This window comes from Gossypium hirsutum, chromosome A13, assembly GCF_007990345.1.
Source record: "Gossypium hirsutum isolate 1008001.06 chromosome A13, Gossypium_hirsutum_v2.1, whole genome shotgun sequence".
Lineage (NCBI taxonomy): Eukaryota > Viridiplantae > Streptophyta > Magnoliopsida > Malvales > Malvaceae > Gossypium > Gossypium hirsutum.
In genome coordinates this window covers 105,715,103-105,837,338 of record NC_053436.1, presented here as the reverse complement: position 1 = coordinate 105,837,338, position 122,236 = coordinate 105,715,103, and the positions used below count along the sequence as shown (strand labels likewise).

The 122,236-nt window shown below is 32.3% G+C and overlaps 8 protein-coding genes, 3 long non-coding RNA genes and 2 pseudogenes across 17 annotated transcripts; 6 read left to right on the top strand and 7 right to left on the bottom strand.

Annotated features, from left to right (window-relative positions):
- Window positions 1-5,894: 5,894 nt before the first annotated feature.
- LOC107893458 (uncharacterized) lies at window positions 5,895-7,434 on the top strand. The gene is made up of 2 exons (XR_001682813.2): window positions 5,895-6,630; window positions 6,736-7,434. It is a non-coding gene; the product is annotated as an uncharacterized lncRNA (long non-coding RNA).
- A 2,839-nt stretch (window positions 7,435-10,273) lies between these two features.
- On the top strand, window positions 10,274-11,858 carry LOC107894818 (ethylene-responsive transcription factor ERF003-like; annotated as a pseudogene).
- A 1,063-nt stretch (window positions 11,859-12,921) lies between these two features.
- On the top strand, window positions 12,922-14,204 carry LOC107894819 (uncharacterized; annotated as a pseudogene).
- Window positions 14,205-18,708: 4,504 nt separating this feature from the next.
- On the bottom strand, window positions 18,709-21,139 carry LOC107893459 (deSI-like protein At4g17486). 3 transcript variants are annotated; one of them, XM_016818458.2, is made up of 4 exons: window positions 21,061-21,139; window positions 20,710-20,883; window positions 19,978-20,265; window positions 18,709-19,332 (listed from the first exon to the last, which is right to left on the bottom strand). In XM_016818458.2, exons 2-4 carry the CDS (start codon window positions 20,846-20,848, stop codon window positions 19,055-19,057), a joined length of 705 nt encoding a protein of 234 aa, XP_016673947.1. In that variant the 5' UTR covers window positions 20,849-20,883; window positions 21,061-21,139; the 3' UTR covers window positions 18,709-19,054. The 3 variants fall into 3 exon arrangements, with proteins under 3 accessions (XP_016673947.1, XP_016673946.1, XP_040941519.1); XM_016818457.2 differs by having other exon boundaries at window positions 21,024-21,130; XM_041085585.1 differs by having other exon boundaries at window positions 21,050-21,091.
- Window positions 21,140-26,328: 5,189 nt separating this feature from the next.
- On the bottom strand, window positions 26,329-27,581 carry LOC107894820 (uncharacterized). The gene is made up of 2 exons (XR_001683268.2): window positions 26,997-27,581; window positions 26,329-26,694 (listed from the first exon to the last, which is right to left on the bottom strand). It is a non-coding gene; the product is annotated as an uncharacterized lncRNA (long non-coding RNA).
- A 6,700-nt stretch (window positions 27,582-34,281) lies between these two features.
- On the top strand, window positions 34,282-35,582 carry LOC107893460 (uncharacterized). Its single transcript, XR_001682814.2, has 2 exons — window positions 34,282-34,834; window positions 34,993-35,582. It is a non-coding gene; the product is annotated as an uncharacterized lncRNA (long non-coding RNA).
- Window positions 35,583-41,261: 5,679 nt separating this feature from the next.
- Window positions 41,262-42,242, bottom strand: LOC107893461 (zinc finger protein 3). The gene has a single exon (XM_016818459.2). It carries the CDS (start codon window positions 42,149-42,151, stop codon window positions 41,390-41,392), a length of 762 nt encoding a protein of 253 aa, XP_016673948.1. The 5' UTR covers window positions 42,152-42,242; the 3' UTR covers window positions 41,262-41,389.
- Window positions 42,243-47,854: 5,612 nt separating this feature from the next.
- LOC107894469 (class V chitinase CHIT5a) lies at window positions 47,855-49,087 on the top strand. Its single transcript, XM_016819741.2, has one exon. The coding sequence runs from the start codon at window positions 47,855-47,857 to the stop codon at window positions 49,085-49,087; it is 1,233 nt and encodes a 410-aa protein (XP_016675230.1).
- A 9,366-nt stretch (window positions 49,088-58,453) lies between these two features.
- LOC107893462 (two-component response regulator ARR12) lies at window positions 58,454-62,252 on the top strand. Of its 2 annotated transcripts, none has more exons than XM_016818460.2 (6): window positions 58,454-58,999; window positions 59,414-59,566; window positions 59,791-60,174; window positions 60,427-60,503; window positions 60,594-61,649; window positions 61,948-62,252. In XM_016818460.2, the coding sequence occupies exons 1-6, from the start codon at window positions 58,870-58,872 to the stop codon at window positions 61,987-61,989; spliced, it is 1,842 nt and encodes a 613-aa protein (XP_016673949.2). In that variant the 5' UTR covers window positions 58,454-58,869; the 3' UTR covers window positions 61,990-62,252. The 2 variants fall into 2 exon arrangements, with proteins under 2 accessions (XP_016673949.2, XP_016673950.2); XM_016818461.2 differs by having other exon boundaries at window positions 58,522-58,999; window positions 61,952-62,252.
- Window positions 62,253-63,392: 1,140 nt separating this feature from the next.
- On the bottom strand, window positions 63,393-65,895 carry LOC107893463 (brassinosteroid-related acyltransferase 1). Its single transcript, XM_016818462.2, has 3 exons — window positions 65,380-65,895; window positions 64,748-65,227; window positions 63,393-64,069 (listed from the first exon to the last, which is right to left on the bottom strand). The coding sequence occupies exons 1-3, from the start codon at window positions 65,842-65,844 to the stop codon at window positions 63,566-63,568; spliced, it is 1,449 nt and encodes a 482-aa protein (XP_016673951.1). The 5' UTR covers window positions 65,845-65,895; the 3' UTR covers window positions 63,393-63,565.
- A 3,424-nt stretch (window positions 65,896-69,319) lies between these two features.
- On the bottom strand, window positions 69,320-83,281 carry LOC107893464 (CHD3-type chromatin-remodeling factor PICKLE). Of its 4 annotated transcripts, none has more exons than XM_016818464.2 (31): window positions 83,102-83,281; window positions 81,261-81,410; window positions 80,838-80,975; window positions 80,588-80,742; window positions 80,354-80,515; window positions 79,644-79,891; window positions 79,448-79,543; window positions 79,214-79,350; window positions 78,922-79,134; window positions 78,740-78,847; window positions 78,152-78,202; window positions 77,957-78,056; window positions 77,467-77,609; window positions 77,263-77,366; window positions 76,928-77,066; window positions 76,633-76,802; window positions 76,394-76,460; window positions 76,195-76,317; window positions 75,580-75,689; window positions 75,414-75,495; window positions 74,216-74,413; window positions 73,846-73,987; window positions 73,644-73,749; window positions 73,378-73,452; window positions 72,699-72,760; window positions 72,530-72,606; window positions 72,255-72,385; window positions 71,154-71,529; window positions 70,587-70,719; window positions 70,151-70,224; window positions 69,320-69,992 (listed from the first exon to the last, which is right to left on the bottom strand). In XM_016818464.2, the coding sequence occupies exons 2-31, from the start codon at window positions 81,405-81,407 to the stop codon at window positions 69,471-69,473; spliced, it is 4,389 nt and encodes a 1,462-aa protein (XP_016673953.1). In that variant the 5' UTR covers window positions 81,408-81,410; window positions 83,102-83,281; the 3' UTR covers window positions 69,320-69,470. The 4 variants fall into 4 exon arrangements, with proteins under 4 accessions (XP_016673953.1, XP_016673955.1, XP_016673954.1 ...); XM_016818466.2 differs by having other exon boundaries at window positions 70,594-70,719; XM_016818465.2 differs by having other exon boundaries at window positions 83,126-83,273.
- A 2,836-nt stretch (window positions 83,282-86,117) lies between these two features.
- LOC107893465 (cytochrome B5-like protein) lies at window positions 86,118-89,538 on the bottom strand. The gene is made up of 6 exons (XM_016818468.2): window positions 89,385-89,538; window positions 87,476-87,588; window positions 87,308-87,348; window positions 86,998-87,075; window positions 86,808-86,899; window positions 86,118-86,491 (listed from the first exon to the last, which is right to left on the bottom strand). The coding sequence occupies exons 2-6, from the start codon at window positions 87,552-87,554 to the stop codon at window positions 86,425-86,427; spliced, it is 357 nt and encodes a 118-aa protein (XP_016673957.1). The 5' UTR covers window positions 87,555-87,588; window positions 89,385-89,538; the 3' UTR covers window positions 86,118-86,424.
- Window positions 89,539-92,774: 3,236 nt separating this feature from the next.
- Window positions 92,775-94,390, bottom strand: LOC107893466 (probable CCR4-associated factor 1 homolog 7). Its single transcript, XM_016818469.2, has 2 exons — window positions 94,113-94,390; window positions 92,775-93,990 (listed from the first exon to the last, which is right to left on the bottom strand). Exon 2 carries the CDS (start codon window positions 93,831-93,833, stop codon window positions 93,009-93,011), a length of 825 nt encoding a protein of 274 aa, XP_016673958.1. The 5' UTR covers window positions 93,834-93,990; window positions 94,113-94,390; the 3' UTR covers window positions 92,775-93,008.
- Window positions 94,391-122,236: the final 27,846 nt, after the last annotated feature.

The window sequence follows — 122,236 nt, the reverse complement described above, 5'->3', positions numbered from 1 at the left end:
ATCAACAAATATTATGCATTTTTATATGCATAATCCCATTACATTTTAAACTTTAAAATATTCTATTTGAATCATTAAATAAATATTATCGTATTAGTTAATTCTTCTATTATCCTGATTGTTTGGTTGGATATTAATGCCGTGTGTATTAGTATTGTAATGCCTTTTTTTGGCATCTTTCATCTTTGTTTTATGAATTATTTTTTTAATTATGTTGTTTTTAAAATTCAAACCTGTGTTTTTTTCTTGGGAGTGCAATGTCTTTTATTATGCTAGTTAACAACACTTAATTAGTTGTGAAAATTAACCCAATACATATTACGTCATTTTAGGGTGTGTTTGGTTGAGTGAAAAAGCGGGAAGAAAACAAATTCTGAGTGCGCTGGATAGGGAAGAGAAGTGAGAGAAAATAAAATATAAGAGATGGTCATTTTTCATCTTAATTCATAAAAATCAATCTTTCTAAATTGGAATAATTAGACAAGAGGAAATGATAGAGATGTGTGTTAATTCAAAATTATGCATTTTTCAAACATTTTATTTTATTTCCTTTTATTTTTCAACTCTATCCAACACACTTATGGAAAGAAGATTTCTATTTTCTATTTTTCTATTTTTCTATCCCTTTAGTTTTTCATCTTTTCAGTTTTCTTTCCACCCTATCAAGCAAAGCTTTAGGGTGTGTTTGGTTGAGTGGAAAAATAGAAAGAAAATAAATCTTAAGTGTGCTGGGTAGGGAGGAGAAGTGAGAGGAAAAAAAATAGAAAATATAATCATTTTCCATCCTCATGCATAAAAATCAATCATTCTAAATTGGAACAATTTATAGTGGTTAATTTGCGATTCACTAACTTTAAATTGATAGCTTTTAATTACAAAGTATAACATTTACAATCCCTATTTTTTACTTAAGGTAAGATAGAAACCTCTTCCCCCTCACTTTCAATGCTAAACTAAAATTAGGGATGACAATTCGAATTGTGAATTTGAATATCAGATCCGAAATTTACAAATTCGAATCTTATAGATTCGAATAATATTAGGTTTCAGGTATTAAAATTACTATCCACTGCAGATTTGTTATTCAAATAATGTATTCGTGTGAAGAGGGTTCGTGAGAAGAGTTTCTTCTTCCTTCAAGATGATTATTTAATTATTTCTTTTTCTTAAATATTAAAATTTATTTGCTAGTTGATCTTTTTATGTAAACTGGAAGCTAATGATTCTTGGAATAAGCAGAGGGTGTTCCATCTCCTGAAAAGTCTGCTAACTCTGCATGTTAAGAGTAAGGATGCTATGAAATATATAAATTGTAAGTTATGAATAAAAATCCTTGCATAGGGATTGTCTGTAGATGAAATGTTAGCAATTTGACTATAAATGAGTTTTAATGGTGAATTAATATTCTTTAAGTAGTTGTTGCTGCTGGTTTGAACTAGATGTCTGAATCTGGAGCTGAGTTGTTTGTTATCATGGGGGTCTCGTGCCCTGTAGTAAAGTTGTGTGTAATTCTTTTGAATGATCTGGAGTGTTTATCATCAATATAAGTATGTATTAGGTAGAATCAGGATATGATTCGATTTTTTTATCTGATTTAGCGAGTTTAGTGTGGGAACCCGTCGAAAGTATGAACAGTAAGTGGTATTCGTTAAGTATAATGCTTGTGATCAATTGTTTTAGAATAAATGTTAAAAGTTGTCTGAAGGAAAAAGGAGAAATGTAGTATTGTCTGTTAAGATCTAGAGGTAACCAAGCAGTTAGATGAATGATGATATGTTAGGAATGATAAGTGGCATATATGAATGTAATTATATAACTGATAATGTGAAGGTATCTGCCAAAGACAAATATGGGGAAATCCAAATATTCAAGATGAAGAATATATCAAGAAAGGTTAAAAGGTATGAGGTGTTCAAAACTCACTAAGTTCCTCTAAACATACTAGTGTCATGTTTATGTTTCAAGTATTATCGTTTAAAAGATTTTGCTAGGAGGGACAACGCCAGGAACGTGCCAGAGATGCATGTAAGGGGATACTATGCATACAGTGGATGTTTTGGAAAAACTGGCATTAGTAAGACTACACCTTAAGAGTGCATCTTTTGTAAGCCTATGTGTTGTAATAACTTGTAACAAGTCCGATGTAATATGCATTATTTTTTAAATACTTTCCTTTGTTCTTTAATATGGAGTCTTTCAATAAAATAATAAGAAAAATGTTTTAAGTAAGGTATAATTGTTAATTGTTTACAAATTTTGTTAAGTGGTTTACATGGTAACACTTGAGATCTGGACTTGGTGAATCGGGTCGGGTTGAGGGTGTTAAATGACCTCTTAAGGTATCTATGCTATAGGTAGGATATCGATATTTGAGAGGTGGCATTAACACGTAAAGGCTAGGTACCGATACTTTATCCCTCTAAAAAAGTTGTAGATATTGACAAGAGGGGTATCAATACAAAAGAATCGAATATCAATACTTAGCCTCTAAAGTACTTTAAAAACATTTTACAACTTTCAAACGATTCGAGATCAACTAAAAAATGTTTGGTATAAGTCAAGTCAGTTGACAACATATTTTTGAGTATTTGTAAAACTTGAAAATATTTTTAAGATATTTCTTTTATTTTCCAACAAAAAATGAATAATATGAAAACTTTATCTTAAATGTTTTTATATAAAAAAGTTTATAAATTAAAGCTAACATAAAATTCTAATAAGATAAATGTTGTTGAAAATGGTCTCAAACCTTTGTTTTCATTTTGTCTCTCCACTAACGTAGGACAAAACTTTAGGTAAGAAATATTAGGACTCTTTATTTGACTTGTAATGTTGGATCGAGTTAAGATATGCATAAAAATTAATTTAGGCTCAAACTTTGAACACTAAATACTTATAAATGAATATTAGCTAAAAATATCACTTATCAACTTTCCCGAATTAAATACTCAACTCATTTTTTACTCCACTCTTTTCCACTCACCGTCACATCTCTCCAACCCACAAAATAAAAATGAAATTTCAAAAGAAACTAGCTAAAAGAAACACAATGAAGCACCCCCTTTTGATTTTTCAATAACATCATAAGTGCTTTCACTTTTGTTTTCTTTTTTTCTTTTTCTTTTATTGGAATGAATATACATAATCAAAATAAAATAAAATACGAACAATTAAAAAAATTACTAGAGTGAGTCCAATAACTAATTCTCCGCATTTTGTAACTCCATTAAGAGTGTAGATACTGGCCACGAATTTTAAAACTACTCCAGACCTATGATAAGGATTGAAACCTCAATCACTAATTATAATAAAAGAGATTCTTACCATCTCACCTAACTCTCGTGATTGATATTGATATAAAAAAAATCTAAGAGTATTGGCAGCCTAACATATTGACAGGTTGATATTTGATTGTTCCAACATAATATTTTGGATTTTATAACTTCAAACCTTTCACCAAAAACCTAATTTTTCAAGTAATGGGACCAAATAGAACTAAGCAAAGGCTGGCTTTCTTTTCACAACTTTAACGCAAGGTGGTGAAAGAATAGACAAACAGTTCAAATCACGAACTTTTCTTATGCGAAGTTTTACAAACATTGAATTTGTCAAAAAAGAACGAAAAAAAAATCTCAAAAATCTTTTTTTTTCTTTAAAGCATAAAAAAAAGGGGTGAAAGGAAGAAAGAAAGGACATGGAACTGTCAAATTCCATTACACGTGACAAAGGGTTATATTGCTGAACCCCACCAAACCCGATGTGATTCGCCTTATCCAATAATGATGAAGAAACATTTATGTTTCGTGTTGGAGACTTATTTTGCACTCATTCAATAATGGGGTATCTAATTTGGGACAATTATAGAGATGGGAATTTTGGGTTCTATAAAAAATAAAGTTGGGTTCTTGTTCTTTCAAGAAAAAAAAATGCCCATTGTGAAACATTATGGAGTAAAACAGCTGTTTTGGTTATAAAAAAAAAGTTTTTTTAGGGGTTTTGGGCAGTAGTTTTAGACATTATGTCAAAAAAAGTATATATGATCAGAATCTGTAATGAGACTACTCGAGTAAAAATATTATATAGGTAATTATACTATGAGTCAGATTACATTTTGCTCCCTCTACTTAAAAAATGAATAGATTAGTCCTCCATTAAAGAGTAAACTGGTTCTTTCAGTTAAAATTTTTATCTATTTTTATTGTTAAAAACTGGTGTGGCTGTAAATAACCTAATAGTTACACATAGTGTGGTACATGTATCTCATGTTGACGTACATAGATAAGTTTTTAACAGTAGAAATGGATGAAAATTTTAACAGAAGGATCGGTTTGTTCTTTAATCTAACGTATAGGTCCTAATTTATTCTTTTTTTAATAGGAACAAAATATAATCTAACTTTTAGTATAAGGTTCTCAATGATACTTTTATCAAATGTTGTGTGTAGATAGATTGATGGGAGAGGGAGGAGATTGTGTTGTGGTGCATTGCTTCTTCTTTTCTTTTCTTTTCTTTTTTTTGCCATTGCATATTGCCCCCACACCCTCACTATGTCACCTTCAAAGTTAGGCATTGTTTCTTGATGGACCACAATGCCACTTGCAAGTTGATGTTTTGATCTATTAACATCAACACCACCTTCTATTCCAAATTAATGGAAAAGAGGGAAAAAAAAATCCCACATTTTCTCAGCTACTGAAAATCATTATGGGATCTTCTTTTAAATGGACCTATAATAAAAGTTGTAAAGGTACTTTTTTTTTCTCCACATATTCAACAAATACATAATGAATATTGGTATATGGAGAAAAAAATGGAGTTTTGATTGTCAAAACATTCACTTTGGGACAGCTTTTTACTGTTCAAACTATCCCATCTTCCTATGATCAACTAACTATTTAGATGTACGATTCTTGTAATAATCTATAGATTGTTGGTAGTAATTACTGAATTATATAGCTTTGGTCAAATGTTTTGGTCCCTCTATTATATTTGAATTCTTTTATTTAGTTTTTATACTTTTATTTATTTAATCAACTCTTTACTTTTATAATATCATCAATTAGTTCAAATAGTTAATATTATTAACTACTAAATATGAATATTTGTTAAACACATCAATTCCAACGCAAAAAAGAGTGATGTTAAGTTGAAAGTAGTGTTTTAAAGAAAAAAGTCTGCATCGACATTTAAACTATTATTTATACTAATTAGACATTTCAAAAAGTAAAAAGAGCAAATTATCAAATTAAAATACATTATGTAAAGGCCCTTGTGCCCCAATTCAAGTTTATATCTCTTATGTTTAACGAAATTGATTGAGAAATATTTTTTTAAAAACATACATAGACTAAATTGTAAATTAAATATAATGGAGTGACCAAAATAAGAATTGGACTGAAACTTCCCCCAGTAACCGGTGACAAAATGACTTTTTCTTTCACTTCTTATCTTAAAATCTCAGTAATTTTTTCTTAAAATATCCAAATTTCTCATCAATGCTTGCAAAGGGGTAAAGCGCAAATGGCAAAGCAAGGTAATGAAGTGAGAAATGGAAGATAATTGGGGGGGGGGGGTTAGGGATAGGGAGCAGAAACATACTGAATGAAGCAGCAACTATCCCCACAAACAAACATAAGTGACAATGATAGATGATGAAAAATAAATGAATCGAAGGACAAACATTTTAAAGGTTACACGACCATGGCTTCCATGATGTATATATATATATTTACACGTTTCTTGTTATGTAATGTCACATCGATCATTTTCTTGCTCAAGGAAACTTACTGTTCCATGGTGGATACAAATTACTATTGGTGAAACAGCTGATATAAATCTTTCTATTCATTGATGTTCATACATACGCTTCACCCATGTTTGCAAAGACATTGAAACTTCAAAGCTTGACCATTTAGGATAAGCTGATTGATAGCATTATTGATGAAGAATTGATAGGGCAGCTTATGTAGTAGTCTTCACGACATGATGGTTTCGTTTTTCTTATGTCAAGTCTTGGTCATAATTGTTATCAGACACCCCCCCCCCACCAAACAAGACAATCAAAGCTGTCGTCTTAGGTTTATTTCTTCGCTTATTCTTAAACTGGTATGCATGTGGTGCTTGACTGCATTTTTAGGGATGAAAATGGAGTAAATGAAAAACATGAAACTTTTAGGTCTTAAGATGCATAGCACCCCATGGTTGAAGTTGGGTCAAATCCATATAAAACCAACAGTTTTGTGGCGTTTATACTCGTTTAAGGTTTAAGCCCATGGGCTGACCCAAGCAGGGATGGAACATACAAATACAAGGATGATGTCAAAATCAAGCACATGGAATTCAAGAGTCACCGCCAATTATCGATTCAATTTCTTTCAATTTTATTAAAATTAGGAAAAAAACACAACAATAATTGGACTAAATTATCAATAAATGCCAAAAATTTTCAAATTTACCAGTCTTTTATAGAAAATTTACAGGAATAGGTGGATTTTATGAATATTTTACCATTTCCCAGTTCAATCTGGATATGACAACCATTAGTTTTCCTCTAAGAATTACTTCATATTTATCTCTAGTTTCTCAAGCATTAGTTGTTGTTTGCTCTACCTTCCCTAAATGCTTCCTTCTGTGATTACCTCCTCCTCTCTTCTTTTCCTTTTTCCCTTTAGCCTTGTCATTATTCTCTTTTTTGAAAATAAAGATAGTATCTAACCACATTTTCTTTTTCTTCAGCCTCCAATCGTCGAGATGCAATGGGGTTAGATCGTCTGCTTGTGGAAGCTTTCTCACACTTTTGTTGGAGATTCTCTTCTCCTCTCCCTACCGAGGCTCGCTCTTTTAGTTTCCAACCAAGCCTATGATGTGTTGTTTTCTTTAAGTATCATCTTCCACCTTGTGAGCCACCGGATGGGATGTGATAGAGCTGCAATGTCAATGAACTAGATCTCAAGGTTTGATGGTTGGAGCCATGATGGATTATTTGGTCCCGACGTTTGTCATCTTCCATCTGATCGACTTCATGGTGGTTTCAGTACTTGCTTTTTTTTATATGTTGGAGGTGGGCATAATAGCAATGATTGGCGGATGCTCCAAACCCCTTATGGTTTGGATGCTTTTTCCTATTACTGGGTTTAGGTTTCTTTAGAAGTTGGAATTAAGTTAATTTTTTTTTATAGTAGCTAGAATATAACTTTTAGTTAGATTAAGTCACAATTTTATCACTTTCGGGTAAAATATAATTTTATCATTTATTAATTTATAATTTTTTAAATTTTAGAGAAATTAATACACAAATTTTCCATTTTAGGGATCCTAGGGCTTTGCCTGCTCCACTAGTGCAGTCTCTAAGTCTACATCTTCAAACTATTTGTCTTTTTATATGAAAATTGTTATTATCTAATTAAACATATGAAATAAAATATAATTTAAAAATTAGATAATTTATGATATTTTTTCCACACATTAATCTCACAAACCATCCAAATGCAAACCCCAAACATCTTTCAATTCTACACTAATCCACACCTACGAGAATATTTAGCAAATTGTCCTACAAAATATGGTCCTTTTCTCCATCCATGCTACTTGAAACTAAAATTACTATGTTTAGCTAATTGAGAAAATTTACTTAAGTGAAAGCTATATAGAACAAGTGGAGTTATCCAAGACTTGCTCAACAATGTTAGCTTTGCTTCTTTTCTTTTTTTTTCCTTTCCTTTTGTGGCATTGTATGAAATAATAATCTACTAAAAACACCCACTTGATACAAACCAAATTACCCATTTAAATGTGATTCCAACACACACAAAATTGCCTAAACAAAATGATTTTTTGTGATATTGTTAGAATTGTGTGACCCAAATTTTAAGAGATTGCTTGCAAGTCAAGTTAAACAAAAATATATTTTCTTTCTAGAAGATTTAGTATTTATTAGTATAATATATTTAGCATTTATTAGTATAGTTTATTTGACTTACTAATTTAGCCTATAAATAGGCTCCTTTACAATCTTAGAATAAAGAGACACCCATTAGATTAGAACTCATAACACATTCAGAGAATTTTGTGTTTACGTTTGAGGGTTCTTTGTTTTTCGGGTTTTCGGGGTTTAGTTTTTATCTCCATCTTTTGTACTCTTCATTCTTTTGCCATTATAGTAAATTTATCTTTGCCTATGGTTTTTTATCCTCTTTTGAGGGGTTTTTCCACGTTAAATTTGTGTGTTCATCTTCTCAATTTCTTCTACTATTTTTACTTGTTCGTTGCTTAATCGGGACGATCCTAACAAGTGGTATCAGAGCTAGTTTAACTTTCATAGATCAGCCCGGTCAGAGATGGCAGCAACAAGGTTTGAAATTGAGAAGTTCGATGGTGAGACAAATTTCAATCTGTGGCAAGTTCGGATGATGGCAATTCTAGTTCAAAATGGCTTGAAAAAGGTTATTACAGGGAAAAAGCCTGAGAATCTAAATCAAACAGAATGGGAAGAGCTTGATGAAAAGGCCTTGTCTGCAATCCAGTTGTGCCTCGCGAATACAGTATTGCAGGAGGTATTGATGGAGAAGACCTCATTCGCCTTGTGGAAAAGGTTAGAAACTCTTTATGCGACTAAGTCTCTAGCTAACCGTTTAGTGTTGAAACAACGTCTATTTACGTTTCGCATGAACGAAGGTGAGCTTCTTAAAGATCACATCAGTCAATTCATTACTCTTTTAAATGATTTAAAGAATGTTGAGGTTCATATTGACGATGAAGATCAAGCTATGCTATTATTGTGCTCTTTACCCTCTTCATACAAGTCTTTCAGGGAGACCCTAATTTATGGCAGAGACAAACTCTCGTTCAAAGATGTAAAGGGTCATTTGTTGAGTAGAGACAAACTCGACAATGAGTTTGATTTGAATAGCAAAGCAGATAGACAAGCTTCCGTTTTGGTAGCATCAAAGAAACGAGACAAAAGGTGTCGCTATTGCAAAAAGTTAGGTCACGTCAAAGCAGATTGTTATAAACTGCGAAATAAAAGAGCTGCTGAGAGTAACGAGGAAGATGTAGCTGGTGCTAATTTGGTCGATGAAGGCGGTGATGATTTCTTGTTAGTGTCAACGAGCGATAACTCCAAGCTTACGTCTGAGTGGATCCTAGATTCAGGATGTTCTTTCCACATGTGTCCCAATAGAGAATGGTTCTCCACATACAGTTCAGTTGAAGGTGGAGTTGTGCACATGGGAAACGATTCATCTAGTAAAATAATCGGTATTGGTACTGTTAAAATTAGGATACACGATGGGACGATTAGGACACTCTCAGATGTCAGGTATGTACCTGATTTACGAAAGAATCTCATCTCCTTGAGTATTTTAGACTTGAAAGGATGCAGAATCAACATCGAGTCGAGCAACATTAAAGTATCTCGTGGAGCTCTCGTTTTGTTAAAAGGTAAAAGAACCGGCAGTCTTTATATTCTGGAAGGTTCTACAGTGACCGGTGAAATCGGACGTCCCTCGTCCGTTACGGAGTCAAAGTCAACTCATTTGAAGCGGAGGCAACTTGGTCATAGGAGGGAAAAAGGTATGACCGTTTCGTTGAAGAGAGGTTCTCTTTTGGATGCAGGTTTTGAAAAGTTAGGGCACTGTATTCGTGAAAATCAGACCCGGGTTAGTTTTGATTTGGCAGTGCACAAGTCGAAGGCTAGAAGTCTTCCAGCTTCTAAGCATAGATTCGACTCAGTTAATTCCCTGCATAGTTCAAGACAGGCCCGTGGCGGGTTTTGGCAAAGATGGCATTGAAAGAATTTGTGTCAAGGTGGAGATTGTTAGAATTGTGTGACCCAAATTCTAAGAGATTGCTTGCAAGTCAAGTTAAACAAAAATATATTTTCTTTCTAGAAGATTTAGTATTTATTAGTATAATATATTTAGCATTTATTAGTATAGTTTATTTGACTTACTAATTTAGCCTATAAATAGGCTCCTTTACAATCTTAGAATAAAGAGACACCCATTAGATTAGAACTCATAACACATTCAGAGAATTTTGTGTTTACGTTTGAGGGTTCTTTGTTTTTCGGGTTTTCGGGGTTTAGTTTTTATCTCCATCTTTTGTACTCTTCATTCTTTTGCCATTATAGTAAATTTATCTTTGCCCGTGGTTTTTTATCCTCTTTTGAGGGGTTTTTCCACGTTAAATTTGTGTGTTCATCTTCTCAATTTCTTCTACTATTTTTACTTGTTCGTTGCTTAATCGGGACGATCCTAACAGATATGTTGAAAGATTTTCCCTTTTGCTCTAAATTCTAAAGAACATCATAAGCTTTTCTATTGTCTGTTCACTTATGGAGCGATTGGTGTATTTGCTCAAGTCATTGTTTCAAACATAGCAAAACCATTCATGAGGAAAAAAGGGTGATAAAATCAACAGTCCAAAATATACTAAAATCGTTTTGTGGAACAAAAACTATTATTATAATCATGTGAATTGATTTGGGTCAGTTTGAAATTTCCAATTCCTACTAATTCAACAATCATATCACATGGCAATAAACTTGATTGTACTTAAAAAAAAATTGACCCTTGAACCCCTTATTTTCATGTTAAAATTCTAAAATCCAATTTGATTAACTCGAATCCAAATTCAATTTCATTAAATTTGAACCTAAAATAACACCAGTTTAAAATGATCACTTGAACTATTAGTAGGTTTATGTTTTGACTATTCAATTTTAAAAAGTTACAAAATGGTCACTAAACTAATCGAAAGCTCTCTTTCCATTTCCCTTCTATAATTCATTTTTTTTCATGAAACGGCTTTGAACAACACAAATCTGCGAACTAAAATCAAAACAACTTTCTTCTTCGATCTCTAACACTAACCATCAGATCGACTTGGATTTAATGTATGCTCTTCTACTCGTTGATGGATACTAATCCACCGTACCAATCATCGAATCGTCTTTTGGAGCTCAGTGGCCAAACTTTTATAATAAAAAAAACTTAGCAATCCAATAATTTAAATAAAAAACTTTTGAATAGTTTAGTGACTTAAATGGAAACTTTTGAATAATTCAATGACTGTTTTGTAACTTTTTGAAATTAAATAACCAAAACGTAAACTTACTAATAGTTTAATGACTAATGTTGCAATTTATCCAAATTACCTTATATCAATCTTGAAAAATCCAATGCTCAAACCTCAACGACCGGAACCCAAGATAAGCCCAACTTAAGCCTTTCATGCATGTTTTTTTTTTTTTTTTCTGTTCTTTGTGTGTACTAAATGAATTAATGCTCCATTTCTGCAGGAAAATTAGAATATGGCTGGGAACATTTGAAACGGTGGAAGATACGGCCCGTGCCTACGATGAAGCTGCTAGGCTTATGTGTGGATCATAGCTGCTAAAACCAACTTCCCTTACAATCCAACTGCACTTCAATCATCATCATCATCACCAAAGCTTCTTTCAGCAACTTTGATAGCTAAACTACACAAATGTTACATGGCTTCACTTCAAATGACAAAACAACAATCAGGGCAGGGGACACAAAACAAGGCACCAACTCCACATGTTGACAGCAACAATGGCATTGCTGCAGGGACAGACAATGGAAAGGGAGTTGTTAGTGTAGTTGAAAAAAGACCATTGCTGCCAGTTCAAGAGATAGAAGCCAATTGGGTTGTCAAGAAAGCTAAAGTTGAAACCACCCAACAGCTTAAACCTCTTGAAGAGGATCACATTGAACAAATGATTGAGGAACTGCTTCACTATAGTTCCATTGAACTATTCAATTTCAATGTTTAATACATTGGATGTCAACTGGTCTTTACATTTGTTTCCATGCTAATGGTATTGATTCGCTAATTTAAACCATTCTTAGCAACTACAAGCTATTTTTTTCCAAATTTCCAAGTGTTAGAGAACCTCTGTTTAGGTCGTAGTGTCTACCAGGTGACCCATTTGATGATGCATGTATTTACCTTGATGTTTTTGTAACTTTTCAAAGGGGTAACTATCATTAACATAACTCGGTTAGAATTAGAAATGTAGTCAAAACCAATCATGGTAATCCCACCAAGTGTGCTTGCATTGGGTCAATTGAGCCATACCAAAAAACAATTCAAAAAGGCTAAATTCCTTTTTTTCAGGACGAGAAAAAGTTTTGGTGACAGACACCCTTGAAAAAGGCCAAAATATTTTCAACCAGCTATGATTCTGGTGCATGAAAAACTAAAACCCCTTCAAAATTGCTTAACAAGAAAAAAGCAGAGACTTTTGTTTGTAGGGCCTATAACTTTTCAGACAAGACTTGATTCAAACAGCTGCTCTGGAATTAGGTTCATGGTGCAATGTATGGCAATGTCTCTGCTCTCTCACTCATGGACGATCATGTTAGTGCCAACATCCACATGGCTAAGGTCCTAGTCACACCCTTGACCCCGTAATAAGAAAAATGTTATTGGACCATCTAATGAAAAGTAGTCTTTCTGGCCTTGGATCAATTAGAGCAGCCAAGGGCTCTGAGCTTTGCCTTCAAGATTTATAGATGTTAATGTTGAGCTCAGCCTTATCATATATTGAACATTACTTGAGTTCACACAGCATATAAGGCACCTTTTGCCCCTTTTTTTTTTCCTAATTGTTCCTTCAGTTTTTGCTTTATCCATTTCCAGATGCATTTTGAGCTTGCATGCACCTTGAAAAGTATATATCTATGATAAAGGACTAATAAAGCACTGAAAAAAAAACAAAAACAAAAAGTATATACATAAGCCTATTACAATATGAAAGAGTCATTCGTGATTTATCTTTTCTTAACACATGCAATAATACTAAAAAAACAAGGCTGTGGGAATTTTTCTCATAAGCCTATTACAAACTAGTTGGATGTTGTTTATTTACCCAATTATATTTTGTAAATAGTTGCATATACTTTACATGGTACCCCAAGCCCCTGAAATTTAAAAGCTTAAACCTCTCACATCTTACAAGCTCAAGCTAACAAAAAATACAATGTCCGACCAATGCCACCACCATCAGTCCACAGCAACAAACACTTTGCCCCGCCGACACTACCACAGCAAACCTATGTTAAAACTAACATTGCTACAAGTCTACCACACAAGTCTCGGCCTTTTTTCCCTCACTTGGTCTCGCACCTTCCTCGACCACGGCCACTCTCTCCACGTCCACGTCCACCTCCACCCTTTCTCTCATTGCTCTACCTCTTCTCCTATTTCTCTCCCGGCCTCCCTTTCCTCCTCCACCCTCCATTTTCATCTCCCTATCAAACCCTTTATTTTTTGGAAGAAGTACGGATGTAAAAAACTTAGCACTCCCACAGTCCCTATTGTCTAAGTTTTCTGGGAACTTTCCAGGGCCAAGTTAGGATCCGGTCCTGAACCCGATTCTTGATTCTATATTGCTGTTGTTGTTGATGGAGAAATGACGCTTCTTGTTGGTGATTCCATCAGAGAAGCTTATGGCTTATGCTAGAACCAAAGCTTATAATAAGCCTGGGAGAAGCCAAGCTCTTGTTTTGAGAAGAGAACACGTACACGACAACGATGTTTACAACACGAAAGCTAGATTAGGAGGCAAAAACAGGGAGATCTCCATTGATTGAAACGTAAACGAGGATGCAAAGCTGTCTTTTAGGGTGGATAAAGAAAGTGTTTTGCAAATAAAGGGACTTAAATGGAAATTTAGAGGCCATGAGAGGATTGAAGTAGCTGATGGGGTGTGGATACAGGTCTCGTGGGACGTATATAACTGGCTGTTTAATCAGGGTTTGAACAAAGGGCAAGCAGTGTTCATGCTCAAGTTCGAAAACGAAGGCTCTGAAAATCTTGAATGGGACGTGAGTAAAGAAGTGGTGAGTCCTTTGAAGGAGAACGAGGGGGAGGTTTGGAGGCAGAAGAGTTGGCGTAGGTTTAGCATGAAAGGGATAGAGTGGAGAAAAATGGGGAAAAGCTTGGTGAGGAGTGGTGGAAGCTCGTTGTCTTCATCAGTATCAATGTCTCCAGCTTGTTCAGGAGGTAGCTTTTCGGTAATAGGGTAAGCAAGCGTGGAGGAGAGTGAGTTAAGGAATGCTCCAACTGGCTTCTCTTTGCTTGTATATGCCTGGAGAACTGAAGATAATCTCACGTTAATTATTTTATTTCTTGCTAACCCATTTGTTCTTCAACATGGCACAATAAGTAAGGGTTAAAAATATATATATTATTAAATGGATAAATTTAAAAAAAAATTAATAGTACAAGGTAATAGTAAGAGGATTAATTTGATTCAATTCTTATAATACAAAGACTTCTCAAATACATTATCAATGATAAAAATTAATGACTTGATCGATTTAACTATCACTGTTGAACCCCTTTTAGTGCACACGGCTTGGGACATGCCTGTGTGTCCAGGCTACGTGGGTCAAAAACACATTTTTTTAATTTTTTTTATTTTTTAAAAAATTAATTAATTTTAAAAATAACATGAAATAAAATTAACAAAATTAGCAATGTTAACACTTGGGTTGCCTCCCGAGGAGCACTTATTTAAAGTTTAAGCTCGACTTACCTCGTATTCGCATAGTCACAATGGCTCGTGAAGTCGAAACTCCTCTTTCTCATTATCAATTCTATTATCAAAATAAGGTTTAAGTCAAAGTGCTATTGACCTTAAATGTGCCAAATTCAGAATGAGTTACATCGACCGTACTGTATGGGAAGAAATTCAATACCGTAAAGGGATTTGATTCGTTTGTATCAAGCTCCGAAGTGGCAATTTGATGATCCGTTTGATCTAGCAGTACCTTGTCCCCAACCTTAAATTGGCTTGTTCCATCCACATGCTTGTCAGGGCGTCGTTTTGGCTCTTCATCATCTTTTCTCGGTTTCTCCTTGACAGGTGTCCGCCGTTCATCTAATTCATCGATTTGTAACATTCGTTCATTGTAAACCATTCTGCTTCTGTCTTATGGACTGGAACATGACTCCATTGTATTTTTCTGAGAGGTTTCCTGCAAAGAAGTTTGAGCCACATGGTTACTCATATTAACAGAACTTGTAAAATCATCTCGATCACTAGATGTCTTAACAGAATTACGAGCTTTGAGAGTAATCGTTTCGTCACCTACACGAAGTATTAATTCATCTTTACCAATATCAATAATAGTTCTAGTAGTTGCTAAAAACAGCCGACCTAGAATCAAAGGTACGTCACTTTCCTCATCCATGTCTAAAACAATAAAATCAACTGGGAATATGAATTTATCAATTTTTACAAGAACATCTTCAATAATACCTCTAGGAAATCTAATGATTCTATATGCTAATTGAATACTCAGCTTAGTTTGTTTGGGCTTCCCAGGACCTAATTGTTTAAACATTTTATAGGCATGACATTAATACTCGCCCCTAAATCAACCAAAGTATTATTAATATTCAAACTACCAATTAAACAAGGAATAGTAAAACTCGCTGGATCTTTCAATTTGTGGGTAGTTTATTTTGTAATATGCCTGAGCAAACTGCATTTAGCTCCACATGCGACAACTCATCTAACTTCCGTTTGTTTGCCAAAAGCTCTTTTAAAAATTTAATGGAATTGGGCATTTGCGAAAGAGCTTCAATAAACGGTAAATTAATATGTAAAAAACTCAATAAAACTTCGAAGGAAATTAAATGGAGATCTTTGATCTTGAAGGAGATCCTCTTCCGAGTTGATTCCAATGGCATTCTTCGAGTGTTCTCTTCAATCTTCTCTGAGTGCCCTCTTAGGTCTTCTTCTAATTGGTATTTATAGACTTTAGAGTGCTCGAAAAGCCTAAAATTTGAGTTTTTCCACGTATCTGAAAAGCAGGGTGCGATATCGATACAGGCTGGCACATGGGTGTGTGGCCAGCCCGTGTGAATCCTAGAAACAGCTCTATTCGTCTGATTTTGGCTCATTTTTTTGTCTTTTCGCTCCCAAATGCTCTCCTAAGTATAGAAACATGAATTTAAAAGATTAAAAGCATCAAATTCACTCATTCACATCATTAATCATCCAAAAATGCATTAAAAATAAGATTAAAATATGTTACTTTTTACAACTTATCAAGATGCACATGAGAGAAGGGTGTAGGGTGAACTCTTTCGCCAGTGGGTTACGTTAAATTTTGTGTGTTGATGAGGGATATAGTCGATCTAAAACGACACCAAAGGTGATGAGAAAATGACTTAAAGTTGTCAAGGTTAACTGTTTGACCATGTGATTATTATTGAAACCCAATCAATCAATCAATCAATCAATCCAATCTCCTCTAATTTTGGCCATTTATTTTTCTTTTGAAATATCCTAGAGATGAGAATTCGACTCCTCAAAATGTACTTGATCCGATTTGAACTATAATGTTAACTACATTTACATCTCTTTGTTTTCTAAAATGAGTATAAAGGTCCTCTTAAAAATTATAAAAATATTTATTTTTATAATAATTGAAAAAATTACTAAGTTTAGAAGTGAATTTAATTAAATAATATAATATTGATTTAAAACATAACATCATATTTTTTATGTGATGTGGCATGTTATCTAAACAAATACACTTAAATGATGAATAGAGCAAGAAAAGAATTGTGTGGATTAAATTATACAATATTTATACAAAAGAGGGAAAACAAAATAAGTTAAATCATTGTTGATAGGGTCGATTTACGGTATCAGTCCGTAAATCCTTGAAACTTACGGTGAAATCCCAACCATTCATTTTTTTTAATTTAATATTATAAATTTTAACCTATAATTTATATATTTTATAATTAATATAATTTTAGAAATTAATTTAATATTTTATTAGTATTCAAAAACTTTAAATAATTTAGTAATTACTTAAAAAAAATAAAAAGAAGAAGATTTGAGCAAACAACTTGGTGAAGAATGGGCTTTCTACATTGGACCTACTTCAGGGGCTGATCTTTGTTGGTTCAAAGATGGGACAATGTAAAAGATTTGAATATTTATAAATATCCATTTTTTTTTATATATTGGAACATTAAAGATTTTAGATAATATTTTAATTAAAGAACGTGCATTATTCACTTCTTCTTTTTTTAAATTCTTATTTTAAACTTTTTGGTACTATATTCATAAATTTAAATTTTAGCATAATAACTTATTTAACCCTTCAATTTTATAAAAAAAAATCATTTTAGCTCTTTATTTAATTTTTCGTCTTTTTTAGCGTTTAAATTTATCTTGTTTGTCAAATTACCGAAAAATATATATGCCATACCAGAAATTAATTAATTTTTTAAAATTTTCAATTTTTCAAAATAATTATAAAATTGTTTTTTAAAAATTTTAAAATTATAAAAAAATAGTTTTTATTATTTTAAAATTAACTAATTGTTAATGCGGCATACAAGTGAATTATCACCTCAATAAAGTTAACAGATATTATGTTTTTCATATATTTTTGGGATAATTTGACAAGCAATACAAATTTAAAAGCTAAAAATAACCTTTTTTATAAAATCAAAATACCAAATAAATCATTACGCCTTAAAATTTTTAATACTATCACACCCAAAATGATTTTTAAAAAGTCAAGCTGCTAATTGAACTTTTAACTCAATTGATATCATTATTATTGCAACAATTAGTAGGACGTGAATTTCAACATACTTATAAATATACATAAATATTGTAGGGGCGTAGCTAGTAGGGACCCCAATACCCCTAAAATAATTTTTTTTATTTAGATCCTTTAAAATATTGAAAATTTTAAATTAGTAAAAATAAAATTATATTTCGACCTTTAAAAATGATAAGAATTTAATTTAATCATTTAAAAATTATAAAGATATAAATTAATAAAATGATGAAATTATATTTTTAACATAATAAAAATTACAATTTAATTTTCACCCCTAAAAAAATTAACTTCCTCTATATATATGAAAAAGTAATTTGATTTGGGGTTTTTTATGAAAGGCATGTTAATTTTTTTATTATTTTAATATTTTTTTCCATGTAGGTAAAAGATGAGATTATTGATATAGAATTTGGAATTTATGAGATAAATTAGGAATTAGTTTATATGTTTTAATTTTTTAAGATTTTATGTTTTTTTAAATTTATTTTATGTTTTTAATAAATAATAAAAATGAAATTTATTTTGAACTTCTATGAAAAAAATTATCTTTTTTGATAATAATTAAGTTGGCGTGTTATTATATATATTATATTTTAAACCAAAAATGTTTACTTATTTAAACCAAAAATGTTTACTTATTATCTTTTTAAAGTAATAATAAAAATATTCGTATTTATTTTGTATCGTTTATGTTATGTTTTTGTTATTCTTTTCCAAACTTATACGATTCGGATGGGGAATGGGGAGAAAATATACTGGATGTGTCTCCTATCAAATAGACACCACCAATGCCACCTATCAGATAGGCACAACTAATACCGCCTATCTGACACCCTCCATTGGTGCCGCCTATTTGACACCCTCCACTACTAAAATAATATATATACATATATATTTACTGTATAGTGCCAAAAAATGAGAGTAGTGCCGCTTATGCACCACCTTCCACCCATCCAAATGTACTATTTTAATACTTAATTTTATAAACATCCCATTTTCGCATTTTTTTTATAACATTCCAGTAAAAAACCCTAGATTTGGAGTTCAAACAAGTGGGACCTTTGTGGAATCAAGATAACAGTGACCAAAGGTCCCCACCGCACCAAGTAGTACACGGTCAGGCCATAATCATTCATTCACATTTAGAACGTTAGCCGAAACACTATTTAATGGGCCATATTCGTTACACTTTTAATAGTCTCTGCCTCTCCATTACCAAACATCCAACACTTCTCTAACACAACACGCTTTTGACACTTACGTCATTTGGCAACCAGCACAGACCACGATGAGAACCAACAAAATAGATATTTCCCATTCACAGTTAGCCCATCAAACAATAACAGCTCAAAACATGGTGGGAGAGGGGCAGTAAGAACTATTTGCATTTGTGAACCCTTAAAAACCGTACCAACTGTCGGACTTTTTTAAACCTTCAAGCTCAAACTCGAGGTCGAAGATGTGTGAATCAAAGATGATTGTGATGAAGATCGAAGACGTCGCTTTTGTCTACCGTTTGTTGTTGTTGTAGAGTCAGGAGGACAAGTCAAAGAAGGGGGTAGAGGGGTAGTGGAAGAAGGTATATATCTATTCGAATGGCTTCTCAGCTTCTTCTTCTCTACCTCTTGACCAGGACTTTCGGATCTAACTTGGCGAACCTTCGTCTCGTTCAACCCTGCTGGGAGAACACAGTTGCAAAGGAAACCTATACCATTCGCCACAGCCAACATCATCAATAGTTTACATAGAGCAATCAAAATTGGTGTTAATGAATAAAACCAATACTTGTTTCTCACTGAAAGAATGATACTGAAGATGAACCAAGGGGGTTGGCATCCAAGTTACCCTAAGTGAGTTCTCATCGAGATTACATATCCGGTATAAACACGGCCAGCTAATATACGTGTTGTTATTTTGTATTCAACAAATATTTTGGTATCAAGAGATTTGAACAAAAAATCGGAATATTAGTACAATAAACCAGAGTATGCATTCTGAAAACTGCAAAAGATTAAAGAAGTTTAAGCATGTAGGCGTGGTTTAGAGCGTGGTGTTCATGCAACAGGCCGAGAGCATCACTCGACAAAGCTCCTACTATAGGAGTTTCTCGGTTGATATGCAAACAGTTACTTTACGGCTTATGATGAGCGGTTTTAGTCATTTCCTAAATGCATGAAACTAACGTAATTAGGATAAAATGCAGAAGAAAGCAAACCCGAAATGCTGTATCACTTTCTCTTCTATTGCATACATCAATCTTCTCAAAAACCAATCTATCACCTATGAACTAAGATTTTAAACGGAAGTAATATAATGCCACAAGCAAGAGATGGTCGATTTGTTTTCTTACCCAATCTAGCAAGACGATTAACCCAACGCGGAATCGGCTTCCCTACCAACTGAATACACACATCATTGCAGAAATGGTTGCAGTTCTTGGTGATGAGATGGTACGAATTCCCCGAGTACTCTTTAGCAAGTTTCTCCATGAACGAGCGGACATCTTTCGGACCTAAATCTGTCCTTCCAATCAAAATAGATTTCCTAAATGTGAAACCAGGACATTGCTTTGGTTCCACTTCAAAAATTCCAGTCGTTGAATGCTCATGCGCTCCAAAACCATATTCAACCCCATGAACTGTATATACCAAGAACCAACCATAGTCAAAACCCTACATCTACGAAAAATAAATTTTTACCGACTTCATGGATGCCATGTAAATGCTATAATATCCATCGAAGTTCATCTTTTCAAGGGACTTGAATTCTATTTAGCAGCCAACAGTCAGCTTAGTTAGTAACTTAGTATTACTAAACAGTAACACATTCAACAACAGCTTCCTTTTATATATAAATTTTTCAAAATTTTCCCTTAATTCACTGATTACAGAATTACAAAAGCAGAAAGTCAAACAAATTTCTCATCAACCAAACAGACAGGCCATTAAAATCCCGTTATACCAGTAATTAAAAGGAAAATCTAACGACAACCCATTTTTCCTTTCCCGTTAACTTTTTAGCAACACCAAAAAGAAAGAGAGGAAACTTTACCAAATTTAAAGAAAAAAAAAAGAAGCTTTACCTTGAACACCAGAATGATAGATCCCAAGGCCAAACCAATAAGCGTATCCATTAATCGGAGTCAAATCATATACATTCAAGTAAACCGGAACCGACCCGACTTTCTTTTTCCGGGGCATCAACACCATTCTACAAAGCATTTTTTCCCCCTTCTTTTGAAATTACCCAGATCGCGCTATACAAAAAAGAAACGAGGGGTAAGCTTCCGGAGGATGGGTGTAAGAGAGAATTAAGAGAAATAATAAGGGTAAACTGGGAAATCTGATAAAAATATTCTTCCTTTTTCCGGTTAGAAAAGAAGGAAAATATATATACTTTAATAGAAAGGAAGAATCTTTAACTTTGGCTGTACCGAGAGAGAGCCGAAAGGTGAGCGCACCGTCATCTTAAGGATTCTCCTCGGCGGTTTTTTTTTAAATAAATAATTAATTAAAAGTTTTAAGTTTATATATATATTTATATAATTTTCATTAGCTTAAAATTCAAGGAAAGTAAAAGATGGGGCCCCGACAGTTTCCCGTAATTACTCCAACTGCCGCTTTTTACTTTTTTTTTTTTTTTTAAATTTTGGTGTTCTGCTTTACAAAAGCCGTGCCGTGTCTGTATGTATGTGTTAAAAAATGGTAATGGGATTGTTGAACCGGGTTTGAACCGGATAATATAAATTTATTATTGGTAAAAGATTATTATTGTATTTTTACGTGATTTTTGTTATGTGATTAGCTAATAATAAAATAAATTATACTATCATTACAATAATTAATAATATTATCAATTTAAATTTATTACTTATATTATATAGTAATTAAATTGTATAAATTAAAGTAGAGAGATTAAATTATAAATTTCAAGGTTAAAATTAAAATTAAATCTCATATGTATTTTATTTTATTTTTTTTAAACGTTTAAGATCTTTGATATAATATATGAGATAAGTTAATGTGATAATTTTTTAAGAGGAAAATTGTTAATCTATAAAACTGAAATCATACACGGATCCTCACCCTGTGTCAAGAAATATATTAAAAATCGAGTCAATGATCAATAGTCAAATTAATCAAATCATCAATTTATTTATTTATTTATTGATCCACCAAATCAACAATAATTAAATAAAATAAAAATCTTAGTTCAATTGTGTGCTTTTGTCCTAATTTTTAGTTTCTATTAACTAACATTGATTTTTTTTAAATTCAATTATATATTACCGGTCTAATCATATATTTTCCAATTCAACCAATTAATTCAATTTAATTCTAACATTGTATTTATTTAATTCGACATTATTTATGTCGTATTTTACATAGATTTTTATAGTATAAATTTTCGAAAAAATTTTAAATATTATATAATATTTTGATTTTCCGAGGTGCAGTTGAAAAAAGAAAATTCAAAATTCAAAAAGAAAACCATAGAACTTAGGAATGGAGTATTGAAGTTAACATCGTCATCTTTTCAACACACCTCCTTTTGTCTGCTTCATATGATATTGGCGACAGGTTTGGAACTTCTAAACCGTGTGGGATTCAAGGTTTTTAGATATTTTGCAAGCACCAAGGTTGTATTTTATATCTTTTATCTTTCTAATAAATTATTTTATGAATATTTTCTATCACATTATTTATAGTCTATTTCTAATTATTTAATGATATTTCAGTAAATTTTCATATGATTGATACAATTTTGATAAATTCAAAACTCTAAACTCAAACATCGAACCTAAATTCTAAATTTGGAACCCTAAACCTTAATTCTAAAATCTTAAACTTGGGGTTCGTGATTTAAGATTTGGGTTTGAGATTCATGGTTTGAGTTCAGGGTTTAAATTCAGGTTGAGATTTCGGGCTTGAGGTTTGAGTTTGGGGTTTACGGTTGAAGGTTCGAGATTTAGGGTTCGAATTTGAGATCAAGATTCAATGTTTGAGGTTCGGGGTTAAGAGTAAAAAAAATACCAAAATTATATGTCAATGACATGAAAAAAAATTTGTTGAAATGTTGTGGAAAAGGAACATAGATGATGTGGTAAGAAAAGTCCGTAAAATAATATATCCTTTTTATTACAATTATTTTAATCTTTATTTTTTTAATATTTTTTTCTTTCTTAATTCAAATTTTCATTTAATCCTTCAAGATAATAATTAAATTAAATTTATCATTTAGTGTTTGGGCTAATAATTAAATCCACATGAGGGTGATATATTGTTTTTGGTAGAAATTGGAGCTATTTTAAGCTAAAACCAATCACAAGACACTCTCTCTAAGTTGAGTAAACATGATCAATATAACAACTGTAAGCATTTTCCATTACCCAATTTTGCAAAAGGAGTGGAAAAAAAAAGGCTGTGTTAGGCTTGAGGCGGCACCACCTTCAGCCAAGTTAATTTAGCCATATAGTAGTCTTGCAACACATGCATCACAGTTTCCTTTGTATCCCCACATATACTCAATTGGCATACTTTGATATTTTCGACCATAACTTGTCCTGTCTTTGCCAATTATCACGAGTAACAAAATTGTATGCATCAAATGCCCCTTGCCAACCATCTCTTTATTCGTTAGTCCGGTCCATCGGAAGCATTCGGAGGTAGAGTTTCAGAGACCTGGTCAAGAACACTAGCGAGATTACTCCATTTCCAATTTCTCCCTATCTCCACAAGCACCCTATCCATCTATCCAAATAGTTGGTGACAAGGGCTTTAAACAAGCCAATCTCAAAAATCTAAAGTATCAATAAAAAATTTATTTGTCACTTCATCACCCAATGCACTCCTTCAAGCTATCCCATACACTCATTAAAGATCTCCATATAAATGAGTAGCTTGTCTTATCGATATTTGATGGGCATGCCTCCAAAACAATATACTTACTTTGTAGGACCTTTACCCAAAAGGCCTCAACTTTACAGATTGATTGGAAACCAATCTTCATTGTAAAAGCCTTGCCACTAGTTGACAAATCTCTCCCCATTTTACTAACACCATTCATACAACCCTACATGAAATTTCTTGCAATTTTTTCAAATCTCCTTTTACACGTAATAAAATTGATTGTATAAAATAGTTTAAAAGGGAGTGTTTTTGTATTTGGTGAGTTCATATATTTATTGGAATCAACAAATGTCACTAAATAGTTGAATGTTAGGGATTAGAGAAATGAGTTAAGGTTTTTACACGCCTACACTCTAGCTCTTTTTAATTGTGGTGGTATTGACAAGGCATGAGACATACATAGATGATTATATTAGCCGCTTGAATCAATCAACTACGTACCTCACTATTTTTCAAATTTTGTATCACATAGGTATTAAAACCGAAACCAAATAAAAGGAAAATGAATTGTAGGAATTAAATTCAATTGAATCCATAACATTAATATATAAACTTATCTAGTTTAAGTAATACAACAGAAAATAAAATATATCATTGATCATTTGATGGTGCATTAAATCTCCGCAAAAAATATATCATTGCTGCATCTTCTAGTATTATTGTTGTTTTGTCATATGAGAGATGAAAACGTAACTTTCTTAATTCAGCTAGTGTGGTAGAAACCGACTTTCATTAATTAAAGATGATTTTGTTGACAAACAAGTTTAAACCCATATTGTTGCAAAATTGAACAATAAGAGAGTATTCTAATGTTGTTGTATCCTAAACATCGTGTCCTTGTTCAAATCTTAATAAGCAAGCAATCACTATAATATGCTTGGAAATTATAATTCCGAGATACTTAGGCATGTTGGTTGGCTATAGTAGAAAGTTTTAATGCCTAGGTTTTAAAATTAAGCTTTTAATAGAGTTTTTAAATAGAACTCGGCACTTACAAATATCGAAATAAATTTAAATGTTATTCTTTATCATTATAATATTATTCTTTACATTTTAAATATTTTCCAAAAAATTTAATACTCATAAATGTCTAAATGTTATAATCATTTTACAATAATTATCTTGATTCAAACTGGACATGATAAATTGTCACAATGTTAACATCTTCCCTAAACTCTCCATTCATAAATATTAAAATATCTTTAAAAAATTATGGATGAAAAATAATATTGAAAATCATTATATTTAAGTACAAAAAAATAGCTGTTTTCCAGGAAATTGTTGGGAGAACGTGGTTAAATAGTGACAAAATCGTGAATGTGCAGTGGAGGACAGAGTGAGAAAAGATGTTAAGTAAATGATTTGGGGTGCATGCAACTGGGATGGAGACAAACACAAACAAATAATTGTAGGTCCAATTATTATTATTATTATTATTACGTTTAGGGTTTAGCATAGCAGAGGGAGTAGGTTGGGAAATCAAGTAATGTTTGCCTAGGAAATTTAGGTCCTTTCCAATTCATCTATTTTTCGGTGTTCTGCTACTGTCTGACTCACAAGCAGGCATGCTTCTTGTTGTTGTTGTTGGAATGATGGGGTCATTCACACTTACTACTTTAGCCCCCAACTCAAAGCACTGCCACTCCCTGCCATAACCTTTATCAATTATTAGTTTATTTAAAAGTTTAAAACTTATAATATTTTAGATTTAAATTTTATTGTATACATTTTTATTGATTTTAGATATAAAAAACCTTTATAATAATATAATTTAATTTGTAAATATTTTAAAAATAAATTATTTAGTTTAGAATTGTTTACCAAATTAATATAAAACAACAATTTTAATAAATTTAACACTAAATTGTCACTATTCATGGCAATTTGAGAATCTCGAGATAATTTTTAGCTCCAAATGGCCACTATTGGTGGCTATTTGTGATCCCAATATGACACGAGTTTTGACAGAATAGAGAATCCAAAATCTCAAATGTGCCCCATGTAATTTAGCAAAATTTTCAATTTGGTACCTAAAATTTTTAAATATCCAATGTGGCCCACGTACTTGGTCTAGGGGAATCAAAACTTACTAAGACGAGTATTTAACTAGCTAACAAATCAATTAAGTATCATAGGTGTCGAAACCCTTTTTATTTTGAAAACAATGGGGATCGACTTTTGAAAATAAAAATGTGGAGTCGCCACCAATCTTTTGGTTTAAGTGTGATTGGGCTACCTATTAAAATGTTTTGTTCCATTAAAAATAATTTTGGTTTACATAAAATCAAAAATCAAATGGGTTCGGGAGTTGGTTACGCATGAGGAAGGGTGAGCACCCTCATCACGGCCAAAAAAAAATTGGTACCATATTGACTTGATGCTATCCCTATATCAAAGATTTTTAAAGAAAAAAAATCTTTCAAAGCCTGATTCTTCAAAATGTGTAAATAGTTTAAGTTAACTGTCAAAATTCCCTCGTCTCAAAGATATGCAACATCATACTCAGCACGATTGGATACGATCCTTTATACCTTTAAAAATACGATTGATTTTTGATTTTTGAAAACTCGTACACTAAAATTATAAAAGGTTATCCAAATATTTAGTTCACCGAAAAATCATATCCAGCACGATTGAGCACGATTTCTCGAATTCCCACATATTGGATATTGTCTTATTTCAGAATTTTTGAATAATAAGGAAAATTGAAAATTCGCTCAAAACACATTTATTTGTTTTAAAATAGGTAGAAAACTTAATGTATTGTATCGAAACATTTACATAGAAAAGGATTAATGAACAGGAAATAATATTGTAAACAGGCCAATTTGTCCGACCCGTTACAAACAAACCAAAAACAAATAAATAAATAAATAGAAAAAAACCCACAGTCCATTTAATGTCTTCTTACGAGCTAATACCTATTACAAGCCCAAACTAATATTAAAACCCAAGACCCAATAACTAAATCTAGACCCAACCCCAAAATTACATCTGCCCAAATAGCCCAAAAAATTTTAGAACAAACAGAAACCTAGGGTTCTCTCTCTCGCGCCGCAGCCAAGCCTCGGCCCTGGCCTCCGTACCCTCCAGCAGCCACGCACACGCGCCTCCGTACGCCAGCCCAAACCTGTACCCGAGCGCCAACGCACCTGTACCTGTGAAAGCAAACAAATGACAAAACAATAGCAGCACATACCCAATGCGAAAGTAAAGAAAGAATTTTGTATTTTTATTTATTTATTTCTACCATTTTCGATTATAAAGCCAGAATTTTAGTCTTTGTAAAGGGTTACACGCATACAGAAGCAATAGAAAGCAAAAAAAACAGAGCAATGTGATTTTCTGCTTTGAATCTCTGGGGTTTATTACGTTTTTTTCTCTCTCGATCTGCTCCATTTGATTTTCTTTTTCATTCTTTGCATCTAAATAGAAGAAAAAGGAAAAACAGAAACTTTACCTCGTGAATCCACCGTCGATCCTTTCTTGCTTCGCCAAAATCGAAGTTAAAAGGGGGGCTTTTGAGGCCAAAGAGTGACGAATCGAAGCCGAAAGCATGAGGCGCCATTCTTGATGGCGGTTTGATGCTTGAAAGAGGGATTTAGGTTCGGCTACAGGGGGAAAGGGAAGGCTAGGGTTCGGGTGACAGGCTTAAATGAGCCTTTATAGCGATTCAAAAACGCTGCCGTTTGAGCATGCCTCTATAGCTCTAAAACGGTGCCGTGTAGCCAAGGCCCGACCCGATCCGGTTTGTCACCCCTGGGACTCGCGCGTTTTCATGGTGAGGGGTTATTTGCAAGCTGGATCCTTCCCCTTTTGCGCCTCATCTCAATCAGCCCGCATTCTTGTTTCATTTGTTTTTAATTTAAACTCGCGATTTGTGCTCATTTGCAATTAAATCTGCGCCTAAACGCAGCACTTTGGGATTTGGCATATTACCAGTTTTAGTCCCTTTGCACTTGCGCGCATGGCATATGGGTCCTTTTCGTTATTATTGTTTTATTTCCTAATTTTCCCCTTTTGTTTTAGTTTAATTTTGATTAAGTCTTTTTGTTTTATAGCCCTTTTTGCTCTTAATTAATTATTTTTACTTTTTAAACAACTTTGGTAATTGCAACTTCATTATTGTAAATCTGATTTTGTAATATTATTTCAACATTTTGTATACTGTTTTATATATTTAATTTGTAATAAAATTCATTTTAGTTTATATGCTATTAATCTTATATTATTTTGTACATACAACTTCTTTTGCATTTATTCACATGTTTTTATACATATTTGTTGTTTAAAAGGAAACTACATGTTTTATATATCATTTAAATATCATATATGAGCATTGGCATGTATATATATATATATATATTAATCTGTACATTACTAGACCCACGTATTTTATAACAAAGTTATTTTTATTTCATGCATATCATTAATATGATATTATTTTATCTACATATAATTTCCTTTGAACATATTCTACTATATATTGTATTGACTTAAAATTTCACATTTAAATACTATTTTTATATACATGTACATATGTTTCTTTAAATCTATTTTGTGTCTTGTCATATATCTTTGTTATTCTTTTGTATTATATAGTATTTAAATTATCATGTACTTTGTCAACTTTTAAATGTATTTGTGTTTAAAATATTTTGCATGCAATTCGATTCAAACTTTCATTCTATAATATCCATTTCAAAAAACTATATATCTATCCCTAGTTTTTTTTTATATACAAATTTGACAACCTACATTTCATGTGTCCATTTATTCGTCGTTATCTTAAAATAATTTTATACCATATTACTTCTTTGATTTGCATTTTGTTTTGTGTATCTAGTAGTAGTCATATTACATTATGCCAAGCATGTTATCGTTGCATTATTTATTTATTCATTGTTTTTTATTGTCATGTTAATTATTCTCCATGCAAGATTGAAATTGAGTTATATTTCCAAGTTAGTTATACTTAGTTGTAAGTGTTTGTTAGTTGGTTAAATAGATTGTATTGCCTCCACTCTTCCATTGTCGTATTTTATGCGTACACATATTACCCCGTATCATTGTTTTCCACTTGGTTTATGAAATGCGGTTTTATAAAATCCAAATTTTTATGATTAATTTTGTAACACCCCCTACCCGTATCCGTCGCCGGAATAAAGTATGAGGCATTATCGAGAAGCACGAAACACTTACAGATAATTTAAATACATTTTCATAACAATTTGTTTCGATTTCATACTATTTCATATTTAAGCTTTATTCACCAAAGTATTTGAAATATCATTTTTATGCAAATAGTACACATGAGGTACATAATTCCATAATTATGAATGAACACATTTATCAAACATATTCCATATTTTTATATATATCATAGTTTCATATTTCCATGTATCAATTACCATCACTTCCTCGTATTTCAGACAAATACGTGTAACAATTCATAAATATGCAATTCATTAACTCTTCCTACCAATCACAATTTAAATTGCCAAATCACTTATTGAGCCCAATTTCAATGTTCACTAAAATCTATCATATAAATTTGGATGTACATATTCATCAATAAATTCCATGTATAGATATCATCATCTCATATTTCCACATACATTTACTTTCTACATTTATGAAGTCAAATAGCATATACAAGACATACCAATGTATTTCAAGTACATTTTCATGATATTTCATTTCAAACTCAGATTATTTCATACTAGAAGTTTTCTCATTAACTCATTTGGAATACCAATTCATACAGATATTACACTCAAGGCGTAGACATATATAATCACAAATGAACTCATTCATCAACCAAGTTTTATGCTCATGTTTCATCAACTCGTATTTCTTTATGTCGTATAATTCCATGTAATACTTACCAAACTTCTTCAAATTAGTGAACATCTTACGGAATTGAGTACTTCATTTTCTCGATGCCATAGTTCAACTATGGTCTTACACATCTTCACATAATGATGTCATAGCCCAGCTATGATCTTACACATATTCATATATCGATGCCATAGCCCAGCTATGGTCTTACACGTAATCACATATCACATATCGATGCCATAACCCAGCTATGGTCTTACACGAATCACATATCTCACTGATGCCATATCCCAGATATAGTCTTATACAGTAGCATATATCACACCGATGCCATATCTCAGATATGGTCCTGTACGGAAATCACTTGTCAGTTGTAGCCGAAGCTACCACTATTCACTAATCAGGTAGCCGGTACTACCACTTTTCACTGATCAGGTAGCCGGAGCTACCACTTTTCACTGATTAGGTAGCCGGAGCTACCACTTTTCACTTGTCATTTGTCATTGATCAGATAAGTGTAGCCGAAGCTATCACTTATCACTTTCACTTTTCCTTGATCAGATAAGTGTAGCCGAAGCTATCACTTATCACTTGTTGCCATGGTCCAACCATGGTCTTTTCCTTTCAATTCATCTTGTCACTGAGCTGAAATGCTCAATTTGATCATTTATTCAATTTTCATGCTTTTACATTATTCACGATTTTATCATCAATACATATGAAATAACACATCATGAAATTCATAAAATTAACAAATAATCACTAAAATTTTAGCCATATAAACTCACAAGTTCAATTTTTGTATCATAATGATAATCATAATTTCATAATAAATATTCCAAATAAATCATTATATTATTTCTAATTCAACACTTATCGATTATAATCGGGCATGTGATCAATTTATACACGAGTCATTCATATATATATATGTATATTTTTCCTCCTCCTCCTCTCCATCCACATCATTAGTATAAACAACACACTTGTAGGTAACATTATCCATAATTTTCACTATCTACTTATGTGAATATTCAAGCTGCCCATCTGTGTCATAGTCACTAAATTATTTTTATCTTGAGCTACAGAACTCCAAATTAAGATCCATAAATTTTCCCAGAAACTAGACTCATATGTATTCTTACCATAAAAATTTCATAATTTTTGGTTGGGCCAATTAATACAGTTTATTCATTGAAGTCTCCCCTGTTCTGCTGCCTGACAGTTCCGACCCTTCTTCACTAAAAATTAATTATCTTCTCGTACAGGATTTGAATGATGTCCTCGCTTGTTTCTATTGAAAATAGACTCATTCAGGATTCTAAATATATAAATTTAATTCCATAATTATTTTTATCCATTTTTTTATGATTTTACAAAGTCAGAACAGGGGAACCCGAAATCATTCTGACTTTGTCTCACAAAATTCATCATATCTCATGATTTACAATTCCATTGCTACATCATTTCTTCTATAAGAAACTAGACTCAATAAGCTTTAATTTCATATTTTATTAATCCTCTAATTCCATTTATACAATTTTTGGTGATTTTTCAAAGTTAGACTACTGCTGTTGTCCAAAAAATTTTAGTGCAAAATGTTAATTTCTATTTTGCCCCAAATTTCACAATTCATACAATTCAGTCTTTGCTCAATTAACCCCTCAATTAAGATAATTTTCTAAATTAATACTTTTCCTAGAAATTATAAGTTATTTCATAACTATTGAAATTCATAATTTCCACATAAAACTCTAAATTCAAACTTTTTTACAATTAGGTCCCAAACATTCACTTTCTATTCAATTCTTTCAAAAAAATCAGCATATAAACAATTTGAAGCTCTAATTCCATGTCAAATCAACATATAATTCCAGCACATATTCATATAAACTTTCAATTTCTTTCATAGAATCAAAAACTAATGAATTCAACAAGTGGACCTAGTTGTAAAAGTCATAAAAACACAAAAATTTCAAGAAATAATCAAGAATTGAACTTACTTGAAGTAAAAATATGAAAAACCAGCTTAAGGTAACTCTTCCATGGCGTTTTTTCTGATGAGAATGCAGAAAAATAAAGAGAAATCTAGATAATTCCACTTTAGTCCTAGCTTTATTAAGTAAATTTTGCAATTTTCCAATTTTGCTCTTAATTCTCCTTATTTTCTTGCTGATTTCATGCTCTTGCCGTCCAGCCCAAATAGACCTTAGGTCTATTTTCCTTTTAAACCCTCTTTCTTTTATCATTTAAGCTATTTAATCATTTCCCATAATTTTACATTTGATACAATTTAGTCCTTTTTGTTCAATTAACTATCAGAACTTTAAAATTTCTTGACGAAACTTTAATACTAACTTATTAACACTCCATAAATATTTATAAAAATATTTATGGCTGGATTTAAAATTTCTGAGGTCTCGATACCTCGTTTTCTATTCTAATTATTTTAGTATTTATTTTTAGTACACTATTCACTATTTCAAAATTTTTCCTAACTTCACATTTAACTTATACTCACTAAATTAATAATATTTCCTACTCATTTGTCAGATTTAGTGATCTCGAATCACTGTTCCGACACCACTGAAAATTAGGCTGTTACAAATTTCGTCTTATTTCGAGTCGCATCAATATGTTTTAAGCTATTTTTATAATTATTCGTTTAAAAATTCTTTAAAACGAAGGTGAGATTCGATATTTGGCAATTCGCGAAATCTTGCCCTAACGTGCTGGGTTGCAATTTCCCGTTTGCTCAAAATAATCGAATATCCCTTCAAAATTTCACTCATGTCTTCTAAAAATCTTTTAAAACAAATGCGATGTTCAATATTTGACAATTCGCGGAATCGTGCCCTAACGTGCTGGGTTGCAATTTCTCGTTTGCTCAAAATAATCGAATGTCCCTTTAGAATTTCATTCATGTTTTCTAAAAACTCTTTAAAACAAAGGTAATACTCGATGTTTGACAATTCGGGAATCGTGCCCTATCGTGCTGGGTTGCAATTCTCCGTTCGCTCAAAACAATCGAATATTCCTTTAGAACTTCACTCATACTCTCTAAATTCTAAAATAAGGCAATGTCTGACATCTAGAAATTCGAGGAATCGTGCCCTACTGTGCTGGGTTTCGATTTTCTCGTTGGACTAAATAATTGGGCATCCTTTTGCAGTTTTCAACTTACAAATTTTTGGAAGTCAGAATTAATCATGTTTTCGAGGGCATAAAGGATCATGTCCTATCGTGCTGGATGTGGTGCTATATTCCTCTTAAGCAAGAGAATTTTGATAACCAACTCGGGTTATTCAAATGTTATCGAAAAGGAACCACATTTCAAAAACATTTTACATAAGGACAACATTTAATTGATTTGGTACCAATTTTGGGCGTAGTGAGAATAAAATAACCAAATTCTTAGGTGATCCGATCACACCAAAACAAAAAGATCGGTGGCGACTCCACATTTTCGTTTTTCAAAAAGTCGATTCCCCGTTTTTATTAAATTTAAAATTTTAAAAAGTGGTTTCGACAAATATGATACAATAAGCCACAATTTAATGAATCCAATAATTATGTACAACGATTCTAAGTAAAATGCAACCAAATTCTTAATCATGAATGGAGAAAAATTGATAAAACAGTGACTAAATAATATACCACAACAATAAATGTAAAACAACCCACAAAACATGTACAAAATAAAGCGGAAATTAGCAAAAGATGTAGTGTAAGACAGTTTTATAATAATTACGAATTAATGAATACATAATATACATACTATATGAGTAGATTGATTTACATAAAAACTAGGAATATAATTAGTGAAATAAAACATTTGAATCAAATAATATGCAAAATATTTTAAACACAAATTGATTTAAAAATTAACAATATGCATGATAGCTTAAATAATATATAAAACATAAAAGAATAATAAAACACATAATAAGATATAATGTATATAATAAATTCATAAAACATGTATATAAATAGATTTTGGGAATAATTATAGCATGAAATTAATAATGTATGAAAAATTAAATAAATATATAAATTATACATGTAACAAATTTTAAAAATATAATCATGTACGCAAAAGATAAAAAACTATACTTATAAAATACCAAAATTTAGTGATGTATATTTATAAAACTATATTTATAAAGGGAATTTTGAAACAAATGACATATAACATAATTTTACATGTAACAAATTGATTTAGTTTGATGGCACATATAAATAATACATACATAAGGATAATAAAATATGAAAGCGTACACAATAAATAAATTGTATGATTTAAAATATTATTTTTAGAAGAAACGCATTATACGCATAAATAATTTTTAAAGAAAAATATATGTACATAAAAGAATATTAATATGAAATCAATAATGTGGACTATAGTAAAATAATTTAATATGAGTTATATACATGTGAAGACACTTTTTAAATAATTGAGTGTTAAAATAACATGGAATAAAAATATGAATTATAAAATTAACTTAATTTTATCATAAACTATACACTTAATGAAACTAAAAAACAGTTAAATACAAATTTACTAAAAAGTTATATGTATAAAAATAACATGGCTTTAATAATGTATGTAGATTAAATATAAATATTTAATATATGCTTAATAATTTATATGACACATAAAATAAACGAATTCCTAAAAAACAGGATATAAACATTAAAATATGTGGATGAATTTAAAAGAAATTACAAAGTAACATGAAATTAATAGCATACATAAACTAAAATGAATTTTATTACAAATAAAACATCAATTATTAAAATGATAGAATAAAAGAGAAAAGATTATAATAATATTTTTTTTAACAAAAAAACAAAATTCAATTACCAAAACAACACGAAATATCACAACCAATAATCAAGCATGCAAAAAAAATGTATGTGCAGTAAAAGACTTAATTGAAACAAAATTAAAACAAGAGAAACAATCTACAAATAAGATAATTGTAAAATAGGATCAATGTGCCATGTGCACAAATATGCGAGGACTGGAATTGGAAATACCCCGACCCTGAAACGCTGTACTGAACCGCAAACCAAAATGAAAAAACACACAAATTATAGAGCCAAATTTAAAAAAAAAAACAAAGTAAGCAATCAGGACGCAATTGAAGGCTTCGCGCGGAAGGAAGGATCCAGCGCGCAATTTCCCCATTCACACAACAGGGCGCAGATCTGACTTGCCTATCTGGCCAACGTGTGGATCTTCAATGTTGTAAACGACGCCGTTTCCCTTTACAAATGGGTTAAGCTTTGTTCCTTTCTTTTCTTTTCAAATGCCCACTAATTTTAGCAAAAACCAACAGCCCTAAAATTAAATATGCTAGGGTTCTTAGCATTCACCGAATTCCCTATTTTGTTTGGTAATCGACGATGAACCAACAGTGATCAGATTCAACACACGCCCATGAAAAATCGGTAAACCACTCTTTCCTTTTTCTTTTTTTTAGAACTTTTGAACTAATATTATTCTTTTTTTTTAAAAAAATCGAAAATTAAAAAAAACGAATCCAACATCGTTCGACCCTCGCCCGTATCTATATATGATGTTTTGGCTTTCATCGGCATCGATTCAGGTATCTTCTCTTCACATTTCTATATCGAAATTGCAAGCTAATCAAAAGAAACACAAAAATAAATTTGGGAAATCACCTTTTGACAATTTTTCTACTCTCTGGTATTCAATGTGCGTGCATGCTTGCGTAAAAATACAGAGATGAAATCAACGGCTTTTTATAGCCAAATTTTTAGAATAAAAAATAAAAATAAAATTGACATTTATTTGCTGTATTCTGTTAGTGGTTCTTCTGGTGTATTCCTGTGCAGACTCAGTCGTACGGAGGAGCGAGGAGACGTGCGAAGGAGGCCGTGCGAGGAGCCACTCGTGGGAGCCCCAACTCTCTGGCCTATTCCAGAAGCTTCTGGTGCTCTCATCTGCTGTACTCTTTTTTTGGGTGTTTTGGGCCTCAGGTTTGGGCTATTAGAATTGGGTTTTAGGATTATTTAATTGGGTCGGATTTTATGTAATTGGGTTAAGGGATTTTGGGGTGTTTGTTTAATAGGGTTAGAAAATGTATTTGGGTTGCTTTTAATTTAGTTTATTATTTGGGCCTGATGGCGTGTAAAACTTGGACATTATTATGGATATTTGGACTTTAATTTTTTAGTTTATTTTGTGTTTGTTGTTTTTTTTTGGGGGGTATAAGCCCGGACAAAAATTGGGCCTTACAATAGGGGTATTATTTAGGATATGCTTGTTAAAGTATATAAATTTATATTCTCTGTTGACTTTGTGATTCCTGACATGGATGAGGATGTTGAGGTACCTTTGATTTTAGGTCGACTTTTTTTAGCCATTGCTAGAGCTGTTATTGATATTGGTAATGATAAACTTGTGCTAAGGGTAGGTGATGAAGAGGTTACTCTTCAAACACATGATGTTATGCGAGCTTCTAGTGAGCAAGATGATACTTGTTATTCTATTGATTCTATTAATCATGCAGTTCAACATTTTTTTAAGGAAATTGCTCAAAAATATACGTCAGAACTGTGTCTTGTTCAAGGTGATAGATTTCAAAGGATAGGTGAAAAGAGAATGTTGCAACTAGATGAATGGTGAGCAAATGCTTATGAAAACTCAAGAATGTACAAGGAAGAAATAAAGCGACACCATGATGCTTATTTAAAGAAGACAAAACAATTCATAGCTAGAGATAGAGTGCTGCTATACAATTCAGGACTACAAATGTTACATAGAAAGCTTAAGTCAAGATGGTCAGGACCATTTGTGGTAAAATACGTGTTTCCATCTGGACAAGTTAAGGTAACACATCCTGAATATGACACATTTAAGGTAAATAGTCATTGTCTCAAACTCTATCTTGGTAGTAATGTTGATAATGGGAAAGAGGAGTTCCAACTCCAAAATCTCGATTGATAATGTTTTCCATAAGGAAGTCAAGCTTTTAGACTTAAACAAGCGCTTCTCGAAAGGCAACCCGAGCGTTTATCTTTTTGTATTTTATTTTATTTACTGCATGTGTTGCATATTTGAATTTTATATTGACTTTATTTTTCTTCATTTTAGTTCTTTGTTAAAAAAAAATGAGGTTACTTAAACCATACGGGCTGAAGACACGACCATGTGAATAATGGGAGGTAATATTACTTTGAAGCACATGGTTCTTGAAAGGCACACAGGCTGAAGACATGATCATGTGAACCACATGGGTTGAAGACACAATCGTGTGAATACTAGAACATTATTTTATCTTAGAGAAAGTCACACGAGCTAAAGACATGGCCATGTGATCCATGCAAGCCAACGACATGGCTATGTAGATACTATTGATCATTTCTTTCCTTCACTAGATCTTTTTTCGTTTTTATTTTTATTTCATTTTCTTTTTACCTTTTTATTTTATTTTGCTTTCTTTTGATTGTTGCAAGGACAACATTACTTAACTTCGGATCTCTGATGCTTCAAGATTTCACACTCTCCATCTATTCATCCCAATTTAGGGCAGTTTCAGTTCTTTCCTTATTGTATTATTTTATTTGTTCATTGTGATTATCTTTGTTCATATATTTAGGGCAATATACATCTTAAGTGTAGGGAGAATTTTATACTTTTATTCGACTTAGTCCTTGAATTTTTGCATGTTTTTAAGTAAATTTCTTAATTTTTGCATGAAAGTTATCTTTTCTAAATCTAGAGTTTTTATTAATTCTACTTTGTGATAATTTGTATTTTTTTATTCATTTTTTATTTATACTTTAATGCATGAGAGAGTCAAGCATGATGGTTATTTTAGGTTTTCTCCTTGAACTTAATACTTGTCTTGAATTATAACTTTATAAGTTTTGACATCAAAACCATATTTTGTAAAGCTTTTAGGCCTTTGGAGCTACCATCCTTTTATGCTCATGTTAATTTTTTTGGTTTAGAGTGTGTCAACTAGGTTTGTTATTCTAGAATTTGCTTTTGTTATGCATGTCAATACCACATTAATGATTTGATATATTGAGATGATAGAGACACTTAGGATTTGACCCACTTAGCCTTTAAATAGCATACCCATTTTATTGCCCACTAGTAACTCCTTTGAGCCTAATCCCTTTTTGTTCATATATCACCTACTCATTTTAACCCTTAAAACCTCATTAACCTTTGAATTACCTTTTTATTGATTTTCTTTAGTCAAGATTAGATTTTGATAAGTTGCCTAACCATGTTCGATCATTAATATTGCTGAATTTTTCTTAAAAAAAAAACTTTGGGCTATCTTGTTCAATTGTGAGATCACTCTTTATGTTATAGCTCCATTGTCTTGTTTGTTGAGCTTAAATCATCACTACTATATCTTGTATAAAGGATCACTTCAATTGTTTGTTTATTATTCATGTCAATGTTTTGCAATTCAGCATCTTATTCTTTTGGTCTGATAACTCGTCAATTCAACTCTCGACTATAATCATCTTGTATACCCTTGCATACCCTTAATCTAAACCCTATTACAACCCTTTTAAAGACTTTTTGATCTTTGTTTAATCTCATATTTGTAGTGGTGGAGATTTGATTATTAAGCAAATTTATGGTAATAACTTTCCTCGTTTGACTATTGAGTGCATATTAATTAGCCTTTAAACACTTTGAGTGCTTTGAGTGAATCTTAATGAGGATGTTAAACCTTATTGAGTTTATATTTCAACTAATTATTAAGGTAAGGGAGACTCCTATGTTTTATGCATTAAAATTTTTGCTTGGATTGCTTATGTTATTTACTGCCATTCTAGTTTAAATCTTTAATGCATGTTAATATATTAATCTATTAATTATCTTAAGACATGATTAGTGAAAATAATAGGTGAAGGAAAGTTAATTTGAATGTGAGTTGAGAACTTTACTTGAGGACAAGCAAATGCTTAAGTGTGGGGATATTTGATAAGTAACAAAAGTAACATATGTTAGCCTCATTCTTAGTGCATTTTTGGGTGATTATGTCACATTAATTGTGAATTATATACTCCTAATCCTTTATATTCATGTTTTGATGCTTAATAGAGCACTTGGGAGCAATAGGAGCGAAAAACAGGTGGAAATTAGAACATTGGAGTAGTCTGGAAGTTGAACACAGGCAGCAAAGTTTCACACAAGCAAACTACACGGCCATGTGACCCACACGGGTGTGTAGATTTCAGGAACCATGTGCGCTAATAGCTGGAAGTGACAATTTTTAGGTTTTTTTGGCACTCTAAGAAGGTATAAATAAGAAAATAAAAGAGGAGGAAAGCAGTTGTCAAAGGATAGTGCGAAAATTACCTAAAGAACACCATTTAAGTCTATTTTCAAGTTATTTTCCATCAAGATTCAAAAGTCCAAGTTGATTTTCAAGGGAGTTATCATGGATTTCTTTTATTTTAGTGGTTATATTGTATTTATGGTGTTTACTCTTGCAAGTATGAACTAATTCTCTTAATACATAAGAGAGATGAACCTAATATGGTATCTGTTATTTGATTTTTAGTTTTATACAATAAAACCTTTGTTTCTTTGTTTTCAATTATGAATGCTTAATTGTTCTTGGATTGATAATTCTAGAGTGTTGGTCCAAATTTGATGTGCTTAAGTTTGAGATTGAATAAACCCTTCTTGAGATTAGATCATGTATAATTGAATAGAATTGCATGCAATTCTAGAAATAGAACGACATAATTCTACAGGATTACAGTCAAATCTAATAGGGGAATCCATAGAGCGAGTTAATGCAATAATAGGGTTTTAATTAGAAAGAAATTTCAATTAATTAACCTAGAGCTAGTTGTTCTTATGCTTGAAAGATATGTTAGCATAAATTAGGGATTTCTACGGATCAAAGAGCTAGAAAAATAAATTACATAAATTAGATTTTGAATTATAGATGAAACCTAGGTGGATTCTTACGTAGATATTGTTTTTGTCACTTGGTTGATATTTGACTGTTTTTGTGTTTCATTATTTGGTGCACTCATTAGTTAATTTAGATAGTTTAATTTAATATTAGTTAAGCCATTGAATTATTAGGTTAAACAATAGAAATGTGATAATTACTAGTAATTTGTAGTTCTCGAAGGAACAATATATGTGCTTATCATAGCTATACTATCAATTGATAGATGCACTTGCCTTAGTTAATTTAATAGTTAGTTTAGTGGATATCATGGAAAATTAAGCCACGTGTCATTTTCCAAAAAAATGTCAATATTTTTTTGTCTTCAAAAAGAAAATGGTAAAATTATTATCACGCCCTTAGGTTTGAATTAGTTGACATTTTTCATGTAAAAAATTGCCACATGTTAATATTTTAGTGGTCCGTGTGTACCACCACATCACACTTTAACACCATTAAACCCAAATACCTTTTTGGAAGATGAAGTACAGTACAAGGGCATATTGGACATTTAGAAACTTTAGGTACTACATTGAAAATTTTGTTAAAGTACAAGGGCCAAATATGCTATTATCCCCAAAAAATATAAAAATCCGTTAAAAAGATAATGTTGTAGTAAATAATTTGGGATTCATGTTATTTTGACAAATAATTATTATTTTTATAATAACTTTTATTTTTAAAATCATTTTTCAATTAAATTAGTGTCTGATTGACTTATAATAATACTATTTCATTTAAAGATTTTAAGTACAATATAGATAGATATTAATTAACATGTTGGGGAATCCGTGACGGAGAGAATATATAGTTTAATATGAGATTAACACAAAATTAATTATACATAATATGGTTGAATTGTTTGGTTTAATTTTATGATATATATAAAAGATAAAATTAGTAATATTTTGAGAGCTACAAACCTATCTAGCAAATGTTTAAGAGCCATAACTTTTGTAAGAATGAGCCTACAAACTCTCCTTACAAACAATTCTATAAGGACTACATCTTTTGTAAGAATGGTTCAAATGTTAAAAGGACTACAGGCATTGTAATCTTTTTCTTGTTTATCAAAATTGATATAATAAGAAAATTAGGAGGAAAGATCTAATTTGCCATTCAGATAGGAATGATGTGAAAATAAAGTTTTAAACGTAAGTCCAAACGTACTTAATTACGTAATAAGTTTTAAAGAGGTTTATGAGTAGATATGAATGAAGCAATGGGCTAAGGTCTTTCATGGAAGGATTCAAGTTAAAAATGAGCCCAGTTTCTTCAATACTTGTTGGCCAAGGTTTTAGGAAGAGTAGCCCAATAAAAGTTGAATACTTTGTATAATAAGTCCAAAGGTCAGGTCTGAATTAAAGAATTGAAAAAGGACAAGGACTACTGTGGTAAGAAAGAATTAAATAGAAACACATGTAAGTTAAAGTTAAAGGGTGATGCAAGCAAATTGGTTTTACGGGATTTTAATTAAATTTAATAATATAAAACCAGATCTTGCTTAGATTGAGGGATCAATTAGTGAAAGTGACACAGTGTACGGCGCACACTCAGACAAATCATACCCCCCTGTGTCAGTAAAACTAGGTTACTTCCATCACTCACACATCACTTATGCTGCATAATTTTATATTTCATATATTTAGGTATCCAAAGTCTTCATCTAAATCCACAATTCATCCACCAATAACCAATACTCATTTTCACATAATTTAATTTAATTTTCCCTTCTCTGAAAACCCATCATGATGTGTTTGATGATACCAATTTCCAGAAATATGTTCGAGAAAATGAATAAAAATTTTAATCGAAAGAGTTAGTTTACTGTTTTATTTAATGTTTAAAAAGTAATTTATCGCATAAAATGTAATTTTATTCTTAATATAAATATCAAATTAAGTAATGCGGAAGTGTAAACTCAAAAGCTTTTCTATCATCATCAAAATATACATAACAATTACTTGCAATCAAATTAAAGAGTAAACAAAAATCTTAATCAGAAAATATATATTATATGTTCTTAATTGAAAATAAAACTGAATTAGAGCTTGAGAGATAGGTCAACCTTATGTATCTGATCTTCCTGGTTAACATTCAGACTGGTACCACTTGACCGCCAACAATTACCAATCACTTCATCAGCTTGAGAACCACCCATCATCGTCCTCATTACGTTGAACTTACCGGCCGGACTTACAATATTTGTTGTATGGGGATTCTCCATTGATAACTTTCCGATTGCCGGTTGTTGTTCAATAGGAGGTCTTGACCAACTATGACGTCCATAAAAACCAGTCGATGAAGAAACATGAGAAGGTTTATGGATCATGGAATGTACCTGTATTCCCAGAGATCTATTATATGCACCGTTTAAGGGAAGAGAAGCCAAGCTAGAATAGTGATTATGATGATGATGGTGATGAAAATAAGGATGCCCAAAAGCTGCTATATGAGTTCCCATCCTTTGACCTCTTTTAGCTAAAGTCCTCTCTCGTTTGTGTGCATTTTGGTGCCCACCAAGAGCTTGTGAACTGTAGAATTTTCTTTGACAATAGTTGCAGGAGAAAACTCTTTGCTCACCGTCGGTTGGTTGTGTGGTAGTACTGTCGGATGAACCAGTACTGTTCTTCAAGGAATCGATAAGATTAAGCGCTTCTTGATTGAGCACACGATCACAATCACTTGTAGCTAGATTTAGATCTAGTTGGAGACTGGGTTTAGCCTCTTGTTCTCGATCATCTGGTGTTGAAAGGATACATGAAGAACTCTCAGAAGGACTAGGTTCTTTCCTTAGATATTCCATAGGAAAGGGACTTTCTTCTTTTTTTTGGGTCTAAAAACTCAAACTCAACTTTGTTGCTAGACGATGAAATGTTTTGTTGATAGCATAAAAAAGATAAAAAGAATAAAATCTTTTTTTTTTTTGGAACCAAATGCTTTTCTATTATAATAATAATATTCCAATATATGGGAATATTAAATAAGGCCTGATGCACTAATATCCTACAGTATGACTATATCATAAAAAAATAAAATAAAAATTGGGGTTTTAGCCTTTAGGTTTCTTTGTCACTCAGTTGAAAGCTAGCTTTATTGGAACTCAACCATGTACTTTCTTGCTACCCATATTTCATAACAGATATCATGTAATAAGTGTCGTGAAGATTTTTGTAGTAAAAGTTAGCTTTTTAAGTTATGTAATAAGTGTCATTAAGATTTTTGTATTAAAAGTTAGTTTTTAAGTTTTGTTCGATTTTTTTATTAAAGATTTTATTCATATTAATTATTATAAATTAATTCATATTTATCAACATAAAATACACATAATACGTCATATGTAATTATCTTATTATTGTGTAGAAATAAGTTAATTTATTTTTTATACGTAAAGGAATTAATTTATATAACCATTTTGACTAGTAGCCATTGTTATCTAAGGGATGCGTACATTATTTCAGGTACCAAATCTGCCTGCAAAACCATAGGCTTTCATGCAGGGGATTTTTTTTCCCCCTTCTAGCTAAAGTATCATGGTTTGATATTGGTCAAGAGGGTGCCCCAATTATGGGGAGACAAAACTGACCTCTTTGTAATATAGACGACACCAATTCTCTCTTGTATCCTATGTACTTAAAACTCCATCAAGAAGAGCCACCATGTCCCCATGCCAGTTACTTTGAGCGTGCACCTCTCACCTTTTGTGGGGGCTTTACCCTTTTTCTTTTCTCTAATTTCTTGGAAGTTTTTGCCCCACTCTCTCTTTTTCATATTTTATTACTATTGTTATCGAAACAAACGCACAAACACAGATGGTTACATATAGGAAATTGTTGCCATGATTTGATAGGACACTAATCGGTGCATTGGTGGGGGAATGGGCATCGCAATATGGGTTTGGTTTAAGGACATAAATTATATATATCTTGGTGGCAATGAAATCATAGGGTCTTTTTCATTATTATAAAAGTCAAGAAAACTGAGTTGAAAACACACATATTCTAAAATCCTAAGTTGTTCATAGTTGCCACTAGATTGAATTAATGATACACGTATCTATCAACTTTGGGAAGCTATTTGATATTCTCTCCATCAAACATGTGAAGACGATGCGATCATTTTAAAAAAAATTAAAAGTGATATTTACAGATCGTTCATCAAATAAAATTATTGATGAATCTCGAATTTTGATATTTGTCAATCAATCTATGTATATAATAATCAATTTGTGGAAAGCATAATGATCAATAATTATTATAAGTGTCATGGAGAACCTTATACTAGGAGTCAGATTGTATTTTATTCTCTCTACAAAAAAAAATAGCAAAGTAATTCCTATATGTTAGAGCAAAAAGCAAGCTAGTTCTCCTATCATGTACTTTAACATTAGGTACACGTGATACATTAAATGTAATTGTCTAATTATTTTGTCAACTATACTAATTTTTAACAAAAAAATTAATTTGTTCTTTACTTTATCGTATATAATTTTTTTTTTACTTTAGCATACATAAATTAACTTATAATTTTTTTTAAATAAAAAAGAAAAAATACAAATGGAGTCCTCCATTTACTTTTTACTCTCAATAATTCATTGTTTTCACAAAGGCAAATGCAAAGGTTTCTATGTTAGTTTCCCCTTTTAGTAGCAAATTAGGGGAGTTTTGGATTCATTGGAATTTTTCACGTATAAAACATTTTCGACCACATTCTAAACTCTTCTAAAGCCATAACTTTTATAGTATGTAGAAGAATATGAAACAAACTTCTTTTAATGGGCATAACATGTCAAAGGCCACTCAGGGGGTGACAAATATATGAACATTGCAAAGAATTTTCCCCAATTTCGAAGGGAGTCATCTCATCTTACATGTCAAAAAATAAAACTTCATTTGTCGTATATGGAAGAAATTTAAGTGTGGGTGGTGGGGGGTGGGGGGTCAAGTGACATATGGCCGACAAAGAAATGGTGAAGGCTGATGTGGAGCCCCCTCATGCTATGATAGTGCCATCTTATAGTATTTATTAGTTCAACATGAACAAATCTTAAAAGGATTTAACCCTTGAGATAAGCATAATCTTAGCTTTAAACTTAGACTATTATTATTATTATCACAAAGCAAATGTCATTTTAGCCAACTAAACATCAACCAATCTTAACCCTACAAGAAGGGGTCAGCTTTGACAGAAAATGAGAAATTGGGGGCACGAAAGTGGATTTAGGTATTTCACTTTCATTGGTTTATGTAAATACAAAACAGCCCACATGATGAAATTTTTTAGGCAAATTAGTTGTCTAATCAAATTCAACCGGATCTCCTTTTAAGATTTCTCTGTCTGGCTTTTCATATTAACTTCTTTTTTCTTTCAACAACTTATAAAATTAACATCACTTCCACACATCAAATGCCTAAAGAGATAATCAAACTTCTTTTGAAGAGGACAACATGATCCTTCTTTGTGTTCACTCAATTCTATGTTATTTTTTCCTTTTTTAGGTTTGAGCTGTTCAATCACATTAATCTTAATTAAATTTAAAATTAAATCGAAACCTTAAACTCTAAAAGACATCAAACTCCTTATCACTCGATTTAATAGACGTTGAACACAAGTAAATTACTTATAAATCTTCTTTAATATGTCAACCATCAAGAGGTACATACAATCCAGGTATAGTGTATAAATATTTTGATAATTCCATTCCCTGTTATGGTCAAGAAAGAGTGAAATGGAGACCAAAGAAGCAAAATTCTTCACTTTATGACAAGAGAATGTGTACATATATAACAGGCTGTTTTTAGTGGAGAGCAAGACTTTTGAAAGAGAAGTGGTCATATATTTTATGTTTTCAACTGTTGTACGTGAAGCTGAAAACATATTATATGTGCAAAAAGAAGAGGAAGAAGCTTGTAGGTAGTATATAAGTAAAGCTAAATTATTGCCCATAGGCATCCATTATTGAGATATATTCCATATAAATAAGCACTAGTGGGAATGAATGTGGGGTTCGCTTCTCATAGAGGGGCAGAACTGAAATAGGGTATAAATATTTTTTTAGAAAATGTACTCGGCACATTAGTTTGGTAATAGGATCCAAATCCACTAATTTGGGTCAACTAAAAGCTCTCAAGTGTTGGGCCAAATGTTCAATTACCAAATCCATTTCTTATAAGGATCTGACTATATGCATTTATATTCTGTAGTGTTAATGCCCTTAACTTTTAAATTGGGGTTTGATTTTTTTTCATCCAATTTAGACCATGAATATTACAATTATTTTTATATTGGGGTTTGAGCTCTTTTTTTTGGTCCAAGGTAGTCCTTGATATTTTCTTGAAAAATCTTAAAGTTCAGGCCCCAATGTGAGAATAATTATTAAGTTTAGGGACTAATTTCGATAAAAAAAATTCAAGCTTTAATGTGAGAATATTTGCCTAGTTTAGGCCTTAGTGCGAAAACAATTGCCAAGTTCGAAGCCTAACTTGGACCAAAAATTTTTTTCTAGCCCCAACGTGAAAATAGTTACCAAATTCAAGCTCCAAACAATAATATAACCTTTTTAAATTCTAAATTTTAATTGACGAGGTCTTTGCTAAACTATTTAAATATCGGATTTCTTTTTTAAAACATAAAAAATAATAAGGACAAATCTAAACAAGCTTTGGTTAGTCATTTATTAAAATGGGTTGTTTTTAATAAATCTTGAGGCTCATATTTCGAGTTGATCTTGGTCAACTACGTCTAATAGTAATACCATAAATAAGCTCAACTTGAAACTAACTTGGCCTATGGACAATATTAGAACCAAGGTTGTCCAGCATTAAAAACTCGGTGCTTGGTCGGTCAAGACTTTGGGACAACTTGGGTGATTGAGCTTTTTTCATTTGTGATTACCATAAGCAAATGGACTTCTAGGACATGTTTCATGGCGGTATTTTATTTTGCCTCAAGTCATGATAAAAATTGGAGTCTTGAGGAAGTTGTGATTGACTCAACTTTGTGGATAAGTAAATTTATTTGTTGATTTTAAGGATCAATCATACTTTATCTTGGAATAAGATTAAAGATTATTTATATAGATTTTTATGACAATGCAATTGTATTTATCTCGAACTGTGTTGATCGACTGAAGCTATCATATTAAGCCTATAAATAGGTAGCTGGTACACATATGAAGATGATTTGATTGAGTGTTGTGTTGATTTGCTAAAGTTATTCTTGTCTTTTTTTTATTTGTATTTTGGCACTCTATTGTTAAGCTTTGTAAGTGAGGTTTTGGGTTAGTGGTTGTAACAAGTTGAGACTAATTATTCGGATTGCAATTATTTCTTTGCATAAGGGAAGATTGGGTTTCAGTCAATAGGTGATTGGATCAATTGCGGAATGAAATCATTCACTAAATGAAGTTCCGCAAAATAGATTGTTTCCGAACTACATTAACAAATGATTATGTACAGAATCTTTTCTTACTTTCTATGTTTTCGTTTCTGTTTCATTACCTGTTCAAACTCGTGTCTAAATACTAGTGGCTAATTTACGTGTGATTTCAAACACCTCTAGTCTTTACTTAATGGCAAGTTGGAAGTCTTCATAACTATGAATGCCTAAGTTAAAAAATTTCCTGTCAACCATTTCTAAAATTATTCAAATTTAAGTTTATATATATTATTGCTACTTAAATAGTATATTGTAATGTTTTATTCATATTGTATTTGTAATTATAATTAAAAAAAAAACCTCTAAAACACTCCATCCTAACAAAGGTTCATGGGAATGAAACCTGGGAATATCATGAATGGGAAGGAGAAGGTCCTCTCTAGGCTACAAGAAACAATAGTATACGTTATCATCTAAATCAATTGGATTGAGAATCGGTTAAAGCATCGATTTGAAAAAAAAATTTTGAACCAATTAATTTGAGAAGTAATATGAATTGATTGAAAAGATAAAAGATTAAATTAACGGAAAAATTGAATTAATTTTTTATTTTAATTTTTTAAATTTCTAATAATTTTTAATTAGACCATTTAATTGATTAGAACGGTTGATGATTGGTGCAATTAAAAAACATTGAAGTTGACAATAAAGTTTATTCTTCTGTCACTAAATGCAAACATCTGAAGTCAATATCAGTACAAAAACATATACTATTGGAATCAAACAGGCAATTCATTAGCTTCTTTGTCTTTCTCAACTAGGCTTTGCATCGAAAACTATCAAACATATACTGCGGCGTTCTGGTGTTGGTTCTGGCGTTATCTTTTATGTGTATCTGATAAATTTCGATTCAGGCACAACTGTGGCTACTGTTTTCGTTTATAAATTTGTCTGGTTTCTCCTTTATCTGTTCCTCCAATGAACCTTGTTTAACCTCTACCTTACAGTTAAAAACACAACCCTCGAAAAGCCAACAGCAATGCCACTTAGAATGTCGATATTTCCATAGTAGTTGCATCCTTCAAATCCCTGCCACAGTACCCTCATTTCTACTTGCCTCAAATACTACATCATGGCTAGCCTCAAGTCTACATGTGTTTATTTTCTGGCTATGTTTTGCATATTTGTAACAAAATCCGAAACATATTTTTCACCAGTGCCGGCCCCTGAAATTTTCCCACCACTACCCGTTTCTTACGTGCCAACTCCAGTTCCAGGCCCTACTTCTTACCCACCTGTGCCAGCAGTTTCGCCATCTCCACAAGGAATCAAAGCTGCTTATTGGCCATCGTTTGAATCCTTTCCAGTTTCCTCCATTGATACTTCATTTTTCACCCATATTTACTACGCCTTTCTCTTACCCGAACCCAACTTTTTCAAACTCAACGTCACCTCATTGGACCAACAAAAGTTACCTGAATTCATGTCCGGATTAAGCGCCAAAAACCCACCCGTCAAGACCATACTCTCCATAGGAGGCGGCGGGAACGACCCGAATGTGTTCGCTGGAATGGCGAGTACCAAATGCACGCGCGCGGTTTTCATTAATTCGACCATCGAAGTAGCTCGGAATTACCAGTTCGACGGCATTGACTTGGACTGGGAGTTCCCTGAAACCGTCGACGACATGGCCAACCTCGCTTTGTTGTTCGAGGAATGGAACGAAGCACTTCAAAACGAAGCCGAAACCAGCGGGAAACCACGTCTGCTTTTGACTGCTGCCGTATATTACTCGTCGGAGTTCACTACTTACGGCATGCCCCGATCGTATCCGGCTCGTGCTATGGCCAAATATTTAGATTGGATGAATCCAATGTGCTTCGATTATCATGGGAAATGGGATAACTTCACTGGAATACATTCAGCACTTTTCGATCCCAATACTAGTGCTAGCAGTAGCCACGGAATCGGGTCTTGGATTCGAGCTGGGGTGCCGCCGGGAAAACTGGTTATGGGGCTGGCATCATATGGGCATACATGGAAGCTCCAGGATCCGAATATTAATGGGATCGGAGCACCGGCAACCGGCGTAGGGCCGGGAGATGAACTGGGGTTCTTTGATTGTTATGCTATATTGGATTTTAACAAGGAGAAAAATGCTACGGTGAAGTACGATAGGACAACGGTGTCGTATTACTCTTACGTTGGGGACACGTGGATTGGGTACGATGATGTTAAGTCCATTAAGTGGAAGGTCTGGTTTGCAAGGATTAAAGGCTTAGCTGGGTATTTCTTTTGGGCTCTTGGTTATGATAAAGATTGGGCTCTCTCAAGACAAGGTGACAATATTCTCCTTCAAGCTTGAAAATTTGATTCGATTAATTTAAATATAAATTTAATTTAATTATTAAAAAAATTTAATTTGTACTAAAAATGATTTAAACTTATAATGATTAAAAGCAAAAATCTCGAGCTTTAAACCCAAATGACAATAACTCAAAACAATTGAAATAAAAATTCGATCCAAACATAAATTAAATAAATTAAAATGATCCAAAACTTTTAAAATTAGAATTTAATTCAACTTAAATTAATTTAATTTAATGAAATATTAAAAAATTTGAACTATCGAGGGTTTTTTTTTTTACTATGTTTTTAATTTTATTTGTTGGCAATGAACAGCTCTGATGGCCTGGGAGTACTAGTTGGAAGCCTAGGAGGAGGAGCAGAGATTACTTCTTCTTTTTTTCTTTTAATTATAAATTTCATTTTAATAAAATTAAGATTCATTCTCAACAATGAGCAAATATTATGGGTTCTTTTTTTCTTTTTCCTTTGATTGTTCACGTAATTCTCACCATTAAATAACATCTTTGTTTCAAAGTCACGACACCCAATACTAGTCACGACACACAATACTAGAATTTAAGTCTTTTAAACTGTACGATTTTAGATGAATTTTTTATTTCAAATTTGCCTAGATTAATTCTCGAAAGATGAGAATCCTCACGAAAATTCTCTAAGACGCAAAAATATAGCAAAAGCAACTTAAAACGAATGAGCAACGAAAGAACTAAAAAGTCACGAGAGACGATGCACACAGTATGTTTGAATAAATGCTCTCAAATATAATATTATTTAACTCAAGAATAAGTAAAGTATAATGGGATAGTGTGTTTAGTGTGTTTGAGTAAATGCTCTCAAATATAATATTTTTTTAATTCAATGTGATGAATACGAATGAGAGGAAAGACTTTTATTTATAGTTGAGCTCCCCAAGTCCAACAGTATAGTTTACTTTAAATCGATGGTTAAGATTAAGCCAATTTAGAATGACACAATCCGCCAAGATTATAAAATTAAATCTTCTAATATTATTCAATTAATCTTCATGAGACGCTCTTTGTGCATTAATCAATATGAAATTTATAAATTAATATTCTTCCTTTGTACAAACATCTTCGCTTTTGAATAAATTTGAGAAATGATATTCCAAATTTGCTTGCACTCAAAAAATGATAAATTTTCTTTATAGACCCTTCAAAATTTAAGAGATTATAAATTAATATAAAAAGAAATTTATACTTTGACATTCGAAAGTTTTATGATTCATCTTTGACTTCAAAATATGTTGTTAAACATTTTAAATCAATTTAATTAAAAAATTATTAAAATTTAAAAAAATTAAAAGAATTGGTTTAACCGTCTAATTTGATCGATTCATACCAATTTCCAATTCAATCAATTCAAAATCCTCTTCGAACTAATGCCTCTACCGATTCCCTATTTAATCGGTCGGATCTACCAAACAACATTGTTAAGCAACTTTTATGATGTGAATATGATGATCCAACCTTTCACCAAAACAATCACGAAAATTGTATGGGTCAACTCAAACTGACAAGGCCGTGAATTGTGAGTCTCACGCAATCAATCAATCTCCTTTCTTAACGTCAACGTAAAATGAGATTGTTTCAAGTTCAAGAACCCTAATTCCATTATATCCTTAAGCCCAAATTAGTATATTAGCTATATGACCATTTTTGCTGATTAGTACAGCAGTTTTGGTTATTTCTTTTATGAAGGCAGTTTTTCGGTTTTTTAGATTTTAGATTTTTTGAACTGTTAATTATAATTTAGTTTGGTTTTTATTATACTACTTTTTTAAAAAAATTTATTTTGATAAAATAAGCTTTGTTTTATGGCCTTTAAATGTTATTTGGCAAAATTTCAAAATCTTTTCATAAACATTTCAAAAAGGAAAAATTTTCTCAGTAAATTTTAAATTATTTTCACTATTTTTAATATAAAAAATTTATTTTTATATCATAAAAATTAAAAACTAATTATATTTAAAGAAAAAAATCGGTTCGGTTTTGGGTAATCGAGATTTTTGAACTTGCATTCCATAAACCGTCCAAATACCTCTTTTCGGATTGGTTTTCAGTTTGGTTGATAAGTCTCAAAAACAACATATTTTAGCCTCATTCTTAATGTATTTTTGAGTGATTATGTGGTGTTAATTGTAAATTATATACTCCTAATTCTTTAAATTCATGTTTTGAAGCTTAATAGAACACTTTGGAACAATATGAGTTAGAAACGAGTGAAAATCAGAACATTGGAGCAATCTAGAAGTTGCAGACGAGAAACAGAGTTTCACATGATCAGGACACATAATCGTGTGAGCCACACGAGCGTGTGTCCAGGGCATGTAACTTTCGGGAATCGTGTAAAACATGACTAAATTGTAAAGTAAATTATTGATTTTGAGCAATAGGGACCAAATTGTGAAAAATTCAAAATTAAGGGGTAAAATTGAAAATAGAGAGTTGAATTTAGCTTAGAATGAAATTAGTATAAAAATTTGAGGTTAAATATGGATATTAAAATTAGTCTTGGTTTAGGGACTAAATTGGGGATTAAGCAAATCGTGGTGTAACATTTGAAATTTAATGAAAATTGAGTTGTGTATTATTAATCTATTGTAATTATTTTATTCTGTAGCGAACATCGTCCTGAAATTCTCAAGTAAGAAAGTGAAAGATAAGGTTGACGTCGAGTAGCTCAGAATATACAGTTTGTATTTCTATAATTTGAACTATTTCAATTATTACATTTGTACATTGCATTCCATGGTAAGTTATAAGGTAAGCTACAAAATTGATTTGGTGAGATATAATGAAGTGGTTGCATTGGTTATTTGTGTTATGGATTAAATTGATTAAATGTGGAAATACTGAATATTATTTGATATGTGAAAATGATTTTGATAAGAAATGAAATATATGGTTATTTTGATTGAGTATGAAATAAAACTGAGATGACTCATGTTAAAACTCTTATGAAATTATGAAAGTTACATGTTTCTTTGCATATATTTTATTGCGTTTTAATCTTATATTTGAATATTTCATATTATATTTATATATTTAGATTATAAAAATACCACTGAGTTATAATCAATGTGCGATTTTGTTTTCCGTACGCAGGTTAGGTACCCTCTGCTTCTTGTCAACTCAACATCCAACAACAGTCCCGAGCTCAAGTGTGGTAATGTTTTGTTTTGTAATGGCATGTACCTAGGGGGTCCTTTGTTGATGTTGTTTATGATGTGATGATATTATGGCTTCTTAGTGAAATGATGGATAATTGTATATATATATGGTTGTAGTTGTAGCAATGTTGGTATGACAGCTTAGGCTAATGTTTGGTATGTGTTTAGCTTAAAATTTGGTAATTTATGGAGCTAAATGTTAGTTCAATTATGGCAAATTTGGTATGAATAGAAGTTTTAAATGGTTGATGCTTTGTTGATATGTTTGAACATATAAAACGTGGTACCAATGAGGGTACATTGGTTAGGCATATTAGATGATTGATTTGACATATTTTGAGCATGTTTAATTGTGTTTTGGATAGGTTAACTGGTTGGTATTTAAGTTGTTTAGTATCCAAGTAATCACAATTTGATAAACTTGAGTTTTAAGGTACATTCAGGTGCACACAGCCTGGGACACGATCTGTCACACGGCCGTGTGACACACACGGGCGTATGCCCTGAACATGTGATAAATCAGTATAAGTTTAGTTCCCCACGGGCTGCAACATGGCAATGTGACCCAAGTTAGTAAATTACACAGGCTGGGACACGGTCGTATGTCTCAAGTCAGTGAGTTACACGGGAAGGGACACGGTCGTGTGTCCCCTGTTTCTAGGCATTTTTGTGATTTCACCCTAAACTTCTAGAATTATTTCAAATTAGTCTCTGCCTGTTTTTAGACTATTTTTAGGGTCCCGTAAACTCGTATTAAGGACTGTAAGAATAACTTTTACTCTGAATTGGAATGATATAGCATGACTCATTATTCGATTGTATAAGACACTATTATGGAAATATTAAATTAGCATGTATTGCTCACTGTATGACGTAATGTAAATAGTCAGCTTGCAGTTTTACTTATGATGAAATTAAATGTTGTGATTGGTTAGTAACGCTCGTGAGCCTAATCTGACGATGAAGAAGGGTTAGGGGTGTTACACAATCAATTGATATTTAATTAATTTTGTATTTTATTCTCCGGTGCAATTGTTAGTTAATTTAGATAGTTTATTTTTATTTTAATTAATCATTTGAATTGTTAGGTTAAATAATAGAAAGGCGATAATTACTAGTAATTAGTCCTCAAAGGAACGATATTTGTGCTCACCACAACTATACTATTAATCGATAAATGCAGTTGCCTTAGTCAACTTAGTAGTTAGTTTAACGGACATCATTGATCGGTTTCTTTTACTCAGCCCTAATTTTTAGATATGGTTTTTATCGGGGGCAAAACAATGGGGGTGGCAGGGGCATCGACCTCCCTAAAATGGAAAATTTTTCATTTAGGCTATTTGAAAATTTTTTAAATTAGCAAAGGTAAAATCACACTTTGCCCCCTAAAAATGATAAAAAATTAATTTAATCATTTAAAAATTATAAAAAATAAAGGTTATTAAAATGGTGAATTTACATTTTTATTATAGTAAAAATTACAATTTAATCTCGACTTCCTAAAAAAATTTTGATTTCGTTCCTAATTTTTATAGATTCAGATTAATTTAAGATTTTAATTATTAAAAATTCAAGTCAATTCAAATTATTTATTCTGATAATTTTAAGTCACGGTGATTTCAAATCCAAGTGAATTTGAGTTATTAAATTTTTCACAATAAAATTGAATGGAAATTTCAAATTTAGAGGCGTCGGTCTTTGGTGGCTTAGAGTGTGGCTGGTACAGGTTTCACCTTTCCTCTCTTCTCACTCTAACCAATGAATTAAAAAAAGGAAAAAATCAAGGCAGCCATGTTTAATGAAGTGGCAAAAGATTCAACCAAAATATAATAGTGAGAAAGAAGATTGTAAGAGGCCCACTCAACATGTTCTTATTTAATATTATGGCCATATATATCCCTAGTGGGAGACAATTTTGGCTAAACCCTAAAACTTGTGCATATGCATTATATTTAAACCACATTATCAACTATATTTAAAACCTTTCTACTTTAAATCAAGCCAAAGCAAAACTCATTTGACCCCATAAAGCAAGGAATCTCAAAGATTTTGCACCCAACATGAATCTTAAAGATAAACATACATTATTATTATATATCAGCATGGCATGGACTATTTTATTATATAGTTTTTGGATGTAGAGAGAGAAACACAGGCTTGCAGTTATCATGCAAAGTGCAAACCCATTTCAATAATATATTAATATATACTGATAAGGGATAGTCAAATAATGGAGCATTGGGTAATCAAGACACAAAACTCAGGGGATATATCTCTTTTTTTTTATTGTTTTGTAAAGTTATGTTTTGATCAATGATGAGTGCAAGATAAGAATAATGAGGCAAGTGCAGTTAACCAAGCTAAGATGGTTGGTTGTTGGTCATGTTGTGTGCTTTGACAGAATATATCTGTATGAATTATTAGATGGGTTTGCAAGTTTTTAAACATATAATTAATAATATCACATCCATCACCAAAAACCAGACCAAAAAGAGAGAAGACTATGGCATTTCTCTTCCAATCTGGAACCCACAGTTTATAATATAATGTATATAGTCATGTCCACTAAAATGACTTAGTGGGCATTCATGAGGTAACTGATTTGCTAGCTCCTTCTTTTTACTCATTATTTCACTTTCTCCCACCAAACTTTTCTAAAAAGTTGTTGCTCTCTATCCCTCTTTTATGTGTGTATGTGGAGATCATTCCTCTTTTTCTTTTCTTTTTTACTAAATTGAATTTCATAAAACTATTAATGTAGATATTTTGTTGAAAAAGGGTGCTCCAATTTCTCACATGTTTTTCTTAATTATGCCAAAAGTAAAATAAAAAAAATTTTATTCACAAAAATTTAAAAGAAATAAAAATTACAAATCCAACGATCGAAAACCGGTTTAATAGTAGTATTGAAATATAAATTTGTTGAATCCCATGTTATGGCATAATGATCAAGGGTATTCACTACCCCAAGTATGACATAGGTTTGAGTCGTGTTAGTTGTTTTGGTTGTTCGAGCTTTGTCCTGTTATTGTGATTCAAAAAAAAAACTACAAATTCGTTACCATTATATCTATACTCATTATTAAATAAATTTTAACCCACATTATAAATATGACAAAATTTAATTGTATTTATGGTATAATAACTTTTGATACATTGATAATCCGTATTATGAAATTTGACATATTTATTTATATGTATTCTTGCATTTGTATTATTATATCTAAAATGATAAAATATTTATTAATAAAAAGAAAGAAAGAAAGAAGTGAACAATTTCATTATAGGTTTTGGTCTCTTTTTAATATAATGCTTAAAACTACTTACAGTCCCTCCCAAACCCATAAATAGGTAGATAATGCACTTGAACACACGTCCTCCTGTATTGGCAACAATGTTTATACCAATTAAGCTAAGGCTCAATCAACCATATGCTTAAATTTTGATCCACCTATTTTAAATATACTCTAAGTGAGATCCAAGTTCGTTATAAATTCACTTATAGTTTTTCTGAACAATCTTCATCACTTCACTTATGATTTTTTTGAGCAATCTTATTATAAGTTCTAATGATATTTATTCTTTTTGACATAATGCCTAGAACTACCATAACTCCTCCTTAATCATAAATAAGATGATAATATGCTTTAGCACACTTGAACCTATGTTTTCTTGCATTAGCAACAACACCCATATTAATTGAGGTTTTAAAAATGAAAGGTAATTGTTGTAAGTGTTCCAAAATGTATATATAAGTCCTTGTCAAGAGTTTGACTCCTTTTGACTCATTTTATGGCAATTATCAAGAACAAAAAAGAGGGGTTAATTTTAGGCTTTTTAGGCCCTAAAATTAAAGGACTTTTTAACTTTTGAGGCCTTAAAAGAAGAACACTTTACAAAAATACAAAACCATAAAAAGAAAGATTTATTAGATTAATAATTAGGATTAAACCAGAAAAAGATGAAAAGTTGAAAAATATGACAGCCTTATACTTCGGCAAGAGAGTTTTATTTTTATTTTGGAAGACTTTATTTTTTGGGTTCACAAAGCATGCTTTGGCGTGTTCCATACTTCCTGCCATTGTGGTCCCCTTCACCACAAACCAAACCAACTAAAATAGAATCATTAATAATGATTTTTTTTAAATAAAATAAAATATTAAAATTTATTTATTTTTAAATAAAAATTGATATTTTTAGCCTTTTTTTATCATGCATGTTTGATTAACATCAATGCTCAATAATGAGTTAATTCCAGTACACATCCTTAAATTATGAACCTTATTTTAAATGCATCTCTAAACTATTAATATTATATCAATTAAGTCATTTTTTCCAGAAACTTTTATTTTAATTATTAAATGACACGTAAAATCTTATATGAAATAATTTAAAATGAAAATTTTAAAAAAAGTAAAATGTTGCTATATTTTTTTTAAATTAAAAACTAATTTTTTTCAAAAAAGAGTGAACGATAGTAAAAGTTTTGAAAACTTCGAAACTGAGATTTTCACAACATCCACTTTTACAATATTCATTTTAAAATTATGTCACATAAGATCTAACGTCTCATTTAATTGTTAAATTTACGATTTTAGTAATAGAAGGACGTTACTAATATAACATTAATAGTTTAAGAATGTAGTTAAAAAGTTTTAAACTTTAAGGACCAATTTAACAAGAAGGGCATAGTTTAGGGATATTTGTTCCAATGAATTGTTAAACCAAAATCTTTTATATATCTCTACTTAGCAGAAAAACGTCGTCGTTTACTAGTTTTATATTATTTTGGCATCATAAATCTCGAGATTTATGTTCTGATATGAAGAATTGATTTTGTACTGTGATTAGATTCATTCATTATTTATGTGTTCTTTTTGTACTAAATTATAAATGTAATAAAAAATAAATTATTACTTATTAAAATCTAAAATATTAATAGGAAATATATTAATTGTTTCATATTTTTTTTTGAACAATCTCATCGTAGATTTTAATCATATGAATTACTTATAATCACTCTCTAACCCAACGCATAAATAAGAAGATAATGCGTTTCAGCATATTCGAACCAACATTCTTTTACATTAACAATAATATCCATATTAATCGAGCAGACTCAATCAACCTTATAATTTGTGTTTGGATATTCTTATATTTGTATTATTTTTATTTCGTATAAAAATGGAAAGAAAACGTATTTTGTATATATATGGTAGAAGATTACTTGGTTGAATTAAAGAGTAAACAAAATCATAATCTTAGATTTCAATTATCAAATCATTATCAATTTCTTATGGTAAATTTTTAAAAGATTGAATAAATAACTCAGCTCAAATTTTGGACAAAATATCACATAAATAAAATTAAGGCATAATAGTATCTAACATTTTTTTTTTTACTTTAATCCTAATTTGTTTTACTACTTTACTTTAATATTAGAGTTGTCCATGAGTCAGATCCTAATAAAATTTTAGGCCCGATTGATAGGTCTGGGTCCGAAAAATGGGCCTAAAATTTTTACACATGCCCAGCTTGGATAAAAATGCTAATTTTTTTTCATTTTTTTATTTTTTATATAAAAAATTTTAAATAATATAATACACCAAACATACTAAAAATATTAAAATAGTAGTAATATAATAGCGAAATGCTAACAAAACAGTGATAAAAAGTGAAAAAACAACAGATGATTTATTTATTGCAAATTCGGACCGAGCTCTAGCAAAAAAGACCTTTGCCTGAGATGTTACTCATTTTCTAAACGGACTTTATTTTTTGTCCAAACTCATTTTTCAAACGAGCCTTCAAACCAAACCGAATGGTCTGACCCATAAATAACTCTATTTAACATTTAATTTTTAAATTTTAGTCTTTTTTCTAGATTAAAAAATTGTCTAAATTACAAAAATTTTAACACCACTAATGTAACATCTGACATGGGAATTTACGTGTAACTAAAATTTTAAATATATATTATTAAAGAATTCAATAATTTTAAATATATTTATATATATAAATAAATTAATAATGAAGTACATGGAGAATATCATATCACATATTAATATCATTAAAATTTTAAAGATTAAATGCCAAAGTGGTAAAAATAATGAAGATCAAAATGATAAAATAAGTAAACATAAAGAACTAAATTTAGAATTATACCAATTTTTAAAAATAAAATAAAATAAATAATTGAGGAATGCTTTTTAATTTCTTCGAAAATAAAAACCCATTTGCCCTTAAAATGCAAATTTTGGTAGCAAAAGTCGTTGAAAGTGAATTTCAGTAAAACGTGTGAATCCCGATTTTCACAGTCAATTTCCAGATTCCAGTATACAGAGATTAAGACCCAGTATACAGATTACAGTCTGTTTTTAAATATTAAAGGCAGTATTTTTTTTCTCTTTTGAACAATCACTTGCTCTTTCTGTCTCTCTAAATTCACCCCTTAATTACAATCTAATACTTCTCCCTCTCTTTCTGCCTTTTTGTCTCAAATTTCTTTCATTCTAGTTTAGTTTCTGGCTTTAATCTTAAGCCACGAAATATAGTTTCTGATATTGCTAAAAAAAAAACTTAAAAAAAAAATGACGGTAGAGCAGATAGGCAGTGAAGGCAAGGATCAGTTTCCAATTGGCATGCGAGTTTTGGCCGTTGACGATGACCCGACTTGCCTTTTACTGCTCGGAACTCTTCTTCGTCGATGCCAGTACCATGGTTCGTCTTTTTGCCTTAAATCTCTATTTATAGAAATGGGTTGTTGATTTTTATTGTTTTGCAGTTGCATCGGTATAGTGGGTTTCCAGTGAAATCTTTGTGAGCTTCATTCATCACATTTGCATTGTAAAAATCTAAAGGAAGATCTCATTTTTCCGGTTTCTATTCGATTCTACGGATAGTTTAGATTCGGGGTTTTTCTTTTTTCATGATTTGGTGATTTCGTGCTCCAAAAAGATCATGTCTTTGCATAAACTTTTTTTTCCCATTTTGGATTCTTTGCTTTCCAACAATCCTAGTTCATTGTTTTTAATTTTGCTACACTGATTCAGTGTAATATGCATTTTTGGATTTTGAATCTTTAAAAACATCAATAAAAGTGGTTCATTTATTGTGAATGTGTGTATTTTGCAGTTACCACAACAAGCCAAGCTAAAACAGCATTGAAGATGTTAAGAGAAAACAAGAACAAGTTTGACTTGGTTATCAGCGATGTTCACATGCCCGACATGGATGGTTTTAAGTTACTTGAGCATGTGGGGCTTGAGATGGACCTGCCTGTCATAAGTAAGCTAGTAATAATGCTCTGCTTTTTTGGCTTCTTTTAATTACTTTTGACATTTTTATCAACATTTTAGACTAACTGCCATGCATAAATTCTAGACTTTGAAAGGGGTTTTAATGCAACTTCTATCATTTCGGTTATCCTATGCAAAAATGGACAAAAAATTTCAGGGCATTTGGATTCCGGGTCGGATATTTTAACTAATGATATGATTAAATGCCTTCAGTGTTGTCTGCAAATGGTGATACGAAGCTTGTGATGAAAGGGATTACTCATGGTGCTTGTGATTATTTGCTGAAACCTGTTCGGATTGAGGAGCTGCAAAATATATGGCAACATGTAGTGAGGAGAAAGAAAAAAGACCGGTGTAATTCTGGCAGCAAAGAGAAGCCTCATCCAGACAGTGGTGAGGCTGCGGGGATAGGGAATGTTGATAACAATGGGAAGTTAAACAAAAAGCGGAAAGACCAGAATGAAGATGAGGACTACGAGCGTGACGAGAATGGCCATGATAACGAGGACCCATCAGCCCAAAAGAAACCTCGTGTTGTTTGGTCAGTGGAGTTGCATCGCAAATTTGTTGCAGCGGTTAATCAGTTGGGCATTGACAGTATGTTCTTATCTTCTCAGCTTTTGGCTACATTGTGGCATTAATATTATTACTATTGTTCTTTTGACTCCCATGTCTATCCTTCACTTTCAATGTGTAATATTATCAATTTACCTGTCGACCCCTGCATTATCGGTTTCTACTTGTAACATTTATTATCGATGTTTCACCGCTCTGTTCAGTTCTAGTTGCAGTGAATCTGCTCGTCAATGAAGCTTTTGGTTTTAACTTTTTCAAGTTGTTGCAATGCAGAGGCTGTACCTAAAAAGATCCTAGAATTGATGAATGTTGAAAAGCTTACCAGAGAAAATGTCGCCAGCCATCTGCAGGTAATAACACGGACCTTTTCTGCCATAGTTAGTTACTATGATCCGAAACTTGTCAGGAAGCTAACTTTCTTTTTTTTTTTTTGGTTACAGAAATTTAGGCTTTACCTGAAAAGAATCAGCTGTGTGGCAAACCAACAAGCAAACATGGCGGCAGCCTTAGGCACTGCAGATTCTGCCTATTTACGGATGGGGTCTCTGAATGGACTTGGAAATTTCCATACATTGGCTGGATCTGATCAGCTTCACAATGCTGCCTTTAGATCTTTCCCACCTAGTGGGGTGCTTGGAAGATTGAACACACCTGCTGGGTTAGGCATACGTGGCCTTCCATCTCCAGGAACTATTCAATTAGGCCACGTGCAAAATTCGGGTAATCCCACTAATGATCTTAGCAAGTTGCAATCTTTCGTTCCTGGAAACCATAATACCAACATTCTACAAGGTATGCCAATGTCACTAGAACTTGATCGACTACAACATAACAAGAGTGTTGGCCACATAGGAGAGCTGCCGACTACCGATAGTACGACTGTTTTCCCTGGTTCTGGTAATTTAGTAGATGCAAGAATAACTGGATTTTCCAACAATCCACTTCTTGGTGTTACAAGCAACTCCTTGATGTTAGAAGGAAGCTCTCAGCAAGCCACTTCACATACTAGTGTTTCTGCAATAGGCTTCCAAAATGGGAATGCTTTATCCGACTTTACTTCCATAGCTCCTGCTTCCAACCAATTGCAGGATTCAAAAGCAGGCTCACAAGGCCAAGCATCCCCGATCAACTGTAATGCAGGGCAAATAATCAGAAGTGCTCCTCAAGAATGGAATGCCCCTAGAAAAGATGCCCCTTACCAATCACATGCTTCGATAAACTCTTCGATCCCTATTAACAGTGCCATGATTCAGTTGGGACAGTGCTTGGACCGAAATAACTCGATTTTCCACAAGACAACAGACTTGGATTCGGTTGGACCATTGAACTTTGTTGATCCCTTATCTATCAAGCACGGTGAAGGTGACAACTCCATTATGGAGCCATCAGTTATCGAAAAGGAAGGGTATCTTATGTTCCAACCACGGCCACATGGAAGTCATGTTCCTGATAACATCGGCTCCTTGGAAGATCTGGCAAGTGCAATGATGAAACAGGTAAGGCTAGTTGTTTCTTCTTTAGTCAATATTTAGATTATATTTCTCAGTTTCAGCCATCGAATTAACTCAAAATGGCAGACTTCGTACAAGTTATCATCTTTCATATGAAACAATGCTAGAAAGGACATGCCGAAACATGCTCCACCAAATTTAGTGGAATGCCATTAGGGCTTAGTAGCATTCATAGCCTAGAGTGTACGAATTTTTCACCAAGTGTCTGACTAGCATGCTAGAACAGGACAGTGTTATTTGCTGGTCTTATTAGGTTCCGACCAATTTGTCCGTTTTGTTGCAGGAAGGCGGATGCAACGGTTATTCTCTAAGGACTTCCATATGAAGATTAGAATGTAGCCTCTGTACTAACAGCAAAAGAAGGATCTGCTTTACAAAGCATTGCTCCTCTTTGGTAGTTTTGCCTCATGTGAACTGAAAACAAAATCTCTCTATGATAATCTTTATTTTATGCCATGATTTTGTTGTCAAATGCTTGCACTTTTTATTCTGTCCTAATAACATCTCTTAAGAGCTCTCAGTGCAACAACTTCTCCTGCTAAGCCCTGTTAAATATTTGTATAATGAATAAAAATATTAGTTTTTTAATTAATGGGTCCAACTACGCATTATAATGTTTGCCTTGTATACTACACTCTTTACTCCATGTTTTATGCTAACCATGTTTCATTATTAAATACTAGGTTCTGATTCTTCAGGACCCCATTCTACCTTAAAATATGCTATATTATTTTCCTGTATTCATCACAAATTTTGCATTTTTATTTCTTGAAATGTACAAATGTTAATATTATTAAATTTTTTAGTACGATACTTTGAAATAAATAAAAAAATCGATTTGACAATCATGTAACAAAAAAAAGTGACCTTGTAATGAACTTGAATTTAAAATAATTTTAATAGTTGAATTTAAATTTTAAAATCTGAAAAGAACGATGACTAAATAATTAGAAATAAAAATATAATAATTAAATTTTAAATTTATGAAGAGTATTAGGACTTTTAAATTAAAAATATGGGCTTTGTTTCTACAAGCTTGTTCAAGTTTTCAATTGATAATAGCTTTGAATAAAAATATAAAAGTTATAATAGCTTTGAATAAAAATATAAAAGTTTAATATATTATTTGATACTTGAGTTGGATACTTTTTTTTAATATATGATTTTTTTACTTTTAATGTCGTATTTTTATTTGTCAAAAGTTATACATTTGCTTAACTTTTGAGTATTTAATTCGGATTTCAAAATTAATTTAATAATTTTTTAATAGAATAATCTTAGAATTAATTATGAATTTGTTAAATACAATATGATGATTGATTTTTTTTTGTTTAGAATTTTTGTGTAGATTTAATGAAAGTTAATTGTTAATATTATTAATTAATTATGAATTTTCATTAAATCAACCATAAAATAAAAATTAAACACTTAAACCAAATAAAAATAAAAGTTAATACTATTTACCTTTGCCTACAAAAATGTATAACTTTTTGTCAAATATATTAATCACTTTAGATGAAAAAAATAAGACAAATTACACTACAAGTAACCCAACTATTATCTCATTTCTTTTTTAGTCACCCAACCGTTGACTTTTTTTTTTTTGGTCACGCAACTATCAATTTTTATATTTTGATAGTTGAGTGACCAAAAAAGAAAAAGAACAATAAATATTAGATAACATGTGTAATTTACCTAAATAATAATAAAAAATTTCAAAATCGAGTATTAAATTATATATTAAAAAAAAGTTCAATATTACACATTTCAAATATTATTATGTATAGTATGAGAACAATAGCACATCCTCCTTATTTAGTAATAATAGTCCTAAAGTAATGATCACCCTTAACCTCCCCAAAGGAAGTTGATTTTAATTTAAAGCAGGAAACTGTAGGGACTTATTGCAAATTGGTAAGGAAGTAATGAGAGAAAGCATTCAAGAATTGAGGTGGCAAACCAATCCTCACACCGATGCCTCTCAAATCATTGGGATTCTGCATGAAATATGCGACCTGAGGGATTGGAGAGAGTAATGGAGATACATAAGCTGCTTCTCCATGTAGGAAATCAATGGTGTGGAATGGCATCCTTGTCCAATCAGAGACTAGGGTTAGCTCATTGATTGGTGGGAGACTGCCCTGAGCAGCTCCTCCATCTAATGCTTTGTTATATGCAATCACGTAGTCGTTGGTAATCGAGTTCTTGGCTTGCTTTATCTTCTCTATGATAGCTTCATGGCTACTACCTTCCAGTTGTTCGGCTGTTAAGGCTATGGAAGCTAGTACAAAAGCGTTGCCACTAAAACCTTTTGGCAATGGCGGCACCATCTTGTTCCTTAGGTCCACTGCGAATTGCAAGCAAACCATTGCTCCTTTCTTTACTCCTAATGCTTTAGTCCTTGCCTGGAGTGTAAAACATTTCAGTTACTCTAAATATGTATATGTATGTATGTCTTCATGTGGAGAGCGCTATGAGCTCAAGTGGTACCCTAGCTCTCTCAAGATCCTCTATGGAGGTCTAGCTTTGTTTTGAGCTTGTTTTTCAAGTAGAGAAGACAATACTAAACTTATTCACCTACCCTGGTAAAAGCATCATAAGTTTTTGTATTAGGAGCTAAATTATATTTTACTCTTTTTATTAAAAAAGCCAGAAAATTAATTTCTATACATTAGATTAAAAAATAAATTGGCCTTTTCTGTTAAAAATTTCAGTCATTTTTATTGTTAAAAAAACTGGCATGGCTAATAGAATAACCAAACAATTACATTGGACGTACCACATGTACCTCATTTTGACATACATAGACCAGTTTTTAACAATAAAAATAGATGAAATTTCTAATAGTAAGACTTGTTTGCTTTTTCATTTAATGTATAGGAACTAACTTGTCCATTTCTGAGTATACGGGAAAATATACAATCTATACTCCTAATATAAAGACTTTCGTAGTACTTTTTCCTCTCTTTTTATAAACATATATGATATTGATATAGACCAGCAACATCAACAATATAATTTTTAATCACTCGAATGCTAGAAATGATCCTTCAGTTGAAAACTGAGATTAAACATTGTTTTACCTTCCATAAGTGAGCTGCAATGAGTTCAAAGGAAGAAAATGAAAAGCTACCCCTGCTTTCACCGCCAAAGACCTTGATTTTTAAGCTTTCTATCATTGCACCACTAAGGTGGAATGTTTTGAGAACAAGATTGGAGTTCCCTGTGTTGGAAAAGTTGCTGCCGCCAAACTTCATATCTGGACCAGCGAGAGCTTGTTTTATCAACTGATGTAGATGATCTATGGCTGCTGCACCCCTTGTTGGCGCCGAGCTCCCACTTTCAGGCAATTTTGTGAGCTGCTGCTGACCATGCTGAGTACCCACCAACAATGGCCCCCTCTCATGCACAGGTTCGTAAATCTGCAAAGTGCTTCTCTTTTCTTTCAAAATTGCAGAATTTGAAGCCCATGCACGCAGAAAATCATAGGTGGCTGGTCCATCAAACAACGAGTGGCTTGCACCGATACTGATCGAGTAACCTCCACACCCAAACCTCGTGATCTACATCATACAATGAAAGTTGCATATTTCTATTCAATAACACGGTAGAATTCAACCAATTTAGTGCACAGCGGATAAAGAACGGAACAAAAGCCGGGCTAAATCTGAAAAGAAACGGACAAAACAGGCCCTAGGAAAATTAATGATCTCACCTGAGCAACAATTAAAGGCATCTGCGAGAAGTTCCCTTGAAAGACAGGCTTGTAAGCCAATCGCTCAAAGAATTCCTTGTACTGAGAAAGATCACCAAGTTGAATGATCTTCGCAGTGGTGACTGCCTCAGCTAGAACTGCACCACCATTATTGCACCAAAGATTAAGCTTACCATCAGCTTGGTTCAAGCTCAACCTACCTGCAGCTGGATACCATATAGAAAGTGTCTCTTCCAACCCAGATTTCAAGCTGTTGAAGATGGAGCCCAGAGACAAGTTCTGGTAAGCAAAACAAGGTTTGTAAAAGAAAACGACGTACATTAACATCGGACACTGCCTGTCCAAATTGGAAAGATGGAGAATCTGTTGTGGATGATGCAACAAGGGTTTTGGGTGTACGGTAACTGTCTTGGTAACCAAAACAGTTGGATAATTCTCATGATCATCATGTTTTTTAGTAGCCATGAATGTTTTTTTCCCTTTGTTGCTCTCTCTAATTTTGTTGTGAGAAATAGAAGAGAAATGACAAGAACATTTATAAAGGCAAAGAGCTTAGGTTTCCAAGTAGCCAACCCTATGTTTCTTTATGGATTTATTTATGACTTTATTATAAAGAATGTAGAATATTAATGGTTTGTAATCCTAGCCTTTGATTAATTAATGTTTTGCATGTTGATGTGATGGTACTGTATTTAATATTTGTGTATGAAAATGCCGACTGTATTATCTGGTTTGCACTACCAAGGGATTTACAGTGCTTGTATATGCCCCAAACTCTCACGAGAACAACAAATGATGGGACCCAATCAACCCTTTTTTTGCGAGTCTAGCAAGAATCTAATCATAAAAAAAAAAATTAGGGTTTCTGGTTATCATTTTTTATTCATTTCCTGCGGTATTCTTTTCAAAGTTAGTAGGCTTTGATTGAACTCTAAAGCAAATAAGAAAAAAAAAAGGTTCAATAATAATAAACAATGAACAATACCAATAATTAAGTAAGATTTATAAGCACATATACACTGAAACGTAATAATATTGAGTTGTTTTGTAGTTATATTATAATCAAGTACTGTATATATAATCATAAGTGAATCATTGTACAGAACAAAACCCAGCAGGAATTAACCACATTCAGCGCTTTTGATGGATTATTAAAAGTTCAGTGAGATTCTATTCACTTGTATTATATGTGTATATATAAACAGGTTGGCATGTTGCTGTATGTATGTATATATATAATATAAGTATGTACGTATGTAAGTATGTATGAATAGTAAAGTAAGAGCATGCGTGTATAAGAAGAGCAAAGGTGTCTGTTGTTGTCTCTACTTTCCCAGCACTTAGCCTGATTTCCAGGGTTTCTTACATATTCTTCTTCTTTTTTCTTCTCTTTATTTTCCTACTTTTCTCATCCACTTTTTTTTTCTCCTTTACAAATCCTAATTTGTTTGCACAAACATATATGAAATATCCTTCTTTCGGCAGATCACCTGCAATTTCCCTCTCTCTTTATATATATAAAGTGTGAACACGAGAGGATACTTGAAAGGACTGTATTCTTTTGTACAGAGTGTATCCCTTCCAGCCTTACATATGCTGATATGCTTGCATGCATGTCTACAAAGTAATAAGTAGTGGTAAACAGTAATATTGAATAGTATTTCATTGTGGATGAGCAGTGACATGCATGGTTTGATCCAGTTCTTTACTGATTTAAAACTTGGCATTAATGTTACCCTTTGTCTTGTATAAGCTTCATGGGCCTTAAACACTTTCCTTGTAAAAGCTTCAAAATAAGTTTGCCTTTGCCATGCTATATTTGAATGATACCCTACCTTGAACCATTTAGGAAAACAGAAAAAAATTCGCAGTCTCCTTTTGTTGGGTCTAAATAATTTAATTAGTTGCAGAAAACAAAACATTATACGAAAAGTTGGGTAGGCGAGGAAATTAAGCATAAGAATTAAGAAATGAAGATATTCTTTTTTTTGGCCTTGTTTGAAAGATAAAGAACCATGAAATCGTGTTCACCAATGAATATTATGCTCTCTTGAAAGGTCAACATTCGAAGCCAAAATTTTTATTTTTTATTTTTATATGGATGCTGGTAGTCAAATTGTAAATAAAAAGTTTGGGATATTAAAATTGAATAATTAATTCAATAAATTAATTTGTTTATACATGTTTTATATCGGTAGTACTTAAAACGTAGGATTTTCACATTACCAATGCTTCAACTTCTTTATTAATTCGAAGTCTCATTGTTTATACTTATAGATATTATTGTTATATAAGGATTTGAAGTGGTTCAAAATAGTTGAGTTAAAAAACGGAGAGCCGTAAGATAATTAGGTTGATCGAAATATGAATGATGGTAAAGCTTGGAGAGGAGATGAGAGTAGAGAGTCTAGTTAGAAGTGGAGTCTTGGTCTCTTTTCTTGAGGTCCAAAAGCTTTTAAAGAGATTTTCTGTAATAGTTCCTGAAGCTTCACGTGTCACTCTCATATTGGTCCTAAATTTCTTACAAGTTAATTGGTCTATTGATGTCTTAGTATCATAAGTTGTCTTAAATAGGTGCTAACGTTCAAGCTGACATGTCTGGGGAATGAATATACATGACGTGTGAATGACAATCATCATTTCCATGTTAGGTATGTGGGACGGTTCAGACTCACAAGGTCCTAAACTTGCGAGATCTAAGGTTCATGAGTGTCTCAACTTGCAAGGTGAGGACTCGCAAGATATAGGTATAACAATTGCCCCCAATTGAAGGGGAGGTTATAAAGTGACATTCATTAATACTTTAGGCTTCTGTGCCCTATCATTTGAGGCAGTAGGAATTTCTTTGAACATAACGAAATGATACTATTTGAAGGCATCTAATGGTGTAAGTTATATCTTCTATAGGGAGCATGGGCATATTAATTGAGAAAATTTTTTAGTACATCAAGAATTCAAAATTTTAAAAACATCTATGAACCAATGTTTTTGTTTCCTTAGGGAGCTTGGCTTTGGTAGTTTGGGAAATTTGGGGTGTTAGAGAAGTTTGGATCATAGGGAAGTTGTTGAGATACATCATTTGTGCCTAATTCAGAGGATCGAAAGTGATTAGACGGGGATAATAGTGGTTCGGGACCCGTTCATCCGAAGGGAGGAGGGTTGTAAGATAATTAGGTTGATCAAAATGTGAATATTAGGAAAGAGTTGGAGAAGAAAGGAGAGAGTTGAGAGTCTAACTAGAGGAGGAGTCTGGGTTCTTTTATTAGGGGACCAAAAGCCTTTAAAAGTGGTTCTCTAGAATAATTCACCCTTGTATTGGTTTCAAACTCCTTACTCATTAGTTAATCTATTAATGTCTTATTGTTGTAGATTGTCCTAGATAGGTCTTAATTATGTCTAGATTGTAATGTATGGAGAATAGATATTCATATAATGTGAATGATAGTCTCCCTTTCAATGTCAACTAAATAATTTTGATGGTTCGCGTTCACAAAATTTTGAACTCACAAATATCTCATCATGCAAGATGGTCCTTTTAAATAAAGGCTTGAGAAGCCACAAGCATGCGAGGTGGGCTCACAAGCTACAAATATAGCGATTATACATAAACATGATTGCAAGTAACAATTAACAAACACTTTTTGTTAACTAATTTACTTATTGTGAAGCAAAAGATGATTGCAATGTTCTCATTAGGGGTATTTCAAGTTGATTGAAGTTGAATTTGTTGTATGTTACCAGTATCTAATTATACACGTCATAAGTATGGTGTTATGTTTATTATTATCATAACAATCTTATAATTCTTGCCAAATCTTATTAGTGAATTACATCTTTGTTTGCTTTCAATTTCATCTCTATTTTTTTCTTGAATTTCTAGAACCAAATTTCTGGATTTTCTTTGATCTTAAATGAGCATTTAAAAATTTTAAACAAAATATAACCAAATTAATCTTTATACAACACTAGACTTTAAGCTTGCTTAAAGCACGAAAGAATTTGTGTAGAAGGTAACTATTAAAAGAAAATCAAGTTTTGGGTAAGGAATATTATAGCCTCTCAATAAATCATCTATTGTATCACATTTTAATTTAATCATCCAAAACAATGACCCCTGCTTCAGATTTCTCTGCACTTTCCCTTTCATTTTCACTAGCTATAGCCTCGGATTGAGTCCTGGTGCCGTCTTCTTTCCCTGTTTCTTCCATCATCACATCATTTCCAGTAGTCTGCGTCTGAGATGAATCTGCTGCTTTTTCCACTGGATCCAAGCTCGAATCTTGATCCTCAATTTTGCCGCTGTCTTTAAGTGGATCAGAACTGGTTAAATCTTTATCAGTTACTTCTACAATAGCAGGTTTCTCAGGCTCAGATTCTCTTTGTGAGTCCTCCATCTCAATTTCGGTCACAATGGCAGGCTGTTGGTTAGGTGGTGAAATGGACCTTGCTGCGCAGCTCTGTGACCCTGCAGCAGTACTGACTACAGGCTGCTCTGCAGGTGAAAGAATTCGAGATATGTCCCCACAAATTTCTTCCAATGTATGGAGGTTTTTCTTTAGATTGAGGCTTGACTGAACTGCTTCATGAACATTGTCCTCCAATATCTTGCAAATCTGCATCAAATTGGAAAAAACAAGAATGCCTGTTAATTAAAAACATGGCCTCGGCCTCACTGCTACAACCTCCATTTCTAGGATGCTGAACAAGGAGTAAACAACATCCTATTAGTGTCATCCTGTATGTTCAAGCCCCTTCAAACACAATGGTGTACCTTATTGTAATGCTGAGGCAGTTCCAATCGATCTGCATCGTTGTTGCAAGCAGCTGCTGAAATTTCTTCTGAAGCTGTAAAAGGATAATTCTTTTCATTACAAAAGCAAACTTGGGAACAGTAAAAGATCATACCACCAATCACAGGAATTCTTTAACCAACAAAAAGAAAGCTTAAAGGTGAAGGGAAGATAATACAGGACTAGCTCTCTTTCTTTTATCTATCCTCCTTTTAGATTATTAACCATGTGTAATTGTTCTTACTCGGACTACAGATGATTATCTGTTAATCCGGATAGGGAACTACCTATAGTTAAAAAGGGGGGGGGGTGGGAATCTCTCCTTCACTCATCTTTATATGACAATGGTAATCATATATGTGAAGAGGTAAAGAGCTACAGTAAACCAATTTTATGATTCATGAAATTATAACTAACCAATTACTTCTATTGGTGGTAAGCAGTCAGTCACTTGTGAAGGGGTCTTTGTTGTCCTTGCATTTGACATGTCTGCGACTCTTTTTCCATTCTCTTGCTGTTCACTTGCCACCTCATTTGTTTTCATCTCACCCTAAGAGAACATTTAAGGATAAGAGCAAACAGTAAGTCCACAAGCATCAATAAAATTCATGCAATTTCAATGTTCATGCAAAAATTTTTAAAAAAAAAATAGGGTAACAATAATGGAGTAATAATTAAGAATGATGCTTAGGCTCATAAAATGTGTAGGAATTCAGGCTCTTGAAGTGGGAAAAAATTTTGCTGGATGAGCACAGTTCATCAAACTGTCCCCATAAAAAAAAAAAAAAGCAACCTATTTCTGTTTACTTGATCATATTCGTTCATTATTTACTTGCTTTTTCACTGTAGATGGATGTCATTACATGTAATAAGATGATGTTTTCTTCACCATTATTAAAAGGAAGTCAAAAAGCATAGCACTATAAGCCAAAGTTCCTAAAAATTGCTTGAGCCAGAACTTCTGTTAGCAGTAGTTCAACTTACATAAAACTCTTTCTGATACTCCGCATTGAGGCCCTTTTCCAAGAGAAGCACCCTTTTCTTGACATATTCAACCTGCCTTCTCTGCATATCTCTAAAATGATACAATATAGAAGGATCATGGTATACTCGCGCTTGGTTCACAGTATCAGCAACTCCCTGGGCTACCTCACCTCCCACATCATTACCAGAGCCATTTCCATGAGTCTGGGTTCCTGTTGGTTCTATATTTGTTGTATTAGCACCATTTTGCACTTGAGAACCAGCTTGCCCAGGAATAGGAAGATTTATGATGGGAAGATTCAACTCTTGACAGATCACCTCCTGAATCCTCAAGTCTTTATCATCAACAATGGCTTGCCATCTTCCATACCCATGCCTAACAGTAAAAGGAGTTGACATAGGCGACAGTATTAATATAAAGTGCAACTCAAATTTCAACTCATGACATTATAACAATTGCATTAGAGTAAATAAAACAAGACTAGACAATATCATGCATAAATCTGGTTCAACACTAATGGCTCTCATAAATTTTATGCAAATTATCACTCAATTTGTGCATATGTCCTTTATAACCTCTGTATAATGTATGATACCAACAGGCAGAAGCAACTAGCATAGGAACATATCAGACGGGCACCAGCACATAATGGAACTAATTTAGGTCCCACTGTACCTCATTACACGGACATAGAAAGATCAAGACTTAATGTACATAGCACATGCTTTACTTCTTTTTACATCTAAGACTCCCCAATAATAAACCACACAAAGAGCAGTCTGATGCACAGAGCCACAATGGAGTTAAATTGGTTCAAAAACAAGTATGTTAGGGGTGCAATTCAAGTTGCACCATGAGATCATCACTTCAAGAGTACAAAAAGCTTCAGAACATGATTTATTTACAGAAAAGGATGGGGTTCCAACAATGCACCTCAACAGTTAAGAAGACATTTGAGAAAGATTGACTGTAAAACGTCATTTTCCTCGTCAACCAATCTAATATTTCATTGTTGACTACAAAAAATGAAAATGCATCAGAAATATAACCGCAACATACAGTAGCTGCAGTTATTGTCCAAGAACTTCAGAGATACATACTTTAAAACCGCGCGCAGTAACAGCAAATCATGTTCCTCTTTCCAAAATTTCCCGCCCTTTAGTGTTGGGTAACGCATCATAATATCATCAGTAAAAAGACGGGTGCCAGGCTTTTCTGATGCATCCTTCACCTGTTTTTCAAAATAACATAAAAAAATTTATCTCATCATGAAAGTCAACATTTCTCCAAGGAACATGATTTTTCACTTTTGAAATTTATAACAAAGAAAAAAGTGAAGATTCAAACTTTAAGAATCCAAATTGGCAACACTTACCTTCTCACTTACTAAAAGCAGGACAGCAATCCTAACTAGGACATCTTGAATTCTAAGACCTTCTTTAGGAACACCATCTACAATCAAAGACCAAATGTCAAACGCCAAGGGAAGAAATAAAAAATTGAAAGTAAAGAAGAAGAAGAGCCACGCAGCACTGATCAATCACCGGAAAATGTAGGAGAATCGGTTATATCTTCAGCAATATGCGTCAGGAAAAGAGTACCATAACTGAAAATAAGATAGAAGACGAGGACTATAAGTCACTATTTTGTACGTTCATGCTCTCATGAAAGCAATAGAAAAAAGGACAAATAGGATTAAGACAAGGAGATGAAAAATGCTTATATGAGCAAGATAGAGTGAAATCTGGCAACCACCGCATTCTACAGAACGCCTGATTGATAGAAAGTAAAAAACTCCACATCTGTATTTTCTACAATCATATATGCACAAACAGTTCAAACCCAATAGCAAAAAAATTGATATGTGGTGCTCTCATGATCTCACACATCCGTAAAAGAAATATAGCAAGAGAATAAGATTGACACAAGCAAATTGTAAGAAAGGAAACTAAATTGATAGATTGTAGGAACCGGTCAATAGAAGTGAAAAGCTTAAAGCAAACAAGTATGAATTCTGACAACCTGCCCATTCAACAACACACCCAACTGATAAGAAGTTAAAAACCCCACTGCTGTATTTTTTTAATGCCAGACCATTCAAACCCAATATAGCAAATGAACATAAAATGCCACCACCAGTAGCAGTATAGCATGTTCAAAACATCTATATTATATGCAGATCTGGCAACACATAAACAAAGAAGAAGAAGTCACTCTGCATACTCTTTTATTTCGTCATAACTCTTCTGTTTTAAGCGAGATGCAAACTCCTTCCAGTCAAAATCCCCGACCCCAAACCTGAAAATAAATTACTCCAAGCAAAACACCACAATGAGACTCAGAATAGTGAACCCATCAAAGCTTCAACTTGCAATCATAACCGTAAAGTAAAAAGGCTAGTAAATGACATTCACAAACCCAAAGAGAGGGAAGGGAGAAGTTCACAATTCATCAAATAGAACCCAAAACATTATTAGAGAAAGACTGACCTCATCAATATCTGTACAAATGCGGCCCTTTGACTCTGATTGAAACCAAGCACCCTGAATGATTTTCCTTCACCTTCCATTAGAGGGAGGGGCTCCGTATTATCCACTACAAAAGTCGTTGGAAATCAGAAAATTGATCAAAATATAATAGATGAACTTTTCTTACTGACATTGACATCTTATGAGGACAGGCAAAACATACCACGAATTCTCTTCTTGTAAGGTTTCCTCCCAGGTTGATTTACAGCTGAAGTATCAGCATCGGTTACTTCAGCTTCAAAGTCCTCACCATCAGAGCTTACATCTTCCAAACCAGCAAGGTCATCATCTTCAACAGAAACCATCTGAAGAGATTCAGAGAGCAGAAGTTAAATTCCTTAGCAAAAAATAATAGAATATAAATCTTCCAAAGATACCACAAGGAAATCAATTCAGTACTACCATAACATTAAGAACCAGCACAAAAACATAATCAGGTTGGAGTTTAAGTCATTCAACTCCTGAGGCACCTTAAACAAACCAACATCTGGCTCGATCAAATTTTGATGTAATGGTAGATACTAGAAATATACCTGCTTACGGCTTCTCTTTCCCTTTCCCAAAGCATTAAACTCCTCAACTTTATGAACTTCATATCTGTCTCGTAACAACTCCTCCCAGTAACTTGTTCTTTCAGAATTGTTCGTAGTATCTTTATTTTCAACAGCCACATTTTGAGTTTCTTCCTCTGCAACAGTTTCCGATTCCTTTATAACTTCATAATTAGCAACCTGCCACAAATAACAGCAGTTCTTTTCTCTAAGAAACCAAAGGCAGCAAAATATAGACAACAACAACTCAATGCAGTAAATCCAAGTGATTCAACAAACTAGCAACACCATCAATATATTGTCTCTATAGTTAGTAAAATTCTCTGTATGGGCAATCCAACCAAGAAAAGTCAATTATCTAATGGTCAGACCTGCTCAAATCATTTTCCAATTCAGACATCATACCTACTAATGTTCTAAATGTTACTCGTTGAAAATGGCGAAAAAATAAACGATCCATTCCCAATACATCCAAACCAAAGTGTACACCAGTCATCTATGAACAAAGAACAAACAAAAGATCCAATGCTTGTGTCAGCTCCTATTTTTACCATTGGAACAGATTTCCTTCAACCGCCCCCCCCCCAAAAAAAAAAAATCATCTAAATGATTTCTCTCTTGCTCTAGCCAATGTCTAATTTGTCAAAAAGCAAGTGAAAGAAATAAAAAGCCTTCTGAATATGCTAGAATATGATCCCTAGGGGTACAAAATATAATACCAAGTGAAAGAATGTTCCATCAAAGTAAAATATCTTAAGAGAATTTGGTGGCATCACTACTGAAATCCATAAAAAAACAACCTCAAGAACCCAATCTGCTGTCATTGCACTAAATATTATGTCAGTAGAGGTATTCTGCAAAATGAAGTGCCATGCAAGGCAGACTCTCGACAATTACTAAATTTTGGCACTCAAAACAAGTCAGGCCAATGCATGTAACCAGGGATGCACTGAGATAAACTCTTTCTTCAAAAAACTGTTTATTTTAGACGTGCTAAATTTGGTATTTTAATGGTGTGAATTTCGAAAGCAATTCAATTATTAATACATATAATACACATTTTAGACCAATGCATGTACCATTATTCAAGCCATGTTAATTGACAAACCAGTAAGAAGAAGGATGCATAACCAATAAGCAATGACTAAATTACAAGTTAGGATATAAAGATAGAGATAACCTTGAAGGCCTTCAAAATTTCATCATCTGCTTCGTCATCCACTGAAGCATCTTCACTGTCAGCTTGTTCACGATCCAATAATCTATCAAAAGGGAGAAAGAATTGAACTTCAAAGCTGAAGAAGACATCAATCAAGTTGTAGGGAAAATAGAGATATATAGATCACCTATCGATAGCAGCATCATCATAATGAATTTGACCAGACTTCCCTGCTTCATCATTCTCATCAGCAAATAGTTCCTTTGAACCATATCTGATGATATCATCCAACTCTTCCTAAAGAAAAAAACAACAAATTAATTTTTTAGCTACATGATTGTGTTTCCTTTTTTGGGGGGTGAAAAAGCAAGATGTGACAGTAAAATTGTACTTCTTAACCCATCTCTAAGTAAACACCAAACAACTTGCTCTCATTCAATAGATAAGTATGAGAAATGGAAAATGCACAGAGGGTTGAAGTTTCCAGAAGTCACAGCACAGAACCGGCTTATTGACACTGCACAGGCACTTAGCAAGGATAGCCAAAGAAAAATGCATTTACATCACTGGTAGGGATTGCACAAATGACAATCTCCTTCCATTGAGTATTAACATGGTGTCATTTTCCAACAAACTATCAAATTATAACTCTTCAAATTATTCTTCAAATCCCTACTTTATTCAAATTTAATAATATATAACCACACTTGACGTATAGACTTTGCAAGTTATAGATGCCTCTAAACCATGTAATGTTTCTATCATCATGTGGAGCCCACATTATAGCATAAACTTACAATACCTGATTAATATTTTGAGCTTTTAGCCTACCAACAACAAGATGCTCCAAAACCATTTTCTTCTTAGTCATCTGCATCATCCTTTCTTCTATGGATCTTCTTGTTACGAGTCGATAAATCATCACCTATAACACAGATAAGGCTCATTATCTAATTCTCAATCAAGGGCTGCCTTATACAAATCAAGGAATCAACTTTAACCTTGTTTGTTTGTCCAAGTCGATGAGCTCTAGCCATTGCTTGTAAATCAGCATGGGGATTCCAATCACTGTAGAGCATGACATATATTTAAACTCTTTAAGTGGGACATAGTGAAACAAAAATAAACCATTATGAAAGAAAACATTTCCATCATATAAAACTCCAGCCACAAACAGATAAAAAAAAAAAAAAAGGAAAACAAAAGATGGAAAGCAAATATAAGAAGGTAATTGTTCAACCTATCATATATGATAACCGTATCAGCAGTTGCAAGATTTATACCCAAGCCACCAGCTCTAGTGGAAAGCAAAAAACAGAACCGGGAAGAATTTTTGGCATTAAACCGATCTATGCGTATTTGCCTCTCAGCCCCACCAACCTTTCCATCTATACGTTCATACTGCCACTTCTGAAAAGTCAAAAAAGGACAACATAATAAGTAAAATTTCACCATGAGTTGGAGAACCAACCATTTTAGCATAAAAAAGCATGCTAATGCAAATGATGTAAACAAGAACAGTATCATGTTGACACCTTGTAAGTACAGTAATCCTCCAGTAAGTCCAACATGTGCTGGAACTGTGAATATATAAGAACTCTATGACCCTGTTCTTTAAGCTTTACCATCATCTTGTCCAACAGTTGCAATTTCCCAGAGGATTCCAGGAGCTGTCTGTAAAGCCATAAAGAAATGGTAGAAGTTGAAAATATGGACATTCAATAGATCAGGACATAAATTTAGATGACTAGAAGTCTAAAATAGATATTGCAAGTACATAAGAATACTTTCAGCGCAGATAAGATAAGCAATTCTTATCATAACAAAGAAAAGCAAATAAATTAGCACAAAAGTACACATATAACTTTACTTGTAAGCTTCATTTGCATCTTCGATATCTGGTTCTACCCCTTCCAACATATAGGGATGACAGCATAGCTTTCGCAACTCCATAACCACATTAATGAGAGATATCTAATCCAGGAACATACATTAGCCAAGTAGTAGGGCACTCGGCCAAGCTAACAAAGTGGTGGGGGACAGAAGAAATTTATTTCATAATGTGTGAACTTACTTGTGCACCACCACGTCGGGTAAGTATCTGATAGTTACGAGTCAAAATCGCCTTGTAATATTCTTTCTGCTTGCTACTTAAATCAACACGTAAAATAAGTTCTTTCTTGGGAGGAAGTTGCTTCATGACATCCTTCTTCAGCCCTGCATTTATAGTATAACTAGTTTTTCAGCAAGACCATAAGTTGAACCAGTAAATACACAAATATGGATCAAGGAACTATAGCTTTAGCAAGTCTGAGAAAAAGTATATTATTTCCCAATAAAACCAAAGCCCACTGAATCAAAAGAAAAAGGAAACCAAAAGCAAAATGGTCTGCATTGCTTTGCAGGAATAGGTGTTCAACAACAAACAAGTTGCACATAGGATATGGGGTAGTGAAATCAAAGCCAGTAGCAGTTAGACAAAATGTTGTTTACAAGGAGAAGTATGTAGCTAAACAAGCACAATAATACATATGGTCCTGTGTGGAAAGGTTTAAGATATATACTTCTAAGGAGATGTGGGGCCAACATGTCATGAAGTCTTGAAATCTGCATCTCCTGACTGATATCCTTAAATTGCTCCTGGAACTCCTCTAAACTTCCAAACTGCAAGTAGGTGAACAAAATAAAGACTTGTAAATTCTTCCTGCAACCCTTCTTGATTAACAATCCATATTCTACAAAGCAAACATGATACTAACCTTTCCAGCATCAAGGAAGTGCATTAGCATGAAAAGTTCATCCAGATTGTTCTAAAACCAAACAAATATCCACGAGTAAGTCATAGATCATAGAAACAAAAAGTTGTCTAGACACTTCCAGAGATGAGCAATTTCTTCCTAAACAAGCTTCCACTTTAGTTCAATAGAAACACAACACACTGGATGCATATTTTTAAGTACATCGGTTAGCACCAGTTCTTAAAAGAAGTAAAATATGCTTCTTGTCTTTATTTCTCAACATCAAAATCTCAAATTTTGAAAATTCTCTCAGATGAAAGTTTAATGGACTACCTAAAAGGTAATCAAAACAACTTTAAAAAGAGTACCAATTAACTGAAAGACTTGGAATGCAAATCTTCATCTTGAGACATCAGAAAGAAAGTATGTCACAAAACATGGGTTGAAAGGAACAACATGCAACATAATTGTGCCATTGCTGGAGAGCATATTCACAATTCACCGAAAAAGCATGGTAAAGTGTCATCCAAATCTAGGTATCTGAACTTTTAATGATTTTTGGTATAATATTCACCATCTCCAATGTCATACCAAAAACAAAGAATATACCTGAAGAGGCGTTCCAGTCAAAAGAGTGCGGTGGTTAGTGGTATACTGCTTCAGTGAAAGAAACAACTTTGAATCCTTGTTCTTGAGCCGGTGACCTTCATCAACAATCTACACAATGGTGCAAGTATTAGCAAAAATCACCTAAGAACTATCAAACAGACTCGATGAGCAATGAAACTTACCATGCACTCCCACATTATTGGCTTCAACGATGTTGTGTCCAAGTTAATCATCTCATATGATGTTAACAGGACATCAAATTTTATTCTATCTTGCTTGCTTTCACTGACAATTTGACCAGATTTCTTTTTCTTGATCTTCTTATGATTTTTTGGATGATAAAATTCATATTCCCTTATAATTGCACGAGCTTGGGAAGTGCCAACATACATAACCTGCATCATGTGAATCCTCAATCAAAATAGCATATATTGATAATCAAAACTAATAATTAGATATTTTTCATGTACATACAACATTCATTTGGGGAGCCCATGTAGCAAACTCCCTTTCCCAGTTCCGTAGTGTTGAAAGTGGTGCTACTACCAAATGAGGAGCAATGTTTTCTTCAAAAAGTGATGCTAAAAATGCAATGCTCTGGATGGTTTTACCTGCAACCAAACAAACGCAAAGAATTAGCAACCCCATCATCAAGATAAAAACTATTCGAACTTCTTCAAAAGCAACCTCTACTCAAACATTACTTACCAAGGCCCATCTCATCAGCAAGAATTACATGTGTTTGTTTGGACCAAGAAAAACGCAAGAAGTTCAACCCTTCAAGTTGGTAAGGATGCAGCGAGCCTAGAACTCCATGAAAATGCTGTTAGCAATTGATAATGACCAAATTATGCATAAGCATACTCAGACGTTCTAGATTGCAGGAGAAAAAATCAGAATGTACCTCCAGAAAGAAATTCAGGACTATGTTCATATGGTTGAAATTCCTTTGACTTCTTGAACTCAACAGCATTTTGAAGGCTGCTTTTTTGCCTACTAGCAGAAGATTTACGAGATCTGGATTGAATTTTATTAAATCTCTCAATTTCGGGTTCAAATGCAGATATATCTGATTCAAACTCCCAATAACATTCATCATAGGGAAGTTCTTTATACTTGACAAGGTACTCCTTCTCGTCATCATCATCTCCCCTGAAGAATTTAGTATGCATATCAGAATTCTACATCAGCTACTGAACCAGTAACCAATGATGAAAAAAGAGCAGAAAAAAACAACCCAGATTTACTAACAGTAAAAAAAAATCACTATCCACAACTCAGGCGATGTTGAATAAGTAAGAATAATTATTGTATACCAGCATGTTCCAACTTTAAATAGAAGAGATAATCAATTTTTTTTTCTGCAAGCTCATAGTAATTTTAAATTAATATCATTTATACCACCCACCATAATAAAAGAATACAAACTAAGTCCACAAACAAAAAAACAAAAGAGAGAGACAGAGAAAACAAACCAGCAGAAAACTTTCAAAGTGAAACAATCATCCAAATAAAAATCAAATTATTAAAATAAAGGACATGCAACTTAGATGAGTATGTCAGTGTGTCTATATATAATTATCATTGATGCAAGACAGTTTAAGATGGGTGAACCTGCAAGCAAGAATGCGATCAACTGTAGTCCACTCAGGTCTAATGGCAACAAAGTCATCTTCAGAGCTATTGTTTGATGCCACTTGTCGATGGAAATTGTTCACCTTAGTCCTTAAACGAGGATTGGACTTGAAAGCTTTTATGAATTCCTTCTCAGGTACCCTAACACAGCCAAGCAGATATATAGTCAGTGTTTGCTGATAAACATACTAAATACAATAACCAGAAACTTACCAAGTACAATGCAAATATGATAATCCTTTCCACTTCACAAGATACTGTTTCACAAATATTTGCTTTGAACCCAGCTTGGAAGCATCATTATCATCAGCCACAGTAGGACGCATTTCACAATCTAATATCTTGTCAATATCGTTCAGAGGGCTAAACTGCAAGAGCAAAAAGGTAATTCTTAGCTGCCGTAAGCTATCAAAGTTATTCAATAAATGTATTGACTATATCATAAAGTACTATTGAAACGTACGCACTCAGGGCATCTCCAGTTGTCAGGAAGTGGAGCTTTTAATGGAGGAAGTAAACACTTTGGATGGTATGCATAAGTACATGTTGCACAACTAAAGAGATTCTCACCCTCTCCACAGGCTTGGCATGACTTCTCTTTCTGTGATTTTAATCATTAAAAAGCAGTAAATTGAAAGTAAAACTAAATTGCCAACAACCATTTGAAAAATCCCATAATAAAATTAAGAACAAAAACATAAAATCAAAGAATGTAACATGCCAGCATTCACCTCTGCAATCGACCTTCAGCATTTGATAGCATGAAGGCAGTTATACAAGGATTAAACACAATACCAGGAAAGGAAAAATAAGTATCTTATTTAGAGATAATGTTGTTTATAGGAAACATAGAAACCAATAATACAGAAGAGAAAATAAAACATACCGCGTCAGTCCTGACTATCTTTTCCAAATTCCCCTCAATTTTACCAGATTTTCCAGACACAAAATCGGCATCGTCATCTGATTCATCCAATTTGTAAACTGGCCGTCGATCTGATCTAATCCGAAGCCTCTCAACCAAGCTACTCATATTCTGCAGCAATGATGCAATATATATATATTTTAAAAACCATAAAGTACCAAGACTAGTGTTTGCTTATATAACTTGTGAAAATAAAATTTATAAGAAGTAAACATCAATCCAGTCCAGTTCTAAAATAAATACAGACCGTATTCCGAACTAACATTAAGAAACAATGAACTTAAAGCAAAATCTTAAACAATTAATTATTGTGCTTACTTTTCTTAAACCTTTCCATACCAAAATCTTACTTTTCTTAAACCTTTCCATACCAAAATTAGCAATCACTTTCAGAAAGTGTATAAGAAAGGAATGGTAGGTAAATTAACAAATTTATTTTTAAAAAAAGCAGTTACTAAGCACTTAAAAAGGAATGGATATAGCATTTAAGTTGGTAAAAGCAACATGGAGGCCCTTATCCTAGGAATTGGATTGCATTTTGCCCCCTCTACACAAAAAATAGGCAAATCAGTCCTTATACGATAGATCAAAGCATCAATTGGTCATTCTGTTAAAAATTTCATCCATTTCTACCATTAAAAATTGGTCCTTGTACGTCAGCATGAGGTACCACGTGTCACTATTTGGTTATTTTGTGAGCCATAACAATTTTTAACAGTAGAAATGAATGAAATTTTTAATAGAAATGATCAGTTTGCTCTTTGATCTAATGTATAGAGACTAATTTTCTCATTTTTTTAGAAGGGGCAAAAAAGTGTGCCAGGTCAAATGCACCTCACCCAGAAAGGTCTACACAGCTTTTATTGTCTGCAATGAACTGCAAGGCATAGCTGCAACTAGGTGCATGCCTTGACAACAATGATACGAAGTGTTAGGAGATAAGGTAATGAAGATACACAATTTTGGAGCTTATTAGTAACACAGCCACATGGTTAACAGTGAATGATAAAATAATCTAATAAATGGAGCTTTCTGCTCCAAACACTACCAGATGATGAGAAAAACAGTTCAAAAAGAAAACTCATTCAGATCAGGGCAAAACACCACAAGAATTAATGAAACCACCAAGTAGTTTAACCTGAAACTGAAAGTGATACATCACCTCCAAAAGAACTCATTGGATTAATGATGCAGTAAACAAAGCCAGAACAACAATGAAATTGGCGGTACCAGGAAGGAAAATAATCATTGTGAAAAATCAACTACAGAGATTAAATGAAAATGTCAAGATAGAAGAACGAAAATCTTGAATTGTTTATTGAAACATCCAATCACAATAACAAACAGAATCAACTAAAAAGATAGGGTTGAAAATTACCCTAGGCGCCAAGCCTTGATGCAAAAGACATCCTATAAACTAAACCAGTTTCATGTCCGTATGTTAAACTGGTTTATAATTATCAACCAAACTTCACCTTGAGCATAACAGAGGAGGTCATACATTCACTTATATGAATGCATCTAAAATATAAAAGTATCATGTTAGAAACACCAATTATCAACCCTAAAACTGAACTTTCAAGTTGATACGTAAACAGTAATACCAAAAATTAAACAAACATATCAAAGTGAAACAATTATTATTGAAAACAGAGAAAAAAAAACGCAATCTCCACTTGGCAGAGCTTCGAGGAAGTTAAAACTAAAACCTCATTCATTCCCTAACATTCTCAGGTGCTTTGAATCTAAAGAACTGTTATATCAAACGTAAGAACAAATGTACAGGGAACAAAGCGAATTACCGAGGATTAAGGGATCTAAATTACCCTCAAGTATGTTAAAGCTCTATCGAAGCCGATAACCGTAGTTTCAACGAGATTGCGGAAAGACGGTGGAGAAGAAAAGAATCGCGAAGAAATAGAAATAAAAATAACCTGAAACTGTGCAAGGAAAAAAAAATTTACAGGAACCGCCGGTTTTTATTGAGGCAATTACCTTGAAGTGCATGATAAATTGATAATATGGATTATTTGGAAGGGTACTATTGTCCTTTTTGCTGTAATTTACATATTGCAAATAATTTAATGACACTTGGTGAGCTGTATTTGGTAAGAAATATGTGACTAGAAAAACATCGTTGAGGAAGTTTTTCACTAAAACCAACCCTAATCCCTAAATTTTATATTTCATCCCTCTCCATTTCGAATGGCTAATCTATTAAAAAAGCCCTTAAATTATTACATTTTTTAAATAAGCCATTATATTATTTTTATAATTAAATAACCCTTTAACCTATGATTTTTAAATTAATTTATATTCAATGCATATATGAATTTAACGAGAACAGTTTATTAATAAAAAATAAATTAATGTTTTTTGAAAGTCAAATAAAATAATTTTTAAAATTTTTAAAAGCGCTTATATATATAACACATTTAATTACTCTTTTGAAATTATAAAAAAAATAAAAGAATTTATTTTAAAAGTAAAAAATTAATATTTTAAATTTTTGAATTTTTTTAAAAGTGCTTAGTAATACACTTAATTACTCTTTTAAAAATTATGACTATTTTTTTAAATTTATGTTAATGTTAAAGTGCATATAATTTCTATTGTATTAACAAGAAATTAAATAAGAGCCTAAAATTTAAAATAATAAATTAATTAATATTGAAATCAATGACATTTATGAGTAAAAAATCATAGATTAGAGATTTATTTAACTACAAATATAGTTTAAGGACTTGTTTAAATAAATTGTAATAGTTTAAGGGATTTTTAGTATATTAATCATTTCAAATTTAATTATAATTTTATAATTATTGATATGGAAGGTATAAAAAAATTGTAATTTTTTTTTTTTGTAATTAAGGGCATCAAATTAATTCGGGTATCATGGTGTTTTCACTTTGAGAAATAACTGAAAATATACATATACATTTAATATTTTAAAATGAATAAAATTGTATTTTTAAATGATTTTTAAATGGTATTTGGTTTATTAAAAAAAGTTAAAATTTAATTTTTTTAAAGGTAAATTAGTTAATTTATTAATAAATGAAACCATACAATTTAGGGGAAAAAAATTAACAACTACTCGAAGTAGATGGTGAAGAATAAGCTCCATCAACACAACAAAAGCTTTAGCCTTTGTATCAATAGAACATCATGACACATTAACAATTAGCTTTATCACAACTCAAGCGTAACATATTTGGAGTGGTTACAAGCACTTAATACGATAAGAAAATCAATCTCGGATTGTCCAAAACAACAAACAAAAATCGAGCATTCATCAAACTAGAGAGGATACAACAAAACCATCCCTAAAATCACTTGTAAAACTAAGGTTACATGCATAAACAAGACTAAAAAACGTGCTACAAGAGTAGACAAAAACTTTTAAAACTGAAAACTTATTAAAAATGAGAAACAAACAAAAAAACATATAAAACTTAAGACAACATAGGTCCAAATCGACTCGTTAAATCATTTATTATTTTTAAATACTCTCAAAACAGAAACATATTAAGAAGCTGACTAAGAACCACCCACTTTCTAAAAAAAATTACTTGTGGCCAATGGAATTTTAGCGAACGACAAGCGCTGTCATCTGTCCATCACAGCTTATAAAGACAACAAAGATACCACAAAATAGATCTGTAAACTGGAAAGAGAGAAGACGTGTGCAGTGAATGAGAAGAAGAATGAAATAAATGTTTGATGAGAGGAAAAAAAAGATAGATGATAGCCAACCCAAAAGTTGACACTACCGTTGAGCAAAAACAAATCAATTCACATTTTTAATTTCAAATAGATCTAATAATTGAAAATCCCTATCATTAATGCATCTTTAAATTATTTCAATGATAAACCAAATTTGAAAGAGTGCAATATTTCAAAATTAATTAAAAAACACTTTTAATGGATTCAATGTATGTATATTATTTTTTTTATGGATATTATCCTAATCAATGTGATTAACGCTTTCCCATATATGTGTAATTTGATACATTTTAGGACAATGAACAAATGTCATTAAGTACTAATTAATGTTTTCCTATATTTGTTTAAATCGATACTTTTTAAGACCATGAACAATGAGTATCCATAGGGATTAAATGCATTTTATAACTAAAATAATTTTTTAAAAAATTTACTGGTACAAATATAAATATACGTCCGACCAATTACAATATAAAATCAAATCAATACGGGAACTAAAATTGAACATTGATCATTGTTATATAATCTAAAAAAAAAAGTAACAGCCTATGTATTTGGATTCTTATTCATCAACATTTTAATTAGAATGAAGTGTTTAAACTAACAATAATATTATAAAAGTTATATAAAAGTTATGTTACTAGATTATGTAAAAAATTAAAATATAAAGACTAAATTTCAAGTTTAAGTATAATATAAAGATCAAAACTAAAATCTGACCATTATTAATATATACAAAGTTGATGAAACAATTTGTGTAATAAAATTGAAATGTATAATGATATCAAGATAAAACTTTGTTTGATGTGGCAAAAAAAAATATTTTATAAATGTCAGATGATTTGAGATCAAATCTCAACATTTGTAAGGATTTTGTTTAAAATATGTAAAGTTATCTAATCTAATACTTAAGCATTCCCCTAAATTGATGTCACCCTTTTAAGGTTCACAAACTCAATTATGAATTTACAAAAATTTTCTTTCTTTTAAATTATAATTAATATTATTACAATGTCGTTTTTATCTTTTTTATATTTTTATATCATCTTTAAATAAAAATTAAAAATTATAAACTCAAGGATGGAACAAGTGTTAGGTAATAATAAAATACAAATTTATTACCAACCCACCTATATTAAAATACACTGTTTTCGATACACTCTTGAAAATAAAACAAGATTATTAAAGGAAAGGGTTGGAGAAGACACCAATTAAGCAGCAGATGAAGAAAATAAAAAATTAAACACATGGATTCAATTACTACCAAATAGTTCTTCTACAAAAGGAACTAAATGTGCAAAGCACATACCGATGTTGGAGTAGGGCTAACAGAAAGATATTCTCAGAAGTGTTTTCACCCTAACCTTACAAAACCCAATAGTGGATAGTTGCTTGGAGATTACTTCTGAAGATCTCCGATGTAGAAGTCATCGATCATGTCAAACGTCCGAGTTGCGTGTTGTGGCCTTTAGCATACAACAAAAAGATGAAAATACCAAGTAAGCTTAGGGTGCATTTTACACAAAACCTTAACTATGTTCAAGTATGACAAAGTTTTGACAGATGTTTTGGAGGTTGGATAACTATTTCCAACATGTTTTGGATGTTAAAAAATGATTAGACTTTATCCTTATTTACCAGTTTCATGTATGAACTATCCAGTAGCCAAGCCTAGCTAAAAGAAGAGAGTAACCAATTAACGCTAGAGAACACGAACAGAAAGAGGCAACAGGAAGTTTTCAAAATTCTCTGAGCAATGCCAAATAAGGAACAAACACATACCCATAAAACCCTTCGGTTGAATCATCTCCGGCATGTGCCAAGATGGCATCACCACCAGGGTGTTCCTCTACATATGAGGTAACATCATAAACCTGCAGTTGGTTGTTAAACATAATCACAATCGAGATATCTTAGTATGACAAAGAATTATGAATTCCAGAAACAGGAACAAGCCAAAGTCACCAATTACCTTGTCCTTAATGATAATCCAACAATCTGTCCTCTTATTATGTAGCATAACTTCTGTTTTACTATAGGACTTGGATGCCTAACAGAAAAAATATACATTTCAAAAGATCTCAGAATTAATCAGCATACATCCATATTAACAATGCAGCTAAGCATACACGAAATATAGTCAAATGTATCACTGGTAGTCTGTTACTTAACTTATGCAACCACCATAACTTTTTGGAAATAAATGTATAAAATATGAACTCCGAAAAACAGCAAAAAAGGATTTGGTTTATTTCAAAGTTCCCCCAGATCCATATTTGTACCTTAGAATTGGCAACAGTCGATTTAACCTTGTTCTTATGAGCTGCAATGAAACAAATTTTCACCAAGAGCAAAAGCATAATTAGTTTTAATTCATATTTTATCTGCTACTACTACTAATATTAAAACAATGTAAATAAAGAGGGCAAAAAACACAAATTAAAGTTTACCTGATTTACCATGTCGGGGTACCAAAATAAAAGCTCCAAGCAAGACAGCCAAAATCAATGCAATAATTGCTATTTCCATATCTCAAGAATTCAGATTCCTTTCACTGATTAACCTAGATTGATCCAAGTAGCAATTTAAAGGGTAAAAAAAAATCCAAGATGTACATAACTTGAAAAGCTTTAAACAACTAAATCCACTACTCATTGGATGCTTAAAAGCATCACCCCCAAGCTAAGATTGGTAAATAACAATACAATCCATGCATTTTTTTTTTAGCTTCAGCATAATTAAATGTTTTTCCTTTACACACACAATGATTAGTGCACACAAAATGTTCCGAGACTGAACTTCCTTAATTTGGTAATTTCCATAGAATACAAACGGCTGAGGAGAATGTAACATATTCTTGTTTAATCTTATGGGATGCTAAAAAAAGCCGAATGTTACCATTGAATAGTTTTCATCGTCTCATTTTTCATGTTCTGGTATTTTTTACATGAATCTAATTGTATAATTTAACAAATTATTGTGCTTAGTTTTTTAAACATTTCCATTCCAAAATTAACAATCACTTAAAGAAAGTGCATAAGAAAGGATAGGTAGGTAAATCAACAAATTTATTAAAAAAAAAGCAGTTACTAAACACTTAAAAAGGAATGGATATAGCATTCAAGTCGGTTAAAGTACCATAGAGGCCCTTGTACAAGGAGCTGGATTGCATTTAGGTCTCTCTACACAAAAAATGGGCAAATTCGTCCCTATACGTTAGGTCAAAGAGTAAATTGGTCATTCTGTTAAAAATTTCATCCATTATTACTATTAAAAACTGGTCTTTGTACATCAGCATGAGGTACACGTGGTCATGCCAATTTTAAACAGTAGAAATGAATGCAATTTCTAATAGAAAGGACCAAATTGCTATTTGATCCAATGTACAGGGACTAAGGGTGAGTTTGGATGGGCGGTGCGTTTACCTGCGGTTAGTGTAAAAACGGCGGTGGCGGTGAGATTAGATACTGTAGTGATACTGTAGCGTGAGACAAAAAGTAAACTAAACGCACCGCACCGCACTCAATCGCCCATCCAAACCCACCCTAAGTTGCCCATTGTTTTAGGAAAAGGGGCAAAATGCTATCTAACACTTAGTACAGGGGCCTCCGTGGTATTTTTACCCATTTAAGTCTACTGCCAAACCAAAGAAGCCTGATCAAATGGCAAACGAAATGGAGCCTTCTTTATGTCTATCTCCAAACAGAAAAGTGTGCGCGGTCAAATGCACCTCACCCGAAAAGGTCTACGGAGCTTTTATTGTCTAGCAATAAACCGCAAGGCATGGCTGCAACTAGGTGCATGCCTTGACAACAATGATATGAAGTATTAGGAGATAAGATAATTAAGATACACAATTTTGGAGCATACTAAATAAATTAGCCACACGGTTAACAGTGAATGATAAAATAATCTAATAAATGGAGCTGTGTGCTCCAAATACTACCAGAGGATGAGAAAAACAGTTCGAAAAGAAAACTCATTCAGATCAGGGCAAAACACCACTAGAATTAATGAAACCACCACGTAGTTTAATCTGAAAGTGATACGTCACCTCCAAAAGACCTCATTGGATTAATGACGCAGTAAACAAACCAGAACAAAAAATGAAAATCGGCAGTACCAGGAAGGAAAACATGCATTGTGAAACATCAACTATAGAGATTAAAAAATTTTAAAAACCATAAGTGATCCAGTTAAATAAACTAAATGCATTACTACATTCAAAGAAAACAAGAAGAACAATAAACCAAAATCTGATCATTCCATGCTGCATTGAAAGGAAAAAAAAAAAAAGAGAGGAAGTTTTATGAAATCGATAAGAAGAGAAGAAGAAGAAGAGTATAGAGAAAAGCAAACCTGGTAAAAGGAGAAGCCGACGAACAGAGGTGAAGCACGGGGATCGGGGGAGGGCGACGGGCGGCCGGCTGCAGCAGGGAGGAGGGAAGGTTTTTTCCTATTTCTGTTTTGGGAATTTATGTTTTAGGGTTAGTAATTAGATTTTTTATTTTTAGGGAAAATTGTACCAGTGGTCACTAAATTAATGGTAAATGTTCATTTTAGTCACTTAATAAAAAAGTTACAATTCAATCATGAACTATTCAAAACATTTCATTTAATTTATTGGACTGTTAAAATTGATGTTATATAGCTTTTTCTATTCGTATTGCCTGCATAAACTGAAAACTTTTTTCTCTTTTCTCTTCTATAATTTTGTTTTTTTCCATAAAATAACTTTAGATGTCACGAATCTGCGAACCAATATTCAAACAGTTTTTTTCTCTAATCTCTAACACTAATCGTCAGATCGACTTGGATCAATATATGTTCTTCTAGTTGTCGATAGGTGTTAATTCACTATGCCAGTTGTCGAATCGTCGCTTGGAGTTTGCTAACGGAACTTAAAAAAAAAACTTAAAAGCTCAATAACTTAAATAAAAAAACTTTTAAATAATTTAATAATTTAAATGAAAATATTTGAATAGTTCAATGGCAAAAAAATATAACTTTTTTAGTTAAGTAACTAAAACAAAAACTTACCCATAGTTTAATGACTAATGATATAATTTACTCTAAATTTTATTGTTTACTATTTGATTTTAATTATTTTTTTTCATTTTTATAACATTATCCTTTTTATTTCTGATTTTGGGTTAGCCCTTGGCCAGTTTGCGTTCGGTTTCTATTTAAGCTTGGATTAAAATTGGGTATGAGTTTGGGTTTAATTTGTAAATGGATTATGGGATATTAGAAATATTATATTTAATAAATACGTTAAGTAGATTAATTCGGTTAAATCGGTGAAACATCATCGATTTAACTAAAATTATAAATCGACTCAAAAATCGAAGCCATCTAAACTAAATTGAAAAATCTAAATTAATTCAATTCAATCAGTTTCAACTAATTTTTGCTTACTTTCATATTTTTTGTTTCTATTGAGACAATTACCGTTAAGTGCACGATAATATGGATTATTAGGAAGGATACTATTGTCCTTTTAGCTGTAATTTTCAGATTGCAAATAATTTAATCACACCTGGTGAGCTGTATTTGGCAAGAAATATGTGACTAAAAACACATCATTCAAAAAGTTTTTCATTGAAGCCAATCTTAATCCCTACCTTCTTTTTATATATATATATATTTGATTAATTTCGATTTCGAATTTAATTAAAATTTTTGGACGTATAAAAATAATTTTTTTTTATATAATTAAGGGCAACAATTGAGAAATAACATATAAAGAAAATATATGTATATTTATTTTTTAAAATAAATAAAAATGTATGTTTTTAATGATTTTCTAAATGGTATTTGGTTCATTAAAAAAAATAAAGTCAATTCACAATTTTTAATTTCAAAATAGATCTAATAATTGAAAATCCCTAAATCTAGTCATTAATGTATCCTTAAATTATTTCATTGACAAACCAATGAATATTATCCTAATCAATGTCATGAAGCAGTGATTAACCTGTTCCTATACAAGTATCCATTGTGATTAAATGCATTTTATAACTAAAATAGATTTTTTTCCCTAAAATTCACTAGTACAAATGCAATCCATATAATACAAATATAAATATATGTTTGACCAACTGCAATATAAAATAAAATTAATATAAAACTATAAAAAAACTCTAAAAGAATCAAACAATATCCACACATAATATACACATTGAATTTTTAAAAAAATACCGTTTTCTTTAAAAATTATCAGGTCTCTTTTTTTTTTTAGCCACCCCTTATAAAAATAAAATTTATAAAACAATAGTTTATGTAAACTCCAAATCTTATTGCTTACTCTTTTAACGAATAATATTATAAAGCAAAACTTTGTACAACATTAAACTCTAACAAAATAAAATATTATAAACTCTTATACAAACATTATCGTGATAAAAAATGGCCTAGACCCGTAATTTTTCAAAAAAATGGTCTAATTTGATAATTTTTTAAAAAAATTGGTATTTTTAAAAAATTCAGTCTAATATACACACGAAATGTAATTGGATATGCACAGTTCGTAATTATAAATAATGAGATTTGAACATGAATAAATTTCTTGTAAGCCAACAACACTGATAGAGGTAAGAGTTGTCGAGAATCGAATGGAGACAAGCATCAACTAAAATGTTTTTTTGAGCCATCATTCGCATCGACAACAAAAGCATTTGTTGGAAAGGATCTAATTGGAGTGAGAGTGATAATGCATGAAAAGATGTCCACTTATGTCTGCAATTACTCCCATTTTACCTTAAGCCATATCAAAAACTGGATTGTGCATTCGTCCGCTCTCCTCACAATGGTACTTACAGGTAACAATGTCTTAAAATTTACCCCAAATTTGGGTTTCAGATACAAGAACTCACAACTGTTATCATGGATTGCATAAACACCTTCCCAATCCGGTAGAGAGACCTTGCAAAATCAGCCTTTCCTCTTCGATTCGTTTAAGCTACCATATCAAGTGCAACAATGCCCATATTGCATGAATCATGGTGCATTTCAACATGGAAGGTACCTTTGAGCTTTTTCTTGCCTGTATTGCATGATGCAGCATGCCAATCTGGTAGAAGCCTAGCTAGCTTTTTCCCTTTAAGCATGCAACAAAGCCTATATTGCCATCAACAAGCACTCACTCAAAAATGGTTAACCCCACATCTAGAAATACCACTCACAGTTTCAATGATTCTAGTTCTCTTAGCCACATCTCAAGAGCTAATCCTTCTTTCATTCCAACGAAGGGCACCGAGCTTGCTCAGACCTCAGAGAACACTAATAAGTCCTTAACAATATACACCATATGAACCATATCTGCCAACATCATAAGGTTGCAATGGTTACGCCCTTTGTTGGCATCACAAAAACTAGGATTCAAACCGGGTAATTGTCATCCCCTTCCCCATTTGTAATATATGAACCATATAACTCACGCAGGAACACAACCCATCCATCATCTGCCATCTCAGTGCAGAAATTACAACTCCGAAGTTCCTAAAAATTAGCAATGTCCACTTGTAGAAGATACGCTTCCTCTGATAGAGAAGCATCCTCTGTTCCTATTATGCTCATACTGAAATAATAAGACCAAGAGACCTCAACAACTTCAAGGCACAGAGGCCAATTCTACAACATACAAATAAGTTCTAAGATTATTCAAGAGGACCCCAGTGCAGCTAGCAATTGAAATAAATAGAGCTTTGCAGAAATAAACACAAACTGTAGAAATATAATCCAAATCAATAAGATGCAAATGATTATGATTATTATTGAAAAAGATAGAAACACTAACTGCATAATTTACACTGGACTTCAACCGGAAAAACCAGTTAAGGTTTCAGTTACAATGCAAGCAAAAGGAGAAAAGTCACAGCTAAATCAACAATACCTTTTTTTTTGACAATGTATACAAAGAAAATTCAGGCTCAAGCTCTAAATAGTCTACATCCATCAACATTTTTTTCCAATTATTTTCTTCTAATTAGTATTCTGTCCATTCTGGACACCTAGGCCATACAATACACCTGCATATTTCTCTGTGGAGCCGTTGAAAAAGTTATCTCTCAACTTCCTAAAGGTGCACGAGGTGAGCAAACTATCGGAACCAGCTTGATGGCACACACCGACTCTTTCCACTTCCAACAACTCGGCGAGCTTGTTCAAACCACCATGAAGGCTGTTGCAAAACTTCATCATGTGCTTGATATCATATACCATTGGGAAATATATCTTGATCAAATCGAAAAACCCTGCTTGACTATCAGGCAAACTCCTGCAAGTCAAAAGCTTAAGCAAGTATCCGAAGTCGTATCCACTATGAAAGGTGACCCAATGGACATCATCATTCAACACGACCCCAGACGACATCAAAAGCTCACCGAACCGCTTCACATCGATACCTTTCTCGTTATTCTTCTTGAAATCAATCCCACACTGGCGCAGCAACTCAATCGAATCACTAGCAAAGATATCTTCGCTTAAATTAAACTCACGGAAATTGAATTGCCAAATGCAAAAGCTATCAGTTCCACAAGTGGGAAGGTTCCCATTCTCATCCGAAAAAGTGAGACCCAATTGGATCAATTTCAACATATCAACATTATCTTTCAAAGTTTGGTAATTATAATCATTTATATTCTTGAAAGTTCCCACAGGGCGTAGAACCACACCCGGGAACTCAGTGTCCATAGCCACATAATTATAACTATCAACAATTTCACGGATCAAAGCAAACTCTTCCTCTAGATTATCGTTCCAAACTTCCCGAATATGAACCGATTCACCCTTGGGCAAACCCGACATTTCCAGTATACCAAATCAAATCGACAAATACAACCAAACCCAGATCTGAGAACAAAACATAAACACATCCAAGAAAAACCCAAACCTCAAAAAAGAAGCGGAAAGGGTTTCGAGTCGAGGTCCCAAAACAGTAGCGTTTTCGTTTTCGGAATCAGATCTGAAAAAATAAAAACAATAAGCAGAAAAGAGGGTCAGATGATTTGAATTTTTGGGAGAGATAAATCAAACCCTAGAAACAAGGGAAGGGATAAAATGAAGAGAAAGAAGAAGAGATCTGACCTTGGATATTTGAAATCGGGCGTTGTAAATAACAGATCTAAGCGATTGATTGATTGATTGGGGCGAACGTAAATTTGAAAATTTCGGTCAAAGGAGGAAGAAGAAAGAAGGGGTTAGGGAAAGGAACGGAACGGAAAGGCGGACAAGGTTCGAGCCATTGTTAGGGGTGTCCTCTTAAAGAGTGGAAAGGGCAGTGGTTACGAAGGCCACGAAAACGTGTCACCGCTTCTATGGCCCAAAATGCTCACCAGTATCAGAATAATATCAGTTCTCGGCCCATCATACGTGTCCCTAAATCTTGATATTTATTGATTTTTTAATAAAAACTTGATAATGTTTGTTAGGTATAATAATTTATTTGGCCCTTTAACTTTAAAAAAAATTATTTTAGTCCTTATTTTATGTTTTGCCTTTTTTTGCTTTTAAACTTGCTTGTTTATTAAATCACCCCAAAATGTATGGAAAAGTTAATGCTTGTTAACTTTGTTGACATGGCATACACGTGGATTGTCATGTGCATGTCACAAAAGCAATTGATTAATTTTTAAAATTTTAAAATATTTAAAAAGTTATAAAAAATTTATTTTTTTAAGTGTAGAAAATATAAAAAATATTTTTAATTTTTAAATATTAATTAATTACTTGTGTGGATGCCACGTCACGTCAGCAAAGTTAATAAATATTAAATTTTTCATCCATTTTTGGATGATTCGATAAACAATGCAAGTTCAATGATTAAAAAAAGATGAAAAATTAAATAGAGTGCTAAAATGACTTCTTATGTAATATTGGATGGTCAAATAAGTCATTATGCCTATTTGTTATATTTGATACTAAGGTGATATCAGTTCGGTTTGGTTCGGTCAAGTTATTTGTTAGATTTTTCAAACGGCTCGATTTTTTATTTTTCTATATTGATTTTTAGTTTTTGCCCAAACCCTCCCATATTTCGGGCAAGCCAGGTGGCTCAACCCATGAACAAGTCTACATGTGACTAAGAAAGTGAACCATTTGAAAGTTCAGACCCCCAAACTGAAAGTAAATGGTGTAGGGAAATCTTCAATTAATAACGTCATTGACAAAATTGTTCATTCTATTAATGATGATTTTGAAGTTGAGCTTAGGCTTGTTTCCCACCCAATGAGACCAAGTATTTCGACTTCAGTGGTGGAGGAGGGCTCCTCGGGGTTGTCCTAGTTCAGTTTGTTTTCTATGTTACGATTTTTAGTATTTTCCATATATTTTTAATAGGTTGTTCTATTATGGTTTGGAGTTTTCAAGGGAGTAGAGGTGCTATGTTTGCTTGTATTTTGAACGAATATATCAAGGATCATATGTCTGATCTCATCGCTTTTTTGGAGACAGAAGTGAGTGGTGTTAAAGCTGACTAGGTTATTGCCAAGATTGGCTACCTGTTTTTCGCATAGGGTGGAAGGTAGTGGGTTCATCGGTGGTATATGTTTGTGCTAGAAAAATGATTTAAATATTTGATTTACCCTAAATTGATATGTTAAATTAGGCTTTCTCAAACACTTTATAAGTTTTTTCTCAAGCAATTTACCAATCTTTTTCTTTCGTTGATTTATAGTTTTTAGTATTAATGATCGCTTTTCTTTAGTTTTACTCCATCTAAGACTCAAATTGACAAAATGGTGTCATCAAAAATCTAACGGGGTATTTGATTTTGTGCAACGAGACAACTACGACTGAACCTTGCGGAAAACTGCATTTGATGTGGGTGTCGCAACACTAAAGCTAAGATGTTGCAACATTGAACATCTATCATCTCAGGGGAGCAAAACTTCAATGAGAAACCAACCTGAAACGGGCTATCAAGAATGCCGCAGCACTAGGAGTGTTGTGTCGTGACACAGAGCTTGAGGTCTCAACTCCAAGCCTTCGAGGTCGTGACTTCATTGCTGATGGTCGAAGTGAATAAGTAATGGCCATTGTCGAGGATGTCGCAACACAAGTTAGTTTGTGTCGTGACATCGAAGACCCCCAGAGCCAAGATTATGCCACTATCGAGGGTGTCACAAGACTGAATTCTAACGGGGTGGAAAGTACTGTAGGAGCAATTTTGTGTCCAACACCAATTCAAGTCAATTCATACACTCGAAAAACATTTTTATCAAGTTATTATGGTTGTAATTTGGTTGTATTAATGGCACACTTGATGCCAAATAAAAAATGAGTCACCTTTTATCATATTTTCAGCTTCTTTTTTTATTCCTTTCACCATTTTTAGGTTTAGATTTATTTTCTTTCTTAGCTTAGTTAATTGGTAGTTTCTTTATTTTTACTATAGCTTTAACTTTCTTGCAATTAGATACAAAAAACTTCTTTTGTTACTTTGATTTCTCTTTAAAGCATCCAATAGATTTCAGCATTGTGAACTTTTAGAAGTATAAAAATCTAAGCTTTATTTGCACTTTTTTCACCATTAGTACTGCAAACATCTCCAACAAAGAATCCCTCAAGAGTCATAAAGATTTTCTCAACTTTACTTTTTTATGCCTTCTTTGATGAATTATTCAAGAATGAACTTGACTAATATTTGTATGTTGATGATAGGCAGTCACTAAATATTATGTTGGTTGGCTGATTGAAATGTTGCATGATTAGTTTTTGGGTCAGGGACTAAATCGTAAAAATTGGACTAAATCGAATAAACTTCAAAACCTAGAATTGATGCCTCTAGGTGAACATTTAGATAGATGATATCAAGAGGAGAGCCTATTGTCAATCAATTTGATTGTCCCAATTTAGTTTTGTGAGATCGAAAGATAAACAAGTCTAAATAGTCTAATAGGGTAAAATGGCGACCGAAAGGTAAAATTGGACCAATTAGAAGTTTGAACAATTTAGATCCCTAATCCAAGAATTGAATAGGAACAAATAAATCAACTGACCACTTTAGTCCATTGAAATTATATTTTTGCACTTTTGATTGTTATGCAATTTAGTCCTCCTAGGTGTAATTTACTGTAACTAACCTTTGATGATAATTTGCTGTGATATAACATTTAGTGATTAGCTAGGTAAACTTCTTAGTTGCATGCATTATCATTACTAGTCACTTTATCGTCCGAACTCTCTTGGGTTCTATCTTCTAAATTCTTCGTGTTTCGTTATAACACAAATATTCCAATTGCCCTATCACACTTGCAGTTAACAACGATATTAAATTTTTTCTTAATACAAAAATTTTAACGAATAAGGGCTAAATAGGTAAATATCTATTTATTAATGCTAAAATGTGTGGTTGATATTATTTTTTAAAAAAACATTACTTTGAACCAAGATATCTTTCATTTCCATTTTATTGTCCATAAAAACCAATTATTTAAGAGTTTATAGTTATCTCCTACCAACAATATTATCTTCAATATTGGAACCCGATTCCGCACTTAAACTCAACTGGCAATGGAACGAGGACAAGGCACCCAATTGATGCATCAACCATCGGATGAACTGACTCGAGTGTTGCAAGCTGATTGAGAGGGTAGAACAATACCCACAATTGTTATTCAGTAGGCTTGGTTTTTGTTTTGATTTTTCTCAATTTTCGTTAATAAAAATAAAAAAATGAAATAAAAAAATTCAAAAAATCAAAATTTAAACAACCAAACAATATAATTATAGTCCATAATTTTTTTCATTAATATAACAAACTGAAGTTCAATATTTTAATTTTTTTTGCTTATTAAAAAAAACATTTTATTGAAAATAGTAAAACAATGATTTCATTATTTAGAGATCGTGCTTCCCACTTCTAAATACACACATCATTATACACTTCATCAATCATTACAATACTCCCTATTCATAGATCGTGATTCCCACTTCTAAATACACATATATTTATTTTATTTTCTAATTTTAATTATTAACTCTAGACAGATTTTCAGTGCTTTTGAAAAAAAAAACACTTTATAAAAAAATATTTTTAGGTAAAATTTTAATTTAGAAAATATATTTTTTTTCTTTCAAAAAACAGTTTGTTTAAGAATATTATTATCTCAAAAGTGTTTTTTTGTCTCAAAAGCACTTTTGAAAAATATTCCTAAATTAACCCTAAAAAAAATGTTGATTAAATCATTGATTTTCTAATGATATCTGCGTGACATCTTGAATGATAATCCACATTTACTTCATAAAAATTAAAAAATATATATAAAAATAAAAAGTTCAAAAAAATTATCATGAAATAAATGTGAATTGACACGTATCGTCTCTAAAAATTTAACTTTTTAGTTAATATTTCCATTACAAAATAACAATTCATCTCTTGTTGAAAAAATTTGATGGTTAAATTTGACTCTTTTTTAAAGGTTGAAAGTTAAATTTAGCTAAAAAAAATAAGAGCAAAATTAACAAAAGATATAAATGTTAGAAGCTAAATTTGATATTATGCCAAAAATATGTAATATCCCTTATTAATCCCCTAAGGTTTAAGGTTATTGTATTTAAAAATAATCTATACTATATATTAATTTTTATATAAAAATAGAAAAAAAAACATATAATCAGGGGCGAAACTAGGGGCTGGTCGAAGTCTCCATCAATCTTAAAATGAAAAAATTTTTATTTAGGCCCTTAAAATTTTAAAATTTTAAAATAGTAAAAGTAAAATTACACTTTGACCATCCCTAAAAATATAAAAAATTAATTTAATCCTTTAAAGTTTATAAAGATATAGGCTATTAAAATGGTGACATTGCATTTTTTACTATCGTAAAAATTATAATTTAATTTCAGCCCATCTAAAATAAAATTTTTGGTTTCACCCCTGTATATAATGAGATTTTAACGTAAGACACTTTGATTTTCAACATTTCTATTTAACCATTTCAAGCAAAATCTTGCTTGGTTTTTATATAATTTTTTTACCCACGTAATACTCTTTATCTTAATATTTATTTTTAATCATTTTTCAATTAGATTGATATTCGATTAATTCATGATATCTTGTACCAAAATCCCAACATAATTTTCCTTAAATATCCTAAAAGAATCGTATACACAACATCCCTAAATGTAAATAAGAATGCAATTGAAAATTTCAATGAAGCCAAAATAAAATATTTTTGAGTAAAAAAGTAAATGAATAAAAAAAATGAAAAGTGAAAAAGGAGAGTAAGTTTTAAATACGTTTAATAAGGTAAAATGATAAATTTAACTTTCAAATGTATATATTTTTTATTAATTTGGTCATTTTATTTGAGTTAAATTTTTTTAATAACTTTTTAAAAAGAGTTGAATTGTCTTCTTCTTCTTCTTCTTTTCTCTTTACAAAGATGTTAATTAAAACATTAATCTTTTAACGACGTTGGCGTAATAACCGGTGTGACAATCCATGTACATTTCATGCTGACATGTCACTATTAATTTTATATGTCACATTAATAATTAATTTAAAATTTATAAAATGTTCATAAAAAATTCAAATAACCAGAATGAAATACAAGTGAATGCTATGTGGATTGTTGTGTTTACAAAATTTACATTTTAATCATTATTTCAGTTTAAAAAACATCAATTTAACTCTTTTTCAAAAGGTTGATGGTCTAATTATTAACACTTTTTAAAAGGTTGAGGGTAAAATTTAATTAAAAAAGAATAAAAGCTAATTTGATATAAGAGACATAAACGTGAATGGCTAAATTTGACATTATACATTTTAATAATAAAGAAAATGAAAAAATAATAAATTTATTTTCCATCTTAAAAACAATATCTTAAACGAGAGTAAAGAAAATGTAACACCCTCTAACCCAAGCCATAACCAAAATAGGGCTACGAGGCATTACCGGACTTATACACTAACATTTATACAAAATCGAGTCATAAACTTTACATTCCAGATCAATTCTTATCAAATTTCATCTTAAAGTCTTTAATATGGCCTACGGGGCCCAATATATATTTTAGAAGTGATTCGGAACTAAACTGACAACTTTAGAAACTTTTCCTTTAAGATAGGGGCACATACCTGTGTGGCTTGGGACATAGCCGTGGGACTAACCTGTGGTCAATTCTAACTTTTCCACACGGCTTGGGCACACGCCCATGTGACTTGGCCGTGTGAAAACATGATTTTTGACCATTTTAAAGCTATTTTCATATACTAAACACACCTAATTCATGCCCAAAATATTTACTTATAAATCTTGATCAAATAACATTCATCAAACCTTTAAAACTTAGAAAATTTTCATTCATTCATTTCATTACCTCTTTAGGATTATGCACCACATTTACATTCAAAATATAAAACATTTATAAGTGACAAACACCAAACCTAGTACATGCCACATTTCTAAAAGATAAATGCATCACTAAAATTGAGCTGAGGTCGGGATTGACTCGGATGCTTGACTGAACTTCAACTTTACCTAACCTGCACACGGGAAACAACCATACACTGAGTATTGGAAATACTCAATGGTATTATCATAATTCAAATTATAACAACAATAAAATATCATAACATACATAGATAATTAGCAAATCATACATACAAATCATATATATATAATTTTTTACCAAGCTATCATATTTCCATTATATTATTTCCAATGATAGATCCAATAAATCATCAATGAGATTTCAAATAACTCATGAATCTTTGATTCATCTCTCAACCATATATAATTATTCAATTCACATTTCAAGTATAAACACTTCATAAACCTTTGGTTCATGCCTTCCATCTCTTTACAAGTTTCATCTCACATTCCATCTTACAATATCACTTTATCATTTTATTCGATAGCTCGATTAATCAAATTCATTTGATTTTATTATTTCACTTATTTTCCCCTATTAACATGACTCGGACTTTGGCGGATACACGGATCCAACCAACACACCAGAATGGCGACCAACGCCTCATCGAATCTATCCGAAGTAAACTAAGTGTCTCATTGACTCGAGGTCAAAGAATCCCTGAACTCTTCCTATCCTATGGCATGGCAACTATATCCACCCTAGCCCGACTAGTTAATAGGGTATCAAAATCACATATTCATATCACTTTCATTTTCAGTTGATCGTAATCATTCGAATTCAAATCCATCGCAATAACAATTCAATCACAATTTCAAATTCACCACAAATCATTATACAATTCAATTTCACACATGTATATATTCATCAATCAAATCCAATTCTCATTCAATTCAAATATCACTACTTACCTCACATTCAAATTCCATACACATATATTAAAATTAAACATTTAATAAGAAATAACTTGAATTATGATAATACAAACCGATTTTTTTCTCAAGCTATTCCTCGATCACTTTTTCCTTTCCCTTCGTATTCGACATCTCGGTTTCCTTGTTTGCTATGAAAATTAGCATAAGTACAATTAATTAATAACACACATATTTTATATAAAATAATAACTTTTCATGCAACTTTTACCTAAGTCCCAAATTTGTCCTAACCATTTTCATCTTCTCTCTTTTTACAATTCACATCATTTTCTTATTCAATTTCCATCAAAACTTCAATATAACTATCAAATTTTCATCATTTTCCATAATTTCAAATTTCTTCCAATTTAACCCCTAAAATTCAAAACTTATAGGCTAGTTCACAAATTAGTCCTTTAATTAATTTTAATCAACAATTCTATCAATTTGATCCCTAATTTCATCATTTATTCGGCATAAACCTACTCAAAAGTCTATCAACTTTCAATATTTGCACACAAATTCAAGAATACTTTACTCTAAGACTCCAAAAACATCAAAATCACAAAGAAAGGGACTTAATTGACTTACCAATTTAACTTCCAAGCTTTCAAACCCTAATTTCTCCTTTTTCTTTTCTTCTTTCTTTCTTTCTATTTCGTTTGGTTCCTGTAACTTTTTCTTGTTTTTCTTTCTTTTATTCATTCTTTATTTTATTACCTTATTTACTTAATTAATATTCAATAAAATATCTAATTAATATAAATAAAAATGTTACATATGTATTCATACACACATGTACACATGTATTAATCCCACACCATACATTTGTCATTATCTCAATTAATAGATAAAATATAATAATAATAATAATAATAATAATAATAAGTAAATATATTTTTACTTAATAAATAAGTAAATATATATATAACATACATTTGTACTAATAATTTAAACACACATTTATTTATTTTCTATCTTACACATGTCACTAATTTGGTTTAAATACTAATTTAGTCCCTTGTCATTTTTCTCTATTTTAAAATTAACCTTTTACGCTCTATTCAATTTAGTTCTTTTTAATAATTACTTCTAATAAAACTAAATTCACCTAATCAAAATCTAAGTCAACCATAACTAACTTCGTAAATATTTTTAATAAATATTTACGGACTCGTTTTCCTAAGATGGAGGCCCTAAATTCACTTTTCTGGTGCCTGTGAAATATGGGTCGTTACAGAAAATGTTGAAGTAGAGGTTAGAAAAATTTGATTTGATTCGAAAAAATAAAAAAAAATTTAAATTTTGAGTTAATCGAATCAAGTTATTCGAATTATTCGAGTCAACTCGAATAAGAAATTCCACATTTCGAGTTTGAGTTGAGTTGAATTTTTACAATTCAAATAATTTGAATAATTCGAATAACAAATTAATATAAATACTATTTTGGTCCTTGTCAATTTTGAAAATAAGCAAATTATCTCTCTTAACAAAAATTACAAAAAAAATCAAATTAAATTTCAAATTTTAAAAATAATTTTTAAATTTCAAAATATTTATAGAAGTTCTAATATTATTTTTTAAAAAATTATAAATTTAAAAAAACTAAAAAATATATAATAAAATTAATAAAATAATAATTTTGGAATCTAAATAAGCGATTAATAATTCAAGTTTATCATACTAAAATATCTTTTTTTATTATGTGAAAAATAAAATAAAAAGTAAAATAAAGAACACACAAATTTTACATGGAAACCCTTTCGGGAAAAAACTACGGGCAGAGGAAAAGAAAATTCACTATGTCGAAAATTTGAATCAATACAAGAGGAATAGACTATGTCTATTTATAGGCTTGTAAAGCCATATTCTAGTAGGATTGAAACATCTTATCCTAATCAATATAAAATAAATAGAGTTTAATAAGGTTTAAAAAACCTTATTCTAAAATAAAATAAAAGAAGTCTAGTTCTATATGGATTTTACTTTTATTTTATTTTCTATCGTATTTTATCTAATAAGAATTCGAGTCACTTAATTCTAACAATCTCCACCTTGACACAAATTCTCAATGAACAAGTTCTTTATCGCGAACTTTTAATGAACAAGTTCTCCACCTCTTTCATAAAACCCCTCAAGGGTTTAACTTCAACAGTGAACACCAACCAAGTCTAAGCAATGCTCAAACTTAGTTATAATAAGTGACTTTGTAATATCCTGAATTAGGGCTTAATCGGAATAGTGGTTTCGTGACCACAAATCTGAGATAGAAATAATTATTTTATAATTATTTTGATGATTATGATATGATTGCATGATTGTGTGAAAATTTCGTGATGAAATTCTATGCCTAAAGTGCTTAAATTGAAAGTAGGGACTAAATCAAATAAGTTGCAAAACTTGCATTCTAGAAGTTTTTAGTATGAAATTGTTTTGGAATATTAATGAGGAGGTCTTAAATAGAAATTTGACCAATTTTAAGTTCATGGACAAAATTAGGACATGGAAGGAATTTTTGGAAAGTTTAGTAGTAAGGGTATTTTGGTCATTTAGTTATTAAAATGAATTAAAAACAAAATTAAAAGCCAATTTTTGTCCATCTTCTTCATTAGGCCGAAATTTCAAGGGTTCTCCATAGCTAGGATTTGTTTCAAGCTTCCAAGCTCCATAGTAAGTGATTCTAAGCCCCGTTTTTAATGTTCTTTACGTTTTTGGAACCCCGGTAGCTTGATTAAGCTTATGTTAGCAATAATTCAACCTAGGGTTTATATTTGGAAAAATACCCATAGGTGAAATTTGTGTATTTTGATGTTTTATGATAGAATATGAGGTTTTAAATTATGTTAGACAACTTGTGCTACTCGGTTTTGAGTGAAAACGAGTAAAAAGGCTTAATCGGCAAAAATACCTAATAGTCATAAGTATATGTTAGAGAGAGAATTTGATGTTGCCATAGAAGGGAAAAGTGATCAGCATGTTATAAAACATAAGAATAATGAATAAAGTTTAATTCTCGAGCCTAGGGACAAAAGTGTAATTATGCAAAAGTTTAGGGGCAAAAGTGTAATTTTTCCAAAGTTCGTATTAAATACTGTTTTGATGAATGTATGTATTAAATAAGATTAATTTGGCATCATAGATCAAGAGAAACGAGATTCAAGTCGCGATCGAGGAAAATAAAAGATTGTGGACTAAATTGCAAAATCTTTATATTTTGGTAACAAGGTAAGTTCATGTGTAATTAATGTAGCATAATTGTATTTCAAGTTTCGTAACTCGAGATATGATTTTTCTTGTAACTGTGACGCGAGTAGCTAGAAGCTGTGAATGTAGAAACAAATGATTTGAAGTTCTTAAATTGATAAATTATGTTCGGTAACCCCTCAAGCTCGACTCCGGCGACGGTTTCGGGAGTGGGGGCGTTACATTTAGTGGTATCAGAGCAGGTTTAGTCAGTTCTCGAACTACGTGTTTTATGTACGGATTTTGCTATACATGCCATATGTATGAATTGTGATAGTGTGACGACTTCTAACCTTTTTAAATGAATTTTTATATAATAAATGGATCCCGATCCAGCTATGGTAGATGAAGTAGAGAGTAATGAACCAGCTCCGGCTGAAGGGGCAGCGCCGACTGAAAACCCACCTCCTACTGTTGGTCAAGGAGGAGGAGAAAGGGATCGGGAAGCCTTTCTCCAAATGATGAGTGCATGGTACACTGAGTTCGTTCGTACGAACCCAAATGTACGACCTCCCCCAATTCCTCAACCTATGCCTCCGATGCCTCAGGGAGTGGATATGATAAATTTCACAGAACCCTCTTTGACAGAATTCGTAAACAAAGGGCTGAAGAATTTAGAGCAAATATTGATGATGATGCAGAGAAAGCAGAGTTCTGGCTTGAAAATTCTATCCGGGTATTTGATGAATTATCTTGTACACCTGAAGAATGTTTGAAATGTGCTACATCTTTGTTGAGAGATTCAGCCTATAATTGGTAGAAGACTTTGATTTCGGTGGTACCGAAAGAGAGGGTAACCTGGGAATTCTTTCAAGAAGAGTTTCGGAAGAAATATATTAGTGAAAGGTTTATTGGTCAGAAATGTAAAGAGTTTCTTGAGCTGAAGCAAGGTAATATGACAGTCTCAGAATATGAAAGAGTTTGTTCGATTGAGTAAGTATGCCAGGGAATATGTTCCTACAGAAGCCAAGATGTGCCGACGATTTGAAGACGGGCTCAACGAAGACATTAAAGTATTTGTCGGGATCCTTGAACTGAAAGAAATGGTAGTCCTAGTTGATCGAGCTTGTAAGGTTGAAGAACTACTTAAAGAGAAGAGGAAGGTAGAGGCTGAGACATGAAATTGGAAGAAAAGGCCAATGAGTAAGGCACCTTTACAGCAACCCGGAAAGTCAAGAAATATGAATCCTCGTTCCCAAGTTTCAGCTGGGCAATCATATGGAAATTTTAAGAAGCAGAATGTGGGTCCTAAATCTCAGAATACTTCTGCAGCCAGTGTAGGGAACTCGAGATTTGTTAAACCCGAGTGCCAGCGGTGTGGTAGAAATTATTTTGGTCCGTGCAGAGCAAATGAATGTTTTCGATGTGGTTCTCCGGATCATTTTATTAGAGACTGCCCAGAGAGAGCTGAGAAAGAAAAATTTCAGAGTGTAAAAGCTAGTGGTGCAAACTCGAGGGGAAGGTATCCGAGAAAAGCTGGAAGTGAAACAAGCAGTAAGAATGTAGCCAGAGATGCAACAGTTAGATCTGAGGGAAGAGCTCCGGCTAGAACTTATGCTATTAAAGCGCGTGACGATGCTTCCTCACCCGATATGATTACCGGTACATTTTCTCTTTATGATATTAATGTTATTGCTTTGATTGATCCTGGTTCTACTCATTCATATGTATGCGTTAAACTGGTGTCTAGTATGAATATACCTGTTGAGAACACAGAATTTATGATTAGAGTGTCGAACCCGTTAGGCAAATGCGTGATAGTTGATAAAGTAAGCAAGAAATGCCCTTTAATGATTTGGGGTCATTACTTTCCGGCCGACTTGATGTTGTTGCCGTTTGATGAATTTGATGTTATTTTGGGTATGGATTGGTTGACATTGCATGATGCTATAATAAATTGTAAAGAAAAGGTTATAGAATTAAAGTGTGAAAGTGGTGAAATTCTGCGGGTTGAGCCAGACAAATCAGCGGCATTATCTAGTATGATTTCTTCGATGTCGGCTCATAGATATTTGAGAAAGGGTTATGAAGCTTATTTGGCGTATGTAATTAATACAAAAGAAGTTGAAAAGAAAGTTGAATCAGTGCCGGTTGTGTGTGAATTTGTGGACGTATTTCCAGAAGAATTGCCGGGTTTGCCTCCAGTCAGGGAAGTTGATTTTGGTATTGATTTAATACCGGGAACAGCTCCGATCTCGATTGCTCTATATAGAATGGCACCAACAGAGTTGAAAGAATTAAAGTCGCAGTTGCAAGAGTTGACTGATAAAGGCTTTGTGAGACCGAGTTTTTTACCTTGGGGTGCTCCCGTGTTATTTGTGAAAAAGAAGGATGGTTCTATGAGATTATGTGTTGATTATCGGCAGTTAAACAAGGTGACAATCAAAAACAAGTATCCGTTGCCGAGAATTGATGATTTGTTTGATCAGCTAAAAGGAGCGACATGGTTTTCAAAGATTGACTTGAGATCTGGGTATTATCAGCTGCGAGTAAAAGAGTCAAATGTGCCTAAAACTGCTTTTAGAACAAGGTACGGTCATTATGAATTTTTAGTTATGCCATTCGGGTTGACAAATGCTCCTGCTGTGTTTATGGATTGAATGAATCGCATATTTCGGCCATACTTGGACAGATTTTTTGTGGTGTTTATAGATGATATTTTAATTTATTCAAAAGATGAGACAGAGCATGCTGAGCATTTGAGGATAGTTTTGCAAACTTTGAGAGATAAGCAGCTGTATGCTAAGTTTAGTAAAAGTGAATTTTGGCTCCAGGAAGTTGGATTTTTGGGTCATATTGTTTCAGGTGATGGTATACAGGTTGATCATAGTAAAATTTCAGCCATTGTTGATTGGAAACCACCGAAAAACGTAACTGAAGTTAGAAGTTTCTTGGGGCTAGCTGGGTATTATCGGCGGTTCGTAAATAGATTTTCTATAATTGCTGCTCCTATGACTAGACTACTCCGAAAGGATGTTAAATTTGAATGGACGGAAGAATGCCAACAGAGTTTCGAAGAATTGAAAAAGTTATTAACTGAAGCACCAGTGTTGATACAACCTGAATCAGGTAAAGAATTTGTGGTGTATAGTGATGCTTCTCTAAATGGTTTGGGGTGTGTACTCATGCAAGAAGGAAAAGTGGTGGCTTATGCTTCGAGACAGTTAAAACCTCATGAGAAGAATTATCCTACTCACGATTTGGAATTGGCTGCGGTGGTATTTGGAATTGGAAGAAGGAAAAGTGCCGAGTATATACCGATCACAAAAGTCTTAAATACTTGATGTTACAAAAAGACTTGAATTTGAGATAGCGAAGATGGTTGGAGTTATTGAAAGATTACGAGCTTGTTATCGATTATCATCCCGGAAAAGCGAATGTGGTTGCTGATGCTTTAAGCAGAAAGTTGTTGTTTGCTTTGAGAGTTATGAACACTCAGTTGAAAATTTCAGATGACGGTTCGATTCTAGCAGAGTTAAGAGCAAGACCGATGTTTTTACAAGAGATTTCTGAAGCTCAAAAAAATGATCAAGATTTGCTAGCCAAAAGAAAACAGTGTGAAGCTGATACGGGATCAGATTTCAGAATCGGTTCTGATGGTTGTTTAATGTTTAAAAATCGGATTTGTGTACCGAAAAATGATGAGTTGATTCAAAAGATTTTGCATGAAGCACATAATGGTTGTTTAGCGGTTCATCCGGGCAGTACGAAGATGTATAATGACTTGAAGAAAATGTACTAGTGGAGTGGAATGAAAAGAGATATTTCCGAGTTTGTATCAAAGTGCTTAGTTTGTCAACAAGTGAAAGCTGAACACCAAGTACCTTTGGGATTACTCCAGCCTATTATGGTTCCTGAATGGAAATGGGATCGGATTACTATGGATTTTATATCAGGGTTGCCGTTAACTCCAGGGAAGAAAAATGCCATCTGGGCAATAGTTGATAGACTGACTAAATCGGCTCATTTTATTCCGGTACGTACAGATTATTCTCTTAATAAGTTGGCTGAATTGTATATCCGAGAGATTGTTAGACTTCATGGGATACCTTTGTCAATCATTTCGGATAGAGATCCAAGGTTTACCTCACGGTTTTGGCAAAAGTTGCAAGAAGCATTAGGTACAAAGTTAAATTTCAGCACTGCCTTTCATCCACAAACTGATGGACAAGCAAAGAGAGTAATTCAGATTCTTGAAGACATGCTCAGATGTTGTGTATTGGAATTTCAAGGTAGTTGGGAAAAGTATTTACCGTTGGTAGAAATTGCTTAGAATAATAGTTATCAGACGAGTTTGAAGATGGCACCTTATGAAGCATTATATGGTTGTAAATGTCAGACGCCATTGTATTGGACTGAACTCAAGGAAAATCAAATTTATGGAGTTGATTTAATAAAAGAAACCGAAGAAAAGGTGAAAGTGATTCGAGATTGTTTGAAAGCTGCTTCAGATAGACAGAAATCTTATGCGGATTTGAAACGAAAAGAAATGGAGTTTCAAGTTGGTGATAAGGTATTTTTGAAAGTGTCTCCATGGAAGAAAGTCCTTAGATTTGGACGAAAGGGCAAGTTAAGTCCGCGTTTTATTGGACCGTATGAAATAATTGAAAAAGTTGGACCGGTAGCATATCAGCTAGCGTTACCACCCGAATTAGAGAAGATTCATGATGTGTTTCACGTATCTATGTTACGCCGGTATCGTTTGGATCCTTCACATATAATTTCACCGACAGAAATTGAACTGCGACCGGATATGACTTATGAAGAAGAACCGATTAAGATTTTAGCTCGAGAAGTCAAACAACTAAGAAATAAAAGTGTTGCACTTGTGAAAGTGTTGTGGCAAAAGCATGGGGTAGAAGAGACTACATGGGAACCTGAAGAAACTATGAGAAACCAATATCTACACCTGTTTACCGGTAAGATTTTCGAGGACGAAAATCCTTAAAAGGGGGGAGAGTTGTAATATCCTGAATTAGGGCTTAATCGGAATAGTGGTTTCGTGACCACAAATCCGAGATAGAAATAATTATTTTATAATTATTTTGATGATTATGATATGATTGCATGATTGTGTGAAAATTTCGTGATGAAATTCTATGCCTAAAGTGCTTAAATTGAAAGTAGGGACTAAATCGAATAAGTTGCAAAACTTGCATTCTAGAAGTTTTTAGTATGAAATTGTTTTGGAATATTAATGAGGAGGTCTTAAATAGCAATTTGACCAATTTTAAGTTCATGGACAAAATTAGGACATGGAAGGAATTTTTGGAAAGTTTAGTAGTAAGGGTATTTTGGTCATTTAGTTATTAAAATGAATTAAAAACAAAATTAAAAGCCAATTTTTGTCCATCTTCTTCATTAGGCCGAAATTTCAAGGGTTATCCATAGCTAGGGTTTGTTTCAAGCTTCCAAGCTCCATAGTAAGTGATTCCAAGCCCCGTTTTTAATGTTATTTACGTTTTTAGAACCCCGGTAGCTCGATTAAGCTTATGTTAGCAATAATTCAACATAGGGTTTATATTTGGAAAAATACTCATAGGTGAAATTTGTGTATTTTGATGTTTTATGATAAAATATGAGGATTTAAATTATGTTAGACAACTTGTGCTACTCGGTTTTGAGTGAAAACGAGTAAAAGGGCTTAATCGGCAAAAATACCTAATAGTCACAAGTATATGTTAGAGAGAGAATTTGATGTTGCCATAGAAGGGAAAAGTGATCAGCATGTTATAAAACATAAGAATAAGGAATAAAGTTTAATTCCCGAGCCTAGGGGCAAAAGTGTAATTATGCAAAAGTTTAGGGGCAAAAGTGTAATTTTTCCAAAGTTCGTATTAAATGCTGTTTTGATGAATGTATGTATTAAATAAGATTAATTTGGCATCATAGATCAAGAGAAACGAGATTCAAGTCGCGATCGAGGAAAATAAAAGATTGTGGACTAAATTGCAAAATCTTTATATTTTGGTAACAAGGTAAGTTCATGTGTAAATAATGTAGCATAATTGTTATTTTTAAGTTATTGATGTTAATTATATGATACGCTAATTTTTAATCGTGAAATATTATGCTTTGTGTTTAATGTTGAGTAATATGCAAATTATGTTTACTACTTGATAAATATGAATTGCTACCGAGTATCAGTTCCGACATTCCATGGAAGACGGCAAATGTGAGATCGAGGGAAAAAGCCCGTTTGAACCTTAGGAATAGATTAGGATACAAGTGACATGTCACTAGGATGGTTGAGCATCCGAACTTGTTGAGTTGAGCCCGAGTTCGTGAGATGTAACTAGGCATCCGAACTCGTTGAGTTGAGTCCGAGTTCACTTATGGATGCGAATGCCCGAGCTCGTTGAGTTGAGTCCGAGTTCACTTAGGGGCGGGTTACATGATTTCTTGATTTCATATGAGGCACTTATGTGCAAATTATCCGTGTATCCGAGTTGTATTCCGATGTGTTCAACGGGTGAAATTTCTAGTGAAATGGAAGAACACTTAAGATGCAAGTGACGTTTTGGTAAGTGTTGTGAAATGGACATTTTGGACAGGTATGTTCTTAACCCTCGGGTTGATAATAGATACAACAACGATAAGGTAGTAAGATGATGAATGATGTTTAGAAATATGATATATGTTTTGGTGATACCATGCTAAAGTTGTTTGGTATATTTGTATTGTTATGTTACTTGTTATTTACATATGAACTTACTAAGCATTTATGCTTACTCCCTCCTCTTTATTTACTGTAGTTTTGAACAAGCCAGCTTGGGAATCGGGACGGGTCGAAGGTTCGATCACACTATCCGAAGGACTTTCATCTGGGTAAATGGCTTGTAAAACTTAAGTATGGCATGTATAGCAATATACCTATTTTGTGTAAATAATTTTATGATATGGCCATGTTTGGTTGAGAAAATGTTTGATATTGATAAGTCATGGTGATGGCTAATTTAGATCATGTTTGATATCATGGAAGTTTAACAGGTTATCTAGTTCATAAAAATTCATGGAAAGATGAAACTTGCCTTAAAACAGAATATTGCTGCAGCAATGACATGAATTTGAAAAATCACTAAAAATAGTATAAATGGAACTAAATGATGAGTAAGTTATGAAATTTAAGCTTAATGGGTCTATTTTCATATGGATTGAACAAAACAGGAATATAAATTATATTTTATGAGATATTTAAACTTTTACGAAACAGGGCCAGAGTGATTTCTAGATCCCCTGTTCTAACTTTAAAAATTCATAATAAATTTTACTAAAATAATTAGAAGTTTTTATTTATATGTATAGATTTCTTATTGAGTCTAGTTTTAATAGAAACAAACCTCATAGTCATTGAAATTTTTTATAGAGATATATCTGATTCGTAATACACAGAGGTCAGAGCAGTCGAACCCTGAAATAGGGGATACTTTAATTAATAAACTGTACTAATTTACCCAATAAAAAAATTATATAAAAAAATTAGTAAATATATATGAGTCTAGATTCAGGGAAAATTTACGGATCTTGATTTCGAGTTTCGTAACTCGAGATATGATTTTTCTTGTAACTGTGACGCGAGTAGCTAGAAAGCTGTGAATGTAGAAACAAATGATTTGAAGTTCTTAAATTGATAAATTATGTTCGGTAACCCCTCAAGCTCAACTCCGGTGATAGTCTCAGGTGTGGGGGCATTACAGACTTAGTCATCATATCTGCAGGATTTTCATGAGTACTAATTTTGCTCACAACAATATCACCACGAGCAATAATATCACGAACAAAATGATACCGAACATCAATATGTTTTGTTCTTTCATAAAACATTTGATCTTTTGTAAGGAAGATGACACTCTGACTGTCACAAAATACTGTACTGATTTGAAGGTCTTCATTGAGTTCACTAAATAGTTCCTTCAACCAAATAGCTTCTTTACAAGCCTCAGTAATCGCCATGTACTCAGCTTCAGTGGTAGACAAAGCGACTGTAGTTTGCAAAGTGGCTTTCCAACTAATTGCACAACCTCCGATTATAAAGACATAACCTGTGAGAGATCTTCTTCTATTAAGGTCTCCAGCAAAATCAACATCAATATACCCTATGACTCCATCTTTAGTTTTTTCAAATTGTAAGCAACCATCAGTAGTGCCTCGTAAGTATCTTAAAATCCACTGAACTGCTTTCCAATGTTCTTTACCAGGATTTGCCATGTATCTGCTAACTGCACTGACTGCATATGATAAATCTGGATGTGAACAAACCATAGCATACATGAGAGATCCCACTGCACTAGAGTATGGAACATGTGACATGTACTCAATCTCATCATCTGATTGTGGAGACAAAGCCGATGAAAGTCTGAAATGGGCTGCTAAAGGAGTACTAATAGGCTTAACACTCTGCATATTGAACCTGCAAAGAACTTTCTCAATGTACCCCTTCTGACTTAGGTACAATTTACTTGATTTTCTATCTCTAAGAATCTCCATACCAAGTATCTTCTTTGCTGGTCCTAAATCTTTCATCTCAAATTCTTCACTTAGTTGGGCTTTGACCTTTCTTATCTCTCCTTTATCTTTTGCTGCTATCAACATGTCATCAACATAAAGAAGTAGATACACAAAAGAACCATCACTATTTTTCTTAAAGTAAACACAACTGTCTAAACTACTTTTTTTGAAATCATGAGAAGTCATAAAGGAATCAAACCTCTTGTACCACTGTCTTGGTGACCGTTTCAAACCGTAAAGGGACTTTCTCAACAAGCAAACATAGCCCTCTTTTTCTGAGACTATAAAACCCTCTAGTTGTTGCATGTAAATATCCTCCTCAAGTTCTCCATGTAGAAATGCAGTTTTTACATCTAACTGCCCAAGCTTCAAATAATGCATGGCCACAATACCAAGGAAAACTCGAATCAAACTATGCTTAACAACTGGAGAGAACATATCTGTGAAGTCCACTCTTGGAATTTGACTGTAACCCTTTGCAACAAGCCTTGCATTATATCTGGGTTCTTCAACTCCTGGAGTCCCTTCTTTCTTTTTAAACACTCATTTACAACGAACAGCCTTTTTACCTTTAGGAAGTTTCACAATGTCCCATGTTCTGTTTTTGTAGAGTGATTCCATCTCTTCTTGCATAGCAAACATCCACTTTTTTGAGTCTTCACAACTAACCGCCTCAGAATAATTAGATGGCTCTTGATTCGCATCTATATCTTCAGCCACATTTAAAGCATAAGCAACTAGATCAGCCTCGGCATACTTCTTTGGAGGTTTAATTTCTCTTCTAGTTATGTTTTTGGCGATAGAGTATTGTGGTGAAGAATCAACTCTATTCTCAATTTTTGTTCTGGTTTGAGGAGTTGACTCTGTATTAATCTGATGCTCCACCTACTTTTGATTTTCTTTATTGGAAGAGTCTTTAATAGATAAGTTAGGTAGCATAGCAGTTTCATCAAAAACAACATCTCTGCTAATCACAACTTTTCTATTTTCAGGACACCATAACTTATACCCTTTTACACCAGCTTTATAACCAAGAAAAACGCATTTACTAGATCTCGGTTCCAATTTTCCATTATCAACATGAGCATACGCAAGACACCAAAAAATCTTTAAATCAGGATAATTAGCAAGATTACCAGACCATACCTCTTGTGGAGTCTTTTTCTCAATGGCAACGGATGAAGATTGGTTGATCAAAAAACATGCAGTAGAGGCTGCTTCTGCCCAAAATGACTTCGGTAAGTTGGCATTTGACAACATACATCTAACCTTCTCCATGATCGTTCTGTTCATTCGTTCTGCAACGCCATTTTGCTGTGGAGTATGACGAGCTGTCAAGTGTCTCATGATCCCTTCTGACCTGCATAATCTATTAAACTCATCAGAACAGAACTCTAAGCCATTGTCTGTGCGGAGGTATTTTATCTGTTTTCCCGTCTATTTTTCAATTATAATTTTCCAAGACTTAAATGCAGAAAACACATCATTTTTCTGCTTCAGGAAGAACGCCCAAACTTTTCTGAAAAATTATCAATAAAGGTTAGCATATAATTAGCTCCACCTCTCGAAGTCACTCTGGATGTCCCCCACAGATCAGAATGAATATACTTCAACGTTCCCTTCGTGTTATAGATTCCTCTAGTGAATCGAACTCTCTTTTGCTTCCCAAAAACACAGTGCTCACAGAAATTTAGTTTGCAAATTTCTTGCCCATCAAGAAGTCCTCTTTTGCTCAATTCTGCCATGCCATTCTCACTCATATGCCCTAGGCGTATATGCCAAAGTTTAGTAATATCATCATCTGACAAGGAAGAGGAAGCGACAGCTGCATCACCAGTAACAGTAGAACCCTGTAAAATATATAACTTGGCAATCTTTCTCTGCCCTTTCATCACAATAAGGGACCCTTTGAAAATCTTTAAAACCCCACTTTCAGCTGTGTATCTATACCCTTTTGAATCAAGAGTACTCAACGAAATTAAATTTCTTTTCAATTCTGGAACATGCCGTACGTCACTAAGTGTTCTGAAAACTCCATCAAACATTTTAACTTTAATTGTTCCAACACCTGCAATTTTACACGAAGCATTATTTCCCATCAAAACAACACCTTCAGACACTGTTTCGTAAGTTGTAAACCAATCCAGATTGTGACTCATGTGGAAGGTGCAGCCTGAATCAAGTATCCACTCCTCGCTTATTTTAGAATCATTGACAGAAGCGATTAGAAGTTCACCATCGCTGTAGTATTCTACAACATCAGCTTCACTGAAATTTTTTTGTTGTTTTTCCTTTTGATTCGCAGCCTCCCTTTTAATCTTATTTTGTAGCTTATAACATTCAGATTTAATATGGCCTTTCTTCTTGCAGAAGTTACAAGTTTTACCTCTGTTTGAATACTTCGATCTACCCTTAGATTTACCACGAGGATTTCGTTCCTGTGTCCTACCACGATCATCATCAGCATTCCGATCTTATCTCCCATGAACAATAAGACCCTCTCCTTGAGAGTCGGGTTTAACCACAATATGCTTCATCTTATCATACGAGGTTAAAAAATCATAAACCTCATGAACTGTGAGAGACTCGCGGCTATATAAAATCGTGTCTCTAAAGGTTGAATAAGACGGGGGCAACGAAAAAAGTAGAATCAACCCTAGATCTTCCTTATCATACTGAACCTCCATGGCCTCCAAGTTTGAGAGAATTTCTTTAAACACTGTTAAGTGTTTGTGTATAGACGCACCTTCCTCCAAACGATGAGCATAAAGACGTCGCTTCATATGCAACTTGCTTGTTAGAGTTTTCGACATACATATTTGTTCTAGCCTCTTCCATAATGCAGCGGCAGTATTCTCTTTCATCACATCCTGCAAAATTTCGTTGGACAAATGCAGATGTAATTGTGTTAACGCCTTTCTATCCTTACGCTTCTTCTCTTTATCTGTTAATATCGAAGGCATCTTATCTATCCCTAGCAGGGCATCATTCAGATCCATCTGCGCAAGAACTGCTTGCATCTTAATCTGCCACAATACAAATCTGATGTTGCGATCCAACAGCGGAATTTCATACTTCAAAGACGCCATTACTGTGATTGAGATGAAAAACTCGGAAGCTCTGATACCAATTTGTGAAAAATAAAATAAAATAAAGAACACACAAATTTTACGTGGAAACTCTTTCGGGAAAAAACCATGGGCAGAGGAGAAGAAAATTCACTATGTCGAAAATTTGAATAAATACAAGAGGAATAGACTATGTCTATTTATAGGCTTGTAAAGCCATATTCTAGTAGGATTGAAACACTTTATCCTAATCAGCATAAAATAGATAGAGTTTAATAAGGTTTTTTAAACCTTATTCTAAAATAAAATAAAAGAAGTCTAGTTCTATATGATTTTAATTTTATTTTATTTTTCATCGTATTTTATTTAAATAATAATTCGGGTCACTTAATTCGAACATATTATTATTTTGCTTTAAAAAAGTTTTCAAATATATATTGTTTCAAAATTTTGTGTTTTAATATATAAATAGTTATATTGTACAAGATTTTAATTTAACATTATTAATTTTTTTAATTTAACTCAAACGGTTTCACTCGATTCAATCGAACGCTCACTCCTAATTCGAGTTATTCGAAAATCTAAATAAAAAAAGACAAAACTATGTGGTTTTGATAAATATTTACATTTTCTAAAGTTAAAAGTCAAAACTATCAAGTTAAAAGGCAAAACTACGTTGTTTTGATAAATGTTTACCCATTAGTCTTACTTTCCTTCCCGAATCGCCCCACTCTTCTTTTTTCCTTTACTCAAAATTAATCTAAAAGCTTGTACTTCATCTACTTGTAAAATAATCGGTCCATGTAAATGGAATATTGAGTATAAATAATAAGATTCGTTAATTCGACTCGACTCGACTCGAAATTTTTAAATCGGTTTGACTCGATTCGAAAAAAATTCAAATTGAATTTGGTTGCTAAAATTGGATTCGTCAACTCGATTAACTCAAAATTTTTTAACTCAATTCGACTCGACTCGATCGAATACTCACCTCTATGTTGAAGTGATAAAGTTAAGTAATTACATGTACAATTTTGCAACCTTTTTTTACATTGATCTCATTATATTCAAACTCACGTCTTTCTATACTTACAACAATGCCAATGCCAATTGAGTTAAGACTCAATTGATAAAATTATATATTTTTTAAAAGAGAAATGATTGTATGAAAAAGGGGTGTCACATCATCTCATCTGTATCACTTTTCTAATAGTTTAATGTCACATCAATAATTTCATCTTAAAAAAATCAAATCTCAATAAAAATATTAAAATTTAAGATGAAATTACTGATGTGACATTGAACTATTGGAAAAGTTTAAGATAAAATTACTGATGTGATATTAAATTATTGAAAAAAATATATCATTATTTCATACTATTCTTTCTATTTTTAAAATTTTATTTCCTCTAATTTTTCAAATTTACCGAATGACCAAATAGACTAACAAACAAACTAATGAAAAGAAGAAATATATATATGTATATATATTATTTTATTTATATTCTATCAAGCAAATTCTTAAGGTGTACTTAGTTGAATAAAAAATAAAAAATATAAAATAGTGGAAGACAATGAAGATGAGAGAAGAAAAGAAAATTTAAGCATGTTTGGTAAAAAAAAAAACAGATTATCTTCTATTCTAATTTATACAATGATAATAAAAGAAAAAATAACAAAAATAAAATTAAATATTCAAAATTATGTATTTTTTAAATTTAAATTTTTTTTGTTCTCATATTTAACTCAATTTAACAACAAAGTACTAACAAATAAGAATGACAGCCCAAACTATTTAATGGACTCTGAATCAATCCGCTATAAATGTCAATTTTTAAGAGGTGTCGCCACTTCTCAACCAATTTAAATATAAAAATTAAACTATTTTTCTAAAAAAAAAGAAGAAGAAGAAAACTTCGAAAATTAAACAAGATTATTAAAGCAAAGGGTTGGAATTTTTTGACTAACGAGTCGAAAAGCGTTTAGTAAAAAACTAATTAAGTCCTTATAAAAAAAATACACCCAATTGAGTTCTTAATGATAAAAAATATTAATTAAGTCTTTCTGTTAATATAAATCGTCATTGATTTATTTGACCGTTAACAGGCGCTGGCATAGTCGGTGGAACCAATGAAAAATGGATTTTTTTATTAGATCAAACTGGATTGGGAGAATTTAGGTTAGCCATGCGTTTGTAGTTCTTAGGTACTTGTAAGGCTTAGGCCTCCATTGGTTTGGCTTTTAGCGCCAGTGAAGTGCAGTTGGGGTAGATTTATGCTTTTAATCTCACTGATATGCTGTTTGTTTCAGCAGTTCAGTTCAGTGAAAATCAATTTCAACCTCACTGCTGTGCTGAAAAGGGGTTGGAGGTTTCAGCTGCAATTAAGGGCATTGGGTATTTTTAATAGACAAAAATACTCATACTTTTATTTATTATTTTACCATTTTATCCTTAAAAGTTAAATTAATATCTTTCCCAACCTCATTTGTTTTCAAATTTGGGAAGAAAACAACCGTTTATTTTACCATTGTATGGGGTGTTTGTGCATACTTCATCCGGCTAAATTATGCATTTGAGTGAAAATTGTATAATTTAACCGGATGAAGTATGTATTAACAGGTATACTTAAAATCTAGTTGGCACTTAAAATCATTGCAATATATGTAAAAACAATTTAAAATATAAATTTATTAATATTAATATATATATATAATAAACTCAAATAAACAATGAAAAGATAATAAATTCTTAAATATATATTTGTTTAATTTAAAACAGCTTTTATAAAATATTTTCAGGAAATCTACCAAACAATAGAAAATATTTTACATAGATTCATCCAAACACCAGAAAAGTAAATCATTTCCAGAAAAGTAAATCATTTTCTAGAAATTATTTTGTGGAAAATATTTTACTGATAAACAAATGGAGCCTTATAATAAAATATTGGAAGATACATTTTAATATTTTATTAAATGAATTTATAAATTCACATATTTTAATAATTTTAAAAAAGTAAAATAATTTAAAAAACTTCTATTATATATCAATTCTAATCTGATGTCCTTAATAGTCATTTTTTATTCTCACCTCACCGCTACAGCTGTTTTTGAATAATCCAAACACACACTCCACCATTGTTTCTAATCTCACTGCTACAGTATCTAATCTCACCGCCATCGCTATTTTTAACCTCACCGGAGGTAAACACATCGCCCATCCAAACTAAGCCTTAGTGGTTTTTCCCGTTTTGGTGAGTAGATGAATTGCTATTATTGAAGGCTCAGCAATACAATACATTGGTTACCCCCCTTTTTCTTTTTCTTTTTTTAAATTAAAAATTTTGCTTTTAGCAAGTATGATGAGTTGGATTGGTGGTTAAATAGGTAAGATTATTGATTTCTATTTTCAATGGTATGTTTAATTCAATTGAATAAATTATTAAAAATAAAACAAATTTCAAAAATTATTACTTCAATCAGTTCACGAGTCGATCAGTTCAGTCTTTTTATATCGGACCGATATCCTGATCAATTTTCACTTCATCGGTTTGATCGTCTGGTCCGATTCTATAAAAAATTATGAAAATATTCATCTTTTGATAGTAGTGATAACAATTTAACATACTATTGTAATGAAGGAACCCAAATTTACAATAGTGAAGACTCCTTATTACCCGAGGTTGTTTTTTTTTTATCTCATTCAAGTGTAATTCACGTACCCATACACGCACACATTACACTACTATACTCAAATTAAACCTACGGATCAATCTTATATATTGAGAATAGATGAACACCTTTCGACTAATAAACCCGAATTCAATATAATTAAATGTATTGATTCCACTTTTAAATCAAAACTATGCAATGTTCAAGAAGGAAGAATAAGAGCTTTGTTCTTTTTCCAAAGCTTTGGGGTATATGGTAGTAAATACAAATTTATGGTGATTGTTAGGATCGTCCCGATTAAGCAACGAACAAGTAAAAATAGTAGAAGAAATTGAGAAGATGAACACACAAATTTAACGTGGAAAAACCCCTCAAAAGAGGATAAAAAACCACGGGCAAAGATAATTTTACTATAATGGCAAAAGAATGAAGAGTACAAAAGATGGAGATAAAAACTAAACCCCGAAAACCCGAAAAACAAAGAACCCTCAAACGTAAACACAAAATTCTCTGAATGTGTTATGAGTTCTAATCTAATGGGTGTCTCTATTTAATTCTAAGATTGTAAAGGAGCCTATTTATAGGCTAAATTAGTAAGTCAAATAAACTATACTAATAAATGCTAAATATATTATACTAATAAATACTAAATCTTCTAGAAAGAAAATATATTTTTGTTTAACTTGACTTGCAAGCAATCTCTTAAAATTTGGGTCACACAATTCTAACAGTGATAATGATTCTTAGCTACTTTCCATCCACTTGAATTAGGGCACATCAAAGTTGAACATCCATATATTCTTTTTGCCATTTTCCCCCCTTTTGATGAATAGGATAGCTCTAACTTTGTGACCATGTCCAAATCCCGACATGCACCATCTGTTTGGCCCCCATAGGGTGGTCTAAACCAATGAAAAGAGTATAATACCTTTGTTTTCAAGCACAAAATTCAAAATTACTAAATGGTGGCATCAGTTTTATTAATTTCAAGGGGAAATTGTGTGTTCATCATCTCCTTTGTTTTCATTGCCAGTTCTTTTTTAAAATAAAAGTTAAATCCCTATTGTCACCTGTTTTGTCGTTTGGTTTGCTTTATTACTCTATTTAAAGAGACGAGAAAAAGTCCCGTAAGATGTGGTTCATGAAGCCATATATAGGGACGATGGTTTTTTTTTCCCAAATTTATTGATTTTTAATATTGTTGAGTCGACGGAGTATTCATTATTTTAGTAAACACTCTAAAATTCGAGTTTTCTTATATGAGATAAGAAAAAAAATCAATAAGAATAGTGATGAGTAAGCGAAGTTATGGACAATTTATGACGGTCTCATGATAGTGTGAGATGCTAAATGGAGTAACGTTGTTGTTGAAACGGATGGTGCACTTGTTACGAAAGGTATTCATGGTGGTTTGCGAGGGCAATTATATAGAGACTTGGTTCTAATAATTCGAGAGTTATGCAGTCGTGAGTGGAGAGAACAAGTTTTGAACAGATACCAAGAGTTGGCTGGAATGATGAAGAATTCCTCGATTGGCGTCCAGATTTTTCATACAGCATCCTCTTTGGTTCTTCACAAATTAAGGATTGTTAGCATGTATGTGCTTTAGATTCCTATTGCAATCTGTTAGTTGAATAATTCATTTTTCTTGTTACCAAAAGAAAAATTCGAGTCTCACTAACAATTTTATTTAATAGATGATCTGTAAATATTATTTTTTTTAACATTTTACAAAAACAGTTATATATTCTAAGCCTGAACTGGGATATTCTTCTCTAATATTGCTGATGATGCAATCCTCACTAACTCAATGCCTTACCTTTTTCTTATATAAAAAGCTCCACTTCTTTCTTCTTTATCTGGAGCCACCATTTTTTCCCCCAAAGAAAAAGAAATAAATTCTTCTAAAACTTTCGGAGAATCTAAAGTGAATGGAGTAAACATAAGATACCTAATTAGCCAATCTAATATGTTAATGGATGCTTGCATGAATTACCTGTCCAAGTGGGCATAGCTAATGAGGAATCATAAGATGAAAAGGTGGTCAAAAGTTGTATTCTTAGTTATGCAAAATATAAATTCTTGGGTTTCATGCAAGTTTGGAGATAACGTTATTGAGAGAGACAATTACGAATTTTGAAAGAATCTAATCTTAAACGAATAGTAAGATAGACATGAGTACTTTGATCAAAAATATATATTAATACCAATTCACAAATTAATTCATTACCAATTTAGTCTAGAAAATAACTTGAAAAAAATTAGTTGACTAGTATGGTTGAGGGATGTAGGGCAGTATACTTTGATCACTATTAATTTTGGTGCAGTGAGTGAATTACAATAACATTGTAAAATTCGAATAACAAATATAGTGTGACTTAATCCCTAACCACACTTAAAATTATAAATATCATTAACCATCAAATCA

Excerpts from the sequence above, each read along its gene's own strand:
- LOC107893462 (XM_016818460.2), top strand. The coding sequence starts at position 58,870 with ATGACGGTAGAGCAGATAGGCAGTGAAGGCAAGGATCAGTTTCCAATT. Across the intron at positions 59,567-59,790 it reads GATGGACCTGCCTGTCATAA|TGTTGTCTGCAAATGGTGAT; the intron begins GTAAGCTAGTAA and ends AAATGCCTTCAG. Across the intron at positions 61,650-61,947 it reads CAAGTGCAATGATGAAACAG|GAAGGCGGATGCAACGGTTA; the intron begins GTAAGGCTAGTT and ends GTTTTGTTGCAG.
- LOC107893463 (XM_016818462.2), bottom strand. The coding sequence starts at position 65,844 with ATGGCTACTAAAAAACATGATGATCATGAGAATTATCCAACTGTTTTG. Across the intron at positions 65,228-65,379 it reads TGCCTTTAATTGTTGCTCAG|ATCACGAGGTTTGGGTGTGG; the intron begins GTGAGATCATTA and ends TGTATGATGTAG. Across the intron at positions 64,070-64,747 it reads TTGCAGCTCACTTATGGAAG|GCAAGGACTAAAGCATTAGG; the intron begins GTAAAACAATGT and ends TTTACACTCCAG.
- LOC107893459 (XM_016818458.2), bottom strand. The coding sequence starts at position 20,848 with ATGCTTTGTAGAATGGTGTTGATGCCCCGGAAAAAGAAAGTCGGGTCG. Across the intron at positions 20,266-20,709 it reads CTATCATTCTGGTGTTCAAG|TTCATGGGGTTGAATATGGT; the intron begins GTAAAGCTTCTT and ends TGGTATATACAG. Across the intron at positions 19,333-19,977 it reads TAATCGTCTTGCTAGATTGG|GTTTCCTTTGCAACTGTGTT; the intron begins GTAAGAAAACAA and ends CGAATGGTATAG.
- LOC107893465 (XM_016818468.2), bottom strand. The coding sequence starts at position 87,554 with ATGGAAATAGCAATTATTGCATTGATTTTGGCTGTCTTGCTTGGAGCT. Across the intron at positions 87,076-87,307 it reads CGACTGTTGCCAATTCTAAG|GCATCCAAGTCCTATAGTAA; the intron begins GTACAAATATGG and ends TTTTTCTGTTAG. Across the intron at positions 86,492-86,807 it reads TCAACCGAAGGGTTTTATGG|GCCACAACACGCAACTCGGA; the intron begins GTATGTGTTTGT and ends TGTATGCTAAAG.
- LOC107893464 (XM_016818464.2), bottom strand. The coding sequence starts at position 81,407 with ATGAGTAGCTTGGTTGAGAGGCTTCGGATTAGATCAGATCGACGGCCA. Across the intron at positions 76,803-76,927 it reads AGGATTACTGTACTTACAAG|AAGTGGCAGTATGAACGTAT; the intron begins GTGTCAACATGA and ends TTGACTTTTCAG. Across the intron at positions 72,607-72,698 it reads CGATTCTCCTACATTTTCCG|ATGGTGTTCCTAAAGAAGGT; the intron begins GTGATTGATCAG and ends CTTTGATTGTAG.
- LOC107893461 (XM_016818459.2), bottom strand. The coding sequence starts at position 42,151 with ATGGAATATCTAAGGAAAGAACCTAGTCCTTCTGAGAGTTCTTCATGT.
- LOC107893466 (XM_016818469.2), bottom strand. The coding sequence starts at position 93,833 with ATGTCGGGTTTGCCCAAGGGTGAATCGGTTCATATTCGGGAAGTTTGG.
- LOC107894469 (XM_016819741.2), top strand. The coding sequence starts at position 47,855 with ATGGCTAGCCTCAAGTCTACATGTGTTTATTTTCTGGCTATGTTTTGC.